The sequence below is a fragment of the Mus musculus genome, chromosome 18 (genome assembly GCF_000001635.26).
Source record: "Mus musculus strain C57BL/6J chromosome 18, GRCm38.p6 C57BL/6J".
NCBI lineage: Eukaryota > Metazoa > Chordata > Mammalia > Rodentia > Muridae > Mus > Mus musculus.
The window spans coordinates 41,717,350-41,861,528 of record NC_000084.6 but is presented as its reverse complement, the minus strand read 5'-3'; the positions used below and the strand labels follow the sequence as shown (position 1 = coordinate 41,861,528).

The window sequence follows — 144,179 nt, the reverse complement described above, 5'->3', positions numbered from 1 at the left end:
TTTCGTGCCTGCCATCTGGTAGCTGCTGATGGAATCATTACTTCTTTGTGTGGGCGCCAAGATGAACTTTTAGATCGGAAGATGGGAGAAAATGCTGTCTGCTTGCTTGCATGCCTGTTTTTTGTTTTCCTATTTGGAGTTTCGGTGTCTCCTTGAATTCAGGAGTTCATCAGTTGTCCACACATTGAACTTGTCACGTTGCTGGTTTTTAGTTTCGTTTTGTTTCAGAGGTTTAAGGGAAATTACTTTCTGGATGGACGCCCCCGCTGTCATTTGTGTTTGTTTAAGGATGTGGTTATTCTGATCTTTGGAAACTAAAGTTGCCCTTGTCAGTGAGTCAAAGAAAAAAAAATTCCTGGTCCTTACAGTAGGAGCTTTGAGGGGAGGTAGCTAGAAACTCGGGATATAAAAAAATGTGCTCAGGTGTGGGTCATATAGAAGCTATACGAGAAACTGAAACTGTTTGTTTTCAGCACATGCTTGCAAATGGATATTTTTCTAAGATTAAAAGTCCCTATAATGCTAGGGAAAAAAATATCTTTGTGAATGAATGACCTCAGAGGACAGTTTATTATAACGGAAATAAGACTCTGGAAAGAGAGGAATGCCCTTCGGAGGCCATACCTGTGGCTGATTAGATTTGGGTGGCTACGAGGGAATGCTATTGACTGTTGTTTTCTTTTGCAAATGGCATTTCAGAGACTTGGCCTCTGGCAGGGCTCTGGCAGGGCTCTGGCAGGGAGGTTTAGAATATCTGATCACGTATGTATTCCCTTTTGGTGTGGTGCCCCTAATCCCCCATATCCTTAGACACAGCAGAAAAGAGCTCAATGCAGTCTAGGTGCCGCTAACTACAGTTTTTAATTACAGTTTTAAATTAGATGAAAGATTACGGGTTAGATTACAAGTGGAGCCAGCGTAGCATAGAGAACAGTGTTTGTGTGTGAAGTCAGAGACAACACTGGAACCTGTTTTCCTTGGTGTTAATTGTTCTGTCAAATGTTATAAGAATGACTTCCTGGAAGAAATGAATGTTAACAATGCTTTTGGGTCTTAGTGAAGGGATGAGGTTCATGGAGACAAATGGGGGCAGTGGGGAGCAGAGGCAGGCAGACTGTTTTTGTTTTTCCCCTCTGATTTACCTCTGATACCTCTTCCTGAAGCCTATGGCCTGTGATTATCAGAATAGGGCATCTGTTCCCTTGGAGAGCTACAGCCATCTCTGAGATGTGTATGCAGAAGCCCTTTGTGACATCTTGTTTTCTCAAATTTTTAATGTTAAAGGGAACTAATAGCTTTGTTGAACATAAAGCTGCAACAAATTATAGATTTTAAAAGAGAACAAAGAAACACAACATCCCTGGGAGACTGAGGAAAGCTTTGTTCGGGGCATTTGAGATGTGTGTGGTGCTTCCTAGCAAGCGTGAGGGGAGGTTGAATGTAATGGGCAAGCCAAAGAGTGGCAGCTGGTTCAGGCCAGTGACTGCTGGAGTCAGTCAGAATACACCGGGGCTCTGGTCTGCTGCTAGAGATCTGGTGTCTCTTTCTGGATACATTGGAGAATTGTCAATTCTCCACTGTTAATCATGAAAATTCCCGGAAATCCCATGTCTTTCATATGAGCCTGACTTGTATCCCATAAAACACATCCTTTTCCTACCAATATCTTCTAAAGGAAAACAAGGTGAATAAACTCAGCCAGACCTTGCCATCAGCCCCATCATGGGTTAGTTTGATTACTAAATTGTTAAGCTCTGATTTTTAGAAGAGAGTATGCAAGCATTACACATTATATTGCAAATTTGTTGTGTAGTGTATGCATGTTGGCAGAGACACTCCCCTTTTACTGCATACTGGTGTTTCAAGTGCAGGCAATCACCTACAACTCTGTCCCGCAACAATCTCTAACCAGTTGGTCTACAGTGTTCAATTTGGCATACTTAAAATCAACAGGAAGGGATATCTCTTAGCTATTTTTCTGTTGCTGTGACGATAGCCATGACCACGGCAACTTATAAAAGAATACATTTAATTCGAGGACTCATGGTTGCCAGAGTGTGAGAGTCTGATGGGGAGCATGGCAGCAGGCGGGCAGGCATGGTGCTAGAGCAGTGACTGAGGTCTTACATCTGATCCACAATCCCAAGGCAGAGAGAGAGAGAGAGTTAATTGGGAATGGCTTGGGCTTTTGAAACCCCCAAGTCCATCCCTACTGACAAGCATCCTCCAACAAGGTCAGACCTCCTAAGTCTTCCCAACCAGTTCCCTCAACTGGGTACCTGGCATGTAAACACCCGAGCCTCTGGGGGCCATTCTCATTCAAACCACCAGTGAATAAACTAGTCTTGAAGGTGTAAAATATCAAAGAAAAGGGAAATTTAGTGAAACAGTATTTTGATTCCTGGTCCTTGTAATTACAGTGGTGGGGTTGGCTCTGCCTCCCTGAAGCTCTTAACCTTTCAGGTAACAGACCGCCCTTCTGGTGTGTTCTCTCAAGTACATTTTACCTGCTTTCTGAGTGAGAGCTGGATGGAAATTGCTAGCAGGAATGGCCTCCCTGTTTATTTGGACAGTTCATGCATTTCTGGGGAGAAGGACAAAAAAAAAAGTTGAGTAGTGCCTGAGCTTCTCTGTTGACACAGTGTCTCCTGCTGGGGTTTGAATTTCCATTTTTAAAAATCAAATTGAAAGTAAATTTTGTAATAGATTAGGGATCTTTGCATCTGTTTGGATTCCAATGTCCCCTGAGAAGGGGCTACAGGCCAAATTCTGCAGTTAATTGTGCGCATTGTAGTGGGTGAGACTGAGGACTGAGTTGGGACCAGTAGCTGAACTAGAATCCTGGAAGGAAGCACTGGCTGTGTGGTTGGAGTGAGTTCTCAGGGACTCATGTTTTTGCAGGGCAGGGTACAGTGGTAGTGCTTGCTTTGTTGGCTCACTGGAAAGATTAAGTGAGTTAAGACATAATTGCAGTGGGAGCGATGACTGCCTGGATCCCCGTCAACATCCGGCAATTTCTAAAAGCTGTTGTGGGCAGTTGGTATACATGCTTTAAACAAAAGGTAGATTTCTCCATAGGAGTCACTTAGGCTTGGGTATTTCTGTTTGAGAAGGTTGTAAATTATCAATTCCATTTTCTTCATGGTTGGAGGCCTCTTCCAGAGTTTCCCTGTGTATTGAGTGGTGGCCAGTTCCAAGATGGACTGGTCTACGTCATCTGCATTTTCCTGGTGTTTCCTGGGGCGCTCCTCTGGTTCTCTGGTTCTTTGAGCCATTAGTCATAGCTCCCTTTACTCCTGATTTGTGTTGCACCAGCTCCGCTTCATTTTTCTATCTTTTAAAACAGACTTCATGTTTGTTTAATATATAATGCTCACGGATTGCAGTTGTTCCACCACTGAAGAGCTCTTCCTCTTCCTCCTCTTCTGCTTTTGTTTCTTCTTCCTGTGTGTCTGTTGCATGTGTGCATAGATTCATCCCTGGGCATGTAGAGCTTACAGGGCAATGTCTAATATTTTCCTGTCTTTCTCTACCACTGTTTGTTAAATTCTTCTCTCATACATTACACCCGGCTGCAGTTTTCTCTTCCCCCTCTCCCAAGAGTCCCTCTCCCTACCACCTCCCTTCCACTATCATTCTTTACCCTTTTTTCTTTACCCCCACTTTTTTTTGACCGAATTTCTCACTAAACCTGGAGTTCTCCATTTCAACCAGAGTGCTCCAGAGAGACTACCCCCTCTGTCTCTGTGTGTTCATGGACACGTGCTGCCCTGTCTGCCCTGTATGCTAGGAATCTGAGCTCCAGTCTGCCTCATTCAAGCACTTCCCCCACTGAGCCACTTCACCAGCTCTGCCAGAGACATTTTCTAATTCAACGTCTTCTCTTCCTCTGTGTCAGCTCCACCTTACCAGTTCCTTCTTCTGGAACACTCTCTGAGGCTCTGTAAGGGACTGGCTCCCTGTGGCAACTTTGTTTAGTCTCTGAACTTGACTGTAAGTTCCTTGAGTGTCAAAGTTCTCCCAAGTAGCAGTCTCAATCCTCCCCACTCTCCTCCAGTTCCTTTCTTCTCTCCTTCTCTCTCTCTCTCTCTTTTTATTTTTGTTTTCCTTAACACACCCAAGTTATTTCTACGACAGGCCACATTCTTCTTCATTTTGCCAACTGTACATTTTATCAGAAAAAAAGCAAAATTGAAAAGGCAACTGTCTTTTAAATGGGTAATATTGCAGAGTTGGGGGTCTTTATTTTGTATCTGAATTCAAATTTGTTCATCACATCTACAACTATCGATCCTCTCAGTGTGCACCTAGCTTGACCGGAGCCTTGAGAGACGAGGATGGTTTTTGGAACTTAGAGAGTTTTTCCATAGATTTCATGATCACTCCCGCATCATTTATGAGTCCCCTCTGCTCACAGGTGTGCACCTGCTCCTCCCCCACCTCATTGCCTTATAGTGTTTGTCAACAGATACCTTACCCAGGTCTACAGAAGATGGAGAACTAAAACAACCCACAGCTCACTTAGTACATCACCACCTCATCCATTCAAACAGAAATATCTTCTTAAAAAGATGGGTCTGGGTCACCTTCCCTCATTTTATAAATCTTAAGCAATTTGCTGGGTTGTTGTTTTTCTATTTTTTGTAAATACATGAGGCTAGTGGCCACTGCATTTAGTATTGAGCTGTTTGTTCTTTGGTAAGTGTTGGAGACCATACCGTGAGAAAGTAAGCCTTTCTCAGTTTCCCACCCTAATAAGCCAAATGGCCTTGTGTTAAGGAGCTGGTTGCCTCCTCCTCCCTATCTCTTCCTGGCACCAGAGACCCTAAAAGCTGAATTATAGTCCCCTCTTCCTTATCTCTTCCTGACTCCCAAGACTTTCAAGGACATGAGTTATGTGATGAGCCCAGCCTGACACCCAAGGCTGTTAAGGAGGATCCAAATTCTGGAGATAAGATGCAGAGTGCCCGAGGCCTGGAGCCTGACTTCGGCCTTCATGTCTCCAGATGCCCACTTCTTTGTTCTTTGTTAATTCCCCCTCAACCCCTCCCTATTCCTCTCACTGTATGCTTAAAACCCGGCCAGCCTAATAAACTGAGACCTTGATAGGAACTCTCCACTCCTTCTTTCTCTCCCTCCCATTTTCTCCCAGGTTTGTGGTCCCCCTCGCACCACGAATAACTGAGTCCTGCTGGACGGGACAGGTAAGTCATATTTTCTCAATGAATACTGGATTTTTTTTTTTTTTTCATCTTGAGATAAAGCAAGTTGACAGCTTTAAAGAGCAAAGATGATATTCTTATATGATATTTTTATGGATTATTTGGGAGTTTCACATAGTGTACCTGATCACCCTTACTTTCTACCCCTTCCATTTCTGTGCCCCAATTGTTATGGTCTCCCCCCTCAAAAGAAAGATTAAAAAAAAAAAAAACAACCCAGTCCAGTTTGTGTTGTCCATACAATCACTGAACTGTGGTCAAACTCCCAGTGCCTAGCATCTTAAAGAAGAGTGAGTCAGGGCCCCCTCTGCCCCTGTCAGTAGCCATCAATTGTGGAGAGCTACTTTTCAGCATCTTTATCACAAATTTTATAAAGTTCTCTTCAACCACTTTCTGTCTAGGTTGTTACTTTTGGGGAGTTGGGGGCTGGGGTTACAGAAGCATTCTGTGTCTTTCTTTCTCAATTGTGAGTCCGCAGCCACCATCCATACCACTGCAGAAGAACCTTCCTTGTCCTTTATAGTCATTAGGAGGACAGGTTATGGGCTTCCACATGGTACCTGGTGACAGCATGGACCACAGACATTCACATGGCCTCTGACATCAGTCCATGCCATGAACTTCAGCGTGATCTCTGGTGGCTGTAACCTGGCCTACTGACAGAGCTGGTGACTAAGGCTATGGACATCAATACTTTGGTGGTAACATAGGCCATATGAGCTATGGTCACCAAGGCAGGACTACAGAACCCAGAGGGTGGCCTTTGGGGCAGTATGGGCCACAGATACCAACATAGCCTGAGGTGGCAGTATAGGTCATGAACTTTAAAGAGCAAATACAGATTTTTATTTAAAAAAAAAAGTATAAGAGTAGTCTTCACCCCTCATCAAGGAAACTTTGCAACAGATGGAAACCACTTCAGAAACTCACAACCAATCAACACACAGAGTTGTGGCGCCTAGTCCCAGTTGATACATCTACAAACTACTCCCCCACCTATGGCTCAGGCAACATTGTGTAAGAGAGGGCAGAAAGGTTGAAGAAGTCTAAGGATCAGAAACTTTGCTGTAAGATTGTATCTCCTAGCATTATCAGAAACTTACACCCATAAAGTCTCACCTTCATGATCCCCAGAACTGAGAAAGGAAGACACAAATGAACCAACTTGACAAACAACCCAAGGGAAAGCTCACAATGCCTCAGCCCCATGCAAAGACTTGCAGGCAACCACTAAAGCTGGGACATGAGAAATGGCCCTCCCTAGGGAAGAGTACATCAACAGTTGTTCGGTACCAAATGGTCAGCTCGGAAAAACATGCATACAAATACCATTATATAGACTCGATGGATTATATTTGGGAATATACATGTATATACATGTATGCATACAATATGCATACAACAACAGCTGAGAGGCCATGACATTGAAGGAGACTGCAGATGTTAAATGTGAGGGGCTAAATGGGGGAGTTTGGATGGAGGAAAGGTAAGAAGGAATTGCCATTGAAATGCAATCTCAAAAGTGAACAAACAACAAAAATAAAACGCTTGTGATTTTCTTGACATTTTTACCCCAATAATTAATGTATATTTATTATTTCTGTCACTGTCCAGCGGGAGTCAAACACTGTCTCCTGCGAAAGCGCCCTGATGGGTGAGCGAAACCATTTCAGCGGGAGCCAAGTGCAGCGTTAGGCTGCAATTGCAGAGGAAGTTTGACTTGACTTCAGTTTGCCACTTTGCTTTCTTTCAAAATGATGTTTGGTTTGCATTTTTTCCCAAACATCAGAGGCAGTGAAGAGAGGTCCTGGGCGATGAGCCTGCAAAGCCAGCAAGGCTTTCAATGAAGCCTAGCATTCTCGGAGGAGCTCAAAGCATCGCCTTGGAGGAAGCTAAGTTATTCTCACGGTGCCACAGGGCATGCCAGGAACTGTTCAGCTTGCTTCACTCCTGGCGCTAATTCCTCTTCTCTGAGCAGGACCTTGGAGTTTATTAAACATTTTCTATCTATCGTTTCCTTTAGTCCCTGAAAGCAACCTCATGAAGACGGAAGCAGAGGCTTTAAAGACAAGGAGCCCAAGATTCACAGTGGAGATGTATCTTATTCATGAATGTGGTTATTAAAGTGGCTGAGGCCATGCTTCTGTGAGACATCTAAAGCAAGTGTGTAGTAAGTTCCTGTGATAGAAAAGACGAATGCCTACGTGGCCCCTGACTTATGTCTCCCACCACAAACTTATCTTTTAACATTATAATGGCCTTTTCTTTATTAATTTTAAAATTAAAATATAATCACATTATTTACACACACACACACATATGTGTGTGTATATATATATATATATATATATATATATATATATATCCACACATACCCCCCCCATATATATATATACAAATACAACTTACCCAGTCACCTACCCAGTCTGTATAATGTTAATTGTATGTATATGATTTCATAGCTGACCACTTGGTATTAGATAACAAGTTAGGGAACTCTTCTGGGGGGGGGTCTTCTTCCAGTTCATCATTTCTTAGCTGCCTGTGGTTCTTTGTCTATGGCTGGGGACCCTGGAAATTTCCTTCTTCCATATTAGCATGCCAATCAGCACTGGACTTTCACATTGTGACAAGCTATGTTCTCTAACTATGCCATGGCATTACAGTGCAGTCTTATTTTTCTTCTCTTTCTCAGAGGTGAAAATTTTCCATCTGGGCGTCTGCAATGTGTTCCTGAGTAAGGGTAGAAGGATAGCTATGGGAAAAAGCCTTTCATTAAACTCTCGTTAACTACCCATTGAGGCTACTCTAATTCTTGCTGTGATTTTGACAGTTACAGGGATAAAGCTATGGCAGGTTAGATTAAGTAAGATTTTATTGGAAAAATGAAATAGGATTAACATCTGAGAAATGAAAAAACTTTCAAATTAGAGGGATCACAGTTCAAGTGCTGGCTGGTGCCTGCCATGGATTACGGATGTGACTGGACAGCCTAATTAACTCTCCCAATGCAAGTTTTCTTATTCATAAAATCAAGTTGCTAATGGCTTCTCCAGTGATCACTCCTCAGTTTCCTACAAAATTAATATGCCGATTAATACGGCATTCTTAACAATCACTGTTTGTACGTCCCACTCCCCCAATCTGCAGATATTGGGTCTACAATATGGGGTTTTGTATTTTCCAGGAGTTATTTCTCAGGTTGATCATGCTTACTGTATCAGTATTTGTTTAGTTTTAATGAGTGTGATACAAACTTCTGTGCTGGTTTACTGTTGCTGCTTTAACAGATCATCTCAGCTTCCGTGTTTCAAAATCATACAGTTTATTACCTTCGTAGAGGACTGAGAAACTGGCTTCACTGGACTTAAATGGGATCTTTAGCTGAAGCTGTAAGGAAGAACCTATTCTTTGGTCTTTCCCACTGCTAAGGGTGGCCACCACATTCTGTTGCTTGTGCCTCAGCCCTGCCTTCATCTTCAGAGGAGGCAGGACATTATTCTGCCTGCTGCAGCATTGGGAAGGAGGATGAGGGGAAAGAAGAGGAGGGGGTGCAGGGAGGAAGGGAAGATAGGGGGTGGAGCACACCACAGAGAATGAGTGATCATTTTTATGAGTTTCAGGCTTAAAAAAAAACTTAGGTCTGTTACATGAAATTAAGAAAAATTGTTTTTGAATTCGATGTGGGCGAGATAATGGAAAACATTTGGGGCAGCTGTGAAACTCCCCAGTGTATCTGCTCTCTGCTTGAGAAGTGTCTTAATGCTCTTGATTCACTTAGAAAAACAATCTGCAAATAGGAAGGTACAACATGCTTTTGATTTATGGGAGAAAGATGCTGTAGAGGAAAATAAACACTGTTTAAAACAATGTTTCCGAGTTAAGATAAAAATGTGGCAGGCCATTGCTACACCGGAGAGCATGCTCACCATACAACTCATCACTAAGGTCCATGGGGTCTAGAGCTGGGTTAAACTGTTGATGTTTCCCCCACCCCCACCCCCCTGCAGCCTCGGCCACAATGAAAGCTGGCCAGCAGGAAGGAAGCTTCGGAGTCAGTACCAACTTGATGCTTCCATGTCCTCTGACCAAAATGTGTAGTGTCTTCAGTGATGGGGCCTTACCATAGAGTTCTGGTGGGCAAGGGAGTGCAGTGATGATACAATGTATTGCTCTGAAGAAGTGGACCAACAGCCTGAGGAGAGATTTCCCACACACCTAGAACTGGATTTTTCATTTACAGCTTATGGCTTTTCAAAGTAACATGATCCCTTATACTCTTTTACATGAAAACAACATTTATTTGGCAAATTTATAAAATAGTAGGTTTCCATGAGGCTTTCTCAAACAGCCTTAGTGTTAGTTTTTCCTCTCCCCAAGCCCTTACCTGCCCCACCCACCTGTTCTTCTCACTTGAGTATGAGGGCAAGGGCAACACAAGTCAGATTTGATGAGAGAGAGAGAAAGAGAGAGAGAGAGAGAGAGAGAGAGAGAGAGAGAGAGAGAGAGAGAGAGAACAAGACATGATGAATTTGGTGAGGTGGAAGGTAGATCTTGGAGGAATGTGGTAAATAGAATAAAAATGTATTGTATGAAATTCTCAAGAAATTAATAAAATATCATGTAAAAATAATTGGCAGATATGGTGTTGCTCACATATAGCCTCAGTGCTTCGGCAACTGAGTCAAGAGGATTGTGAGTTTGAGACCAGCCCTGGGCCATACATTAAGATCTTTTTACACACACATACACACTCATATGCATACATACATACATACATACATACATACATAATACATACATGTATACATACACACATGTCTATAAAATTTTCATTTTCTAGGTTAACCAGTCAACTACCAGTCCTAATTATGTCAAGTGTCCTAGTATTCACCCAATTTTCACTTCTCTCTAAACCTATTAGAGAGTAGATTTTGGTCAGTAATTTTCCCAATTTTGATGGAAGTCTTAGATTTTTTTTAAAAGCTAAGAACAACCTTGGAAAACTAGTGGAATCTTTTTAATACCTTGTGTGTGAAAAACTGAGTTATTTTCTTCAGTCCTTGGCTCACTATCATTTTTCATTCAAGCAAAGCTTTCCTTTCCTTTCCTTTCCTTTCCTTTCCTTTCCTTTCCTTTCCTTTCCTTTCCTTTCCTTTCCATTTTCACCCTATACCCTCTTCCCATAGGCACTGTCTTAGTTTGGATTTCATTGCTGTGAAGAGGCACCATGACCAAGGCAACTCTTATAAAGGGAAACATTTAGTTGTGGCTGGCTCACAGTTTCAGGGATTCAGTCCATTGTTGTCATGATGGGAAGCATCGCAGCATTCAGGAAGGTAGACATGGTGCTTAGGGAACCAAAAGTTCTACATTTTGGTCCAAAGGCAGACAGAAGGGGACTTTCTTTCCACACTGGGCAGAGCCTGAGCATAAGAGCCTCAAAGCCTATCCCACAGTGCCACACTTCCTTGTACAAGGCTACATCTCCTCCAATAAGGCTACACATTCTAATAGTGCCACTTCCCACCTGCCAAGCATTTTCAAATCACCACTGACACCCACCGAGATTCATTTAATACTTGCTCTTGAGTATCTGTATGTTACCTCATCTATAATTTTAGATGATCTTATGCATCCTTTGAGGATGACCCGAGACACCAGAGGTCCAGAAACTTTGCCCTGAATCTGTACTGTTCAATTCAGTGAACAGTAGCTTCATGGTACTATTTAAATTCAAATTAAATTATTTCAGATTATATTAAATTGAAACGTTCCCAGCGACATTAGCTTCAGTTCAAGTGCTTAATGGCCGTACATATCTAGTGGCCGCTGCTGTACTAGACAATGCAGAGAGATGATGTGTCCATCCATGTGGAAAGCATTGTTGGACAAAACAGCCCCAAATTACCCACAAGAATTCTTAGGTCTCACATATGCCGCTGCCGCTGCCGCTGCCGCTGACAGCAGTGAAGTGGCAATCTTGGCTCCCTCACAGGTAAGGAACTTGATTCTGTGTTCCTTACATAAGCTCTGTCATCCTTAGGATGGTTACTGGCATCAGTGAGGGTCATACTGTGCCCTAGCATCTCTAACAAGCCCAGCTTGGGCACCCATCCTTCATCAGCCAATTTAAAGAACCAAATTAACAGGGGAAAAAAAAAAAGCAAAGAAAGGAGGTCTATTCAATGTGGCCAGATTAGGATAAGGGACAAGAGTTCCAATGACACCCCCAGCACTGTCCACTATCAAGTCTATCTTCTAGGCTTTAGGGTGAAATTTAGTTTTGAATAGAAGCAAGAGCTATGCGTGATTAGGCATTGGCCCGTCATTTTCTGTCTCATTCTTTTGTAAGGATGTCTGACAAGTTGCAAATTTCTTTTCTCCAGAAAGTGTTCCCCTCTCCCCTCTCACAGATCCAGGTTTTAGGTGTCTTCCTTCCACCAGAATGGGATTCCTGGGGGGGGAATTCTAATGTTTTGGGGTTCATCATTTCAATAGTCTGCTAGTGAAAGAGAGGTACAGATGTAAGTTTTTAGTATATCCTCCTTCCTGCCAAGGCAAGCTGTTTACAGTAAGGGCCATTCAAATCCAAGACTCCCCAAATTTAGACATGCCTTATGTCATGAATCCTCACAAAACATACAGTGGCCAATACCACCTGAGATTTGCATGTTGAGGGTACACTTGTCGTGAGCATCAATCATTAAAGTTTGCCTACTCTCAAGGGTGGTGGTGGCCCATGCCTTTAATCCCAGCACTCAGGAGGCAGAGGCAGGTAGAGCTCTGTGAGTTTGAGGCCAGCATGACCTGCAGATTGATTTCTAGGAGAGCCAAGGCCACACAGAAAAACCCTGTCTCAAAAAGTCAACAAACAAACAAACAAACAACAATCTTATCTGTTTTTTACCTTTTGGGTATGTGGTAGAATTACATACAGTTCTCTTCCATTCTTTGAAATTGTGTTAACTATGAGAATTACTTTGGCCAATGAAATGTTACTAGAAGATGCACGATTATCTTCTAGATAGAACTCTTTAGAGCCAGCGTACAATGTATTCATGCAGATTAGTCTTCTAAGCGTAGGGAAAAGCCCTGAACCTTCTTTAGGTGAATGCTAGGTGCTTGAAGTGAAAAGGTGTTTCTGTGAAAAAAATTATGCTGCTCTCCACGCTGGGTCATATTCTCAAGTCTGGTCAGGGCAGTTGATGCTTAATCTACACAATGGTTTTTAGCCATAATGCTGTGCATTCTTCCCCATACGCTCTTTACTGGACCCCAATTCCCTGGTCCAAAACGTAATGTTCCACTAGAAATACATACAAGTATACATCTGTAAGTCAGTCTGCCTGTCTCAGTCTGTCTGTCTGTTAGTCTGTCTCTATCTATCTATCTATCTATCTATCTATCTATCTATCTATCTATCTATCTATCATCTATGTCTCTTTTGTTTCCTTCATTTCTCTGTGTCCCCTGTGGTTATCTTTTCTACCTTTAATCTCTTGTTTTGTAGATCATTGGTAAGTTTGGGTGTATCCAGTATTTTTCATGAGTATATATCTCTATATATCTCAATGTATTAGTGATCTGAGGGAACACACACACACACACACACACACACACACACACAATCACAAAGGACATGTGTTCTCAGACATCAAATCAGGGACCCCAAGCTTATCAAATCACTTTTTATCATTGCTATCGAAGTTACTGTTCTCTTGCTGTTCAGAGACCTCATGACAAGGCAAATTAAAAAAACAACAACATTTATTTGGGGGTTTAATTACAGTTTCAGGGCTATTCCATGAACATCAAGGCAGGGGACATAGTGACAGGCAGGCATGACACTGGAGCAGTAGCTGAGAGCTCATATCCACAAGCTTCAGGCTGAGGGGGGGAGGAAGGCAAGGGAGAGGGGGAGGGAGAGAGGGAAAGAAACAGGGAGGGGGAGATGGACAAGGAGTCTGGACCTTTTGAAACCTCAAAAGCCCACCCTGAATGGCATATCTTCTCCAACAATGTCACACCTCCTGATCATTCTTAAACAGTTCCACTAACTGGCACTCAAGCATTCAAACATATGAGCTTATGATGGCCATTCTCATTCACACCACCAATTCTTCTTTTGTAATTAACTACATTTGCATATTTTGGAAATATAAATATATTGCATGCTGTTGCTTCACCTTCCATCAATATTGGCTGCAGACAGTTCATTAACTTATAGAGATCTCCCTATTCCCCTGCTTTTTTCCAAATGCCCAGCCCTTATCTTTACATATATCACAATTTACCCCACCAACCTCCTGGGTATAGACCCTTAGGTTGTTTCCAATCTTTTGGATGTACCAATAGTGTGCAGTGAGTAATCGGACCCAAAGGTATGTCCTTATTTTCAGAGGTGTACCTTCAGGGTACATTTCTAGAAAGGACATTTCTGTGTTAAGAGGAAAATCCATATGTAATTTTGTCAGAGATTGCCAAATTCCCTCAACATAAGGGCTGTGATGTTTATGGTCCCATCAGCAACATGTGATAAGACTGCCTCCCAGCCTTGCCAACAGAATATGTTGCTAAGATTTTAATCTCTCTCTCTCTCTCTCCCTCCCCTCCTCTCTCTCTCCCTCTCCCTCCCCTCCTCTCTCTCTCTCTCTCTCTCTCTCTCTCTCTCTCTCTCTCTCTCTCTCTCTCTCTCTCTCTCTCTCTCTCTCTCTGCAGTTTGATAGAAAATAAATGATATGGCAGGCTAATTTTACTTGAATTCCTCTTATTACAGGTAGAAGTGAGATGGTTTCCTATGACTTCCAGTTACTGCATACTCCTGTTATCCATCATGTGTGTCTTTGGCTCATTGCTCTGCTATGAATTTGTCCATTTTTATTTTACTCTTTGAGACAAGGTTCTGCTTTGTAGGCCAAACGAGTTTCAAGCTAGCAATCCTCCTGCATCAGCCACCGGGGTGCTGGGTGTTAGGTGTGTGCCATAATACTCAGTCTTCCCCTTTGTTTGAAAGTTTTCAACTATCTTAAGGCCACTCCATTTTTCTTTATGATATAGCATATACATGTTTCACACCTTTTGCTACTTGTCATACTTGGTTTGCAGTGTTTTAATGAACTGTATGCATTTTCATAAGGTTAAATTTATCTTTTTTTCCCTTTGCAACCAGATTTTCATTCTTACTTAGAAACCTTTTAAATCAATAACAAGCTACAGATAAATTTTGTATTTCATGCTTTTTGTTTTTACATTTAGATTGAGCTTATTTCTGTGTATAGTGGGAATAATGGACTTAGTTGTGTTTTCTTCTACACTAAAAAGACAAGAAGGTAGAAGGGGGAGCTGCTGAGAGTGGGAGAAAAAGGAAGGAAGGAGAGGAAAAATGCCCAAAATTCACTATGTAGAGGCAAGAAACTGTCAACGGATACAAAAGTAAAATAGATTTAGAGATATTCGGCAAAGGAAAGATGGTATTTGTCTATGTTACAACGTCCCCCTTTGCTAAATGCTAAGTTTCTTTTGTGCTTGGGTCTCTGTCCAGGCATCCTGGTTTGTCTGCCTATTCATGAATGGTTGGTTCCACACTGCCTTCATCATGGAGGCATTGCTGACTGTTTGAATCTATATATGAAAGGCTAGTCCCTTCATATAGCTTGTTTTGGGACCATTTCCCTAGCTACTGATCCGTGTTTATTTCCGATACAGACTTTGATTGCAGCACATTTGGCTTCACAGAGAAGTTTATTGATATTTTTATTGCTGTCTTAAATGTGTGAATAAGTGCAGGGACAAGCAATCTTTTAACTTTGTTACTTTATTCTTGTCTAAGGATAAGGGCTAACTCTCCATTGGTCCCAAGTTATCTTTGTGTCATTCAGCAGTGTTTAATGTGTTGCTGAAATAGGATGTCACAAGGGGACAGAGGGCAGATAAATAGTGAGCTCTTAAGCATTACCCAGTTTAAAAAAGCATGTTTCTTCTCACAGATTTGTCATAAACCCACAGATTGGTTTCACAAGGCTATAATAGTTATATCTTAGAAGCCCCCGATGGCTTAGCCAAGCTCAGACTACTAGGGTTTAAGATGTACAAAGATACACAATGACAAGACAGATTTGTTACCAAGGAGAACCCTAATACTCTCTAGCTGCACCATCCCTATCCAACCTAAAAGTCATCCATTTTAGAGGGCACATAGAAATAATACATAGTTAGCCTCTAGCTTCACTGCAGGTGCATCTGTACTAGAGTCTCTTTCTCAATGGGTGACTCTTTCCTAGTATCTAGAGACACTGTGTCCAGCACTCTAATGACAGGCATTTGGCATCTCCATTCTCCTGTCTTCTGCTCTGTCTCTACCTCAAGCTTTACATCAGACTCTACACAGCTCTTCTAGGAGATTTGCTGACTGAGAAAGACGTTGTTTAAGACAGACACATCCTCTGGAGTGAATAAACGTTTCTTCCACTAAGTCTTTGGCTTGTTCATCAACTCAAGCACGTTTGTCCTTTAGCATTATCATAAGACCCAGATCAAACAAGACTGAGAGCCTTAGCATTTTTCTAAATCCAGTCACTGCCTTTTAGCCAAGGACAAGGCCAGCGTGTTTACACACAAGAAAGAAAAGCTCCTTTGACCATATGTACAACTAGCAAACAATTACTAATATTTAGCATGTCTCCCCAAATCAAACAAAAATCCAGCGTAGTCTCCTGAATGCTTGTTCAGTGACAGCACTCCCTTCAGCCCTCCAGCTAAAGCCCTCCCAGCTACTGTTAAAATTTGCTTGTCTTGTTCATAAAATGTGGCTTGGTCTCATTTTACTGTTTCCATGACACAAGATTTCATTGTCTGGTATCATATCTCTTTAACAAATTATGCCAGAACCTACTGGCTTAGAATAGCAATAACCATTCTTCCTCTTTTCCTTTTTCTGTGACAGGGGGGTTGAACCCAGGGCCTTACATATGCCAGGCAAACACTTCCCTGCTAAGTCATAACTCCAGTCAATCTACATTTATCATCTTCCAAAGTTCCTGTAAGTAAAGCACCGAGGAGTTCACAGTTCTGACTTTGGAAGTAATAGCAGCCGGGATGGTGATTGGGGCTTCATACATGTGGGGCTGCATTGATGCTTTCAATATGGGCCAGTAGCATAGTTGGCTGGCCCATGGTCAGAGGCCACAGTTTCCCACCACATGTCCTCTCCAGAACTGGTTCAATATCTTTGCAGCAATGGTAAGTGAATTCCACAGAGCACAGAGAACCAAGAAAGAACAGGATAAAAGCACTGCATAACATCAGATACCACATTACAACACTTATACAGTATTTGTTGTGGGAGTAGGTCAAGACTGATCAAGGATTAGACAATGTGGAGGCATCTATGAAGAGTGAGTACATGAAAATGAGAATCATTGCGGTCAACTTGGAGGTACTAATCTAGCACATACATAGAGTACTTTTATGTTAAATATGATCATGTATTCAAAATCACTGCTGTGCATATGTATGCTTGTATATATTTTCCTATATGCATCTATCAAGTTTTCTTTTTCTTTATGCAATTATTTTTAATTATATGTATGATTAATTATATGCATGATTGTATGTGGGTATTTGCACATGAGTGTAGGTGTTCAGACGAGAGACACTGAAACTCTTGGAGTTGGAGTTATAGGTCATTGTGACCCATCCAGTATGGGTGCTCAGAACCAAATTCAATTCCTCTGCAGCAAGAACAGCAAGTTCTCTTAGCCATGTCTTCTTTTCTTCTTCTTCTTCTTCTTCTTCTTCTTCTTCTTCTTCTTCTTCTTCTTCTTCTTCTTCTTCTTCTTCTTCTTCTTCTTCTTCTTCTTCTTCTTCTTCTTCTTCTTCTTCTTCTCCTCCTCCTCCTCTTCCTCCTCCTCCTCCCCCTTCTTCTTCTTCCTCCTCCTCTTCTTCTTCTCTTTCTCCTTCTCCTCCTCCTCCTCTTCCTCCTCCTCCTTCTTTTTCTTCCTCTTCTTCTTCCTCTCCCTCTCCCCTCCTCCTCCTCTTCCTTTTCTTCTTCTCCTTCTCCTCCTCCTCCTCTTCCTCCTCCTCCTCCTCTTCTTCCTCTTCCTCTTCCTCCTCTTCCTCTTCCTCCTCCTCTTCCTCCTCCTCCTCGTCGTCGTCTTCTTCTTCTTCTTCTTCTTCCTCCTCCTCCATCCTCCTCCTCTTCTTCTTCTCCTTCTCTTTCTCCTTCTCCTTCTCTTCCCCCTCCTCCTTCTTTTTCTTCCTCTTCCTCTTCCTCTTCCTCTCCCTCTCCCCCTTCTCCTCCTCCTCTTGTTGTTGTCGTTGTTGTTGTTCTTCTTCTTCTTTTTCTTCCTCCCCCTCCCCCTCCCCCTTCTCCTCCTCCTCCTTCCTCTTCCTCCTCTTCCTCTTCCTCCTCCTCTTCCTCCTCCTCCTCGTCGTCGTCTTCTTCTTCTTCTTCTTCTTCTTCTTCTTCTTCTTCTTCTTCTTCTTCTTCTTCTTCTTCTTCTTCTTCTCCTCCTTCTCTTCCTCCTCCTCCTCCCCCTTCTTCTTCTTCTTCCTCCTCCTCCTCTTCTTCTTCTCCTCCTCTCTCTCCTCCTCTTCCTCCTCCTCCTTCTTTTTCTCCCTCTCCATCTCCTCCTCCTCCTTCTCCTTCTTCCTCCTCCTCCTCTTCTTCTTCTCTTTCTCCTCCTCCTCCTCTTCCTCCTCCTCCTTCTTTTTCTTCCTCTTCTTCTTCCTCTCCCTCTCCCCTCCTCCTCCTCTTCCTTTTCTTCTTCTCCTTCTCCTCCTCCTCCTCTTCTTCTTCTTCTTCTTCTTCTTCTTCTTCTTCTTCTTCTTCTTCTCCTCCTTTTCTTCTTCTTTTAAATATACCTGCCTCTGTCTCCCAAGTGCTTGTGCTTGGATTAAAGGCGTGTGCCACCAGTTTCTTGAGATCTGTGGTTAAATGTGTGTGCCAGCAGGCACTGAGCCATAGATTTAGCTAAACAAAGTATATCTTATATCCCTGTTTTGTCATTATGTATTATTTTCATAGCATAGCAATGAATTATGCTTTTGATAGTTAATATTTAATATTTTTACATCAATATTCAATGCTGTATTACTCTGCAATTTCATTAAATTTGTTTGGATTTAGGTATTTATCTAAAATCAAGATAATGAGTTTTTTGCACTAATATTACATTTGCTTCATAAAATAATTTTTAAAGTTTTCCTTGTTTTTCCTGCTTTGGGGCTGTTTTTGTGCACCAAAACTATAAAGTCTTTGTGTGTGTGAATTATAACTTTAGCACTTTTTTCTTATTTTTAAAATTCAGTAATTTTCACTGCCAACCATTGGACTGAGAGCAGGGGTCCCACATTGGAGGAGTTGGAGAAGGGACTGAAGGAGCTGAGGGGGCTTGCAGCCTCACCAAGGGAGCAACAGTGTCAACAGGCCAGACCCTCTGGAGCTCCTGGGGATTTGATCACTAACCAAAGAGTACACATGGAGGGAGGGACCCATGGCTCTGGCTGCATATGTAGCAGAGGATGGCCTTGTTGGACATCAGTGGGAGGAGAGGCCCTTGGGCCTGAGGGTATTTGATGCCCCATTGTAGAGGAATGCCAGGGCCAGAAGACAAGAGTGGGTGGGTGGGTGGGTAGCACCCGCATAGTGACATGGGGGAGGGGATAGAGAGTTTCCAAAGGGTAGACCTGGAAAGGGGAAAACATTTAAAATGTAAGTAAAGAAAATATCCAATAAAAACTTCAGTAATTTTAACTTTCTAAGTTGAGTAAATCTAATAAATTGTGTTTGTTCAAAGATTACTCATTTGATACCAATTTTCATACTTATTCACACAGTGGTATATAATATCAGTACTTTAAGGCTTTCTCTTCTTTCATTGGTTTTCTCTTTTATCATTTCTTACTTTATACAATTTGTGCTTAGCTAACCCTTCTCTTGATTAAGTAAACTAGTAATTTGACTACTTTGTTAAGATTCTTCAAGGAAGTAGTCTTTTGATTTATCAATTAGGTTTTTTTTAAAATAATTTCTCTAATCTACTATGACTTTTACTTCTGTCTTTTGTTTTGTATTTGTGTTGGCTTCTGATTAACTTTTTTGTTTGAGAGAAACCATTTCTAAATTTGTAAACTTAGTTAAGTTTTCTTTTACCATTTTATTTTTATTGTTATATATGTATCAACTATTTTTCTGATTAGTTTAAATGTTTCCCCAACATTCTTACATGTAGAGGTTTCCTTATTACATTGTTGAAATTATAAAATTATAAATGGTATTTCTCCTTTAAATTAAGATGCAAGAGAAAAATCCAATTTCCAGGTAAGAGTTTTGATATCTTTTTTACTCCCCCTTCCCTTTCTCCCTCTTGCTTTGGCACTGCTCACTTCAGGGCACTGCTCACTCCAGTCCATAGGTTTTTTTTCTTTTGTTGTTTCTCATTACAGATGGTTGTGAGCCATCATGTGGTTGTGGGGATTTGAACTCATGGCCTCCAGAAGAGCAGTCAGTGCTCTTAACCACTGAACCATCTCACCAGTCTGAGTTTTGATATCTTAAATGGCCGCTATTAATCGTATATTGCTGTGGCAGAAATTGTTATCGATTGTATTTCTTTTCTCTATGACATATTAATACTTCCTTTGTTACCTATTATTGAATCAGGTTTGCAGATGCTCTACTCATGCTTGCCATGAAAGCACATCTTCTGTGATCAGAGTTTGGTGGTCAATGAGTTTCCATATGACCTCGTTAGGTCTTGCACAGCCCTTTGTATGTTGTCCTATGGTAGCTTAAAAGTGGCTTCTCAGCCTGTTGCTAATGTGTTTCTTCTGTCGTTTCTGCTTTATAAAGATGGATGCTGTGGTACTTGGTGCATAGATACTGCTGAACCCTTTGAACGGATGCATCCTGCTTTATAATCTTTGCTCATTTTGTCATTACAGAGCTCTTCTTGGCTTATATTCTCCTCTTCTGACAGGATCACAAGCCTGGCTTTCTAACTGATTGGCCTTTTATACTTGGTGTTTTTAAAGTTGTCAATCTTTTATTTTTAATGTAAAGTTTTAAGCTTTTAATTGATAAGTGACTAATGACCACCTTCCTGGGAACACTAGCAATCAGATAATATATAAACTTGGTAGTTACCATCTCAATTTTTTTCTCTTGTCTTTTGATCACTTGTCTTGTGAAATCCAGCTACATGCTTTATAAACACTGAAGCAGCCCTGGAGAAGTCTGCATGATGGGAAACTATGACTTTCTACAGACCAGCAACAACTTTGCTGGCAATGTGAGTGACCCAGGGCCTTGCACATTCACCTTACTACTGAGAATGCCCTGGCCAACACACATCTCAGAACCTTAGAAGACATTTTTGGCTGGGTAGTACTGGCTTGCAATGGTAGACTGTTATCATGAAGGTTAAGATATCTGCGACTAGATTGGTAACTCCAAGATGATTCATTTAAAATTGCTCTGTATCCTGGGCTTGCTTCAAACTGTGATCTTCCCACCTCAGCTCTTGAGTGTTGGAATTACAGGCATGTATCATTAGGATATAGCTTTATTTCCCTCTGTTCAGAAAAATGGGGCTTCTTTCTTTCTTTCTTTCTTTCTTTCTTTCTTTCTTTCTTTCTTTCTTTCTTTCTCTCTCTCTCTCTCTCTCTCTCTCTCTCTCTCTCTCTCTCTCTCTCTTTCTTTCTTTCTACTTTCTTTTCTCCTCCTCCTCCTTCTATGGTTTCTTTATTTACATTTCAAATGCTATCCTGAAAGTTCCCTATACCCTCTCCCTGCCCAGCTCCTATACCCACCCACTCCCACTTCTTGGCCTGGCGTTCCCCTGTACTGGGGCATATAAAGTTTGCAAGACCTGGGGCCTCTCTTTCCACCGATGGCCGACTAGGCCATCTTCTGCTACATATGCAGCTAAAGACATGAGCTCTGGGGGTACTGGTTAGTTCATATTGTTGTTCCACCTATAGGGTTGCAGACCCCTTCAGCGCCTTGGGTACTTTCTCTAGCTCCTCCATTAGGGGCCCTGTGTTCCATCCTTTAGATGACTGTGAGCATCCACTTCTGTGTTTGTCAGGTCCAGGCATAGTCTCATAAGAGACAGCTATATCAGGGTCCTTTCAGCAAAATCTTGCTAGTATATGCAATGGTGTCAGCGTTTGGAGGCTGATTATGGGATGAATCCCCGGATATGGCAGTCTCTAGATGGTCCATCCTTTCGTCTCAGCTCCAAACTTTGTCTCTGTAACTCCTTCCATGGGTGTTTTGTTCCTAAGAAGGGGCAAAGTGTCCAAACTTTGGTGTTCATTCTTCTTGAGTTTCATGTGTTTCACAAATTGTATCTTATATCTTGGGTATTCTAAGTATTTGGGCTAATATCCACTTATTAGTGAGTACATATCATGTGAGTTCTTTTGTGATTGGGTTACCTCACTCAGGATGATGGCCTCCAAGTCCATCCATTTGCCTAGGAATTTCATAAATTCATTCTTTTTAAATAGCTGAGTAGTACTCCATTGTGTAGATGTACCACATTTTCTGTATCCATTCCTCTGTTGAGGGGCATCTGGGTTCTTTACAGCTTCTGGCTATTATAAGGCTGCTATGAATATAGTGGAGCATGTGTCCTTATTACCGGTAGGAACATCTAGATATATGCCCAGGAGAGGTATTGCGGGATTCTCCAGTAGTACTATGTCCAATTTTCTGAGGAACCGCCAGACTGATTTCCAGAGTGGTTGTACAAGCTTGCAATCCCACCAACAAAGGAGGAGTGTCCCTCTTTACCTTCATTCTCTCCAGCATCTGCTGTCACCTGAATTTTTGATCTTAGCCATTCTGATTGGTGTGAAGTGGAATCTCAGGTTTGTTTTTATTTGCATTTCCCTGATGATTAAGGATGCTGAACATTTTTTCAGGTTCTTCTCAGCCATTCAGTATTCCTCAGGTGAGAATTCTTTGTTTAGCTCTGAGCCCCATTTTCTTAATGGAGTTATTTGATTTTCTGGAGTCCACCTTCTTGAGTTCTTTATATATATTGGATATTAGTCCCATATCTGATTTAGGATAGGTAAATATCCTTTCCCAATCTGTTGGTGGCCTTTTTGTTTTATTGACAGTGTTTTTTGCCTTACAGAAGCTTTGCAATTTTATGAGGACCCATTTGTCGATTCTCCATCTTACAGCCCAAGCCATTGCTGTTCTATTCAGGAAATTTTCCCCTGTGCCCATATCTTCGAGGCTTTCCCCACTTTCTCCTCTATAAGTTTCACTGTCTCTGGTTTTATGTGGAGTTCCTTGATCCACTTAGATTTGACCTTAGTACAAGGAGATAGGAATGGATCAATTCACATTCTTCTACATGATAACCACCAGTTGTGCCAGCACCATTTGTTGAAAATGCTGTCTTTTTTCCACTGGATGGTTTTAGCTCCCTTGTCAAAGATCAAGTGAGCATAGGTGTGTGGGTTTATTTCTGGGTCTTCAGTTCTATTCCATTGGTCTACTTGTCTGTCACTATACCAGTACCATGTAGTTTTTATCACAACTGCTCGGTAGTATAGCTTTAGGTCAGGCATGGTGATTCCACCAGAGGTTCTTTTATCATTGAGAATAGTTTTTGCTATCCTAGGATTTTTGTTATTCCAGATGAATTTGCAGATTTCCCTTTCTAATTAGTTGAAGAATTGAGTTGGAATTTTGGTGGGGATTGCATTGTATCTGTAGATTGCTTTTGGCAAGATAGTCATTTTTACTATATCGATCCTGCCAATCCATGAGCATGGGAGATCTTTTCATCTTCTGAGATCTTCTTTAATTTCTTTCTTCAGAGACTTGAAGTTCTTATCATACAGATCTTTCACTTCCTTAGTTAGAGTCACACCAAGGTATTTTATATTATTTGTGACTATTGAGAAGGGTGCTGTTTCCCTAATTTCTTTCTCGTCCTGCTTATCCTTTGTGTAGAGAAAGGCCATTGACTTTTTGGAGTTAATTTTATATCCAGCTACTTCATTGAAACTGTTTATCAGGTTTAGGAGTTCTCTGGTGGAATTTTTAGGGTCACTTATATATACTATCATATCAACTGCAAAAAGTGATATTTTGACTTCTTCCTTTCCAATTTGTATCCCCTTCATCTCCTTTTGTTGTTGAATTGCTCTGGCTAATACTTCAAGTACTATGTTGAATAGGTAGGGAGAAAGTGGGCAGCCTTGTCTAGTCCCTGATTTTAGTGGGATTGCTTCCAGCTTCTCACCATTTACTTTGATGTTGGCTACTGGTTTGCTGTAGATTGCTTGTATCATGTTTAGGTATGGGCTTTGAATTCCTGATCTTTCCAAGACTTTCATCATGAATGGGTGTTGGATTTTGTCAAATGCCTTCTTCGAATATAACGAGATGATCAAGTGGTTTTTGTCTTTGAGTTTGTTTATATAATGGATTACGTTGATGGATTTCTGTATATTAAACCATCCCTGCATCCCTGGAATAAAACCTACTTGGTCAGGATGGATGATTGTTTTGATGTGTTCTTAGATTCAGTTAGCAAGAATTTTAGTGAGTATTTTTGCATTGATATTCATAAGGGAAATTGGTCTGAAGTTCTCTATCTTTGTTGGGTCTTTCTGTGGTTTAGGTATCAGAGTAATCGTGGCTTCATAGAATGAATTGGGTAGAGTACCTTCTGATTGTGTTTTGTGGAATAGTTTGTGAAGAACTGGAATTAGATCTTCTTTGAAGGTCTGATAGAACTCTGAACTAAACCCATCTGGTCCTGGACTTTTTTTGGTTGGGAGACTATTAATGACTGCTTATATTTCTTTAGGGGATATAGGACTGTTTAGGTCATTAATCTGATCCTGATTAAACTTTGGTACCTGGTATCTGTCTAGAAATTTGTCCATTTCATCCAGGTTCTCCAGTTTTGTTGAGTATAGCCTTTTGTAGAAGGATCTGATGGTGTTTTGGATTTCTTCAGGATCTGTTGTTATGTCTCCCTTTTCATTTCTGATTTTGTTAATTAGGATGTTTTCCCTGTGCCCTCTATTGAGTCTGGCTAAGGGTTTATCTATCTTGTTGATTTTCTCAAGGAACCAGCTCCTCGTTTGGTTAATTCTTTCGATAGTTCTTCTTGTTTCCACTTGGTTGATTTCGCTCCTGAGTTTGATTATTTCCTGCTGTCTACTCCTCTTGGATGAATTTGCTTCCTTTTTTTCTAGAGCTTTTAGATGTGTTGTCAAGCTGCTAGTGTGTGCTCTCTCTAGTTTCATTTTGGAGGCACTCAGTGCTATGAGTTTTCCTCTTTGAAATGCTTTTGGGGCTTTGCCAGAGCACCTGGGGGAGACATCTTGGTTCCCGGATCTCTCTGAGACACAGGTGAGAGTGTGCACTACAGAAGCTAACAGCTTCTGGGACAGGTGGAAGCCACATTTCGGGCTCCAGACATTTGGGCACCTTCCCTGCCAGAGGAGAGGTGTTCACCCCACTAGGGAGGGCTTTGCCGGAGCACCTGGGGGTGCCATCTTGGTTCCCGGATCTCACCGAGACTAGTCTGCACAGGTGAGAGCGTGGACTACAGAAGCTAACAGCTTCTGGGACAGACCCTGTTTCAGGCCTTCATCTTCTGCCAGGAGGCAGGTCAGAATGCCAGATATCTGTGCACCTTCCCTGCAAGAGGAGAACTTGCCTGCAGAGAGTGCTCTAACCACTGAAACTCAGGAGAGATCTAGTCTCCCAGGTCTGCTGATAGAGGCTAGCAGAATCACGAGAGGAACAAGCTCTAACCAGAGAAAACTATAACAACTAACTCCAGAGATTACCAGATGCCAAAAGGCAAATGTAAGAATCTTACTAACAGAAACCAAGACCACTCACCATCATCATAACCCAGCACTTCCACCTCAGCCAGTCCTGGGCATCCCAACACACCGGAATAGCTAGGCCCGGATTTAAAAGCACATCTCCAGATCATGGTAGAAAACATAAAGAAGGACTTTAATAACTCACTTAAAGAAATACAGAAGAACACTGCTAAAGAGTTACAAGTCCTTAAAGAAAAACAGGAAAACACAACCAAACAGGTAGAAGTCTTTAAAGAAATAAAGGAAACCCATCCAAACAATTGATGGAAATGAGCAAAACCATAATAGACCTAAAAAGGGAAGTAGACACAATAAAGAAAACCCAAAGTGAGACAACGCTGGAGATAGAAACCCTAGGAAAGAAATCTGGAACCATAGATGCGAACATCAGCAACAGAATACAAGAGGTGGAAGAGAGAATCTCAGGTGCAGAAGATTCCATAGAGAACATTGGCACAACAATCAAAGAAAATGGAAAATGCAAAAAGATCCTAACTCAAAACATCCAGGAAATCCAGGACACAATGAGAAGACCAAACCTACAGATAGTAGGAATAGATGAGAATGAAGATTTTCAACTTAAAGGGCCATCAAATATCTTCAACAAAATTATAGAAGAAAACTTCCCAAACCCAAAGAAAGAGATACCCATGAACATACAAGAAGCCTACAGAACTACAAATAGACTGGACCAGAAAAGAAATTCCTCCTGACACATAATAATCAGAACAACAAATGAACTAAATAAAGATAGAATATAAAAGCAGTAAGGGAAAAGGTCAAGTAACATATAATGGCAGGCCTATCAGAATAACACCAGATTTTTCATCAGAGACTATGAAAGCCAGAAGATCCTGGACAGATGTTATACAGACACTAAGAGAACACAAATGCCAGCCAGGCTCCTATACCCAGCCAAACTTTCAATTAAGATAGATGGAGTAACCAAAGTATTCCACGACAAAACCAAATTCACACATTATCTTTCCTCGAATCCAGCCCTTCAAAGGATGATAACAGAAAAACCAATACAAGGACGGAAACCATGTCCTAGAAAAAGCAAGAAAGTAATCCTTCAACAAACCTAAAAGAAGACAGCCACAAGAACAGAATGCCAACTCTAACAACAAAAATAATAGGAAGCAACTATTACTTTTCTTTAATATCTCTTAATATCAATGGACTCAACTCCCCAATAAAAAGACATAGACTAACAGACTGGCTACACAAACAGGACCCAACATTCTGCTGTTTACAGGAAACCCATCTCAGGGAAAAAGACAGACACTACCTCAGAATGAAAGGCTGGAAAACAATTTTCCAAGCAAATGGTCTGAAGAAACAAGCTGGAGTAGCCATTCTAATATCGAATAAAATTGACTTCCAACCCAAAGTTATCAAGAAAGACAAGGAGGGAACACTTCATACTCATCAAAGGTATCCAAGAGGAGCTCTCAATTCTGAATATCTATGCTCCAAATGCAAGGGCAGCCACATTCATTAAAGAAACTTGAGTAAAGCTCAAAGCATACAGTGCACCTCACACAATAATAGTGGGAGACTTCACCACGGCACTTTCAGCAATGGACAGATTATGGAAACAGAAACTAAACAGGGACACAGTGAAACTAACAGAAGTCATGAAACAAATGATTTTAACAGATATCTACAGAACATTTTATCCTAAAAGAAAGGGCTATACCTTCTTCTCAGCACCTTATGGTACCTTCTCCAAAACTGACCATATAATTGGTCACAAAGCAGGCCTCAACAGATACAAAAATATTGAAATTGTCCCATGCATCCTTTCAGATCACCATGGTCTAATGTTGATCTTTTGTAACAACATAAATAATAGAAAGCAATCATTCACATGGAAATTGAACAACACTCTTCTCAATGATACCTTGGTCAAAGAAGGAATAAAGAAAGAAATTAAAGACTTTTTAGAGTTTAATGAGAATGAAGCCACAACATACCCAAACTTATGGGACACAATGAAAGCATTTCTAAGAGGAAAACTCATAGCTCTGAGTGCCTCCAAAAAGAAACTAGAGAGAGCACACATTAGCAGCCTGACAACACACCTAAAAGCTCTTACTGCTTTCAATATTCTTTCTTTGTTCTGTGCATTTTGTGTTTTAATTATTATGTGATGAGAAGAATTTATTTTCTGGTCCAGTCTCTTTGGCATCTCACTTTGTGTTTTCTTTAAGGTTTCTAATTCCATTTTTAGGCCCTGAACAATTTTGTTCAATTCCTTCACATGTTTGATTGTGTTCTCCTGTGTTTCTTTAAGGGAGTTATTTATGTCCTTCTTAAAGTCCCCTATCATCTTCATGAAATGAGAATTTCGATCTGAGTCTTACTTTATTTGTGTGTTGGGGTATCCAGGACTTGCTGTGGTGGGAGAACTGGGTTCTGATGTTGCCAAGTCAATTTGGTTTCTGTTCTTATGCTTTCCTCTTGCCATTTGGTTATCTGTGGTGTTATCTGGCCTCCTTGTCTCTGATTGGAGCCTGTCCTTCCTGTGATTCTGTGATTCTGTGGTTCTTCGGTTCTGTGATCCTGTGATCCTGTATGTATCAGAATACCTGGGGAGTTGAGCTGCAACTGGGTTGTGGGTTGTGTGGGTTTGGGTCCAGAGCTGAAGCTCTGCTCCCAGCACAGGTGGAAACTGGAAGGTATGCTGGTCTCTGGCTGAGCAGTGTGTCTGCATCCCGGGGTCACAGGGTTACTGGTGTGCTGGGTTTTGGGGTGGGGCTTGGGGTCTCACCTGTGACCCTGGTTTTGTCAGAATATCTAGGGAGTCGAGCTGCAACTGGGGTGTGTGTTTGGATCCAGAGCCGAGGTTCTGCTTCTGGCACAGGTGGAAACCAGAAGGCGTGTGCGTTCTTATCATTTTTGCTGTCATTTTAATTTTTATTTTGTCATGAAGGGGGTAGAACTAGGAAAATCAATGTATGAAATCTATATTTGAACTACACCTCCTACCCAGTTGTTTGTCTTTATTAGGTTTTAAAACTGTTTGCAGAGAGGCGTTGCTCTTTATTGCTTAGGTTAATTTCTAGGTGTATATTATAGAAGAGATCATGAATTTTAGAGAGACAGAGAGAGACAGACATAGAGAGACAGAGACAGAGAGAGACAGAGAAAAAGAGGGGGGAAGACAGAGTGGGATAGAGAGACACTGGAGGAGCTGGAGGAGAAAGAAGAGGTAGAAATTATGTAAACATAATATTGCTTTATAGAAGTCTCAGAAAAAAATTTAGAAAATCCTGGTTCCTAAATAGACCAGTGAGACACTTTTCTGATTCTTTTCAAAGCAAGGCAAAAGAAAACTGTAACACTGGGTCATTCTTTCTCTAGGGACAGAAATTCTTCGGGTCAGAAAGTTTCTCTATTAATAGGATGCTGGAGTTGACAGACTAGAGCCTTTGAGATGAGGTCACACATTGCTCCTCTAGTCTGAGCTACACAGCTGCAGAATGGGGCCACAGTTTAGGGAGCCAAGCATCTGGAGGGGGGCTGCACACACAGTGGGCAACTGCAAATGCAGGGGAATAAGGGGTGTGGAATTCACAGACTTATTTTTAATTCCTGCCTTTTCATGTAAAATTTCTATCTACAAGAAAACTTAAATTTGTTTTGTACAATAGTTATTGATATTCTTCATTTATTGTCTTCAAGAACCCAGAGCTAGGACTAGACACTTCCCTCCCTTTCTTGGTTTTGCTTTGCTTCTTTAAGATAGAGTCTTGGTTGGTTGCCCAGACTGGGCTTACCCACAACCCTGCTGCTTCTAAGCAGCCAGAGTACAGGTGTGTCTTCATGGGTGCATGTCTCCTGCATCTGTCTTTTTGGCTCCTCCCCTCCCCTCCCCTCCCCTCCCCTCCCCTCTCCTCCCCTCTCCTCCCCTCCCCTCTCCTCTCTTTACCATTCTTTTCCTTTTTTCTCTTCTCTCTTCCTTTCTTCCCTTCTCTTCCTTTCTTCCCTTTCTCCTTCCTACCTTCCTTCCTTCCTTCCTTCCTTTCTTCCTTCCTTCCTTCCTTCCTTCCTTCCTTCCTTCCTTCCTTCCTTCCTTCCTTTCTTCCTTTCTCTCTCTCTCTCTCTCTCTCTCTCTCTCTCTCTCTCTCTCTCTTAAAACGTGGTCTCACATTGTAGCCCATGTTGGTTTAGAACACACTGGTTGCCCAGACTGGCTTGGAGATCAACCATACTCTTGTCCCTGCTTCCCAAGTACTAAGATTACAAGAAGGAGTCATACCACACCCCGCCCTTGCCCTGCCCTGTCTTTAGGACCATTCTGCTATTCCACTCAGTGCTTTTTTTCCATTTTACTTATTCAAACCCTGCAACTGACTAAGGGCAGTTTTTTTCCCCCCTCATAAGGTAAGGCAGCTCTGGTGTGTGGTTTCAGGTAGCCCTGCAAGCTCTATTCTGCTGACAACCTTGCCAGCTAGAAATGCCAGCCCTCAGTTTCCACTAAAGCTGAAGGCTTGTGAGAAATTCACCAGAAACCACATAAATATCTACACTTTGAAATGACTGAGTTCCTTCCAAAGAGAGGCATAGATAAAAGAGAAGAGAGGGTCAGTAGACCCATGGGATATATGACCTATCTGCATGCTGCTAAGACTTAGAGAGGAATGGGTACAGTGATGCATATCTGTAATCCCAGCACTTGGGAGATGGATGTAGGAGGACCATGAGTTCAAGGACAGCTTCTGCTAAATAACAAGCTCAAGGTCAACCATAGTTATAAGAGACTTTATTTAAAAACAAAACAAAACAATTCACAGTGGGTATTACTGGTGATTTGGTTGGCGGAGTAGGAAAAGACAGATGGACAGAGACTGCAGGTCTAACCTCAGACCTCATCTCTACAGCTTGCTCTGCTTAAGTTATTGTTGTTGTTGTTGTTGGTGGTGGTGGTAGTGGCGGTGGTGGCTGTGGGCTCTTGCATTCAGCCTTCTATCAACCACACAGCCTGTAGGGGACTTAGAAGGACAGCTTTGTCACTCAGGCTGTCCTCTTTCAGACCCAAGCCATCTCCCACCCTCCCTTTTTTTATTGGTTTCCTGGCTGCACGCAGAGACAGCTGTAGACAGTGTCCTTGATGCCAGCTTCCTGGGGGAATTTTCCACAAAGCACGAGGATTTGTCTCACCCGACTGAGAATGCTGTTTTTCTGGATGGATCTCTGTTTATGCATGAGGAGACTTGGCATTGGCAAAGTGGTAGCTTATTTTCCCTTTTTGTTTGGTTTTATTTTGTGCTTCAGAAATAGAACAGCTTAAGCCTTGCTTGCTTTTGAAGGCTTCAGCTCTCCCTACAGCATGATTGTAAGTTCTTTTCCCCCTAGGAGACTGTGAAAAACATCTCACCCAGCTTTTGTTAAAAGCAATGCAGATGCAGGGGATACTTGGGAGGGACTTGTTGTTGTCCTTGTTTAATTTAATTTAATTCTTAAGTCTTTGAAAGTAAATCTTTTCTTCCTATAGAAAGCATATGCTCATCGAAAAGAAATCAGAACAAATCAGAAAGCACACAAAGAAGAAGTAATAAAATCGAGTAATTAAAATAACATTATTGACTCTAGATTCAAAGGACCTTTAAATTAATCCAGTTCATTGAATTATTTTAACAGTGATATAAATAGGCTCCAGACAAGGAAAGCAACTCATCCAAGGCCACATAGCTTAAAAAAGAGAACTAAAGTCTCCCATTTTTCTTTTTCTATCCCTCCCTCAATTCTTCCATCTCTCCTTTCCTTCTCTCTTCTTTTCTCCCTCCTTTCCTCCTTCCCTCTCTTCCTCCATCCCTCCATCCCTATCCCCCTCTTATTTATTTATTTATTTATTTATTTAAGATTGCTTTCCTTACATAGTTCAAAATTATCTCAAACTCTTTATCCTCCCTCCCCAGCCTCCTGAGCATTGGACATAAGAGGCTTACATTATTGCATTCAGCTTCTTTCCCCATCCATCTGTATGTTCATGTGGTGTGCATATTGCCTATGTGTCCTAGTTGGCATTAACTGACAATTTGACACAGCCTAGAGTCACCTGGGGGAATAAAGGACTCTCAGCTGAGTAATTGTCTTTAATAGGTTGGTCTATAGGCATGTCTTGGTTGTTAAATGATATAGGAGTGCCCAGCTCACTGTGGGCAGTACCATTCCTTTGGCAGGTGGTCCTGGGATACATAAGGAAGCTAGCTGGAAGGAAGCAGTGTTCTTTCATGGTTTTTACCATTGAATTCCTGCCTTGATTTCCCTCAGTGATGGACAATGTCTTGGAAATATAAACCAAAGGAATCATTCCCCCACCCGAACCCCCACAGTTGTATGCCAATTTGTCATAAGATAGAGTCATGTGAGAAAGGAGGACATCAGTAGATAAAATGTTTCCATAAGAATGGCCTGTAGGCAAGCCTGTAGTACATTTTCTTAATTAGTAATTGGTGTGGAAGAGCCTATGGTGAGTGATGTCACCATTAGGCTAGTGATTTTGAGTTCTGTAAGAAAGTAGGTTTAGCAAGTCATGAGGAGAAAGCCAATAAGCGTAAGTCCTCTGTGACTTTCTTATGCATAGCTCCTTCCTCCAAGTTTTTGTCTTTCTTGAATTTACTGTCTTGACTTCCTTCAATGAGGAACAATGATATGGAAGCATAAGCTGAATAAACCCTTTCCTCCCCAAGTTACTTTTGGTCATGGTATTTCATCACTTCGATACTAAACCTGACTAAGATAGTAGCTTTAAGTCAGAGTGTTTTATTACAGCAATAGACAAGAATCTAGAATTTTCTTGATTGACATATTTTCTAATGTTTTGGACACATGTATGTAAGTAAGTGCCCATATATGCATGTAAGTACACATATATGTACATACTTGTATTATGTGGATGCAGAGGCCTGTGGTTCATGTCTTCCTTGCTCTCCACCTTGTATATTGAGACAGCATCTCTCACTGAACCCCAAGCTCACGGTTTCAGCTAGCTTGACTAACCATCTTGCTTCAGGAATTCTCCCTTTCTTTTTCTGTGTGCCGGGATCATAGATGGGCCACACCTAACTGCCTTGGGTTCTGAAAGTCTGAACTCCTTTGCTTACACTACAAGGCGAATGCTTTGCTCTCTGAGTCATCTTACCAGCCCCCCCCCAATTTCTGTTTTGAGTAATCAGTTTTTCTTGTACCAGTGGTTTTCAAAAATTGCATTTTCTTTTTTTGATGGAATTTTTTCTTTAATGCAACTATTTCTCAGAAGTTCAACATATAAAACAAGTATGTTCTAGCTGAAAATAGGTGGAGAGGGGGATGTGTACACTTGCTTACTTCACAGATAGGATTCTGGAAATGCACAGGTCATGGCTCCTTATCATGAGGTACAGGTTCAGTCACTGAGTGACTACTTACTGGCTGAGTATTGTGCACCAAACCCCTTGCAGGGTATGATAAATCCAATCTTGAATAAAGCGAACAGGAGAGTCAAGCAAGGCATGAAGTCAGTACTTGGAGGTCTCAGGGTCTGTAGTCTAAGTCCCCAGTTGGCATTTCCTCTTGCAGATCTGGATACCCCATGCAATTTAAACCATCTGCCCAAGAATCAGCCCAAGAATCTCTAAATTGATATGTGTGGTTTTCTGACTTGAGTACTTCTTGTTTTTTTTTCCCCCTTTGTTTAGAAGTCATCCAATATGTTTAGTGTTCACCAGAGCATTTCTCTGTTGTTGGCAGTGGGGTAGGTAGCTGCCTTGGGCCAGTCTCATTAGAGAAGAGGGACTTGTCACACCCACCACTGACACACCAGCACCCCACAGATAAATCTCCTAGGCAAAATGAGCATCATCCTTTAGTACAGTCTGAATGAAGACTCATTCCTGTGGGACACAATTACAGCTTCTGTTTCTGCTCTCTCTAATGTAGTATATTCTAAGTTGAAGTTTACACAGTGATTCTCCTTATCCATAAAGAATGTGTTCCTGGACCTCCAGTGGGTCCCTGAAACTGTGGCTAATACCAAACTCCATCACACTATGGCTTTCCTAGACAGATCTAGGATAAAAGCTACCGTAGAAATGAAGTAGGGTAAGATATTAATAACAAGAATAACTAATCATATAGTAAAATATGTGTAACAATATGATATGAAAGTTATGCAGAATGTATTATTGGGTTATTTGTGGAAGTTTTCATTTAGTATTTGTCCTTGGCTCCCCCCTCCCCTTTTCCAAATCTCTTCTCTTTCCTTCCTTTTTCCCTTTCTGTCTTCAATAGCCAACTGTGGGTAATTGAAACCCTGGCAAGTGAAAGTGTGGATAAGCAGGATGACCAGAGTGTAGACGCGATCTTCTTTCCAACGTTATTGGTAAACTCCCACCTTGAATCAGCTGGCCCTTTCTGAAGTTGGCTGCATGCTTCTGCATCCCTTTCGATCTGGCGTGAAAGCAGGGGAGACAGATGTTACTATGAGCATGGGGGACAAATCCTGGCTCTGCCACTTACTGGTTGCAAATCCCTGGCAAATGCTCCAACTTCCTTGAGTTTCAGTACATATTAATACAATGAGCATGGAAGCAGAACTATTGTGTGAATAGAAAAGTACTGATATGGAAGTGGCAAAACGCCTGACTCAAATGTACTTAATGGGGGCACATGAAGGTTTCAAGTGAGCAGGTCTGTGAGGGAGGCGCCACACTCCCATAAGACTTTCCTAAGATAGCTAATGTTCAAAGGTATAGAACACAAGTGTGATTCAATCTTGACTTTGCCAGTTTGTCCAAGGCAAAGCATTTTGTCTGAGTCTGTCCATTTTTAGAAATTATTTGAGAGGAGGGGAGATGTGGGCTATGGGGCCTAAACTCAGGTTGTCAAGTTTAGGGGCAAGTGCCTGTATCCATGCAGTTGTCATTACAGTCTCTGAGCCTGTTTCTTAACTAGAATCATTATGTTGTTTTTAGGGAAAGTGGAGCACAAGAGGGCAGCATCACAATCACAGCATTTATTATTGTTGTTGTTGTTGTTGTTGTTGTTGTTGTTGGTGGTGGTGGTGGTGGTGGTGCTATTTTTAGTTAAAGTTTTGATGCGTCACACTACAACTTGATAATGGGAATGCTGGCAAAGGAGCTACATGCTAGCAAATGGCAGAGGGCACATGTCTTTGGATGTTGCCTTGTATGGTGCCACGTTTAGAGGTGAACTGCAGTATGGTGTCTGTAAATTTCATGCAGGTACTGGCCTGCTGGGGACCTACTGTGTGTAGGAATGGCAGGCCATGGTGAGTGGCTATTCATATGCCCTTTCAATGCCTTCCTAGGTGGGAAACCCAAGTACCTATTAATCAATTTGGTCCCAGGACAAGTGTTGCTCATTGGGTTTTCTTTCTTTGTTGCTGGAGAACACCAGATTCTAGGCTGTGGGGTTATGACTCTTATCTTCTGGAATTGGGACCACAGAACTCGGAGGGTAGGGCACCTTATCAAGTGTTCTGTGTTGAGCTAGGATTGTCTGCTTTGTTGAGGCAAGACTGGGATCTAGCTCAGCTTTCAGAAGACCACTAAAGGTCCAGGCAGCCTTCCAGGGCTTGTGCATTCATCTCTTCCATTTTCCTCTTGGTCTGATTCTTTATCTATGAACTACATTTCTTTCATCTGTTCTAATTTTTTCTTTTCGAGCTTTTTCTATTAGTGTGAGAGTCATAGGTTTCCCTTTAGTGGGTTCATGCACATATGTAGTTATAATTTGTTCTAACTTTCCCCTCAGGCTCTGCCTTCCCTTATGACCACTCTCCCTTTTCTGGTCCTCATCTGCCCCCTTAATAGTCCAAAGTAGTCTTCAGTTTGGCAAGGATTATAAGGGGTGATCTTGGTAGAGATGTGTCACTGGATGGGCTTTGAGGTTTCTAAACCAAGCCCAGTCTTTCTCGTTCTCTCTCTGCCTCTTACCCGTGGATCAGGATGTAAAGCTCTTAGACACTGCTCTATGCCTACGTTCTTTCCTGCCTTGATGACCATGGACTAACTCTCTGAAACTCTAAGCAAGCCCCCAGTTATAAGTTGCCATGGGAGGCGGCCTCAGCCTCAGCAGCAGCGGTCGCCATCTGGGTTCCGGGACTCCGCGGGACCTAGGAAATTAGTCTGAACAGGTTAGAGGGTGCGCCAGAGAACCGGACAGCTTCTGGGACAGGCGGAAGCACAGAGCCGCTGAGGCAGTACCCTTTGCAGGCTGCAGACAGCCGGCCACCGTCCAGACCAGAGGACAGGTGTCCGCCTGGCTCAGGAGGCGGCCTAAGCCTCAGGAGCAGCGGTCGCCATCTTGGTTCCAGGACTCCCTGGAACTTAGGAATTTAGTCTGCACAGGTGAGACTCTGCACCACAGAAGCTGACAGCTTCTGGGAACTGCCAAAGCAACACAGCTTCTGAGAGAGGCCCTGTTTTGGGCCTTCTTCTTCGACCAGGAGGAGGTCCAAAAACAAGATATCTGCGCACCTTCCCTGTAAGAGAGCTTGCCAGCAGAGAGTGCTCTGAGCACTGAAACTCAGAGGAGAGAATCTGTCTCCCAGGTCTGCTGAGAGACGGTAACAGAATCACCAGAAGAACAATCTCTAAACAGAGTCAACTATAACTACTAACTCCAGAGATTACCAGATGGCGAAAGGTAAATGTAGGAATCCTACTAACAGGAACCAAGACCACTCACCATCATCAGAACCCAGCACTCCCACTTCGCCCAGTCCAGGGCACCCCAACACACCCGAAAACCTAGACCTAGATTTAAAAGCATATCTCATGATGATGGTAGAGGACATCAAGAAGGACTTTAATAAATCACTTAAAGAAATACAGGAGAACACTGCTAAAGAGTTACAAGTCCTTAAAGAAAAACAGGAAAACACAATCAAACAGGTAGAAGTCCTTACAGAAAAAGAGGAAAAAACATACAAACAGGTGATGGAAATGAACAAAACCATACTAGACCTAAAAAGGGAAGTAGAAACAATAAAGAAAACTCAAAGTGAGGCAACACTGGAGATAGAAACCCTAGGAAAGAAATCTGGAACCATAGATTTGAGCATCAGCAACAGAATACAAGAGATGGAAGAGAGAATCTCAGGTGCAGAAGATTCCATAGAGAACATCGGCACAACAATCAAAGAAAATGGAAAATGCAAAAAGATCCTAACTCAAAATATCCAGGAAATCCAGGACACAATGAGAAGACCAAACCTACGGATAATAGGAGTGGATGAGAATGAAGATTTTCAACTCAAAGGACCAGCAAACATCTTCAACAAAATTATTGAAGAAAACTTCCCAAATATAAAGAAAGAGATACCTATGAACATACAAGAAGCCTACAGAACTCCAAATAGACTGGACCAGAAAAGAAATTCCTCCCGACACATAATAATCAGAACAACAAATGCACTAAATAAAGATAGAATACTAAAAGCAGTAAGGGAAAAAGGTCAAGTAACATACAAAGGCAAGCCTATCAGAATTACACCAGATTTTTCACCAGAGACTATGAAAGCCAGAAGAGCCTGGACAGATGTTATACAGACACTAAGAGAACACAAATTCCAGCCCAGGCTACTATACCCAGCCAAACTCTCAATTACCATAGATGGAGAAACCAAAGTATTCCACGACAAAACCAAATTCACACATTATCTCTCCACGAATCCAGCCCTTCAAAGGTTAATAACAGAAAAAAACCAATACAAGAACGGGAACAATGCCCTAGAAAAAACAAGAAGGTAATCCCTCAACAAACCTAAAAGAAGACAACCACAAGAACAGAATGCCAACTTTAACAACAAAAATAACAGGAAGCAACAATTACTTTTCCTTAATATCTCTTAACATCAATGGTCTCAACTCCCCAATAAAAAGACATAGACTAACAAACTGGCTACACAAACAAGACCCAACATTTTGCTGTTTACAGGAGACACATCTCAGAGAAAAAGATAGACACTACCTCAGAATAAAAGGCTGGAAAACAATTTTCCAAGCAAATGGTATGAAGAAACAAGCTGGAGTAGCCATCCTAATATCTGATAAGATTGACTTCCAACCCAAAATCATCAAAAAAGACAAGAAGGGGCACTTCGTTCTCATCAAAGGTAAAATCCTCCAAGAGGAACTCTCAATTCTGAATATCTATGCTCCAAATACAAGGGCAGCCACATTCATTAAAGAAACTTTAGTAAAGCTCAAAGCACACATTGCACCTCACACAATAATAGTGGGAGACTTCAACACACCACTTTCACCAATGGACAGATCATGGAAACAGAAACTAAACAGGGACACACTGAAACTAACAGAAGTGATGAAACAAATGGATCTGACAGATATCTACAGAACATTTTATCCTAAAACAAAAGGATATACCTTCTTCTCAGCACCTCATGGTACCTTCTCCAAAATTGACCACATAATAGGTCACAAAACAGGCCTCAACAGATTCAAAAATATTGAAATTGTCCCATGTATCCTATCAGATCACCATGCACTAAGGCTGATCTTCAACAACAAAAAAAATAACAGAAAGCCAACACTCATGTGGAAACTGAACAACACTCTTCTCAATGATACCTTGGTCAAGGAAGGAATAAAGAAAGAAATTAAAGACTTTTTAGAGTTTAATGAAAATGAAGCCACAACGTACCCAAACCTTTGGGACACAATGAAAGCATTTCTAAGAGGGAAACTCATAGCTCTGAGTGCCTCCAAGAAGAAACGGGAGACAGCACATACTAGCAGCTTGACAACACATCTAAAAGCCCTAGAAAAAAAGGAAGCAAATTCACCCAAGAGGAGTAGACGGCAGGAAATAATCAAACTCAGGGGTGAAATCAACCAAGTGGAAACAAGAAGAACTATTCAAAGAATTAACCAAACGAGGAGTTGGTTCTTTGAGAAAATCAACAAGATAGATAAACCCTTAGCTAGACTCACTAAAGGGCACAGGGACAAAATCCTAATTAACAAAATCAGAAATGAAAAGGGAGACATAACAACAGATCCTGAAGAAATCCAAAACACCATCAGATCCTTCTACAAAAGGCTATACTCAACAAAACTGGAAAACCTGGACGAAATGGACAAATTTCTGGACAGATACCAGGTACCAAAGTTGAATCAGGATCAAGTTGACCATCTAAACAGTCCCATATCACCTAAAGAAATAGAAGCAGTTATTAATAGTCTCCCAGCCAAAAAAAGCCCAGGACCAGACGGGTTTAGTGCAGAGTTCTATCAGACCTTCAAAGAAGATCTAATTCCAGTTCTGCACAAACTATTTCACAAAATAGAAGTAGAAGGTACTCTACCCAACTCATTTTATGAAGCCACTATTACTCTGATACCTAAACCACAGAAAGACCCAACAAAGATAGAGAACTTCAGACCAATTTCTCTTATGAATATCGATGCAAAAATCCTCAATAAAATTCTCGCTAACCGAATCCAAGAACACATTAAAGCAATCATCCATCCTGACCAAGTAGGTTTTATTCCAGGGATGCAGGGATGGTTTAATATACGAAAATCCATCAATGTAATCCACTATATAAACAAACTCAAAGACAAAAACCACATGATCATCTCGTTAGATGCAGAAAAAGCATTTGACAAGATCCAACACCCATTCATGATAAAAGTTCTGGAAAGATCAGGAATTCAAGGCCCATACCTAAACATGATAAAAGCAATCTACAGCAAACCAGTAGCCAACATCAAAGTAAATGGAGAGAAGCTGGAAGCAATCCCACTAAAATCAGGGACTAGACAAGGCTGCCCACTTTCTCCCTACCTTTTCAACATAGTACTTGAAGTATTAGCCAGAGCAATTCGACAACAAAAGGAGATCAAGGGGATACAAATTGGAAAGGAGGAAGTCAAAATATCACTTTTTGCAGATGATATGATAGTATATATAAGTGACCCTAAAAATTCACCAGAGAACTTCTAAACCTGATAAACAGCTTCAGTGAAGTAGTTGGATATAATATTAACTCAAACAAGTCAATGGCCTTTCTCTACACCAAGAATAAACAGGCTGAGAAAGAAATTAGGGAAACAACACCCTTCTCAATAGTCACAAATAATATAAAATATCTCAGAGTGACTCTAACTAAGGAAGTGAAAGATCTGTATGATAAAAACTTCAAATCTCTGAAGAAAGAAATTAAAGAAGATCTCAGAAGATGGAAAGATCTACCATGCTCATGGATTGGCAGGATCAACATTGTAAAAATGGCTATCTTGCCAAAAGCAATGTACAGATTCAATGCAATCCCCATCAAAATTCCAACTCAATTCTTCAATGAATTAGAAGGAGCAATTTGCAAATTCATCTGGAATAACAAAAAACCTAGGATAGCAAAAACTCTTCTCAAGGATAAAAGAACCTCTGGTGGAATCACCATGCCTGACCTAAAGCTTTACTACAGAGCAATTGTGGTAAAAACTGCATGGTACTGGTATAGAGACAGACAAGTAGACCAATGGAATAGAATTGAAGTCCCAGAAATGAACCCACACACCTATGGTCACTTGATCTTCCACAAGGGAGCTAAAACCATCCAGTGGAAGAAAGACAGCATTTTCAACAATTGGTGCTGGCACAACTGGTTGTTATCATGTAGAAGAATGCGAATCGATCCATACTTATCTCCTTGTACTAAGGTAAAATCTAAATGGATCAAAGAACTTCATATAAAACCAGAGACACTGAAACTTATAGAGGAGAAAGTGGGGAAAAGCCTTGAAGATATGGGCACAGGGGAAAAATTCCTGAACAGAACAGCAATGGCTTGTGCTGTAAGATCGAGAATTGACAAATGGGACCTAATGAAACTCCAAAGTTTCTGCAAGGCAAAAGACACCGTCAATAAGACAAAGAGACCACCAACAGATTGGGAAAGGACCTTTACTTATCCTAAATCAGATAGGGGACTAATATCCAACATATATAAAGAACTCAAGAAGGTGGACTTCAGAAAATCAAATAACCCCATTAAAAAATGGGGCTCAGAACTGAACAAAGAATTCTCACCTGAGGAATACCGAATGGCAGAGAAGCACCTGAAAAAATGTTCAACATCCTTAATCATCAGGGAAATGCAAATCAAAACAACCCTGAGATTCCACCTCACACCAGTCAGAATGTCTAAGATCAAAAATTCAGGTGACAGCAGATGCTGGCGAGGATGTGGAGAAAGAGGAACACCCCTCCATTGTTGGTGGGATTGCAGGCTTGTACAACCACTCTGGAAATCTGTCTGGCGGTTCCTCAGAAAATTGGACATAGTACTACCGGAGGATCCAGCAATACCTCTCCTGGGTATATATCCAGAAGATGCCCCAACTGGTAAGAAGGACACATGCTCCACTATGTTCATAGCAGCCTTATTTATAATAGCCAGAAGCTGGAAAGAACCCAGATGCCCCTCAACAGAGGAATGGATACAGAAAATGTGGTACATCTACACAATGGAGTACTACTCAGCTATTAAAAAGAATGAATTTATGAAATTCCTAGCCAAATGGATGGACCTGGAGGGCATCATCCTGAGTGAGGTAACACATTCACAAAGGAACTCACACAATATGTACTCACTGATAAGTGGATATTAGCCCAATACCTAGGATACCCAAGATATAAGATACAATTTCCTAAACACATGAAACTCAAGAAAAATGAAGACTGAAGTGTGGACACTATACCCCTCCTTAGAAGTGGGAACAAAACACCCTTGGAAGGAGTTACAGAGACAAAGTTTGGAGCTGAGATGAAAGGATGGACCATGTAGAGACTGCCTTATCCAGGGATCCACCCCATAATCAGCATCCAAACGCTGACACCATTGCATACACTAGCAAGATTTTATCGAAAGGACCCAGATGTAGCTGTCTCTTGTGAGACTATGCCGGGGCCTAGCAAACACAGAAGTGGATGCCCACAGTCAGCTAATGGATGGATCACAGGGATCCCAATGGAGGAGCTAGAGAAAGTACCCAAGGAGCTAAAGGGATCTGCAACCCTATAGGTGGATCAACATTATGAACTAACCAGTACCCCGGAGCTCTTGACTCTAGCTGCATATGTATCAAAGGATGGCCTAGTCGGCCATCACTGGAAAGAGAGGCCCATTGGACACACAAACTTTATATGCCCCAGAACAGGGTAACGCCAGGGCCAAAAAGGGGGAGTGGGCGGGTAGGGGAGTGGGGGTGGGTGGGTATGGGGGACTTTTGGTATAGCATTGGAAATGTAAATGAGCTAAATACCTAATAAAAAATGAAAAAAAAATAAGTTGCCATGGTCACAGTGTCTCTTCACAACAGCAGAACAACAACTAAGACGGGGGAAACTGAATTGGGCAGATACTCTACTATATGGCTCCCAGTTTTCAGAGTAGGCAATTAAAATTTATGGTCATTAAGTGTGTTGTTCAAGTAGCCATTTTTTTTTCATGTATAAACTTATGGACTACAGAGGCCATGTTTGCTTTGTATACATACTACTGTAGTGAAGTTATGATAGTAACATCATATTTGGTTTGTAGATTCTGTGTTGCTTATTTCTCATCTCATTGCTTCACTGATCACTGGGTGGTAAGAATCCCTTCTGTGTTTGTTCGCTTGTGTTTCCAGGCTACAGCTGGGAGATGGCGGACAGACACAGGTACTGGAATCTCCTCCTGGTCAACTGCTGTGCTTACAGCACTTTGAGCCATCAATGGAGGGAAATTGAATGTGAATGATCTACTTGCCAATCTGGGTTGGCACCTTATCACTTAGCCAGGCTTTGGTCTCAGCTCTTGTGTTTAATGTCGGTAATGATATCTCCAAGCTTGGTTAGAAGCAGTCACATCCCAGTAAGCATGAATCAGAAACTGCTTTGACGTGATGCTTCATCAGGGAGAAATGCAGCCACTGCCCTGTGCTAGATAGAGGTCACAGAAGATGCCTTGGGCACTGTGGTTCCCATTCCTGGGATACTCTTATTAAAATATGTCACCATTTCAGGGATTTACTTTTCTCAAGTTGAGTGAGTAAAACTTGCCATGTGGTTTTGTAAAATGTCACTCTCTCTGAAATAGTCCTGGGAATTGGATGATTGTTGGAAAAAATCTCTTTATTCAGGGAAGCACCCAGGCATGGACAGCAGGTGTGCTTGGAGTTGGCTGGTTCCTCCTACAGTTGTTCCTTTATTCTCCACGTTTCCCTCTAACTGTAAACTAAACTCATCCTCTATTTTGTCATGTGGTTTTGGGTGGCACAGATCCCACACACAGTTCCAGAATTACAGACAATGATTGACATGAACAAATTTGCATATTCCTCTCCTGGTCTCCTATATTAATTTCCATTGAGTCAAATGGCCTATTTCAAGGAAAGGACAGAAATCTGTAGGCCTGGGTATGTGCCAGTGGAGCTGACATGTTCCTTTTCATGTATCATTCAGGATAAAAAAAGTGTGAGATTTGAAACAGAGGCAGCTATTTTCCTATTTTGTTGTCATGGAATAAAGTTTCAGTTACTGTGTATATTTGAACAAATACCCATCAGATAGATTCTGATGATGAAGTTGACTTGTGGATGGCATAACTAAACAAACACACAAACAAACACAAACAAACACAAACAAACAAAAAACCAAAACCACCAAGACAGGTAGGGTCTCTAGAATTATTGCCTAAATGGCTTAGCCAGCAAGCTTTATTTTAAGACTCTTCCAACTGTAATTCAATTGCTTAAACTGTTTGAGTAGTTTTCAATGATTTGCTAAAATTTCAGATCTTGTATTTAACATCACTAATAAATACCTTTACTCTGAATAGATTATGATTTTTGAAAATTTGAATGACTTCTTCCAAATGCTTGGTATACTTGTCTCTTGATGGTCAATGAATCAGAAATGTAAGAAATGGCAAGTATAGATTCTAGTATAGACTCAGTTCTTTGTTTGCATGACTATTGCACATTTTTTGTCAGGGTTGAAAGATGATAATTGGTTTATTTGACAGGATTTACAGACTTTTGATAGAAGGGAAATTAATTATATAACCAGTATGGTAAATGACTCTCATCTCCTTCTGGTCTACCTTTATGATTTTAAAGCCCAAATTTAAAGTCAGGTTTTTTTCCTGACTTTCAACTGATGAAGTCTTATTAAGGATTCTGTGGACAGTAATGGATGTTTTGACAAGTTTGCTTCATTTAGCACAATTTCTTTCCCTGGGTGTGTATCTGCTCAGAGCTGCACACATGCCAATTCTGGCCTATGGCTGTCACTTGAGAGGGTGTCTGCTGAGGTAGGGGATGCTTCAGGGAAAGGCTTCTCAGCTCTTTAAAAAAACAGAGAATTTTGAATTACTGTACCTCTAGGCTTCTTATTGTATGAGCCTTTTCAGCGGGTTGTCAGCATCTTCTTTCTTTATGTCTTAACTTGTGTCACAAAAAGCATCCTGATGCATTCTGTCAGGACCACGTGAATTAGGGAGTTGTTGATTCCCCTAAGGAGCCTAAAAAGAGAAAAAGAAAAAGACATCTAAATATATCCACAGTGGCTCTTTTATGCTTATATGGCCATGCCGGTTCTCTGTGCACAGCAATACTCTTAACATGAATAAGATGAGTGGTCCGTGTAATCGCTGAATTTGGAGGGCTCTATTTTGCAAAGTAGTGGTACTTGAACATTATTCGTAGATTATCATAAATTCATGGGCACACTCTCATACATACTTAAGAAAACATCTTTTTATGAGTGTATGCAGGGGTAGTATTGAGATACTTAATAAGCATTTTAAGAGTATAAATTCATGTACAACTCAAGGAACAAATAAAAAGAAATCAGCCAGGTTGTGGTGGAGCACATCTTTAATCCTAGCACTGAAGAGATAGACGTAGGTGGATCTCTTAGTTTGAGGCCAGCTTTACCTACAGAGAGAGAGAGAGAGTTCCAGGACAGCTAGGGATACACAGAGAAACCCTGCCTTGAAAAACCAAATAAGTAGATTGTAAGCCTAGATTTTTAAAAACCGAGTTTTAATAGGGTTCCCAAATGCTTTGACCCTGCCTCCCCCATTCTAGCCCACTGTCCAAAGATAGGGGAAACAGGATGGTAAATAGGACAAGGGGGTGTGGACCTGTTTAGAAGTAGTTCTGTGGGGGTGATTCCAAGCTCTGCTTGTCATGATACCAGCAATCAAGTTCACTCATGTCAGGATAGCAAACCAAATCGGCAGCAGTGGCCCAATATATCAGAGACAGCCAGTCCTCTGCCGCCAAATTGGCACGAATCAGTGGCATCTACCAGGAGCAGCAGAGATGCCAGGAGAAGTTCTCTGCTCTGCTTCAGTGAAATGAAGAACAGTGAAGCTGAAGACCTGAGACCAATGAAGCACTGTAAAACGAGCTATGCAAGCACACTGTCACTGTCCATTGGGTCCTAGTTATACTTTCTCCAAATATCACACGTCCTCTCATGGGCCTTGCCACCACAAAACACCACTTGAGTCAGCCTCAGCACAAAAGTTTGTAGCAGTAAAACACCACACGAGTCTGCATCACCTGACATATCCAGCAATTTCCACTTCAGTAAACAAATAAAAGGTAATTAATCCTGTATTCCTTAGCATTCTCTGTTCTAAACTTATAAAACTCTTGTCCTAAGTTGTGAGACACATTAAATCATTAAAATAATCACGATTTACAGATCGGTTGTTGACTCTTAGGAATTGTGGCTCTGATGTGTTGATGGCAGGGCTGTTAGTTCTTAAGTGATACCCTGTGGTTAGATATAGGGGCTTTCATCGAGCTTGTACTTCAGTCTTCCTGTTCTGTTCAGTGCATAGCCATTAGGAGATCATCAGTCTTAAGGAATATAGAGTTGCTTTTGAAACCAGTAATATTATGCATGGGTCTGAGACTCCGCAAAGCTTCTGCTGAACTAAGCAATTGCATTAAAATTCATTCCTAGATTTTATAATACTGCTTGAAACTTTATATGGCTAAATTCTCTTATCGAGTAAGGCATGAAAATCACTTACTGGAATGTCATTTTTAATTAAGCTGAAAGCATACTTGAGGCCAAATGAGAGGATATGCAGTGTGAAGGTTAAGTGTGTACCTCTGTTGCTAGGGTTTGGAGTCACACCCTGTCACTAACATAGTTTTCTTTAAAAATATTTTTATTAATTATTTTGGGATGGTCATACAATTTTTTGATTGTATTCACCCTCACTTCTCTCTCTAAGTCCTCCAAAATCCACTCCCACCTTCCTATCCTCCCAAACGTTGTGTATTATTATCATCATCATCATCATCATCATCATCATCATTTATTCAATTGTCCATTGAATCTAACTTGTGTTGCCCCTATCTGTCTGGCTATCTATCTATCTATCTATCTATCTATCTATCTATCTATCTATCTATCTATCAATAATGTGTGTATTCTATGAGGTCTTCCACTTGAGAGTTGTCTACCTCCCAGGAGCCATACCTTTAAAGAAAATATTCTCCCTACTTCAGAAACTTCCACTTGTCCATAGCTCCTCAGTTAGGGCTGAGGGCTTGTTAATTCTCCCCTCCAGGCTAGAGAGTTAACTGGCTCAACCTTGTTTAGGCAGCCACAGATGCTGTGAGTGCGTGAGTGTAGGGACCCTGTAATGTGTAGGAGAAAGTTTCACCTTGGTCTTCCCCAACCTCAGGTTCTAATAATGTTTCTGCCCACTTTTTCTTGATTATCCCTGACCTTAAAAGAGGACATGAGATGGATGTCCCAATTGTGGCCGAGTTTTTCACTCTGGTTGGTTGTGGGTTTCTGTGTCAACTGTCTACTGTCCATTGCACATAGAAACTCCTTGAATAAGGACTGAAAGCTTCACTGATCTATGAGTGAAGAGATATGAATTTGGAGTCCTATTTCATACTAAGTTCATTTAGCAGAGTAATAATAGGTTTATTCCTGGGGCCTGAGCTCCAAGCCAGGGGCTTGGTCAGATTATAGTACCAGGCATGTGTTACTTCCTGTGGAGTGGGCTTGAAATTCAATCAGAAAGTGGCTGGCTACTCTCAATTACATTTATGTCACTATAGTACCCCTGGCCATATTTTACTATAACAGTCACAGTCATGCTTGTATTCACAGAGTTCACAGCAAGATAAGACTATCCTCCTGCAAAAACCTATATAGCTCCTTCCAGTATTATGAAATCGAGTCAGTAGAGAAAAGCTTACCGGTTAACACTTACTTGATTCCTTTATGTCTTGTAAACAATGTGTGAGGTATCTTCAGTCATAGGGTCTTATTATCAAGTTCTAGTATATATCCAAGAGCAATAGCAGAAGCCTGTTTTGGGTGTTTCACTTACATTTCTAATACATACTTGTCTCTCAGTTTCTTTACCTATAAAGTACAAAAAGATATGCCTAGGTCTCCGAAAAAGTATTCTATTCAACTGGGAGTGTCAGTCAGAAATATGAAGCTTCTTGAATGACAATAGGCAGCAGTGACTCTTGTCTCCCCAACTCAGCCATCTCTCTGACTCTTGCTGGACCTGGCTAAGGGTGGCTGAAGACACAAGTAGCCACACAAAAATTAATTAATCCAAGGGATTTAGGCCTTGGATAGGCAGTCATAACTTTAGAGGTCTAGGTGGACTTTTGGGGCTTGGTCCACTGCCAAGAATGTCCCTGCCTCTGCTGTTTCCAGGCCAAGGCATGATGTAGCACATGAAGAAAATTGGTATTTTTCAGCAACGTGTGGGAGCTTTCAACTAATGCTCCCTAATGCATGACTAACTGTTGGAGACAGGAGAATAGGTGGTGGCAAGCAAGCACAGATATGTTGGGACATCTTGAGTGTTTTGGGCAACAGTTGCAAAAGGATATCATCTATGGGGTTCTTGAAGTTTAGGATGTACTGGTTAGTAACACTTCTGTGACTGGATTATGGGGATGTGGGGGTGTGGGGGTGTGGGGGTGTGCAGAAGGGGTTCTCCAGAGAGCTTGAGGTACTTTTTGTTTACGAACAACCAAATGCATCTTAATGTTTAATAAACTGATACTTCCTTACTGGCAAAAATGAGCTGTGTATCAAGCCTCAGTGTTGGGTTTTAGAGTAGGGAGAATGGAGATTTAGAAAAGTAATTGTAAGTGGTATAGAAACACAGAAAGATAGGTATATAATTAAGTTACCCCAGACAAAACAGTTGTTGTGGAAGCTTTGGGATTAGAATCTAGGCCTGCTTGTCCTGTAGCCATTACAGGCTTGTGTCTAGAGGAGAATAAAGTGGGCACACTCCTGAGGACAGAAATGCTGGTCAAGCTCAGGGTTTCCATAAATAGATATTAGACTTGCAGGGGTCACAACGTGTAACCCATCATCTTTCTTCACATGTCAAGTGGCAATTAAATGACCACAAATAGAAACATGGCTATGTCTCTCCATGTCTGTGGTTGCTCTAAAAGGCAAATGGATTCCCTTTTGGGAGTTTCTTAGGGGCCTATACTTATGTGTAGCTTCCTGAGTCCAGTGTTGGATCCCTAGAACTGAGCTGCCTATCGTGACTAGCTAACCAGAGGGACAATTCCATTTCATTGAACATGAAGATCTGCTTTTGGAATCTATGAGAGTCCCAAGGAATGATGGTGCTATTCTTTGAGCAAAGATGCTTGCAGTGTGACTTTACTATTGAAGAGAGTGGGTGGGCTGTGAGAGTGCTGGAGAGTGAAGGCTAGCTTGGTGTAAATGACAGCTTTTGACATTTTCTTGACGGATTTAGAAATCTTAAAACAAAATCATATGGCTATGAAAGTAGCTTTTCTTGCGTAGTCCAGAGTCACATGAGCTGAACTGGGCATCAGGTCAAACACATAAGCGTTGCAGGCTCATTAGCATTTCTTGGACAATGGAGATAACCTGGGCTGGCCAGCAGTCTTGAATGGCAAATGGAATAGTCAGCATTATCACACAGAGTTTATTTGCTCATGTGCAAATTTGTGTGTGTGTGTGTGTGTGTGTGTGTGTGTGTGACTCTCATATCCATCTTGGCAAGTGTTAAATAAAATATCTTGATACTCTAGGACGTGAAGATGGTGACAAAGATTATACTTATACAAATAGGGCTGTGTTCTCCCTCTCCTCTGGGTCTTCCCTCAGACTTCACTTTCTCCTTGTCTTTTTTAGTATTTGAAGATGCCATTGTCTTATTGAATGCTTTGGCCTGTTTCTATGGTCTGAATCTTTGTGTCATCCTTAAAATTTGTGTTGAAATTCTGTATCCAATTTGATGTCTTATGGTATTAGGATATAAGACTTCTGAGGAGTGATTAGATTGTGAATGTAGGGCCCCTGAGAATACCCTAATAGGCCTTGTAAAGGCCTTTAAGCCTTAAAGCTACTTTGCCCTCTAGCAGGTGAGAGCACAGTGAATTCACCTGTGACCCAGGAAATAAAGTCTCACCAGACACTGAATCCCCCAGTGCCCTGATCTTGGGCTTCATGGGGTATAGAGCCACAAACCAAACCAAAATAAAACAAACAAACAAACAAACAAACAAATAAACACATCCTGATGTAGATTAGGTAAATCTATGACATTTTGCTATAGCAACTCAAATTGACCAAGATAATTGTAATGATATGTATCTTTCAGATATTTTTGTGTTTATTTGCATTATATCTTTTCTTGTACCTCATGAGATTCAAAATATTAGGGGATATACCTGCTTTTGATTTCATCTAAAAGTGAAAAATACATGAAGAAGAAAAATACCATTAGTGAGGGGTGTAGACATTGTGAATGTAGCAGAAGTTTGGCAATGACCTATTTGGTGGGCACTGAAAATGTCCAACATATCACAGGTTCTTAAAGAAACTAGATTGTATGAATGAGCAAATGAGATATAGTATATGGTACCAAAATCTAAACTTTCTCTAAGATAATTTAATCATAGAAAGATATGTTATGAAGCTGGGAAGAAGACCTGAATGCTATTTTTAGTTTATAATAATACTCAAAGTCTTGAATCTATATACTTTTCATTGCTTTGCAAGCCATAGCATCTGCAAAATGATTTTTTATGTGTGTGTATGTTTGAGGGGCATTGGGAGACTCACAGGTCTCCTATGTGATCTTTGAAGTAAGTAGGCTGCAAATTTTTAGTGATTTTATTTTGGAATGTCAGATAACAGGCAGCTGAAATTGAAACAGCTTCAAATGTCAAGCAATCAAATTTTCAAGCATTAGATGCATTAAACCTTAAAGGCACAGTCTTAACTTTCCAGTATCCCTGTAAATTTGAACAGTCCCGGCAGAAACAATCCTACCCAAGAAGCTGTTCTTATCTGAATTACCCACATTCTTGATTTCCTCCAAATCCTCAGTTTTCCAGATAACAGCAAAGAGCAGAGGTTTGAAAACTACTTCTTTTACATACACTGTTTCTAGTAAATAGCTCAGATTTTCTGGCTATCTGCTTGGTGTTCCAAGTACTCAGCTCTTCTGCACTGCCTAAGGGAAACAGTTCTGTGCAGACTTGTGGTTTGTTCCAATAAAACTTTATGTATAAATAACCCAGAGGACTGGCTGCAGGTAGTGAGCTTTCTGGCCAGTGGTTGTACATATGAGCTGTAAAATTAAATGGATACTGGTTCAAATCCTGACTGTATCATTTAGAAATATGGACACTTGTTGCAAAATTCTTACATTTGCTCATCTGTGAGAAAGCTGACCTCCTAGGAAGGTTGTAAGATTAAGGTGGAAAGAATGCCTGACATCTGAGCATCACAAATTCTCTTCCATATTTTTCTATCTGTAGATCTCTAATAACATATCTTTATATGTAAACTAAATCTCTCCATATCTGGATATGGCTATATAAATTATATCAGACATATGCATTTCGAATACATGGTAGAAATTTATGATGTGGCTTATCCATATATAAACACACACACACACACACACACACACACACACACACACACACACACACCTATATAAGCACACACACACACACATACACACACATACACACACACACATACACACACACATACACACTCATATACACACATACACACACATACACATACACACACACATATACACACACACACATACACACACACATACACACATACACACACATACACACATACACACACACATACACACACATACACACACACACACACACACACACACACACACACACACACACACACACCTGGTTGCCACATCAGATACTTATTTTCTTAGACATATACGTGTATAATTTTCTTCTTTAAAATTTATTGCTTGGAAAGTACCTGTGTTTCCATAATTGTGTACTCTGGCTTCCTGTTTTAGGGTCTCCTAGTCATCTATGCTCAAAGTGATCCAAATATGTATTATTTTCAGTGTATGCTATGTTATTTAAAAAATAATTATGTTTTTATTGGCTAATCTGGGAGGTCTCCCCAGCTTGCTGGCAGGTCTTCTGGTTTTTCACATGACTGGTTTACACATTCTTGAGGTCTCAACTGACCTGTCAACCCACTTAGAGGCCATCTTTGACTGCTCTAAAGGCTAGGTCCTCTTCACTGCATCTGTTTGTTTTCTTCAGTGCATTTAATATAATTTGTGATTGTTTGTAATAGGTATATCGCATCTAGTCATTAGATCTAGATTTGCATTATACTTTGCAAATGAGACAAGAATAACAACTTTCTGCGATCATGTCCCTTAGCCTTGATGTATTCTAAGTGCCAAATAGCTACTTAGAGTGATAGAATGCTTGTCTTTGTGTTTCTCAGTGGCTTTGTAAAGTGGAAATTTCTGGCTTCTTTGGAGATGCAGTTGTGTCATATGATGTTTTTCTGGAAACTGTCTTATAAGAGGATTTTTTTTTTCTGAAGCAAACACATGAGAGGATGTTTTGCTGAGAACAGACAAATTATGTTTTTCTGGAAGCTGCATGGACAAAGGACATGCAATACTTTGCTATAGTGGATGCTTGAAAAAAACATGTGAGTTTTGGAAGGGGTATAAATATAACCCAATAGACAGTGGATGGAACTGTGTGGTATTGGTTTGTCTTGCCACTCTCTGCTGGCCTTTTTTAGGCTTTGCTGATGCTAGTCTTCACTGACAATGTTGTATGTTATTGGTTCATGTTGCCACTCATTGCTGATCATCATTTGTCATGACTTCATAGAGAGAAACACACCAAAGAACTGGTAGTATTCTGGTGGTTTATTGTTGCTTCTGCAGACTCTGTGCTTCTTCTGAATTGAGCTGACATTGCTGATTCATGAATGGTGTTTGCAAGGGGATTGAGCTACCTGTTGATTCCCGAGACCTGAACCACTGATATCCTGAAGAAACAGATTGGATTTGCCCCAAAGAGCTATTTCTAAACAGGTTCACACTCTCATTTGCCCTATTAGCCAGCCTTTCCTTTCTACTACCTCTGGTGGGTAGTGGGCTAGAAGGGAGGTTAAAGTGTTTCAGTACCTTTATTAAACTAGGGTTTGAAAAAAAAAATATAAGCCTACAGCTTTGCAATGTCCACCCACTGATGATTTGTGTGATCACCTTTTACAAACTGTAGCCAATTCTTGCCTTCTCCTCTGTCCCTCTACCCAAACTGTTACTATGTTTCTTCTTTAGATATTGCTAATTTGTATATTATGGGTCCCCCCCACCCCCCCCACCCCCCGCTATCCTAAGATAAGGCTACCTTCTGTGTAATCTAGCTACATAGTTGACACTTGTTAAATGAATAGCATTTCTATAGGAACAATTCATCCCAGAGAAAGATGTCATTAGGAATCAAAACATAACAGAACTACAGTAATGTATTACTTTATACCATGTACTTCAAATTTTCTTTCTTTCTTTTTTATTAGGTATTTTTAGGTATTTTCTTCATTTACATTTCAAATGCTATAACAAAAGTCCCCCAAACCGCCCCCCCACTCCCCTACCCACCCACTTCCACTTCTTGGCCCTGGCGTTCCCCCGTACTGAGGCATACAAAGTTTGCAAGACCAAGGGGCCTTTCTTCCCAATGATGGCCGACTAGGCCATCTTCTAATACATATGCAGCTAGAGACATGAGCTTGGGGGGTGCTGGTTAGTTCATATTGTTGTTCCACCTATAGGGTTGCAGACCCCTTTAGCTGCTTGGGTATTTTTTCTAGCTCCTCCATTGGGGGCCCTGTGTTCCATCCAATAGATGACTGTGAGCATCCACTTTTGTGTTTGCCAGGTCCCGGCATAGTCTCACAAGAGACAGCTATATCAGGGTCCTTTCAGCAAAATCTTGCTGGTGTATGCAATGGTGTCAGCATTTGGAGGCTGATTATGTGATGGATCCCCGGGTATGGCAGTCTCTAGATGGTCCATCCTTTCATCTCAGCTCCAAACTTTGTCTCTGTAACTCCTGCCATGGGTGTTTTGTTCCCAATTCTGAGAAGGGGCAAAGTGCAAATTTTCTAGATAAACACAGGCTTTTTATTTAATTTCAAATAATATCTGCTACCACATATTGTATTATACTATCTTATTACACACATAATTCTTTTAAAGATGATGCTTTGTTACTATTTTAGAAACAAAAGAATAAAGAAGCATTTTACTGAAAATTATCAGCATTTAAAAATTATAAAAATACTCTTTGTTTTAGGAAAGTAAACATTACTTAAAATTATTTTTCACCCCATTAATCCCATTGATATTATTGGTAAATGGCATTATGTATTTTTCTTTATATCTAAAATATTCATACATTCTGTTTAAAACAGTAGCATGCTATAAATGTTAAGAAGAACCAATGTCTATCATAGTTGTACTTACATGTAAGAGCTCCTAAATATGTTGGCTAAATTCTCATAAGTACTTGGAGTTGTAGCTTATACTGTTTATCCTTACAAGGAGGAAAACGGGGCATCTGGAGAGCCAGTAACTTGCCTGCAGCTATACATGAACTAGAAACAGCATTTAAGCAAGGCAGGTTGATTCCCAAGTCTACACTCATTCACATCTTTGTGTCTTTGTTTATTTGTTTTTATTTTTTTAACTGAAATTGTTTTTACACAATATATTCTTGTCATGGTTCCTCTCTGCCTCCTCCCTCTCAGCCCATATCCTCCTGACTTCCCCACCCAACCACCTGACTCCATGCCCCTTCTTCCTCTCTCACTTTAAAAAATAACAAACAAGTTACTCCCTCCTCTCCTATGGTCTCAAGACCATCTCTCTCAGTGTTACACAGCATTCCCCAACACAGCATTCACCTGTGAAGGCTGGGTCCTGGTTTTGCTACATGGACTCCCTAACTCTTCTATTTCTATCTATCTATCTATCTATCTATCTATCTATCTATCTATCTATCTATCTATCTATCTATCTATTTTTATGTATGAATTTATTTATTCACGTTTAAAATTTATTTATTTTTATTAGGTATTTTCTTCTTTTACATTTCAAATGCTATCCCAAAAGTCCCCCAGACCCGTTGAGGACCACATCTTTTTGTTCGATTGATTCTATTTATGATTCTACACCAACTCTCCTCGAGCACAAGACCTTGCATGTCCTTATGGTGTCTTTCTTAGGTTAAATTTGTTAGCCTAGCATGAGAAGTTAAGCGTATGCTTCTACCTTAAGGCATTCATGAGGAATAGCTATGGAGAGTGAATGATATTTCAGTGTTTTTGTTTCTCCCACCTGGAGTTTTTGTCAGTTGTTTTATGAATGTTTTAAAGTGGGTTCGACTTCTATTTCCACTTCTATTTGCAAAATGTGTGTTTCTGTCTCACTCGACTCTGCTCACCTGTACAAGTGAAATTGTTTCTAAACAGAAGCATTGTGACTGTGGGAAGGTCTACCCATGATCATGGGAAATTCAAAGTTCAGATTCAGACAAACTTAAGCAAATCTGTATACTTAGCACTGCAGATAAATGGGAGTGTATTTCAAGCCAAACAAAGATCTGGCTTTATGAAGACACAGATCTCATTAATCTATGTCAAATTGTTGTTTAAATACAAGCCTTTTGGAATAATTCAAGCTCGCTCTTGCAGGAATTAATCTATCTTCACTTTGCCATTTGTAATTGCTGACCTGACAGGCATTTACTGGATTTGTTTTGTAGTGTAAAGTATTTAAGGTGGAAAATTAACATCATGAGACAAAATGTCACCTTTTGGGTGAAAACACTCAGCATTTTTACCTCCTGAAGTGGCAGCCCAATTCTTCTGATGGATGGGTACACCTGCTGCTTTCAGAAAAGGCTTCCAGTGGGTCATGAAGTCTCTTTTTGAAAATTCTAAAATATACAGTATGATTACACCTGAGGCTGCAAGGTGTGTGTGTGTGTGTGTGTGTGTGTGTGTGTGTGTGAATGCGTTTATATGCTTATGTGCCTCTGCATACATATGCATAGAAGCTTGTGGAACTGTCTGGACTCTAAAACAAATACACATCATCATTTTGTTCTTTGTCAAACACAATTCTCAAAAAGAGTCTAGTGTAATTAATTTAAAATTCAATGAGCATTTGTTGGGCACAATCTGAACTGAACAGTGGAAAACTGAACAGATTGAGAGACTTAAGGACTTCAGGGCACAGTGGACAGATCAACCAGGTAAGGAAGTAACTGAAGATCGGGGTTACTGGGATCCATGCAATACTGTCACCAGTAGTGGTAAATACAGAGGACAGAGTTAGCACTGATCAGTCTAGGAGAAACTGTAGAGCAAATACCATAGAGAAGGCTCATTTTTATCTAACCTTGAAGAATACACCCACCTGGAAGTATTATGGAAGGAAGAAAGTGTTAAAAGACACAGAAACCATGAAGTAGCATGAAATATTCATAAATTGCTGAAGGCAGGAGTTGGGAGACAGCCCTTGTTCTGGTTATGGGGCTCTTGGAAGGGACAACCGAGAATAGCCACTATTGGCCACCTTTGTATTAAATTCAAGGCTGAAAAACTCAAGGGGTCGCAGAAAGTTTCTGCAGAAGCTGCCTATGAGTCTGTTGCTAGGACTGACTTGTTAGTGGTCAGTCTTGGCTCCGTTTCCATTCTTTCAAGTGTGACGACTCCCAGGAAAATAATCTACCATGTGTGAACTGTGCTGCACGATTTCCTCTTCACGTTATACAAGTGCTAGACATTTGTTGACTAACAGAGAGATGTTAGAGAGATGGAAGATGGTGCTTTAAGGCATTTCCAGTTTGTGAGAGATTAGGCATAAACGTGCAAAGTACTCACAATGTAGGGCTTCAGTGACAGTCGCATTAAAAGTAATTTGAGAAGATTGGTTGGAACAAGCTCCAAAAAAAAAAAAAAGTTAACTCGAGTCTAATTAGTGCACACAGAAATGTTTTTCAACTTGATGAAAATGAGTAGGAACACTGCACTCTATTACAGTGTACAGTGTGGGATCTAGTTTTGGTAGTTTTAAAGTAGAGTATTGATAAAGTTACATAGGACTTGAGCATGAGAAATGTCAATGCAGTTCTTCAGGTCACTGTCCATGCATAGATTTACTGAATCGAAGGTTGTCAACTATTTTAAGTTCATACTGCCATATACAGTTCCAAAATAGCTACACCAGATTGTATAGTCCAAGTAATATATGAGTGGATCCTTTTCATCACAGTATTTTTAAAGTTGGCTGTTGCAATCTTAAAAGTTTTTATGGGACACTTTAATCAGTGTAAGACATTCTCCCTGTAACTCGAGTTTCTTTGTTTACTGGTAAGGTCTCATGATTTCCACTTATTTAACAGTGCTATTTCTACCGAATGAAGTCATTTTCCTGCTGGTGCAGCAATCCAAAAGGAGGGAAGAAAAGGATTCTTTTGCAACTGGGGAAGAAGTGGAGAGACAGGCACAAGACACTAATGCTTTCAGTACCTGTTTGGATTATATCGCTTCGTGGGAAATGAAAGAAAATCTCACCCCTCTTGGCTTCAATGAAAAATGAAATTCAGTAATTTACCCTCGCAAAATGATGTCAGAAGATCTGGCTTCTTGTGCATTTCAGTGCTCAGACGGTGCTCTAATGGACCTGGATTCTATGCCGTCCATTTTGATGTGGAAACACCAGTTTCTGGTGAGTTTACCCCTTTTGGTTGTAAAGAAGTTAGAAACGGTTCTATGACCTCTATTACTAGGTTTCCGACTGAAGAATATCTTCTCTTGCCCAGTCTCCTTGGGTTTGACGAGGTTACCTTAACATCCCATACCATTCACGATGCCTGGGGAAAGTGGTGTTTTGATTGGCTCAGACCTGTACCATGTGATCTCCTGGGAAGCTGGGTTGGCACTTCACCGTAGAAGGATCCTAAAAGTGAAATCCACTTATATTAAAATGTTGCAGATTCAACACGAAGTCACTATTGCAGGGAAGATGGTAGTTTCGAGATGCATACCACAGTGGAAATAAAAGAGAAACACAGGCTTATAAACAAACTATTGCTTTGATTGGCCTACTCTGCCTTCAATTAAGCTGTCTTTCCAGTGGGCAGTAGAGGCAGTGCTAGATAGCTAGTTAGAAATTAGTAGGCGTGAAGATTCTTGAGCATGGACCCACTCCCATCAGCCTTTGGCCCTGTGTTTTCTGTCTCCGACAGCATACTAATTTTTTTTTCAACTAGAAGCAAAATTTATTCATTACTCAACGAAGTAGTGAGATTTAAGCTTATTCAAGCAAATATGGACCCCACACAAATGACATGTGATTTAAGACTAAAGAACACTTTCTTTCTTTCTTTTTTTTTTACTGGTACATCTTACAGATGACTTATTCTTTTTTTTTTTTTTATTACGTATTTTCCTCAATTACAGACAGCATACTAATTTTAGGGAATAAGAAAGTGTCATAGTTGCTGCTCATTAAACTTCAAAAGGGTTTGGGGAGATGAATATGAGGCTTTGTTGAAGTCTGTTAAGGAAAAACTAGTTTGTTCTTGAAGGGAATGGTATTGGTTCAGGACACTGAAGACCAAGTTCTCAGCAGAAAGGAAATTTATGTGCCCCAGAGAGACAAAGACAAGGAATAAGAGGCAAAGACAGGAGACAGAAGATGATGGACAAGAAAGTGGGGCAAGAATAGGACGAAGGAGTAGGGACAGTTGTTGGAGTTGCTGAGGGGGAAATACAAGCTGGGACAATAAGGGACTGCCTTTGAATAGAGAGGAGACAGACACAGCCCATAGGCAAATGACAGTTTTTAATGGTAAAAGGAAAAACCTGTGTTAGGATGAGGTATTGAATTTTGATTGGACATGTTAATTAGGTGAGCCAAACTGGGGGTTTTGGCTATTTGACTTAAATACTTTGATAGCTGGACATTGATAGTCAGTCTCAGGAGGAGGGAGTAGTCAAAACAGACCTTGGTGACTGACTTTAGGAGCATAATCTAATGTGTTTTTTTAGCAAGGCAGAGGGAATGGAAGAAGAGCAAGGTTTGCCAGAGCCATGATTACCATGCTCTGGCTAGAGTCCCTGGCTGTTCTGTAGATTCATTTTTCTTTCTTTCTTTAAATATTTTGGAAATATTTTGTTGCATGATTCTTGGTCTGTGTTATATCTACCACTCTATGTGAAGATATGGTTTTTTGATAAATAACAGAAGCAGAGCATCATCTCCTCTTTTAAGAGCTAATTCAGATGGAGCCGTCAGTCAGCTGGGCAGGAAAAAGTATCAGAAGACCTGTATGTTCAGGGATTTAGACAGGGTGCCTGCTAACCTGAGGTTGGCACAGTGGTGTCTACCATTCCCAACTATTGTCCTTTCAAAGCGTGGCCCCCCACAATGTTCTCTCACTTCTTGAGCACTGGTTCTCCACAATGGTCTCTGACATTGTTACTGTCACTATTTGAGAATATGGCTCTCACTGTTGCTGTCTGCCATTGCCTAGCCTCACTCTCCTTGACAGTGTGGCTTCTACAGTGGTCTTTCTGCCATTTCCCAGCTGTGGTCTTTAATGTGATAGTCACTAAGCTATTGCATTTTAACTCAAAACTTGACCATCTTTCTTAGCCTTTTCGTGCTGAGGCTGAGACTCAGAAAACATATTCATTTTGCTGGGTGCCTTCCTGTTGTCCTCTGCCAGTGATGAAGGGGAAGCGGGGGCATTTGAATCTAGAGGAGGGAGGGCCCTTTTCTTTCCTGTTTAGGTGACACAAAACTGATTCTTTATCATGGCATTAACACTTGTGCCCAATAGCAGCAAATGGATCCAGTTTGTAGCCTCTCCAGCATTCTCAGAATTTGCCGTATGATGCTCCTCGTCAGCATCTGCTGGCCAGCCTCTCCTGGGAGATACAAATCTCAAGTCTACCAGATTCTTCCAACTCATGAGAGAAACAGCCCCAGCCAGGCCTGTACTCCATCTCTCTCCCTGCCCTCCTCTGGCCCTATAATCTATCTCATGTACTATTTATATATGCTTTAGCACGTTTGAGATTTTTCATAGACATACTTTTGGAATAACATTTCAAATTGTCATTATTATTATTATTATTATTATTATCATAGATATTTTATGTGTGATGTTTGTGTATGTGTGAGTGTATATAATATGGGTATAATGTGTATATGTATATACCTGTATGATGTGTGTGTGTGTGATGTGAGTGGTGTGTGTGTATGTATATGTGATGTGTTTGTGTATATGATGCATGTATGATATCTGTTTGCTTGTGTATGATGTGTCTGTGTATATAATGTATGTAGGTATGGTGTGTGTGTGTGTGTGTGTGTGTGTGTGTGTGTGTGTGATGTAAAAGCGTGGGTTCACAGGCCACAGTACAAATGTGGGTACCAGACAGCAAGCCTTACTGCCTCTTCTTGTTTCCCAAGCCCTCAGAATAGATGCTATTTCCTGAATATTTATGATGAACTGATATCTTCTTTTGCTCTTGTCAAGTTTCCTAACATATGGCTAATTACTTAGATTAATTGTTTTCCTGAAGATAATTGGTAGAGTCCCTGCTTCTTGGCTACACTCTGACTAAAGGAGTCCTGCATTGTCTTGAACTAAGCCTGGAAAAGATAGTCTTTATGGGAAATTACTACATCCTAATACTTGGTGGATGAAGTCCAAACCTCCAGGCTCTGCCGCATTTCTGCAGTTGCATCTCTTTCTTTCAAGGTTCACACCTTAATTCCTGGGTGCATGGTGCTTCTCTAACGTCTCCCTGTGTGCCGAGCTCTATCACTGTCAGGACACAGGACACTCATTTTCTTCTGCCAATACGTGGATACCTTCTGTCCCTTTCCACGGGTAACTCATAATTCCTTTCAGCTACTAGTACAAATGTTTCCTCCTGAGAAGTCTTCATCTCTTCCTTCTCTGTAACATGCTGTGCTGTCCCTCTGACTGCATACATTATTTGCTTATCTTAAAAAGAGATTTGTTTTATGTGTATGTGTGTGCCTCTGTGTGAATCTTTGTGCCTGGGTGAGTACTCAAGGAGTATAAAATTGTTACCATATGCCCTGGAACTGAAGTTAAAGGTGGTGGTGAACCTGAGAAGGGGGCTGGAAACAAACTCTGGACCCCTGGGAGAGTAGAAAGTGCTGTGGAGTCATCTCTCTAACCTCAGTATTCACTGAATTTTATTTATTTATTTTTATACTTTTATTTATTTTTTATTTTTCATCCCTGTGTATTGCAAATACCTTGGAAGCTTCCTGGAGATTAAAGAGTAGTCTATTAGATAATTCAACAAGGACTTCTTAGAACATTTCAATGCTTTCTTTTTCACTTTTCTGGAGCAAGGACAAAAATTGCAGATAGCATTACAGCTGATCTAAGTCAGGCCTATTATGATTACTTAAAGTTTTGTCTCCATCCAAAGGACAAGTTAATGTTGTGAAAATTGCCAGAGCGAGATTTGAGGGCAACAAACAAGGGGCCTTAAAGACCTGGGATGTCTATGGCACTTCTGCGTGTCACTCTAGTGATGGAGGTGGACAGAGATCAGCTACTGATTCACCGGGTTAAAAGCCTTCTCATCACCCACAGACGCTGTAGACTTCCTAGCAGCAGTAAGCTGTAGAAGAAAATGAGATTGTGTCACACCCTTGCAGCATGATTTCTAGGATGCTAATGAGAGGCACTGGCTTAGAGGGGAAAATGGAACACACCTGTTTTTCTGAGGCTGTGCCAAATGTTGATAAAACAGACACTTGGGAGAACAGATTGGATTTGCTTCTGGCTCCATCCAGAGATAGAACCCTTGGTGGGATTGTTAGTTTATTCATCTGTAAAATGGTACTGCTGGCATCTGCCCCATTTTATTTATTTGTTAAGAATTAAATAGGGCAATCGACTTAAGGTTTCCAGTGTCAAGTTGAGAAATATTGGTAGTTTGTGGAAAATGACCATGTGGCCAGAGCTGCTGATCTTATCCCTTCAGTCATTCATTACTTATCCAAAAACTGCCATGGCTTGTCTAGTAAATGCTAATGATACAAAAGCAGAGAAATTATAAAATATCCTTCCTGTCGTGGAGTTTGTAGGGGAGAAGACAATCTGCAAAGGTAAGAGCTCCTTAGTAAACAACAGAATGGTCACTTGGGGCTGGAGATGTAGCTCAGGCAGAGCACTTGCCTAGCATCTATGAGGTCACAGGGTTGACTGTTTGGTCGGTTGACTTGGTAACATCCTCCACAGTCTTTTCTTGTGTGTTTGCCTCATTCATGAGCATGTGTGATGTTTCATTACTCCATCTCTTGACGGTTCACTTAAGAACAGTTCCTTGCTGTTGCATTGACTTTCATGGCTTTGATGTTTTAGGGGTGTTTGGGCCATTTGTTTGGGTCTCGGGGGTTATTTTCTACAAGGGTAGTTTTCAAGACACATGGTATAGATAAGATCGGGACCCAGACTTTCTGACCTTGTGTCCGGTGAATGTTCCTTTTAAAAGTTTCCAGGAGACTTGGCAGTCGAATGGTCTCATTGCTCTACCCCTAGACCAGTACTCTTAACATAGCCAGGCTCCTAATGACTGCTGTGACAATGGCCAGAGAGAATGGCTGCTCTCACTTGAACCCAGATACTTTTTTGGTCACTATTATCATTACTAGTTAGAACAACCTTTTTGTTTTGTTTTTTTAATCTGTAGTTGTTTCATTACTTTTTGGCTTTAGCTCTCAAGGTGACAGTTTGTCCTCTTTTAGTAGAACCAGTCAAAAAAAAATCAGAAAAATTAGAGCAAGCAAATATAGAATTCTCTAATACCATTTTGGACTTGTTATGATGCATTCTTCAACTCTGTAGGGAACTGAACAAACTGCACTAAAATTTACTTTTTTTTTTTCATTTGGAAAATTCTTCTTAAAAGCTGACAATTACTGCAGCTAATATATAATTTACCCAAATGCTAGGTACTCCATTATATTGACATACTTGGAGTTCACTCATAAAATTTTCTCCAAGAAATGGGGAGACACAAGTAGCAAGCAATTGATGTCCTGAGCTTTTCATCTGCTTTTTGCTTCATGAGTTGCACCACAAGCACATTATTATAAATTGTCCAGATGTTTAAAAAAAAAAAACTCTCTCCAGATCGGCTCTGAGAGCACTCTGGTGCCCACAGCTCTCTCACTTCCAGCCAAGTAGTTCCTCTGAGGTTCCAAAAGGGAGGTTGAAAGTCTAGCTCTGGTGGGGCTGAGGGGAGACCCAAATTTCCCACTTGGCCCTTAGTTATTTCAATACATGATACTGCAGCAAGAATGGATATTTAAGTATTGTATGTTTTATTGAGGCAAAGAGGTATGGGTAGATTGTTTTTACTCTATTCACTAAAATTAATTTGTTTTTTCTTCTTTTTTTCTTAGATATTTTCTTCATTTACAATTCAAATGCTATCCCAAAAGTCCCTTATACCCTCCCTCCACCCTGCTCTCCAACCCACTCACTCCTGCTTCCTGGCCCTGGTATTCCCCTGTATTGGGGCATATAATGTTTGCAAGACCAAGGGCCTCTCCTCCCAATGATGGCCGATTAGGCCATCTTCTGCTACATATGCAGCTAGAGACATGAGCTCAGGGGGTACTGGTTAGTTCATATTGCTGTTCCTCCTATAGGATTACAGACCCCTTCAGCTCCTTGGGTACTTTCTCTAGCTCCTCCATTGGGAGCTGTGTGTTACATCCAATAGATGACTGTGAACACCCACTTCTGTATTTGCCGGGCACTGACATAGCCTCACAAGAGTCAGTTATATCAGGGTCCTGTTGGCAAAATCTTGCTAGTGTATGCAATTGTGTCTGTGTTTGGTGGTTGATTATGATATGGATCCCAGGATGGGGCAGTCTCTGCATGGTCGTTCCTTCCGTCTCATCTCCAAAGTTTGTCTCTATAATTCCTTACATGGGTATTTTATTCAACATCCTTAATCATCAGGGAAATGCAAATCAAAACAACTCTGAGATTCTATCTCACACCAGTCAAAATGGCTAAGTTAAAAAATTTAGATGATAGCAGATGCTGTCGAGGATGTGGAGAAAGAGGGACACTCCTCCATTGTTGGTGGGATTGCAAGCTGGTACAACCACTCTGGAAATCAGTCTGGCAGTTCCTCAGAAAACTGGACATAGTACTACTGGAAGATCCAGCAATTCTTCTCCTGAGCATATATCCAGAAGATGTTCCAACTGGTAATAAGGACACATGCTCCACTATGTTCATAGCAGCCTTATTTAGAATAGCCAGAAGCTGGAAAGAGCCCAGATGTCCCTCAACAGAGGAATGGATACAGAAAATGTGATGCATTTACACAATGGAGTACTACTCAGCTATTCAAAACAATGAATTTATGAAATTTCTAGGCAAATGGATGTATCTGGAGGATATCATCCTGAATGAGGTAACCTAATCACAAAAGAACTCACATGATATGCAGTCACTGTTAAGTGGATATTAGCCCAGAAACTTAGAATACCCAAGATACAATTTGCAAAACACATGAAACTCAAGAAGAAGGAATACCAAAGTGTGGATAAAATTAATTTCAAATTACTCCATTCTTATATGAGCCAGGTATAATGGCAGGTGGTAGACTTGAGAATAAATAATTTAGGTTTGGTCTTTACCCCAAGGGAATTTACAGTGTTGTGTAACTGGGTTGTGAATGAGATGTTTATTCTAGGCTACACATAGAATTCTACAGGAAGGCACATACTCAGGCTGAGAAGTCATACCTATGGGTAAGGTTATATCAAATTTAGACTGTAGCAAACCTTTTCTTCTCACAGGGCAGAAGCGGAGCTCTCAATCTGTTTAGAAGTTGTATACTACATACTTTCCTTTCCCATCAAATTCGGTAAACTAATGGCAAAGAACTTTTCAAGAAATGCTGATAGCAAGACACCAGGGAGACCAGAGAGATCAAACAGAGTTTTTGGATTCTTTCTTAGAAAACCTCAGAGGATTCCAAGATGGAAATAATGCAGCACAGGGGAGATGATGACCCTGAAATTAACAAAACCCCCTTCCCTGGTGGCTCTGCAGAACAGATCCTCCTCGTGAGTCCACGACTTTCTACTCTTTTTCTTTACATGGACACCTTTCTGAGTTTATCTGGTGGTATTTATTTTATACTTACCATAAACACTTCTCTCTCTCTCTCTCTCTCTCTCTCTCTCTCTCTCTCTCTCTCTCTGTTTCTCTCTCTCTCAGAGATGCCTTATGTCCTCTGGAGAATAATTTATAGCAGTTCTGAAACAGATATGGGGGCATTCTGAGGTATTAGAGTTGCTTAGAGGGAGAAAAAGAATCATGGCAAGGGCAGTGTGATATGATGAAGTTTGTCTTCCAAGGCCTTACCTGCACCAGCAGAGGCTTCTGGGAAGAAGTGATGTCCATGCTGAGACTTGAAGTTATTGGCATAGAAAAATTGCATCAGAGAAACTAAAGGTCCTTTATTTGTCTGAAGGAAGAGTGAAAGTGGGAGATGTGAGAGATGAAGTTGTCAGATGAAATCTTAGTGTGTCTTTTGTTTTCTTTCTCCACCTAGTTCCTTTAGTACCCCAAGGTCAAGAGAGGCTACTGAAATCCAGGAGATGGAGACAGAAAGGCTCAGATGTATATTTCAGAAACAACAGACTGACTGGGATGGTGTAGAAGCACTAGAGGGGCAAAGCCGGAAATGCATAGATTGGGTATCTCAAAATATTAGGACAGTAGTTTTTAGGATGAGGAGAGTGAGAAGAGTTGCAGAAGTATTTTTGAAATTAGAACAGTAAGATGATGGTTAATTAGACCGTGAAGAATAAGGATTGAGGAAGAATCAGAGATAAATGGCCCAAATTTCTTTACACTTCCCTGCAATCTTAGCATCTTAGCATTGTACTTTATAGCTTCTTTCATCCTTACTTCCCAATACTAGGCCTTTAGGTCTTGACACTGGCCTCAGTGATTGCTTGTGTCCTGCTTGTACCATGGCTAGAATCTGAACTTGACTGACCCCACGTGTTTTTGTTTTTTAGATTTGATCTGTGCTGAAAGTAGTTACAGGATAGCACAGTGTTTAGAACAATGACGCCCATGTGTAATGGATGTGGGTCTAAGTCCCAGATCGCTACACTTCTTCTTACTATGGCATTTGGCACAAGTCACCTCTTTATCACCCTGTTGACCTCTTTATCTCTCATTCTTTGTGTGTATTTACAATGGTGTACATGAATGTGTGGGTACACTTCTCTATGTATATGGATGTAGAAGTCAGAGTGGGCTATTTTCCTCAATCATTTTTTAATTTTGAGATTCTATTTTAATTACATTTTCCCCTCTTCATCAACCCAACCCTCCACAGTCACTTCTCCACTCTCCTTCAAATTCATGACCTCATTTGCATCAATTGTTATTGTATGGGTATATCTACTTGTATATACATATATATTCCAAAATATAACTGTTTAGTCCATATAATGGTACTTGAATGTATGTTTTCAGGGCTGAGCACTTGACACTGGATAACCATTTGGTGTACTCTTCCCCAGGGAGGGGCACTCTCCCTCTTCCAGCTTTTTTCTTTGTATAGGGTTGTTTCCACAGGCTTCTTTCTATAGGATTGAGTCATCATCTTTACCTCCTGGGTAGCTTGACATGTTTGTTGGTGTTCTCCTTGTTCAGTTCATGTTTGGGTGGTCATGTTGGTAAGAGTATGGGTATAGCTTCTGATGTTACTAGGAGACACGATCTTATAGCAAAATACCTTATCCTTTGGTTTTCTATCCCCTCTTCCTCAATGTTTCTTGAGCATTATGTGCAGGAGTGTTTTGTAGATGTATCCACTGGGACTAGGGCTCCACAATTCAGGGTATATTGATTGCTTGTGGTTTTCTGTTGCAAACAGAAGTTCCTTGGTGGGTGAAGACTACACTTATCTGTGAATACAAGGACACATGTTTATAGATTACTGTTAGAGATTATACTGGTTTAGTAATTAGTGATTGTAGCTCTTTTGGTAGCACAATTCTGATAGCACTGATTAGTTAGGTAGGTTGAGACATGTGTCCCTCTTGGTGAGGAAGCTGTTGGTTACTGCCAATGTATGTATGCCACTACTGTACCTGTAGGTTTATCATCCCATGCTTTTCATTGATGTGGTTCATAGACATCAGGACTGGGTAGGGCTGCTTGTTGTCTTCTTCCTATGGAATCTTGCATTGTGCCTTCTGGGACTAAGGCTAGTCCTCAGGGAGGGATGACAGTTCCAGCTTAAGGGCTTCTGGGCTCTGTTTCTGAAATGCATGGCATCTTCAGCAAGAGAGAGCTAACTTCCACCAATATCAGGAGTCTCTGCACAGCCCTGGACAACAAATTGGGAGAAGGCTTCTCATGTCTAATGTTGGTGTTTTGTTAAGTGGTCTTTGGCTCTTGAAGGGGACATCATCATCACTATCTTATTTTGTTGAGACAGGATCTCTCATGGAATCTGGAACTTGTTGTCTTTTTTTTTTTTTTAGACTTGCTGGTTGGTGAGGCTCTGGGATTCACTTGTCTTTGCCCTACCACCTCCAGCACTGGAGATAGGCTAGGGGGGTGTATCACACATGCCTGGGTTTTAAGTAGGTTATGAGGATCCAAACTCTCTCTCTCCAGTCACTGGCTCCACTCCTTTTAGATATGGCCTATCTGTAGCACTTGGTGGTCTGGAACTCATTATGTAGGCCAGCGTGGCCAGAAACTCAAAGAAATCTACCTGTCTCTGCCTCTGCCTCCCAAGTGCTGGGATTAAAGAAGTACACCACTATACCTGGCTGTCTCTACTTTTTTGAAACAGGATTTCACTCTTTTCCAGGCTGGCCTTAGGCTAACTGCAATTCTCCATCTTTAGGACCCCAAACTTGGATTGTAGGTGTAAAACACTATACTTGACTTGACCTTACATTTTTTCAGTTGTCAAATAAAAGGGCCATTGAGGTAATGGGCATTAGATAAAGGAATAAATGTGAAACAGTGCTTCATGTGTTGAGTAGAGAAAAAGTATAGCATGTCTTATATTTGTGTGACTATCATTTTTCCCTGCTACAGTGTGACACAACACAGCGTTGCTAGGATAAGGAAACTCTATTAGCAGGGTGACATGAAGGGGTATATCAGGAAGGGCCTGTTCTGACTGTGTCAAATTTCTGATTGATTCATTAAGGCAAAGTCAGGACAGATTCAGAAGGCCCCCTCCACCTAAGACTCTTGCCCTTACCCCTTCCACCCCAAGACTCTTGCCCCTTTCTCATGGCAATTTCTTACTCTTTTATTCATGTCCCTGTCTTCAAGTCTCAGCTCTCCTTAGCTTTTCCTTCTCTTCGTACCTCTTCCTATACAGTAGCTTCAAAAGGTGTTTGCATTTGTCCAATTCCGAGCTCTGCAGAGGATTGCAGAGCCTTCTCGAGTCTCAGCTCTAAGGGCCATTGGACTGCTCTGTTTAAAGCCTGAAGTAAGGCTGCTCAAGTAAAACTCAGTTGATGATAGCAACTCACAGTAGTAACAACCAGTCTGCATCATGCTGCTGTGCTGGATCTACAAGGCCAGCTGCTATTCCCACTGGCTAGTGGCCGAACAGCTTTTTGATTGGCCACCTTCAGTGCCAGACTGCTTTCTTTTTTTTTTTATCTTTTTAATTTCTTTTTTAAAAAATTAGATGTTTCCTTTATTTACGTTTCAAATGTTATCCTCTTTCCTGGTTTCAACTCTGAAACCCCCTATCCCCTCCCTCCTCCTCCTGCTCCCCAACACACCCATTCCTGCTTCCTGACCCTGGCATTCCCCTACACTGGGGCATAGATCCTTCACAGGACCAAGGGCCTCTCCTCTCCTCCTCTCCTTCACAGGACCTACAAGGCCATCCTCTGCTACATATGCAGCTGGAGGGAGCCATGAGTCACTCCATCGGTACTCTTTGGTTGGTGGTTTAGTCCCAGGGAGCTCTGGGGGTACTGGTTAGTTCATCTTGTTGTTCCTCCTATGTGGCTGCAAACCCCTTCAGCTCCTTGGGTCCTTCCTCTAGTTCCTCCATTGGGGACCCTGTGCTCAGTCCAGTGGTTGCCTAAGAGCATTCACCTCTGTATTTGTTAGGCACTGGTAGAGCCCCTCAGGAGACAGCTGTATCAGGTTTCTGTCAGCAAGCACTTGTTGGGATCCACAATAGTGTCTGGATTTGGTGACTGTATATGTGATGGATCTCCTTTCCTTTAGTCTTTTCTTCACACATTGTCTCTGTCACTCCTTCTATGGTGTCTTAGTCAGGGTTTCTATTCCTAGGCAAAACATCATGACCAAGAAGCAAGTTGTGGAGGAAAGGGTTTATTCAGCTTACACTTCCATGTTGCTGTTCATCACCAAAGGACATAAGGACTGGAACTAAGCAGGTCAGGAAGCAGGAGCTATGCAGAGGCCATGGAGGGATGTTACTTACTGGTTTGCTTCCCTTGGTTTGTTCAGCCTACTCTCTTATAGAACCCAATATTACCATCCCAGGGATGGCATCACCCACAATGGGCCCTCCCACTTCATCACTAACTGAGAAAATGCCTTACAGCTGTAGGCATTTCCTCATGGAGGCATTTTCTCAACTAAAGCTCCTTTCTCTGTGATAACTCCAGCCTATGTCAACACATAAACCAGCCAGTACACATGGGTATTTTGATCCCCCTTTTAAGAAGGACCAAAGCATCCACACTTTGGTCTTCCTTCTTGAGGTTCAAGTGGTCTGTGAATTGTATCTTGGGTATTCTGAGCTCCTGAGCTAATATCTACCTATCAGTGAGTGTATACCATGTGTATTCTTTTGTGGTTAGGTTACCTCACTCAGGAAGATATTTTCCAGTTCCATCCATTTTGCCTGAAAATTTCATAAATTCATTGTTTTGAATACTGAGTAGTACTCCATTGTGTAATGTACCACATTTTCTGTATCCATTCCTCTGTTGAGGGATATCTGGGTTCTTTCCAGCTTCTGGCTATTCTAAATAGTGCTGCTATGAACATAGTGGAGCATGTGTCCTCATTACATGTTGGAACATCTTCTGGGTATATGTCCAGGAGTGGTATTGCTGGGTCATCAGGTAGTCCAATTTTCTGAGGAACCACCAAACTGATTTCCAGAGTAGTTGTACCAGCTTACAATCCCACCAGTAATGGAGGAGTGTTTTTCTTTCTCCACTTCCTTGCCAGCATCTGCTGTCACATGAGTTTTTCATCTTAGCCATTCTGAATGGTATGAGATAGAATATCAGGGTTGTTTTGATTTCCATTTCCCTGATGACTATGGATGTTGAACATTCCTTTAGGTACTTCTTAGCCATTCGGTATTCCTCAGTTGAGAATTCTTTGTTTATCTCTGTACCCCATTTTAAAATAGTGATCTTAGAATCTGTTCTTTACCTTACAGAAGCTATGAAATTTTATGAGGTCCCATTTGTTAGTTCTTCATTGTAGAGCATAAGCTATTGGTGTTCTGTTCAGGAAAATTTCCCCTGTGCCCATGTATTCGAGACTCTTCCCCAATTTCTTTTCTATTGGTTTCAGTGTATCAGGTTTTATGTGGAGGTCCTTGATCCACTTGGACTTGCAATTTATACAAGGAGATAAGAATGGATTGATTTGCATTCTTCTACATGCTAACTGCCAGTCGAGCCAGCATTTTGTTGAAAATGCTGTCTTTTTTTCCACTGGATGGTTTTAGCTCCTTTGTCAAATATTGAGTGACTACAGGTGTGTGGGTTCATATCTGGGTCTTCAATTCTTTTTCATTGATTTACCTTCCTGACACTGTACCAATACCATGCAGGTTTTTTTTTTTTTTTTTTATATATATATAACAATTGGTCTGTAGTACAGTTTGAGGTCAGGGATGGTGATTTCACCAGAAGTACTTTTATTGTTGAGAATAGTTTTCGCAATTTTTAGGGTTTTTTTTTTTTTAATGTTGTTATTCCAGATGAATTTGCAAATTGTTCTTTCTAACTCTGTGAAAAATTGAGTTGGAATTATGATGGGGATTGCATTGAATCTGTAAATTGCTTTCAGCAGGATGGCCATTTCTACTATATTAATCCTGCCAATCCATGAGCATGGGAGATCTTTCCATCTTCTGAGATTGTCTTTGATTTCTTTCTTCATAGACCTGAAGTTCTTGTCATATAGATCTTTCACTTGCTTAGATAGAGTCACACCAATGTATTTTATATTATTTGGGACTATTGTGAAGGGTGTTGTTTCCCTAATTTCTTTCTCAGCCTGTTTATCCTTTGAGTAAAGGAAGACCACTGATTTGTTAATTTTATATCCAGCTACTTTGCTGAAGTTGTTTATTAGATTTAGGAGTTCTCTGGTTTAATTTTTGGGGCCATTTAAGTACACTAGCATATCATCTGCAATAGCTTAATTTCTTCCTTTCTAATTTGCATCCTTTTGACCTCCTTTTGTTGTCTAATTGCTCTGGCTAGGACTTTGAGTACTATATTGAATAGGTAGGGAGAGAGTGGGCAGCCTTGTCTAGTCCCTGATTTTAGTGGGATTGCTTCAAGTTTCTTTCCATTTAGTTTGATGTTGGCTACTGGTTTGCTGTGTATTGCTTTTACTATGCTTAGGTATGGGCCTTGGATTCCTGACCTTTCGAAGACTTTTATCATGAAGGGGTGTTGGATTTTGTCAAATGCTTTCTCAGCATCTAATGAAATGATCATATTTTTTTTCTTTTGAGTTTGTTTATATAGTGGATTATGTTGATGGATTTCCATATATTGAACTATCCCTGCATCCTTGGTATGAAGCCTACTTGATCATGATGGATGATCATTTTGCTGTGTTCTTGGATTCAGTTTGCAAGAGTAATTTTGGATTGATATTCATAAGGGAAATTGGTCTGAAGTTCTCTTTCTTTGTTGGGTCTTTCTGTGGTTTAGGTATCAGAGTAATTGTGACATTTTAGAACAAGTTGGGTAGAGTTCCTTCTGTTTCTATTTTGTGGAATAGTTTGAGGAGTATTGGAATTAGGTCCTCTTTGAAGGTTTGATAGAACTCTGTAGTAAACCCGTGTGGTCCTGGGCTTGTTTTGGTTGAGAGACTGTTAATGACTATTTCTATTTCTTTAGTTGATATGGGACTGCTTAGATCATTTATATGATCCTGATTTAACTTTGGTACCTGGTATCTGTCTAGAAAATTGTCCGTTTCACCCAGATTTTCCAGTTTTGTTGAATAAAAGTTTTTGTAGTAGGATCTGATTATTTATTTATTTATTTTGGATTTTCTAGGTTTCTGTTGTATGTCTCTGTTTTCATTTCTGATTTTGTTAATTTGTGTAATGTCTCTGTGTCCTCTTGTTAGTCTCACAAAAGGTTTATCTATCTTGTTGATTTTCTCAAAGAACCAGCTTTTGATTTGGTTAATTCTTTGTGTTTTGTTTTGTTTTGTTTCTACTTGGTTGATTTCATCCTTGAGTTTTATTATTTCCTGATGTCAATTCCTTTTGGGTGTATTTGCTTCTTTTTGTTCTAGAGCTTTCAGGTGTGCTGTTAAACTGGTAGTGTATGATCTCTCCAGTTTCTTTTTGGACACGCTCAGAACTATGAGTTTTCCTCTTTATGCTTTCATTATGTCCCATAAGTTTTGGTATGTTGTATCTTCATTTTCATTAAATTCAAAAAAGTCTTTAATTTCTTTCTTTATTTCTTCCTTGACCAAGTTATCATTAAGTAGAGCCATGTTCAGCTTCCATGTGTATGTGGACTTTCTGTTGGTTTTGTTGCTATTGAAAACCATCCTTAATCTGTAGTGATCTGATAGAAGGCATGGAATCATTTCCACCTTCATATATCTGTTGAGGTCTGTCTGTTTTGTGACCAAGTATATGCTCATATTTGGAGATGGTACCATGAGGTGCTGAGAAAGAAGGTATATTCTTTAGATTTAGGAATGAAATGTTCTATAGATATCTTTTAATTCCATTTGGTCCAAAACTTCTATTAGTTTCACTATGTCTCTGTTTATGTTTCCCTGATCTTCCTATTGATGAGTGTGGGGTGTTGAAGTCCCCCACAATTATTGTGTGAGGTGTAATGTGTGCTTTTATCTTTAGTAAAGTTTATTTTATGAATGTGGGTGCCCTTGCATTAGGAGCATAGATGTTCAGAATTGAGTGTTCTTCTTGGTAGATTTTTCCTTTGATGAGTATATAGTATCCTTCCTTATCTTTTTAAATGACTTTTCATAGAAACTCAATTTTATCCGATATTAGAATGGCTACTCTTGCTTGTTTCTTGGGACCATTTGCTTGGGAAATTGTTTTCCAGTCTTTTACTCTGAGGTAGTGTTTATCTTTGGCACTGAGGTGTATTTCTTGTATGCAGCAAAATGCTGCATCCTGTTTATGTATTCAGTCTGTTAGTCTCTGTCTTTTTGTTGGGGGATTGAGTCCATTAATATTAAGAGATATTAAGGAATAGTGATTGTTGCTTCCTGTTATTATTGATGCTATTTTTATGTTTCTGTGGTTATCTTCTTTTCAGTTTTTTGAAAGAAGATTGCTTTCTTGCTTTTTTTAATGCCTCCTTGTGTTGGCATTTTCCATCTATTATCCTTTGTAGGGCTTGATTTGTGGAAAGATACTGTATAAATTTGTTTTTTTCTCTATCTATGGTAATTGAGAGTTTTGCTGGGTATAGTAGTTTGTTTTAACATTTGTGTTCTTTTAGGGTCTGTATGAGATCTGCCCAGGATCTTCTAGGTTTCATAGTCTCTGGTGTGAAGTCTGGTAATTCTGATAGTCCTGCCTTTATATGTTACTTGACCTTTTCCCCTTACTGCTTTTAATATTCTTTCTTTGTTTTGTGCATTTTGAGTTTTAATTATTATGTGATGGGAAGAATTTCTTTTCTGGTCCAATCCATTTGGTGTTCTGTAGGTTTCTTGTATGTGTATGGGCACCTCTTTCTTTAGTTTAGGGAAGTTTTCTTCTATAATTTTGTTGAAGATATTTATTGGCTCTTTGAGTTGGGAATCTTTGCTCTATTCTATACCTATTATCCTTAGGTTTGGTCTTCTCATTTTGTCTTGGATTTCCTGCATGTTTTGGGTTAGGAGCTTTTGGCATTTTGCATTTTCGTTAACTGTTGTGTCAATGTTTTCTATGGTATCTTCTGCACCTGAGATTCTCTCTTCTATCTCTTGTATTCTGTTGATTATGCTTGTATCTATGACTCCTGGTCTCTTTCCTAGATTTTCTATCTTCAGGGTTGTCTCCCTTTGTGATGCCTTTATTGTTTCTATTTCCATTTTTAGATTTTGGACAGTTTTGTTCTGTTCCCTCACCTGTTTGGTTGTGTTTTCTTGTTATTCTTTAAGGGATTTTTGTGTTTCCTCTTTAAGGTCTTCTACCTGTTTACCTGTATTTCTTTAAGGGGTTTACTTATGTCCTTCTTAAATACCTCTATCATCATCATGAGATGTGATTTTAAATCACAGTATTGCTTTTCTGGTGTGTTGTGTTAAACAGGGTTTGCTGTGGTGGGAGAACTGGGTTCTGATGATCCCAAGGAATCTTGGTTTCTTGCTTATGTTCTTGGGTTTGCCTTTTGCCATCTGGTTATCTCTCTTGTTAGCTGTTCTTTCTGTTTCTGACTTTGGCTTGTCCCTCCAGGAAGCCTCTGTTGTCAGTACTTCTGGGAGATCAGTTATGTCCTGGGGGAATTCGGGTATGGAGAGCTGTGGTACAGGGTCAGTTCTCGGGTGCAGACAGAGACCAGAAAGATTCTGTCCCCAGCTGATCCTTGGTTCCTATGTCCTAATGGCTCTGTGAGGATCCCTCTTGGGCCAGGAATTTGAAGAGAAGTGGTGGTCTAACCTGTGCTCACAGATGTGTAGGCACTTCTTGTAGACCAGCTTTTTCCTGGCGGTATTTGTGTTTGTAGCTATGTGACACAGGATCAGCTCTGAGCACAGAGGGAAACCAGAAGACTCCTGTCCCAGGTAGTCCCTAGGTTCCAGTGTCCTGAGGGTTCCGTGCGTGTTCCTCTGAGCAACAGTGTTGATCCTTGTCAGCCTGCTTTCAATGGATTACTTTGTCATCCTCTCTCAGTTCATGTGTTAATTCTCTAACTCTCAGTACTTATGAATGAATGTTTTTGGGGAAAAGGAATTTGAAAAGGTAACCAAGTTCAAATAAGGCTGTTAAGGATGAAGTTATGAGGTTTTCTTCCCTTTCGAGAAGAAAACATTCAGACATATAGATATTGAGTATGGACATGTAGAGAGGAGAGACCAGGTGAGGACAGTAGGGAGAAGGTGACTACTTCAAGACAAGGAAAGAGACATCAAAAGATGTCAAGATCTTGAACTTACCTAACTGTGAGGAAAAATGTTTATTGTTTAATCCACATAGTCTGCAGTGTTTATTATTAGCAGCCTTAGGAAATCTATGCACTTGATCACCATGACTGATAATAATTTTTTTATATTTTTATTAAATTCTTTGGGCTGCTTATGTGATAGCATGACAGTTCTACTTACATGGTACATAGTATCACTCTCATTTTGCCTATGATGGAAATGAGGTTTGGAGAAGAAAATGATATATACCAAGTGAGTCAAAGCCACAGAGCTAGCAAAGGGCTGAACTGGACATGAGTCCAAGTTTTTCTGTTCCTGGTGCCTGGTATTAGCCATTGTGCTACACCGCCTAGAGATGCTGGTGTTCCTGAAGTGTCCCATCCCTAATGTGATAACATCCTTTAATGTTCCTCCTTGGCTCTCTGCTTTCCTTTGAGTTACTAGCTGAAATGTGTAACCATAGTTTCATTCTCTGATCATTCTGTCCATGTTTTCCTTCCTTATTCATCCGTGTAGTGCTGGGGCTATCATCATGAAGATAGGACTGGCTTTGGAACAAGCTGCACTGAGATGTTTCTTGATTTTTCTGCCAGGTGAAAACCAGCCAACCCCTCACATATGGTGAAATGATCAACCTCAAGGGGCTTTGGCAACAAACCTGAACTACCGCTGGGCTCTTTAATTTATACCTTAATATTGTACACATGTGGCCTCAGGAGCAGAGCATGCCATTAAACCTCACCACCTGGTGGACACCAGTTCTTGCACCTCCTGCCTGGCCCTGAGATTTTAGAATATGTTTTTCCAATCTGCAACTTACTTCAGGGCAGGAAGCCGTGAGCCACCCGACGCTCCTTTGATAGCTTTTCTGTACTTCCCACATCCCGAGACTCTCCACCCTGTTTAACACATCTAGGAGTTTATTTTGTGCATAATGGAGTCTTAAAAAATAAATAAAGCCAAGTCTGTTATACTAGACTGTGGCTCTTCAGCTATCAAGATCCTACAGATACTTGTTCGGTCAAAGCATATTAGTCATCCATTTCAGGCTGTAATAGTGTGGTAATAGTGGTTATTATTTTGCCAATGATGTTTCTGCTGTATCAGAAGTGGAAACACTATGTATATGCCGTGCCCCTTCTACCCCCCACCCACCAACTAAAACCATCTGCAAAACTATCCAGCTCCTAAGGGCCAAGTTTCATAGAGGCAGACTATTTTTCTCTCTGTGCCTTTTAATGTTCAGGTTTACTGTTTCACCTCCATTTTACTTCCCCATTTAATGCTTTCAGAAAGAATGAATAGTATTCTACATTTTTATATTCTAAACACCATTCCTGCATAATTCTTTTCAGTTCTTTGTTGTTCTTTTTTTTCTCTAAGTTACAGTTTTAAAAATAATCTAGAACTAATTTATCTAATGAATATGCAATTATTGCAAGAGTCCTTTGAAGTTTTTGAAAACCATCCGTCAGCATCTTTCTGGGACATGGTGATGAATGCAGCATCGGGTACTTGGAAGCCGTTTTTAATTTGGCAGCAGCAGGTATAATTTTTGCACATTCCAAAGCTGGGCATGATGTAGTCAATTACTGTGTTCTCACCATAGTTAGCTTAGTGCAGTTGCTTTCTAGCCTAGCTCTTGCATCAGGTGGATTAAAGATATCATGGCTTTGAGTATGCAGTAGCAAAAATCAGGGTGCCTAGTCATACAGAATATAGAAGAAGGGGGCATGGTTTAGTTCTAAACAGCTCTTGTCAAGAGCTCACAAATCACAGCTACCACATAGAGTGGGATCTGACTTTCTATGTATCCTAGTAGTCATGCATGGCAAATGTATACAGCAAAGGGAGGTTCTCAATATGGTTAAAGGCAATGAGACTTGATGGGAGAAAGAAAGGACATGGAATTAGAAGGGTGGATCAGAGGGTAATAGGCCTGGGAGAAGTTATGGGGAGAAGTCAGGGGGTGAATATGATAAAAATACATTGCATGCATAATGTTATAAAACATAATGTATAAAAGTGAACTTGACCAAGAGCTTACCCATCTAGAGCCTATCTTCTGGTGAAAGACAGAAGATAAATAATCATGTTATGTACCCAAGAGAATTCTGAAAGGGGACAAGATAGAAGGCCACGCCATGAAAGCAGAAGGAGGAATGGGGAACACTTTTTTCTTGGTAGATGTAGAATTTATTCTCAGAGGGCAGCTGAATTTTCTACGAAGTTTTCATGTTTCCTACCTATTGTTTACACTGTACTTTTGACAGTGGCCCCTGGAGAGAATTCTTCATGATTGTTTCTGACCTCGGGGGAACAGCTCTCTTCTATGTGTATACCTCCCCTGCCCCCAGCACCCGAACAAGGAAACCAGCTGGGCTGTCTACATTCCTGGAACAGGCAGATGCCATCCAAACCCAGCTGTGGGATCCATTAGTGTCTGCTGTCAAGTTGCTTCGACCAGGCCCGTGTGAAAGGCACAGTGCTTCCCAACCCTTGCTGGACATGGGCTGTCACTGCTATGCATAGAAGTGGCACAGGACCAGCTGCTGAACACAACGATGTGACTACACAAACTATTGCCTTGCAAGGATTATTTTGTCAATCAGAACAGTGAGTTCTTCCACACCCAGCTGTTCATCCATCACCACCTTCCTGGTCTTAATGACAGCATTCTTTTGGCTGTAGAAGCAGAAACATCATAGCTAATTCAAGCAACTTGAAGAGAGTAGCTTACTGAAAGGGTCCCAGAGATTAGATGCAGGAGGTAGAAACATCACCATGAGCCAAGCCAGTTACTTTCCTTGTAACTTTCTTTTCTCTCTCTCTCTCTCTCTCTCTCTCTCTCTCTCTCTCCTTCCTTCCTTCCTTCCTTCCTTCCTTCCTTCCTTCCTTCCTTTCACTTCATTGTTTTGTGTCGCTGATTGATTCCACATATCTGATCTCCCCTCCCCTTCAACTAGTCATTTGAGAAGTTATCTCTGTCCATAAATTCATTGCAGAATATGTTGTGCCATTGTGCCAGATAGTTTCTCAGTTTGAGCTACCTAAACAAGAAACTCAAGCTGAGCCTTAGTTCTTTTGTTGGAGGACATAAGCTTACTTTATTTCAAGCTGAGTGCAGCTAGAAATGATCAGGGTAGGGCTCTTATATCCTCCTGAGGTCTTTAGGCCTCTGTGCTGTCCTCAGCCCTTGAGTAGGGGGTACATTTACAGATAAGGAAGATGAGGGGCAGACACTCATAGAATTAATCATAGATTTATTAACTAGCAATGTGAGAGGAAGTTAACTGTTCTCTGTGAGCCTGTAAAATGTGTATAGTGTCCTTAGGGAAACTTTGTCTGTGGAAGTCTACTGTATCTTTTTGGAACAAATGGATTTCACTTGAGACTATATAAAGAAGAATACTGATGAAATTATACATACAATCAGGCGAGAAAACCTGATTGAAGGGAAGGAAGCCTTATGTTGTTCTGAACTAATTGGGTCCACTCTTGCTACTCAAGGAAGTATGTAAACTTCCTTCCCAACACTTGGGACTTGAACCCATCTCTCTATCACATGTCTCTTCTGTAGGGATTTTCTTCACTACCCCAAGGGGGCACATGCTGATAAAATGCTTCACAGTGTTCTAGTTAGCTCTCTTATACTTGTTTGCATGCTTTTATTTCCTGATAGATTTTGGCTTGCCAAGGACAGCATTCTATACATTGAAGATTCCTAAAACAAATGTGTTGGATTTTTGGATCTGTTCAGTAGCTCACAGAAGTTTAGATAAACTGATGTTGTGGGGTATCCATCAGAGAAGACTGCTTGAACATGGGTTTAAGCTAATGGAAAGTCTTTATTAGCCAGCTGGTGACTACACTAGAGGTTCTGGATCCCAGTGTAGCCTTGAGCCTTCCTTAGGGTGAGCTTTTAAGCACAAAAACCGTATACTGGGTTGACATACTTCAGTTAACAGGAACAGTTATCGAGAAGTGGAACTAAAGAAGCAGAAAAGCAAAGTTAGTACATTGAGAGACTTTCCCGGAACTATGGACTTTGATAGATTAGGCTTTTGTTTTAGTTTGGTAGGTGTTATTGTCTATGTATTAAGTTTTATAGCCTGAGTACCACTTCCATCATGGGGGCAGTTGTTCTTAGGTCTGGGGACCTACTAAGATCTGAGGTCCTATTACACTGTTCTGTGAGTCAGACATTGTTTTAGTTTGTCAACTAATCTGCCACTACCTTCAACACATATGCCTAGTACTACTGTTAGTATAATTTGTTGAGTGCTACTAGGCATATGGTTTTATAATCTAGCTTAATCTAAGTTTCAGTATTCCACTGGCAGAACTGGGTGAGGAGAGGGTAGAAAAAAGCAGTAATATCAGATGGTGTGATGATTGTGGGATGGAGGTTACACTACATATACAGTAGGCTTTTTTTGTAATTGTGGTTATTTTATTGTAGAAGGTCTGACGTTTCTTGACACAATAAAAGTCACATTTCTTTAATTTTTTTCATTCAAAAACTTTATTAGTGTATGTGTATACACATGTCGTGCATGCGTGCATATGTGTGTGTGTATGTGTGTGTGTGGTGTGCATATGTATGATGTATAAGTGTGAGTAATAGGCACACACAAAGAAGTCAGAGAATAAATTATGGGAATTGATTCTATCTTTCCATTGTGGGTTCCAGGGATTGAACTCAGGTAGTCCGGATTGAAAAGTAAGCACTTTTACCAGATGAACTACCTTGCTGGCTTCTTCATTTGTTCTGGCTGATGCCCTCCTCTGACCATCTGTGTTTCTTAGGGTAGTATTCCATTTCAGTGATATTCTAGAAGTCACAGGACTTCCCCAGGGTGAGATCTCTGTGACTCTTATGCCACTCTTAAGATTTGGAAAAGGCTGTCTGGACTCCAGTCCACACAGTCATCTTAAGGAACACTTCCAAGGCCTTTTGGGCCCTGATAGTTGATGGCTCTGCATCTTTGCAGCTCAAGCTGCACTTGAGGGTCTTTAGGTGGAATCCTAGGAACACAATGGCCACATCTCTCCCTCTTCTAGAGCTGAGGAAGTTTCCCATTCTCTCTGTTTAGATTTTAATCTCTCATCTACAAAGGCTGGTTCCTGGTGGTAGGGGTTTCTTCTAGGAAACCGATGGCTTCTGCTTTCCTTTCGTTGTTAGCAGTTCCTTCTAAAAACTTTGCTGTCTAAAAACTTTTAATGTCATAAAATCTCACACCTGGTCGGCATCCTGACCATGATAAGCCAACTGATGCCTTTTCTGCTCCTCAGTGTAGATTTTTGCCCTGAGGCTTTGGTTTACACTTCTCTTTATGCTGCACATCCCCACCAGTTCACAAATTGGTTCTTTTTTTTTTTTTGTCACATCTTAGCTGAAATGTTACTTCTTCACAGAGATCTCTCTAGAATGTCAGTTCTAAAACAGACCACTTCCAACCTCATCTTCCCATTTGTTTATCACCCTATTTGTTATGATTATTAATCACCTCTGTGTGATAGAGTGTTTCATTCACCATTGTATCTTTAGCATTATGCCTGTTGTGTGTCAGGCACCAACAAAACAAAACAAAACAAAGCAAAACAGATCTTGAATAAAAGAAACAGTGTCCCAAAACTTGAGTGCTCTTGGTGGCAACAATACTGTTATAGGAAATATGCCACAGCCCATCCCATGATTATGCAAATGATTATCAATTACTATTCAAGAGCTAGTTTGAAGACAAACTCAAGAGTTGTAATAGTAAGTTAAAGTACTTTATAAAACATGTAAATGTATATCACACCTGAAATGTATATAGAATAGACATAATATAACAATATAGTTTGAGGAACTCAAATGCTATATTAAGAATAGGAGAGGTTGATAAAACATCTCAACATTTATCAGGAGAAGATATGGATTTAGAGAGCTGTAGAAATATTAATCTAAGGTCCAGACCCAGAATGAGTTCAGCATTGATCCCATCAGGAGCGGCAGGAGTTCAAAGACCTCACCATAGGGAGGGATTCTGACTCAATAGAGTTGGATGGGACTGAGGTGTGAATTGGGAAAAAAGACTGACTGGGTGACTCTTCTTTGTAACTAAATTTGGGGGTGAGTGATTATGTCAAGAAACTTATGAGGTGCAGAATGGATCTAAAAACAAAGAGAGCTGTGGGTAATGTAGAGCTCCTTCTCAGAGAGGAGGACAGATTTCCAAAGAGCCACACAGGAGCCCAGTGGTGAAATTTTAATAAGGTCATAAAGTTCCATCAGTCCTGATTTTACAATGCATACTTCTTTTTCAGACCTTATGATGAATGGACATTCTTAAGTTTCCCTTTATTCTGGTTTCATTTAAACACAATTTTTTTTTCCCAATGAGACATCTTACACATACAGAGGTAGGATAGCTTAGCAAATCCCCATGTGCACATCACCTGGCTTATTTCATCTACATCCTCACTCACTGCCACACTGCCTTCGTGTTATTTTGATGACTATCAAAGACATGCCATCATTTGTTGGGCAACTGTTTCAGCATGTGAAAGTGGTAACTTGTTTTAGTTATGGTTAGTATTGCTATGAGGAAACATCATGATCAAAAGCAACTTGGGGAGAGAAGGGTTTATTTGGCTTATATTCCCACATCTGTAGTCCAGCATTGAAGGCCGTCAGGACAGGAACTCCAACTGGGTAGGATCCTGCATGATGCAAAGGCCATGCAGGAGTGTTGCTTACTGGCTTGCTTTTCAAGACTTGCTTAGTTTGCTCTCTTATAGAACCCAGGACCACCAGCCCATTGGTGGCATCATTCACAGAGGGGGAGGGGAGCCCTCCCCAATGGATCACTAATTTAAAAAATGCACTATAGGCTTATCTGTTTACAGCCTCATCTTGTAGAAACATTTTTCTCATTTGAGGGGCTCCTGTTTTTCAGATAGTTTATCAAGTTGTCATAAAATTAGCCATCACAGAAGTCTCTTAAGAATCCAGTCTCAGTACCAACATAGTATAAAACAATGATTTATAACTCTCAGGTATCATTCTTTACATTTCCTCAGTTGCTACAGAAATCCTTTTTGAAAATTGCTTTGACTTATGATTAGAATAACATCCATTTATTTTAATTTTATAGGTCTCCTATGCCTTCTTTGATGTACATTTTCTTTCTTAGTCTCTTTGCAACTTAATTGTTGGGAAAAAAATTCTATCCTTCATTTTATTTTATTTTTGGAAGGGATAGAGTTTCTCAGAGTCTATATTTTGCTGTTTTTTTTTTTTTCTCCCTATGGAATCACTACATGGATTTGTTCGTCATCTCCATTTGGCATGATTCAAGAAGCAGATTTAAAGGCTTGGTCACACGGAGGTTTCGTTTTTCGTCATTCTGTAGACCGGGATGGTTATTTTCACCCGGAGACACTTGGGTGCTCTGTTATGCCTGGCTGTGTAGCAGTGCCACCTCCAGTGTTTGTTATCCAGAGCCCTTTAACTCAGGGTGGCAGAAACTGTAGCAGTCTAAATTTATCACTGCTTCTCATTTATTCTGGGAAGCACTCCTATTGTAGATAGTAGGGTCACACAGGAAAAGCAAGGCCAGTGCTCCCGTCTTTCTTTTTACTTGTTAATTGGCGTTCTTCAGAAACTGAACAATAGGCTTGTGGCTTCCCCCAACCCTGTCCAATTTAGCACGACTATTGTTGCTGCCTTTGTTCAGCTCACGTTTAGGCAGTCATGCTGGTGAGACTTTATGGGTATAGAATTGCATTATAATTTCAAAAAAAAAAAAAAGACAATAAAGGAACTAAGTAGTGCTCAGTGGGGCTCACAGAAACTGAACTGACAATCAGGGAGCCTGCCAGGGTCTGCATAGGACCTCTGCATTTGTAATATGGTTGTGTAGCTTGGTGTTCTTGTGGGACTCCTAACAATGGGAACAGGAAACTCTCTGACTCTTTTGCCTGCTTTTGGGACCTGTTTCCTCCTACTGGGTTACCTAGTCCAGCCTTGATGTGAGGGTTTGTGCCTGGTCTTATGTTGCTTTTGGTTGATATCCCTGGGAGGCCTGCTCTTATCTGAAAGGAGACAGGAGGAATGGATCTGGGGGAGAGGGGAGGTGGTGGGGGCAGACTGAAGGCAGTGGAGAGAGGGGAAACAGGTAAGGGTATATTACATGAGAGAAGAAAGAAACATATTTTTTAAACGTGGCCAACAGGCTGTTTTACTATTTGTTTCTTTAATATCATCATAAACTAAAGTGTTGAAATAGATGTGTTATTTTTTATTCTATCGCAGGTATTCTTTAGAGATGCACAGTTCTTCATTGGGTGGGTGGTCAGGGTCTCTCTCTCTCTCTCTCTCTCTCTCTCTCTCTCTCTCTCTCTCTCTCTGCCTTCTCCTCTTCCTGGTTGATGTAGAAGATAGAATGTAGAACCCTGGGCATGCTTGCTAGTCATTACTCTATCATTGAGCTATATCCAGCCTTGAATATAAGACATTGATTAAATTTTAGAGTTCACCAAATATTTCCTCTAAAGAACCAAATAATAACATATTTACCATTTTTGAAGCAGCTCTTTAAAAAAATGAAGCCACTTTTTACTTGCAGGCTGTATAACAGGCAGGATCCATCTCATGGGCTGCAGTATGCTCTCCCCACCCCCCCCCGCCCCCAGCTTCTGTCTCTTCGATTCTAGTTGATTTTTTTTGTAGATGTACTGATATAACTTCTGCTGCATTGAACCCACTTTACCACATATCTTCTGCTATTTTCTACAATTGGAATGGAATCCTAAAAGTGGGTTTTCTCAAAGGGCAAATGAGCATTAATTTTGCTTGATAGTATCAATTTTTTTCTTAAATCTTTGTTCCATTTTGTACTAGCAATATAGGAGAATACTTATTTCCTATAACTTACCTAACCTGTAGCTTGTTGGTCTTTTAGACTCTTCTGATTCTGAGTGAGTAACAAGTACAGTCTTATTTTATATTTCTCTTCTGTGGGGATAGGAGCCATTTATAATTCTTTTTCACAAACTATCTGCTTATATACCATGATGAGTTTTCTAAATTGTTGGTTTATTTCCTTTTTGCTATAAAAATATTAATTTACTATTGTACTGGCTAGTTTTGTGTCAACTTGACACAGCTGGGGTTATCACAGAGAAAGGAGCTTCAGTTGAGGAAATGCCTCCATGAGGTCCAACTTAAGGCATTTTCTCAATTAGTGATCAAGGGGGAAAGGCCCATTGTGGGTGGGACCATCTCTGGGCTGGTTGTCTTGGGTTCTCTAAGAGAGCAGGCTGAGCAAGCCAGTAAAGAACATCCCTCCATGGCCTCTGCATCAGCTCCTGCTTCCTGACCTGCTTGAGTTCCAGTCCTGGCTTCCTTGGTGATGAACAGCAGTATGGAAGTGTAAGCCGAATAAACCCTTTCCTCCCCAACTTGTTTCTTGGTCATGATGTTTGTGCAGGAATAGAAACCCTGACTAAGACAACTATCAATGCAAATACTAAATGTTCTTCTCTGGGTGGATATATTATTTTGAATTATAGAGGTTCTAAAGTTCTGTAGTTTTGTTTTTTTTTTTTTTCCCTGAGACAGGATTTCTCTGTGTAGCCCTGGCTGTCCTGGAACTCACTCTGTAGACCAGGCTGGCCTCGAACTCAGAAATCCACCTGCCTCTGCCTCCCAAGTGCTGGGATTAAAGGCGTGCGCCACTATTCCCAGCTAAAATTTGGTAGTTTTTAGTTTTAAATTTCTATCAAACTTATCAAATCCTTTCTTTATTACACACATAAATTTTGGAGACAGTGTCTCACTATGTAACTCTGTCTAGCCTCATCTTAAATTCCCAGAGATCCCCCTCTCAGTCTCCTGAGCACAGGGATTGTGTGTTCACTACCATACCCAACAACTACAGTTTTGAATCATAGTAGAGTTTCCCTCTCTCAGCCTTAGAGGAAGGCACCTCTAGTCTTCCAATACTGAGTGGATAGCTGACCTATTTAGAGTTTATACTTGGTCCATAGAGGAGAAATGGATCCAATTTTGTTTTCTTTTTCCATGATATTCACTAAGTATTCCCCAAACACTTATTAAAACATCCATCTTTCCCCACTCATTTAGATGCTGAATTTGAATTAAACAATCATATTCATTTTAATTATTTAACGCTAAATGTTCTTGTACAATTAGATATGCTAACATTTTCTATTTGATTTGTCCTTGTCTATGCTTATACCATTGCACAGTTATAGTACTGAGTCTATTTCCACTTACCGATAGGAAGGAGAGGACTGATCCTAAATACTTCTTTTGTTAACGTGGCATTTTATGTATGTGTGCATGTGTGTGTGTGTGTGTGTGTGTGTGTGTATACTCAATATTTCACTATTTGCTTTATTTTCTTTTACCTTTCTTTTTCCTTTTTGATCTGTCTGTCTCTCTGCCTATCTATCTATCCATCCATCCATCCATTCAATTGTCTATACTTTTTTTTTCTTTTTGTCTTTTTTCTTTTAGTTTTTCAAGACAGGGTTCTCCATGTAGCCCTGGCTGTTTTGGAAGTCATTCTGTAAACCAGGCTGGCCTTGAACTCACAGAGATCTGCCTGCCTCTTCTTCTAGAGTACTGAGATTAAAGGTGTGAACAACCAATACTTATATATGTATGTATATATTATCATTAAGGAAAATCTGGTATATATAAAAAATCATTGAGGAAAATATTATATACATATTTATGTACATATATTGAAAAAAATCTGGATTTTCAGTCTAATGGTTACATATATGCAATTCATTTAATGTGTTTGGCTTTGGAAAGGATTAATGCATTTCTACAAGGAGCAAGATAGAGATTGGTTAGTAATTCTACCTCCACCCCAAACATCTAACATACTCATGAGATGTATTGTTGAAGCATCTAATTTTCTTCCTATGAATACCCATGATTCAACCACTACCTAAATATTCTTCCTGTATGGCAGCATATTTCCTTTCTTTATACCTCATCTTTTCTCTTTTCCACAGGACCCAGAGAACTTTGATCAAATGGGAAATGAGACCAAACTAAATTTTTGTTTTCTGTTTGGATTTTTGAAATTAAAATATAATTACATCATTTCCCATTTTCTCTATCCAACCCTTCTCATGCACCCCTGCCCGCTGCCTTTTCTGTTTCTATCAAATCCCTGTACTCGATTTCTTTAAGTTTTGCATGTATATATATATATACACATATATACACACATACATACATATACATATACATGCACAGCCTGTTCTGCTCACTTATATATATATTATTTAATGCTGATCACTTAGTATTTGATAACCAATTTGAGGGCTCATCCCTGGAAAGACTACTTTTCCAATTCAGCATTCCTTCACAGCCTGTAGTTCTTTGTCCAGAGTCAAAGCCCCATGAATTTTCCCCCTTCACGTTAGTGTCTCTGTTGATGACATCCTTATTCTCTGATGCCTTGTTAAGGCAGCCATATTGGGGAGACTTCATGGGTACTGGTTAGTTCATATTGTTGTTCCTCCTACGGGGCTGCAAATCCCTTCAGCTCCTTAGGTCCTTTCTCTAGTTCCTCCATTTGGCACCCTGTGCTTAGTCCAGTGGTTGGCTGAGAGCCTCTGTATTTGTCAGGTGCTGGTAGAGCCCCTTAGGAGACAGCTGTATCAGGCTTCTGTCAGCAAGCATTTGTTGGCATCACAATAGTATCTGGGTTTGGTGACTGTATATGGAATGGATCCCCAGGTGAGACAGTCTCAGGATGGCCTTTCCTTCAGTCTTTTCTCCACACTCTGTAACTTCCTCCATGGGTATTTTGTTCCACGTTCTAAGAAGGACTGGAGTATCAACACTTTGTTCTTCCTTCTTCTTGAGCTTCATGTAGTCTGTGTATGGTATTTTGGGCATTCTGAGCTCCTGGACTAATATCCATCTATCAGTGAGTGCATACGATGTGTGTTCTTTTGTGATTGGATTACCTCACTCAGAATATTTTCTAGTTCCATCCATTTGCCTAAGAATTTCATAAATTCATTGTTTTAATACCTGAATACTACTCCATTGTGTGAATGTACCACATTTTCTGTATCCATTCCTCTATTGAGGGATATCAGGGTTCTTTCCAGCTTCTGGCTATTATAAGTAAGGCTGTTATCAACATAGTGGTGCATGTGTCCTTATTACATGTTGGAGCATCTTCTGGGTACTTGCCCAGGAGTGGCATTCCTGGGTCCTCAGGTAGTAGTATGTCCAATTTTCTGAGGAACCACCAAACTGATTTACAGAGTGGTGTACCAGCTTGCACTTCCACCAGCAATTGAGGAGTGTTCCTCTTTGTCCACATCCTTGTCAGCATCTGCTGTCACATGAGTTTTTGATCTTAGCTATTCTGACTGGTTTGAGATAGAACCTCAGGGCTGTTTTTATTTGCATTTCCCTGATGACTAAGAATGTTGAACATTTCTTTAGGTGCTTCTCAGCCATTTGGTATTCCACAGTTGACAATTCCTTGTTTACCTCTGTACCCCATTTTAAAATAAGGTTATTTGGTTCTCTGGAGTCTAACTTCTTGAGTTCTTTGTATATATTGGATATTATCCTTCTATCAGATGTAGGATTGGTAAAGATCTTTTCCCAATCTGTTGGTTGCTGTTTTGTCCTATTGACAGTGTCCTTTGCCTAACAGAAATTTTATTAGGTCCCATTTGTCAATTCTTGCCTTTAGAGTATAAGCTCTTTGTGTTTTGTTCAGGAAAATTTCCCCTGTGCCCATGTGCTGGAGGCTCTTTACCACTTTATTCTCTATTAGTTTCAGTGTATCTCTTATGTGGAGGTCCTTGATCCACTTAGACTTGAGGTTTGTACAAGGAGATAAGAATGGATCATTTTGCATTCTTCTACATGTTGACCAGCAGTTGATCCAGCACCATTTGTTGAAAATGCTGTCTTTTTTCCACTGGATGGTTTTAACTCTTTTGTCAAATATCGAGTGACCATAGGTGGGTGGGCTCATTTCTGGGTTTTCAATTCTATTCCATTGATCTACCTACCTGACATTGTACCAATACCATGTAGTTTTCTTCACAATTGCTCTGTAGTACAGCTTGAGGTCAGTTCTAGTCATTTCACCACACCAGAAGTTCTTTTATTGTTGAGAATAGTTTTCACTATCTTATGGTTTTTGTTATGCCAGATGAATTTGCAAATTGCTCTTTCTAAATCTATAAAGAATTGAGTTAGAATTTTGGCAAGGATTGCATTGAATCTGTAGATTCTTTCAGCAAGATAGCCATTTTACTATATTAATCCTGCTAATTCATGAGTATGAGAGATCTTCCCATCTTCTGAGATCATCTTAGATTTTTTTCTTCAGAGACCTGAAGTTTTTGTCATATAGATCTTTCACTTTCTTAGAGTCACACCAAGGTACTTTATATTATTTATGACTATTGTGAAGAGTGTTGCTTCCTTAATTTCTTTTTCAGCCTGTTTATTCTTTTAGGAGAAGAAGGCCACTGATTTGTTTTTGTTAATTTTATATCCAGCTACTTTACTGAAGTTGTTTATCAGGTTCTCTGGTGGAATTTTTGGGGTCATTTAAGTATACTATAATATTATCTGCAAATATTGATAGTTTAACTTCTTCCTTTGCAATTTGTAACCCTTTGACCTTTTTTGTTGTTTAATATCTCTGGCTAATGCTTCAAATACTGTATTGAATAGGTAGGTAGAGACTGGGCAGCCTTGTCTAGTCCCTGGTTTTAGTAGGATTGCCTCAAGTTTCTCTCCATTTAGTTTGATGTTGGCTACTGGTTTGCTGTATATTGCTTTTACTATGTTTAGATATGGACCTTGAATTCCTGATCTTTCAAAGACTTTTATCATGAATGGGTGTTGGATTTTGTCAAATGCTTTCTCAGCATCTAATGAGATGATCATGTGTTTTTTTGTTTTTGAGTTTGTTTATATAGTGGATTATGTTGATGGATTTCTGTATATTAAACCATCCCTGCATCCCTGGGATGAAGCCTACTTGATTATGATGGATGATCGTTTTGATGTGTTCTTGGAGTCAGTTTGCGAGAATTTTATTGAGTATTTTTGCATTGATATTCTTAAGGGAAATTGGTCTGAAGTTGTCTTTCTTTGTTGGGTCTTTCTGTGGTTTTGGTATCAGAGTAACTGTGACATTTTTTAATGAATTGGATACTGTTCCTTCTGTTTCCATTTTGTGGAATAATTTGAGAAGTATTGGTATTAAGTCTTCTTTGAAGGTCTGATAGAATTCAGCACTAAACCCATCTGGTCCTGGGCTTTTTTTTTTGTTTTTTTTTTGTTTGGGAGATGAATAACAACTGTTTCTACTTCTTTAGAGTATATGGGACTGCTTAGATCCTGTATCTGATCCTGATTTAACGTTAGTACCTGATATCTGTCTAGAAAATTGTCCATTTTACCAGATTTTCCAGTTTTGTTGAGTATAGGCTTTTGTAGTAGGATCTGATAATGTTTTTTTTTGGTTTCATCAGTTTCTGATTTTGTTAATTTGCATACTGTCTCTGTGCCCTCTTCTTAGTGTGGCTGCGAGTTTATGTATCTTATTGATTTCCTCAAAGAACCAGCATCTGGTTTGGTTGATTCTTTGAATAGTTATTTTTGTTTCTACTTGGTTGATTTCAGCCCTGAGTTTGATTATTTCCTGCTGTCTACTCCTCTTGTGTGTATTTGCTTGTTTTCGTTCTAGAGCTTTCAGATGTACTGTCAAGCTGCTAGTGTATGTTCTCTCCAGTTTCCTTTTGGAAGCACTAACAGCTATGAGTTTTCCTTTAAGCACTGCTTTCATTGTGTCCCATAACTTTGTTGTGGATATGTTGTGGGTTAATTTTCATTAAATTCCAAAATGTCTTTATTTTCTTCCTTGACCAAGTTATCATTGAGTAGCATGTTGTTCAGTATCCACGTGTGCGTGGAATTTCTATTGTTTATGTTGCTATTGAAGGCCAGTTTTAGTCTGTGGTGATCTGATAGAATGCATGGGATTATTTCAATCTTCTCGTATCTGTTCAGACCTGTTTTTTGACAGATTATATGGTTGATTTTTGAGCAGGTAACATGAGGTGTTGAGAAGAAGGTATATTCTTTGTTTTAGGATAAAGTGTTCTATAGATATGTGTTAAATCCATTTGGTTCATAGCTTCTGTTAGTTTCACTGTGTCTCTGATTAGTTTCTGTTTCCATATCTGTCCATTGCTGAGAGTGGGGTCTTGAAGTCTCCCACTGGTGTTTTGTGAGGTGCAATGTGTTCTTTGAGCTTTAGTAAATTTTCTTTTTATGAATGTGGGTGTCCTTGCATTAGGAGCATAGGTGTTCAGAATTGAGAGTTCTTCTTTGAAGATTTTTCCTGTGATGAGTTTTTTTTTTGATAACTTCATATTGAAAATCAATTTTATTTGGTATTAGAATTGTTACTCCAGCTTGTTTCTTGGGACCCTTTGCTTGGGAATTGTTTTCCAGCCTTTTATTCTTAGGTGGTGTTTGTCTTTGTCACTGAGGTGGGTTTCCTGTATGCAGCAAAATGTTGGGTCCTGTTTACATATCCAGTTTGTTAATCTATGTCTTTTTATTGAGGAATTGAGTTCATTGATGCTAAGAGATATTAGAAAAAAATGATTGTTGCTTCCTGTTATTTTTGTTGCTAGAGGTGGAATTGTGGTTTTGTGGGTATCTTCTTTTGTGTTTGTTGAAAAAAAGATTACTTTCTTGCTTTTACTAGGGGGTAGTTTTCCTCCTTGTGTTGGAATTCCTTTGAAGGGTTGGATTTGTGGAGACATATTGTGAAAATTTGTTTTTGTCATGGAATATCTTGGTCTCTCCATCTATGGTAATTGAGAATTTTGTTGGGTATACTAGCCTGGGCTGGCATTTGTGTTCTCTTAGGGTCTGTATGACATCTGTCCAGGATTTTCTGGCTTTAATAGTCTCTGGTGAGAAGTCTGGTGAAATTTTAATATGTCTGCCTTTTTATGTTACTTGATCTTTTTCTTTACTGCTTTGAATATTCTTTCTTTGTTTTATACATTTGGTGTTTTGATTATTATGTGACGGGAGGAATTTCTTTTCTGGTTCAATTTATTTGGTGTTCTGTAGGCTTCTTGTATGTTCATGGGCATCTCTTTCTTTGGGTATGGGAGGTTTTCTTCTATAATTTTGTTAAAGATATTTACTGGCACTCTGAGTTGGGAATCTTTGCTCTTTCTGTAACTATTATCCGTAGGTTTGGTCTTCTCATTGTGTCCTGGATGTTTTGTGTTAGGATATTTTGCATCTTGCATTCTCTTTGACTGTTGTGCCAATGTTTTCTATGGTATCTTCTGTGCCTGAGATTCTCTCTTGTAATCTGCTCGTGATGTTTGCATCTGTGGCTCCTGATCTCTTTCCTAGGGTTTCTATCTCCAGGGTTGTCTCCCTTTGTGATTTCTTTATTGTTTCTATTTCCATTTTTAGATTTTGAGTGGTTTTGTTCAGTTCCTTCACCTGTTTGGTTGTGTTTTCCTTTAATTCTTTAAGTGATTTTTGTGTTTCCCCTTAAATTCTACCTGTTTACCTGTGTTCTCTGTATTTCTTTAAGGGAGTTATTTATGTCTTTTTAAAAATCTTCTATTTGCACCAAGAGATGTGATTTTAAATCCACATCTTGCTTTTATGGTGTGTTGGGGTATCCAGGACTTGCTATGGTGGGAGAACTGGGTTCTGCTGATGCTATGTAGCCTTGGTTTCTGTCGGCAAGATTCTTGCATTTGCCTTTTGCCATCTGGTTATCTCTGGTGTTAGATGGTCTTGCTGTCTCTGGCTGGAGTTTTTTTCCTTCTGTGGGTCTCTAAGCCTGGGAGACCAGCACTCTCATAGTAGAATTTTGTACAGAGGGCTCTGGAACAGCCCAATCTCTGGGTGCAGATGGCAACTTGAAGGATCCTGTCACAGCCGTTCCACTGTTCCTGTGCCTCATGTGTTCCTTGCCACTCTGCTCCAGACAGCTATTGGAAAGAAAGTGGAGATCTCATGTCTGAGCCTGGTAGTGAAAGTACTCATGGAAGAACAGCTCTCTCCTGGCAGGGACAGTGCACAGTGGTCTGTGGTACAGCCTCCGCTCCTTGATGCTAAAAATGTTTTTAAGTGCAAAAGAATTATATCATTTCCCTCTGCCTTTCTCCCTCCAACCCTTGTCAGATACCCTTCCTTGAACTCCTCCTAGAAATGGCAGCACAAGCAAGATCAGAACACTAGTATTATCAGTGGCATTGTTAACATGGAAAGGGGAAAATTTGCTGTGTTTCAGGACTAGAGAAAGAGACCAGATTTTGACAGCTCAAAGAGAAGGATTTTAGTCAGCTGCTTTTAGTAATATTTTAATGAATGAACATCAGATGATGAATTGTCACCTAAAGACGAATAAACACTTTTCTCTATAAGTTGGATTTGGCCAGTGTTTTCTCAGGTCAGAAAAGGTATTAATATGGGTGGCACCAGTCTTTTTGGGTTGCATGTTTATTGGTGTGTGTATTGCTCAGGGCCTTGATGATTTTGAATGAGATAAAATTAAATGGAATATTTTAGTGTTTTTAATTTTTTACAGGTCCAGTAAATGAAATCAAGGCTGATACATTCTTAGTGTTCTTTCTTCTCCTAGATATAGTTTGTTACCTGAAGATGAAGGAGGAGGAGGAGGAGGCGGAGGAGGAGGAGGAAGGAGAAGAAGAGAGACAGAAAGACAGAGAGACAGAGAGAATGAATATGATAGAAAATGAAATATGGATGAGGAAACAAGCTCTTGCTTCTTGAGACCTTCCCCCTTGTTGGGAATTCTGAACATTTGCTTGAAAATATTTCTTGGGCCAAAGCTGCTTTTAGATTTGGCCTTTAGAGATTCATCCTGTTGGTGCCAGCACTGGTAATCGGAAATGCCAGTTCTCCAAGAGGAGCAAAGGTGAAGTAATGTTAACAACTAAAGTTTAAATAAATAAATAAAAATCTCAGGATGCTATCCAGACATTGTGTGAGAGTCCCAAGCCCCTCTTCATTTTCTCTGCTGCTAAAGATGATGATGATTGTATTGAGAAAGTTCCTATGATGTGCCATCCCAGTCTGACATTTTTGGTCTTTTGTTGGTTTAAAATGCAAGGAAATCTAGAGCAAAAGAAAGGTGAAAGAAGAGTGAAATTTTACAAAATTATGAGTGTAATTCCCCCTCATAGTATTGAAAGATGCAAATGAAGGGCTCAAATTGTTTTAGAATTACATTAGTTAATTAATCAATCAATTAATTAATTATATTTGTTTCTGGAGAGTAGTTCATCAATTGTAGAAGTCTCAGACCAGGTTCATGTGTTGTACCCAAGCTAGGTTTGTCCTTGTGTTCCTTGCTATGCAGCTTAGCTGCTGCTCTCTTTCTTAGGTCCAGGATGGAGAATAGGCAACACATCAAAGCTTTGCTCTGAGATAGAATGAGTACCTGTGAGAGTTTTGATAGGAGTCACACCCTGCTTGATTATTGATGTGTGCTGCGGCTGTAAAATACTGGGGAATGGTTTATCTGCCATGGATCTGTACAATGCTTGGGACATATTCTTCTTGATTCTTTTTTGTCACATACAAACAGGCTGAGAGAGAAGACAGCTATGATGTACAAACCTTCAGAATTCTCCACATTAACATCAATTAATAAAAGAGCAGAGATTTGCATGAGGGAATTAATTTACAGAACAGAGATTTGCATGAGGGAAATCTGATCCAGTAGTGGGCTTTGGATGCTCCCCAAATTGATACAAATTCAGAGATGTATTATATCTAAAAGTTTCATGGTAGCCCTAAGTTCAATGTTGATTAATGTGGCTCAAAAAGCCAAGCGCTCCTTCTTTTGAATTTTTCATAATCAACCACATCTACTGCCTGAAATCTGGATAGCAATAGTTTTTAACCTTGTTTACCTTAAATCATTATATTGCTTTATTTAAAAGTTTGGCTCTGTATGAAGACAACTTTTCTGAGAAGAATATTTAAGCCGTTACAGGAATTGGGTTTGTTAATAATAGTTTCCATTTCAGGGCTAAATGTTTTGCATACATTATCTTACTGAATACCATAAAAATCTTCTGAGATCAGAGTTGTTACCCTCACTTACTGCAGAAGCAACCAACTCCCAGGAAGGTTATGTAAGCAACCCTGCCGGTATGTTTAATATATAAAGTTTCCACTACTACTGATTGCCAAATTCAGGCTCTCAGTCATACATTACACCATTTTCTTTCCTTACTTTTTTATTTGTTCTTTGCAGTACACTTTAAGGAATCAAGAAAAATACAGTTATTGTCTTGTTTCAGCCACTGACATGCATGGATCACAAAAAGATCTTGGAAAATAATCACACTTCTTATAATCTCTCACTTCTTCCTTTTCTTTCTCCCTTCCTCCCTCTCTTTCTCCATTTCTCCTTTCTTCTCTCCCTCCTTCTCTCCATCTATGTGTAGAGAGGGAAAGGGAGAGGGAGAGAGAGAAGAAGGGGAAGGAGGAGGGGGAGAAAGGAATATGGAGGAGGAGGGATGGAGGGGGAGAGTGGAAGACTGAGTGAGAGATAACTTATGAGAGAGTAAGCAGGTAGAAAAGGCTGTTGTGGTTAGAGCAGAGGCAAGGCACTGTGCTGGAGGGAGAGGCAGGAGAGAGACACTGTATTCTCAGACTATGCTCTGGGTTTTGGCCTCCATCCCTATAACAATGGTTGGTACAGAAAGGTTTTAAGTAGGGGAACAGCATGATCAAGCTCAAACTTTCAACTGATCATCTGACCACCAATGGGAAACAGAGCAGAATGTGACATTAAAAGGTGAAAGTTGTTCAGGCTTGTGGCAACTGCAGTGGAATCTTTATCCCATTGCAATGATTGGCTCTCATGAGGATGAATTAATAGCAGTATTAGGATTCTGGGCTGGTTAGCCCTGAGATAAAGCAACCTTGTGATCTGATCTGTGGGATAAATGTATTTTACAGCTAAGTAAACAAGTAAACAATACTTGTTTTTGACACAACTGTGGCTGTCGTTTATTGACATACTGGCTGCTATAATCACTGCTGTATATTTGCAGCCGACACCTGATCTGCTTCTTTTTCTCCCTTCACATCAACTAATCTTAATTGACCAATTTGCAGTGATACCCTGCATCATTAGGTCTGATTAGTCTAAGGGTAATCCAGTGGTTTCCCAAGTAGTTGACTTAGGAATACATGTTGACATACTTCTAGTCAATGATGAAGGGGGCCAAGGAGTCTGGGACTGTATTTCTCAAGAGAGTTTCAGTCTCAAAAAAGAAATCTTTAGGAAGTAATGCTAGATAAGAAGTCAAGGGTTAGCAGAGCCTGTGGGTGGTGCAGCTGGGAGATTAGAAGGAACGTTGGACCTGATTTTAATAGCACCATTATGCTATCAGTCAACCAAATCAACCACTTTCAGATCTCACTGTCTTTGACTTCTTGTTACATGGGATGATCAAACCCTTAGTTTGAACTTAGGTATCTTCCATTCATAAGCAAAAGTTTTGAAACTAAATAAGCCAGGTGCTCAGGCTTGGAAAAGATGATTGGTGCTTGTGAATTACTTTTTGTATCTGTAATGTGGATGATAGTTATATTTGTTGCATTGAAACATAGTTGTTAGGTTTATATCATAAAATATAGCTTGTGTGTTTAGTTTAGTACCTAAAGTGAATTCGTTCAGTCTGCTGTTGCTATGGAGATGGTTTTAGTGTTTTCTTATATTGGAGTTGGTGAAAATAGGCTCCAATTATACATGGCCTCATGCCTATAGGACATTCAACAGCTAAGTGTTTGGAAATAAACTGACAGCTATTTTTCTATGCCTAGATTTATCTTAATTTTTAGTGTTTAATCTGAATGTATGCCTGGGACTGCCCCCCCCCTCCCTCTCCCTCTCCCTCTGCCCTCTCTCTTTCTTTCTCTCTCCATCTTCCTCCATCTTTGTCTTGACATAAAATTAATTAGATTGGTTTTGATGGTGATTTAATAGGATTCTTAGGTTGTTAGAACCACCAACTGGGTAATTCCAGAGCAAGAAACTTCCCTTGGCTGTTGTCTTCCTGTCTTTGAGAAGGACTTCTACATGATTGATAGTGTGTAAGACTCATCTTGTCAACTTTTACTCACTAGCTCTATCACAAAGAATATTGAGTCAAGAACCTTGATGTTTCTGGAATGTGCAGATCAACAGCTCCATTTTTTCCCCTCAAATTCTAATATGATGTTTGGATCAATGTCAATGGTTTAGAAGCTGTGACTTCCAAGATGAATTTGTGTAATTTAAAATCCCCAATTATTTCTTACCTTGCAATACTAAGTCTGAAAGAAAGTAATCAATCAATCAATCAATCAATCTATCAACCTTTCTCTCTCTACTTCTTTCCTTCTTTTCTTTTTTCTAGGATGGATGCCCACAGGAAGAAAGCTGTCATTTGAGTGTAACACATGATACCAGGGGCTGATCTGATATTACTATCTCCATGTAGCAGACCCAGACCCAGAATCAGTTGCAGTAACACACCTAAGTTACTAGTTGGCAACTAGTAGAGGTGGACTTTGACATGGGGCTTGCTTCACTACCAACTCATTTTCTGGCAAAACAGTATCATGTAGCAAAAAGCTGTGGACAAAAGTGTAACCTTCCCTTGGTATTAGGTGTTAGGTGAGTTTGTCCAAAGTGATCCCATCACTTACTGAGGTGCAGTTCTCAGTATATTGATGAGCTCTGGGCCTGTCTTCTCATGTGTAACATGAATAATATGAGTACCAACATTAAAGACTTATTGTGGGGGATGGAAAACCTAGGGTCTTCCTGGGATATTGTACCTATTAAATGCGCACCCTTTTAAACCTGATTTCTTAATTTTATGTACATGAGTACACTTTTGCTATCTTCAGACACACATTAGAAGAGGGCATTGGATCCCATTACAGAGGGTTGTGAGCCACCATGTGGGAATTGAACTCAGGACCTCTGGAAGAGCAGTCAGTGCTCTTAACTGCTGATCTTTCCAGCTCTAATTGTGCATCTTAAATAAAATAGCATGAGATGTTCTTTTCTATTAGGTCTTTGTGTCTGGGTTGCTGCAGTTCCACTTGGAAGTGATGCCATTGGATCTATTGTCATGGAAACACAAGTGCTTCTAGATGAATTGCTTTACTACAGAGCCCAAGCATTTCAGGCTAAGATTGGAGTGTAGGTCATTTAGGGGTGGGAAGAAAGTAGATTTTATTTATATGTTTTCTTGCTTAAAGGTGATAAAACCATTTTATTTTCTTTATGAATTGCCTTTTACGAATTGATGTCGTAAGTCATCAGACTTTGTTCTATTCCCCACTCTCACAGCTCTCCCCATCAGCTCTCCTCTTCTTTTGCTGGCCACCAAAAAACTGCCCCCACTTCTGTTTTTGGGACGCTGTATGCTTTGTTGCTCTCTCTTGTTACCCCCTATTCTCCTTCAGAAGGTTCAAAGTCCACAACTTTCATAGTCCCATTTATTGGATCTTTGAAACTAAAACAGCTGTGTGTTTTCTACCACACCAAGCACAGAAAGAGACATTTCTAAAGATGCAGAGGGAAAAAAAATCTCACTGAAGATGTTAAGTAAAAAGTCAACATTTCTGCAAGCCTTCTCAGACATTTCAAGGATTAGCTGAAGGTTCTAGGGCTTAACTTTTCATACCAAGGCTTAAACATTTAAATATAATTTCAAGTGGAAGTCCAAATAACATGTGCTCCCTCCCTCCCTCCCTCCCTCCCTCCCTCCCTCCCTCCCTCCCTCCCTTCCTCTCTCCCTATCTCCTCTCTCTCTCTCTCTCTCTCTCTCTCTCTCTCTCTCTCTCTCTCACACACACACACACACACAAACACACATGTACACACATGTGTACAATTTCTCATCCCCTTCCTCCCTCCCTGTCTCCTCTCTCTCTCTCTCTCTCTCTCTCTCTCTCACACACACACACACACACACACAAACACACACGTACACACATGTGTACAATTTCTCATCTCCTTTTCTTCTTTTATCTATTAACAGAGCCTATCTTTTCTTATCCATTTTAATCCCTTATCTTTTGTCTCTATGGTAAAGTTTTTTTTTTTACTATTTTCTGTTGGTCATGTATAAGTAGTTCTGTAACAACTGCATTGGTTTTGAATCTGTGCTATTAATAAACCTCCAAACTGGAATAAATTTCATCAGAAAGTAAAGAATACACATAGAACAATACTCCACCTAAATTCCCTTCTCTGCCTTTCAAGCAGGGACCAGAGAAATGCTTGTCTCTGTATGCTACACAAGACTCATAAATCGTTTCATAGAATGAGGAAGTATTCCATAAATACACACAATTAATAACCATGTTACCTGGGGCTGATGAAGGCCCTCACACTTCCACAGAGCTGAGAAATGGTAATGTCCTCCCCTTGTCCTTTAGATTTCTGGCCTGGGTACCACTGACCAGTAACATCGGTTCAGAGTAAGATTAAAAATGTAAACTCTAAGGTTTCAATTTGTGTGTATATGCACTTTGATATTTTTCATGCTTGGAACTGATTCCTTATTTTACTTCCAAGTATAAGCCCAACTTTCCTTTAGAGAATCTGCTCTGACCCATTAGTACACATGGTTGGGTTGAGTTGATTTATCAGCTTGCTTCAGGGATCTGACTTACAGGAACCTGACTTATCAGAAAATTCCATCTACGTGATTGGTTCAGTCATGATGATGCAATTCTCCTGCTGGCACTGCTAGGAAAGAACACTCTGTATGTATACCTGCAGCTTACTGACCAAAGCAGACTTGCATATTTGGTAAAGAGTGGACGAGTTATTAGAGAGGAAATAGGAATCTAGGAAGAAGTCATTGGAGCATTCTGATCTAGTGTTTGGTGTCTCTGTGCCCCAACTTTTCACTAATATGCAGGAATAAAGAGTTCGATTTTTTTTTAAAAAAATATGTTTTTTTAAAAATTTTAATTAGTTAAATTTGTTTTTATGATTTGTAACAAAAGGTCTTCACTAATTAACTAAACTGAGGTACAAAGCACACCATAATACTTGTGTGAATGAGAGATCTCAGGTACCTAAGATGGACAGAGTAGCAACTTGAATTGATATTGAAGGATGCACGAAATTTTGCAAGCAAAGTAAAGTGGGAAAAAGCATGCCAGGGAGGAACAATGTCATCTGAGAACACGGATGGTGAGGGATTTAGGGTGAGTTGGATATCTGGTTGTAGTGGGAAGTGATGAGAAGAGGCTGGAGAGATGGGCTGGATCACAAATGTCTTGGGATTTATACAACACACTACGGAGTCACAGAGAGCTGATATGTGTGTTAGATTGTTAATGATGGAGAAGAATAGGACATTTTGCTGCAGAAGGTGGACTTGCAGGCTGTAACAAAGATACATGCGAGCAGTAGAAGGTGAGCAGTATCGTTTGGAAACCAGGATGCCCGTTTTAATATTGCATCTAAGGCAGGTGTTGCTGGCTGTCTGGTGGCTCCCCTTCCCATTTCAGCATTCTCAACATCATGTTTCCCAGAGCAAGTGCGATTATTAACACTGCCACTCTGAAACCCATCTGCCTTTCTAGGCTATTCAGTAAGCAGTCAGTGTGGATGGATGGTGGAATCAGGGTTGGCTCTTAGAGAGAGAGAGAGAGAGAGAGAGAGAGAGAGAGAGAGAGAGAGAGAGAGTGTCTGTGTGTGTTGTGTGGTGGGGGATGCTGTAGCTGCAACCTCAGGAACCTAAGAGAGTCTAACTTCTCTCATTGCAAACAACAGCTTTGACCTGGCAGCTAGAACAAAGCTGATTGGATGCTGAAGCTGTCGCTCTGAGCTCTGTGTAATGGGATGTGAGGCATGTTGCATTTCTTTGAGGTCACAGCTTTAAATCTGACACATGGTTGCAAGAACTGCTGTCTGACAGCTCCTTGGTGGCTGCTGTGAAGTGAGTTATGCATCTCAGGGCCATTTCCAGTAGCATAGAATTATTGCTGGAGGTCGGGTGCTGTGAATAGTGGAGACAAGGCTGCTTCATCCTCCTCTCAAGGCATTTTTGTAGCCGCTTTGGGGCCACTGGGTTAAAGGCTACAGTGAGGGCTTTCATTGGAGGAAGATACCGGTTGCTGTCAGCAGAGTTCTGAACTCTTCCACCGGCTCAGAGATACAATTTTAAAGAGCAGGAGTTAGAATGGCTTTGTAGTTGAAAAGTGACTACCTCCTCTCACCTAGCAGAGAGACACTGTCTCCTCTAGATCTGTCAGATAAAATAATCTTTAGAATAGCATCCAATTTACATCCCAGTTAAGACAAATTCCTCATTGAAAGGCCACTTGGAAGGGATCTGGTTTGACATTTTCTGAAAGTCTCCACAGTCTTTTCTCAGTGCCATCTTCCTCTTGTTCAAGTAAGAAGGACTACATATAGTTATTTTGAGGGAATCCAGTGTTAGGTTATGGCGAAGCAAAGTGGATCTAAAATAGAGGAGTGTTTGGGGTCCTCACATTTCAAATGCCTATTAGTATCTGCATCTTCAGAAAACTGTAAAAGAAAAAATGTGATAAAAATACCATCTGTAAAAGGGATATCCACCTCTTAAGCAACAACCACTGGTAATAATTTACATTACTGGACCACAAGGGCAGCTTAGACCAATTCCCTCATGTACGCAGGAAGTAAGAATCTAATGGAATAGCTGGCCCAAGCTTTGACAAAGGCTGATTCCATCCCTTGTCAGTTAGAACTGATTGTTAGAACAACATTGTGTCTACTCAGTCTCTGGGATGCCATGGTATATATAGACAGTGGTTTGGTCTGAAACAGATGTCCCCAACATACATAAAGTAGGGCTACTTTTATGTCCCTTTCAATAATGGATGCCAGGCTCTCTGCTGGGTAATTAAGCGATTTTCTCACTTCTTAGAACAAACCACGTCTTAGGTCCCATTTCTTTCTTTCCCCATTTATAGAGAAGAAAATTGAGATACCAGTTACCTCACCCAAGGATTCCTAGATGCTAAGGAGAGATGGGGTTAGGACCCAGATCTACTTTGCTGCAATGCACACACCCCTGACAACAAGTCGGGTATATGTTAATAGAAACCAACAGAGGCATATGGAACTGTCTTAGGGGACAGAAAAGAACTTTGAAGAGCAAACCAACTCAAATTAAACATTGTGACAATGATAAAGCAGCACAGAAACATGACTGATAGGACCCATGAGAGGCTGAGATTGGGTTGGGGGGTTCATTGTGTGTGCATCAGATACTTTGCTGGGACAGAGTCTTGAAGAACCACATACCTGGGAAGTCTTGAAAGAGAAGATGGCTTTTTCTTGCCTTATTCTTTCTTGTTTAATTTTGCTATTTAAATTATTCAGAGATATCCATAGCTCATTTATGTCTCTCTTCCTATATGAAGCTTTCCTGTGAATCCTAACAGCCCTACTCTCTGTACCACAAAACGAGACTTCTCATCATACTGTCCAGCTGTGGCTATTATTGTTTCTGTTCAGTGGGGACCAGGGATGGCAAATGCATTTCAAATCAGATGCGCACTCTGAAAGATTGAGAGCAGCTATTGAACTGCTGGTTTCAAAGGGTTCTAAGGCTTCATATGAGATCAGTAGGAAAGGTCACTATGATCAATTAGTGATGTCTGTTGTCGGGCATGTTGGTGTAGGGGAGGCCTGTGTATCGCCCTTTATTCCTGATTCTACAAACACGTAGCTGCCCTTTGAGAAAATGATCCCTGGCATCTTCAGCCACAATTCCCTCAGTATGCCACTTATTTATAGATCTACTGGTTCTGTTTCTCATCTCACCTAGAGACTGAATCTGTAATTCCAAGAGAATCAGAAACTATTGTATTAAATTTCACTGCAAATTATAGACACAGAGTCTGACCTTCAGGTTTGAAGACAAAATAGCTGCTTTCCAAACAGCAACTGTCCTTTCCTTTCTTCCCATATTATAACCCAGCAAGTGTTAAACATGGGATTTAAGAATGTGGCATGAAAATCAGGGGAGGGAATGGGTCAGAAACACAACACCTTTAAGCTGAGATAGGTTTCCATGTCAGTACTAGTGAGGTCATTTTTTTCCCTTATGTTAATCCAGTCACATTTAACTATCCCCTTTCTTTGATATGACAGTGTCTGGTTTTCTTTTCAACTCTCTTAGTGTCAGGGAGCAGATGGCCAACAGGTAAGAATAGCTGGCCCATGGCTCTTCTTTCTTGAGATGTTATTAGTGTCACATAGAGCAAAGAGCAATAGCTGTCAGGCTTCATACACAGTAGGAGAATGGTATGGACAAGTGCCTGGGCTCCAGAGGCATCACATTGGATCTGAGGGAAAATGATTGGTAAACAGAGCTTAGTGCCTTGACAAAACTGTGAGGTCAGCGTTGTCATAATGCTACTTCTGTCTCTTCCTGTAGCCACATGACATCTTTTCCCTTCCCTGCTCTGGAATGTTCATAGCCTCCAAAGATATATATATATATGTGTGTGTGTGTGTGTGTGTGTATCCATATCTATATCTATATCTATATCTATATCTATATCTATATCTATATCTATATCTATATCTATATCTATATCTATATCTACATCTACATCTACATCTACATCTACATCTACATCCACATCCACATCCACATCCACATCCACATCCACATCCACATCCACATCCACATCCACATCCACATCCACATCCACATCCACATCCACATCCACATCCACATCCACATCCACATCTATATCTATATCTATATCTATATCTATATCTATATCTATCTACCTATCTATCTCTCTCTCTATATATGTATATATCGAGCGCTTCTTAATTGCTTCTTTTTTTCTACCTTGCATTCTAGCTCATGTTCCCTCAGAGTCTTCACTCTCAGCTTCATTATATTCCAGCTAGAACAGGTTGGTAATCAACCTGTGAGTCATGACCTTTTGGCAAACCTCTATCTCCAAAATTATTTACATTACAATTCATAACAGTAGCAAAATTACAGTTATGAAGTAGCAGTGGAAGTAATTTTATGGTTGACAGTCGTCACAAGATGAAGAACTTTATTAAAGGGTCACAGCATCAGGAAGGTTGAGAACCACTGGTCTAGAATAAGTTAGTCAGACAATGTATTCCCTCACTTTTTGTCTCAGTTAATTTTCTGTTACTGTGATAAAACACCATGAAGAAAAGCAATCGACCAAAAAAGAGTTTATTTTGGTTTACAGCTCCAGAGATATAAGTGTCCATTATGGCCAGGGAATACAGAAGCAAGTGGTAGGCAGGATGCTGAGAGTTCATGACATTCACCACAAGCACAAAACAGAAGGAAACTGAAGTAGGCTGAGAGTTTACATTGCTAAAGCCCATACTAGTGACACACTAGTCCTTACCTACTAAGTTTCACCAAACAGCATCAACTTAGAAACAACTATTCAACTTTAGAAGCCTATGGGGGACATTTCTCATTCAAACTACCACAGTATTCTTTTTCTACCACACTTAATTTTGTAGGGGTGGTGATGTGGGGAGATAGGACAATATGAAATATCCATGCAAGTTGGGATTCTTCTATTCAGACTCCTGAGTTCTAGAAATACAAGTGGGTACTACTTGCCATCCTGTATTTTCCCTTCTAAGTAGTAAGTGCAATTCTTTGATTTTGATGGTTTGATTTTGATGTTTTTTTTTTAATGTCTTGGAATGATTTCCCTGGACAACTCTCAGGCAGTGTGACAGGACAGAGAAGGGGGGATGCTTATGGTCATAGCAGTTTCCTGTGAATCACACAAGAGTATACTCTTCTCAGTTGTGGTCCAGCTGTAATAGTGTGTGAGCTTACATTTGCTCTGGCCTCCTTGTAGATGAAATCACTTTTATTGGCACTCCTAGCTGCCTGAGAGTCTTCTCTTGTTTTCCTTTGGAACAAGACAGAACTCTCAGGAACTCCAGCACAATGCCTGCCTGGATACTGCCATGCTTCCTGCCATGATGATAATGGACTGAACCTCTGAACCTGTAAGCCAACTAAATGTTGTCTTTTATAAGAGTTGTCTTGGTCATGATATCTCCACAGCAATGGAAATCCTAACTAAGACGTGTGCCAAGGGAGACAGTATCTTTACTGAAACATAAAGGCAGCGAGACTTTGTATACAAATCCAAAAGGCAAAGTTAAGTATGGACAAATGCTGGACCGAAAATCACTGTCCAAGAGTGTGTCATTCCACATCCTGTCTCTGAAATGAAGCTTGTTGCCTGGTGTAGGGAACATACTTATGAACTATTCACAATCTACAGAATAGGACTTAAGTTTCTATTGTTTACCCTCCCACGCCCAGTACAAGGCTGCCTCGAACCCAGTAATCCTGTATGTTCCCCCAAAGAGTAAATGTTTAAAAGGGTTTTTGAAATAATTATATTTTTATGTAATGTGTTTTGATCACATCTATCCCTGCCCCTAATCCTTCATTTCCTTCCATTGTATTTGGTCCATTTGGTCACCTAAACTGCTTATTTAATAAACCCACTGAGTTTACTTGGTGTGGTCTCTGTGTTTGGGTATAGGAATATCTCAGCTCTACTAAAATATTTTTAAAAGTCTAATTAGATATACATGTTTCAACACTCAGATGAAAATGGTTGCTCACCTATAATGAACATTCATTTAGTTAATCACATGGACACCTGTAATTTCAGTCACATATTAATTTAAATATGCTGAGCTCCATTTAAAAAATCTTGAGACAATTTTCCTCACACTCTCCATGTGTATTTTGGAAACTATGCTCGTTGACATTCTCCCCTTTCTCTTGATCCTATTTCTTCTTTAGATTCAAGTAGTTCAAAAGAAACTTAGGCTGTTGCCCAAAGATATCTCAAAGTTGACAGTGTCATACTAAATTATGCAGAGCCCCATTGGCACCAGTCGGCCTGATGCTGGTTCTGGCATCCATTACGTCTCTTCAAGGGGCCCTTTGGTGGCTTAGACAACTTGAGTATTGCTCTTAGTGCTTTGCAGGGGCCAATAGGTGAGCACGTTTTCCCCAAAAGCCCTGGAATATAGCAGTAAGCTTTCTTCTTGGGTTTCCTTTTGAGGTTTGTTCAGTCTAGAGAATCATGAGGAGGGACTGGGAGCTGATGCAGGGGGAGCGGAATGGGAAAGAAAGACACAGTGGTTTGATTTTGCCCTGGGCTGGACTGTGAAGGTTTTGGAGCACCAGGTTAGAAAGGCCTGTGGAGAGGATTGAGTCCAGAGCCTTCCTAATTTAGAAAAGAAATGTGCAAACAGTTTTTGTTAGGTATGCTTCCCAGGATGTCTCTTTCTTTGACTCTAAGGCCCAAACTCTAAACCGATCTCTTTCAGAGCAATCTATTCAGTTCCTGGTCTTGCTCATTATTAATTACAAATCCTTCAGCAGGAGGCTTAGCATCCAGGTACCCGAGCCTCATTATCTTCAAAGTGGAGTAATAATCTCCACAGTGATTTTATCACCAAGATGAAAAGCTGTAAACGAGGAGCCCATGTGAGTCTGATGCAGGGCCTTCATGTGTGGGGGCTACTATAACTTTGTCTCTACTGTTATCAGAAGTTGAAGGTCTTTCCTAGGCAGCAAATGCACTCTCCACAGACTTTCCTATGTCTTCTTCCCTACCCCCTAGGCTTAGACACAATAACCCAACAAAACCCAAAGCTAGCAAGAATGCTAGCTATTATCAACAAAGTTGGATTACGTACTACCCAACAGCTCTTTTTTTTCTTTCCCCTATAGAACTCTTAATGACCCTTTGAGTTCAGATCAAATATTTTCTGCCCATCATCATTCTCTCTGAACACTGAGAAGACGATGCTCTGAAGGAAAAAACATGGGCCGGGGGTGGGGTAGATGGTGTATGCACATACTCCTAAGTGGTTACAGATTTAAACCTAGCAAACAGCATGAGGTATGGCCCAAACCATATTGCCACTGGACAGTCTGAGTTGAAACGAAGGACAGTCCAAAGCCACAAGCCTATTATTAACCCGTCTCTTGTCAGAGAAGATGAGCCCAGCTTCTGACAGAAACACTGAATTGGATATTGGTGAGAACTTGTCACTAAAGTCCTAATTAACAAATATCTCATGGCTGCTCCCCAGGGATAAGAGATGCTTTCAGAGTCCCAGAGGCAACGGCTCAGCAGTGTTCGAAAATATATCAACTGTCATTTTTTTTCTTACCATAACTGAAGCACATGGTTTTGAAACATATTTTTTGTTGTTGTTTGTATTTGAATTGCCAGATCTAGAAAAACAAACAAACAAACAAACAAACTAAAAACCAAAAGTGTATTTGGCTTGAGGCTGAGTGATCAGAGGCCACATTCTGAAATTCTTATCTTTGGACCCAAAGGTTAGTAGTAATTGCAAAGGATGGACAAAGTAGTTTCTAGAATGGGCAAAGGAAGGCATGCTAGTGGCTCCTGTCCCACCATACCTCCCCAACCCCAATTTAAGCTAGGAGATTCATTTCTCCTCTTGATTCCTGGTAGACTGCAGGTTTGAATATACCAGCATTCATCCAGCAGGCTTACCTTGCTTTTGCTAACTAACTTACTTAATATTTCTCTAGCATGTACTATGTGCATTGCACAGTGGTGGTTTGTATGGGTTGTCCTTTAAGCAGAAGTATAGCCTAATATGGTGGGAAAGTCCAGGGGACAGATGAGGAGGTGACAAGGGACTCGATACATACAAAGTTCCAGTTCGAGTGAGTGAATGCACCGAGACTTAGTTCAGTTTTAGAGCCTGGCTGTTGGTGAGTGCTCTCTGGGTTTTGGGGACTAACAATATGCTTTTTTTTTCAGTTAGAAAGTGAATTGTGTACTGATTTGCTAATCTCTGAAGCTGATTCTTAACCCCATCTCCTCCCTGGTCAGCTGGCCATTACCTAGCTCCAGCCTCAGCTAAGGTAGGCTTCCTTGCTCCCTGGTGGCTCCATTTTGAAGGCACAGATCTCTTGTACCTCTTTGCTTCCTTTTACAGTGCTCTCAACTTACAGACCACAGGTGGTGGCAGCTTCTTCTTCTTCCTCTATCATTTCCTCCTCCTCCTCCCCCTCCTCCTCTTCCTCCTTCTCCTCTCCTCTTCCTCCTCCTCCCCTCCTCCTCTTCCTCCTTCTCCCCCTCCTTCTCCTTCTTCTTTTTCTTCTCCTTCTTTTTCTTTTTAATAGAGGTTTGGAAGGGAGACCATATCACATGCATTACCTTCTCTTCCAGGACACTTTTAATCTTATAACTCTAATTCAGTTTATTTATTTTTCCTTAACGCCCAACCTGTAAGCATCTTGCTTCCTTTTAAACTTACATGTTCTGTCCCCTCCAACAAAAGTAATTGTGAATGATAAATCTGGGTACACTTAGTAGAGGTGTCTGGGCTGGTCCTGGGTGGGTTGTAACTTGTCAATTATCCTCTGGTCACCCTTTCCACTGAATTTGCTATTTTGCCTTGACCTTTCTATCCTCATGTTTCCCCCCTAAGTCCTAACAGTTGTCACATTGACAGATCACAGCAACAGGGGCAGTTTTTGTCATGTTCTTTCCCCATCTTATCTTTTCTGCTTTCAACTGTAACTTCTGTGCCTACCACATGGCTAGCACAAGTGTTGCCCAGTAATGCCCACGAAATTGTCCACCATGCACAGACTCTATGTGACTTGTCAGGTGCCACGTTACTGCAAGCATTAGTTTATTGGCTTGCAGGATATGAGAGGAGGTGTGGGAATGATTTCATTTCTATTACCAAAATGCTGAGGGGCTGCAGAAAGATGGTGAATGGAGACTGCTTAACACTCTCTGGGTGTTAGCAGGGGAAATTCACATGAAAGCCTAACTATAGGCTCTCTCTTCCTTTTGAAGAACTAACCTTGGCTATTCTGTCCTGGAGGCAAAGCAACCTTTGAGGAGTCCAGACTGTGCCTCTGTATCTGCCAGCACTTAGGAGCTCATTTCCTTTTAGCTAACATCTCCTTGATGAGGCCAAAGGGTAGAGATATCCAGTAATTGCCTGGCCTCAGCTTTTTTTTTTTAACTTAAAATTTTCCTTCCACACTAGTTCCCTATTTTAAAGGAAATTCACAAATTGAATCTAATTTAAGAGAAAGAACAGCATAGTCACAGGCCAGAAAGCCCCAAACCAATATTATATCCTTTTGTGCATGCTGTGAAGTCTATTGAACTAGCTATTATTATTGGTCATTGGAGCCTCTTTTTCCAGAAGGTCTAGAGACAACCTTTGCACAATAAAAACGATGATAAATATTCCATTTCTTCCTGTTAGTATTAAGCTGATATTTATTGAGTACTGATTACGATTAACCATTGTGCTTGGCATGTTGCTTATATGTTCTGTTCAATCTCCTGTGCAAAAAAAGTCTGTGAAAAAGGTGCTTTAGGATGTCTGTGTTGCATGTGAGGAGGTAGACAACAGAAGGTTGGTGTCATTTTCTCATGGAATAGATACCAAGTAAGTTAAAGCTGCCGGTTGAAGATGGAGACCTTTCTGTTTCATCCTGTTCTTCCTGGTGCTAAGCCTGGGATAACCGGGATAACTTACTGCATGAAAAGCATCATTTCAGGAACTTCCCTTCTGTGCATACCGGAAGCTGCTTCTGAAGCATTTCAGCCTGAAGGCCAGCTGGGTTCTCACTGCAGAGATTCCCTCCCCAGTTGGTGTGCATTTGGGGGGCTAACATCTAAGCAAATGGGTGTTATCTGAGATACTTGACTGAGCAGAAGACAGGCGGAGCACGGAGAGCTGTGACTGGAGGATTCCTCTCCCTGTTTTTAGCTCACACACAGAATTTAACAGTGAGAGAAGTAGGAGGCTGAGAGGATTGCCCACAGGACCTGAGCTTTAGAGTTCTCCATCTTGCAAGCAGGAAAGCCATGCAGCAGAAAGTAAGCTGTGCCAATGGAGTAACCCATCAACCTCTGGATCCTGGCTGTCAATCTCCACAGACATGGTGCTAATTTGTTTCAGAAACACACACACACACACACACACACACACACACACGCACACACACACACACACACGAGGCAGCTGTAGAGTTGGGGTCGTCTGCAGCCTTCTGGCTCTTGGCTATCACTCTGAAGTTATCTTATGCCTTATCAAAGATGGAATGGAACTGATTACCAAGTCCTTCACCACACCAGCCTCTTGTTGTCACAGCTTCTCAGCCTTCTTTCAAGCTGCAGCTGGGTAGTATAGCAGTTCCCTGGCCAGAGAGTGTGTGACTGTGTCAACAAGCTTCCTGATTTCCTGTTTCTTGTTATCAGACTACCAGCGAGACTCAGTCTTAAACAATAGGTTCCCTTTGAAGGCGATTCTTGGCCACACCCTTGTAAGACAGGGACCTTGTCTGTGGGGGAACCACTGTCTCCCTAGAACCCTAAACTAGATTTGGGGCTTGCAAGATCTGTGGGCTTATTTTGTGGGGAGGGTTGCCAGGTCTTTTTGCTAAGACTGTCTGGATCACTATCTAGATGTGACTTCTACTTCCCCCTCCTACTCCGTGGAGCTGCACGACTGGAGCCCCGTGTTGTTTGCTCCTTGTTGCTGGGTTGCCCTTCTATTCCTATACTCTTGTCACTGACCCCCCCCAACCCCACCTTGCAATTTGTGATGCTCTTCAATTCTTTCTCTTTGTTATCTTGAATTGCCCTTCACTGTGTCATGTGGAAGCAGCTTATAATATGCTATCTTCCACAGGAAGTCACCAGATTAGTTCTTGCATAGTTTCTTTTTTATTTCACTATTTGTCATTTGAAAAGTATGCTTCTAAGACTAAACAGCACCTAAAATGTGAAACACCAATTTAGCCTGGTGGCCCACATATGGGCAACCCAGGCTGGCGCAGACTTTTATAACAAGAATCTGGAAGTATTAAGTAGTATCTACATTAGTTTTCATCATAACGCACACAGGGACAAGAGGTCAAGGCTTTCTCCTTCCTGATTTCTAGGAGTTTACAGAGGGACAGCATGCCATTAATAAGATTTATTTGGTAAAACTTATGAAGTCAAAGCTCACATCATGGTAAACTGTAAACCTGTTGAAACTCTCTCCCCACTTGGTTTGTTCCATCTTGCTTCAAAGTTCTTCTTTGAAAAAGCTTTTAAAAGTTATCTCTGTGTAGGTGTGTAGGAAGGTGAGTGGGTGCTGAGAGAGATCAGAGGATGGTTTAGAGAGCTGCTTTTCTACTTGTAATAGGTGGCTCTCCCAGATTGAATGCAGGTCAGCAGGCTTTGGTAGCAAACACCTTCACCTGCTTAGCCACCTCCCTGGCCCCTATAGAGAAGCTCTAATTGAAACATGAAACCATGTATTTGAACTGATTCCTTCCACCCAGTGCCATCATCCTTCGTACAGTCCCCAATGAATAGACTCAAGAGAGTGTAATGACAACTGCGATAGATATGATTCATGCCCCCCAGGTCTTGTATTACATAGCAAGTAGAATATGGAAGAATAAGAAAAACATCTGAATAAATAGACTAGTAAGTAAGTAAGTAATTTATATAGTGTCAAATGATAGAGAGTTCAACAAAGGAATGGGGCAGAGAGTGTTCTTGTATATGTGACAATGAGGTGGTGGGCACTTTATTGTCTTAGGATAAAAGCTGTGTTGTCTCTGCTATAGTACCATGAACCATGGTTACATGAAATGATACCTTGGTGGGTGCCAGTATGTATTATAGCACCTTTAGTGGGAAGCACAGTTTGTAACTCTTAAGCCTAGTATTGCACAGACCACATGGCAGCCACAATAGTTGTTCTCTTGGTTTGTTAAATTGTGGACCTGATGCTGATGCAGAATCTCTGGAGATGCTTCTCACATTTGTATTGGTGGAGCGACAGTGAGACTGAACAAGGTGCTTCCCTGGTTCCAGTGTACTCAGAGAGTTAGGGCAGACAATCTTGATGTCCTTTTCATAAGAAAATAACGTTGGCTGCTCTGGTCCTTATGTGTCTTCTCTTCCTTAGACTGGACTTTTCTTCCAATTGATTATTCATGACTCAGCTCATCTTCAGAGAGCTTTCTTCTATAAGTTAAGTGGATTCAATTCTGAGAACTGCTTTCTCAAGCAGACAGTCTCTTGAGAAGACCCATGGGCTTGTCTAAGAAGAGAACACAATAATGAAAATGTCTGGACATAGTACAGTAAAGAAACAAAGGATAAAGATTTTGAGTCTGGGAAACCTAGGTTTGAGTCCTGACTTGGGGGCTTGGCACATGAAGCCAGCCCTTCTATAATCGTGTTTGCTCACATGTAAAGTGGGAGCAATGGTAATATCTACTTTGTTGAATTTTTTTATTAGGTATTGAAGAAACAGTGTACGTAAAACGTCTATTGGATGGTGTTCCCAAAATGTTAGCTGCTGTTATTGTTTAGGTACATCCGCAGCCCTTTGGAACGAATTGACTTTCGTGGTCACTTTCTGATCTGGATTGAATGTGGCTGATCTCCTGGGTGAGGCCTCTGGACTTTACCTGGATCCAACAAAGAAGAGAAGTTTATTCTCTGCCTGATAGCTTCCTGCTGTGGGCAGTTCACTTCCCCTTTCCATTGATAGAGCAGCTTTGATGAAAAGATCCAGTTTGAAAATGGTGAAAATAACTGGCAAAGGGACAGAGGGAGATGTTTTACCTCTAAAAGAAGTACCTGCTTAAAAAAACCATAAACCCTGATAATTCAGCTATGCCTTTTCCAAGGCAATGATTAGACTTCTGGGTTAATCTTTTACACACGTGCATGACGTCAGAGTTTGGAACCTTTTGTCTCCCAAAGAACTCCCAGACCATTTTCTGTTGTTTAAGTCCTGAAACGCAGAAAGAATATTTCATCCCCCTTAGATATGTATCTACTTCTTCTGGTGGATAGAAGCAGCTGTTTAATGGCTGCCTAGCAACACTGCTCAGTGGCTGAGGACAGACTGTGAGATGGTCCATGCAGCCGAACACCCAAGGGCAATTAGAAAGACAATGTAATTACACAAATTGGAAATAGGTCAGGATTTGGGACAAACACCCAGATGCCTGGGAAAGTGGCTCTGGGATCTGAAAAGCCCCTGGAGTGAGAAGTTATTTGGGTTGCTGTGCCTGGGGGCCCTTCTTTGTTTTGCTCTAATCACTTAAGCAGAAAGAGTGCAATTCGAAGCAGTCTGGGCAGGGTTTGGCCGGGTAGGTATCTTGGTATCTGCCTGCTGGTAGATGCATGTTAAGGAGGTAGACAAGCACTGTGCTTGGTAACTGCTCCCCTCCTTAGGTGAGCAAGGCAACATGGTCTAACTTCTCTGTTGTGAGTTCATTCTTATATTGTGAACCCAACAGAAGCTATCATACGCAATTGGATGGATTAAGTGGGCTGATAAAAGTAGTGTTTAGCAGAGTGTGAGGCAGTTGGCAAACAACTTAGCAGGGTGTGAAACAACGCAAAGTCTGGCCCTCGGCTGTTGTTGCCTTCTACAGTTCTTTTCCATGTGTTTACTTTTCATTGCAGAGATTTCATATTCCCCTTGTGGTCAGTCACCACAAGGGGCAGGGTATTTGTTTCACCACAGACACATAGGTTCTGAAGTGTATAGGTCAAGTGTTGCGCATGTACATATTCGAGTCGTCCGGTTTATGGGAGTCACCCAAGGACATAGACTGTTGGTGACTTGTGGTCTGGAAGCCAGAGCAGGCATGACTGATTCCAGAAAAAGTTTTATGAAACTGCTTTGTTTCCAGAATCAAGGGGTTTTGAGAAAAAAAAAAATCAAGCCTGGCTTCATTCAGGTAAGCTGGAGAAATGACGTGATTGCGCGGAGCCAGGCTATCTCAGGGAGCAAAGAAAGAGCATCAGTGGAAAGTCTCAGGCTGGGGCCAGACTGGCTCACCACCACATTCAGAAGGTTGGATTTTCACAATGTGTGATCTCTGACAACTTCTGAAAATCAATTTTCAGTTTTCTCCTCCACATTGAGGAGATACTACCATCTCCTCTGTAATTTTGAGTATGTCGAAGGTCATGAATGTAGAGTATTAAATGAAAGTCTGATGCATGATATGCAGTTAATACAGCTGATGTTATGTTTCTTAAAAATTAATATTTTCACCACTGTATCCTTTAGCCCTAAGATAATGTTAAAGTACACAGTTGTCGTTCACACAGTGACTTCTCTATTACTTAGTGCTGTAAATATTTATTGAGGACTAGTTCAGACTCTGTGATGAGTAAGGTGTTACTGTTTTCCTTAAGGGATTTACATCTCAGTTGAAGTTGCAGACATAGAATCAATCCAAGACAGAAGACCTCCAGGGCACTAAACAGAAGCATCCTCCTTAAAGGAGGGAAACAAATTAATTCTGTGTCAGACTTTCTGAGAAGGAGTCTTCTGAGGAAAAGTCTTGATTGGCAGATCTCTGAGTGTGGGTGTCCTTCTGGAGGTCACAGAGGCTGGAGGGTTGGGACATGTGGCACATGGCCTGATAATAGATGCCCGGTCTCTCTGGGTGCTGCAGAAGGATGTTATGTAAGATATTGAAAAGTTATGTAGGGTTCCATGCTAGACATCTTGAATATGTAAATTAAAAAATATCTTCTAAAGCAATGACTTTATCCACAAATGCCCTCCCTTTCCTCTATAAACAGTGTTTACTACTTAGTGTCTGCTTCTGCCAAGTTATGCTTTGGTGGTAAACCAATGAAGTAGATTGTGATTTAGCAAAGGAGCGTGACAAAGCACACACAGTTCCATTAGAATGTCCTGGGAACATCAGTCGTCAGGGAATAGAGGATGCCTTACACCAGGTGACACTACACTAGAGCAGTAGGAGAGGGTGCTCTGCGTGGGGTACCTTTAAGCTGAGATCCAAGGAAATGACTGAAGGTGAATGAATGAAAGGGATGAAGGAAGAATATTTTGAGTAGAAATCTATCCTGATTTATACTTTAGGCATGAGACCAGTCATGAAGGTCTTAGGAATTGCAAATGAGTCAGGTATTGGTACAGTATTAGGTATAGGAAATTAGAGTTTAGAGGGCTAAGAAGATCATTAAAAGCCAGGAACCACTGGAGATCCTGGATATTAAATAGACATCTGGGGAGACTTAAAGTTCTGCTTGCTTTCAGTGTAGGGAGTCAGAGTGAATGACCAAAATTCCATTTGAATTTCGGAAAGATAGGACTGTCAGCAGACTAAAGTATGAAAACTGGTAGCAAGGAGGCAATCAGGCAAGTGACAATCAGTGGTCATTCAAGTATGTGCCACTACGTATACTAAAATGTAATTTTTATGAAATACTCCTCCATACCTAGCTAGTATCATGTCCAATGTAGTTGGTTGTAATGGTGTGTGTGTGTGTGTGTGTGTGTGTGTGTGTGTGTGTGTGTGTAGGGATGCAGGAAAGGTGGGATTGAGGCTTCTGCACTTTCCCAATGGGAAGAGGAAGAGGTCCTTTCTACGGGAGACACTGGAAACAGGACTTTAGTGTCCTATGCAGTGTGATGATGGGTATCGGGATTGATCTTTAAAAATTACTCTAAAAGTGGTTGCTTCTCTTTCTAAGAGTCCTCAGTTTGCCTATGGGGATGGCGAACACTGTCCGCTAACTCCAATGAAAGACAAAGGCGGCAGCAGCTGTTAGAGAGAGATGTAAGCAGGGTGCTGATTTGAGAGTAATTGTACGTACTTCTCAAGTTCTTCTTTTTCCCCTTAGGAAATCAGAGCAGCAAGCAGCATGACTTCAGAGTGGATGTGCAAAGTTGCCTGCCTCGGGCTTGTTGATTGGAGTGGCCTTGTACAGTTATGGAAGATGACTGAAGAGGATTTCCTTGGTTCAGCAGACTTGTAGCTTATCTTCTGTATGGCTGACTATTTGCCTCTGCTGTTGTTAAGAGGAAGGAGAGAGCAAATGTGATTTAGTGTCTGTGTTCATGCTAAACCTGATGTTTGAGCTGGGGGAACCAGAAGAGATCATGAAACAAATCGGACTTGAAAATCAGTCTCCAGGGGGTAAGGACCTTAGTTCTAGGACATACTTTGCCTCTGTTTTGTTTGTTTGTTTGTTTGATTATTATTACAACATAAGAGCTTCTGTATGCTTACTGACCTGAAACAATAAATAGGAACTTACGATCTGAAATGCCTGTATGATTCAAGAGTCTGAGCATGTGCTAACTCTGACCTCATTTGGAAGCTTGGCTTGAGGAAGAACCACTTCTAATCCCCCCAAAATTGCTTTCAAAATTAATTATATATGGATGTAGTGCCCAATTTCCTGCCCTGAATGGACTTTCTAGTAGAAGCACATTTTAGAACCCAGAGGCTACCTGTCATGTCTTACCACATGGTCCTGTCCCCACTATGACAATTCCTCTCTTTTTGTTCAGCAGCAAAGTTTCTCTGTCCCTTTGAGTCTCTCAGTTTGCTTTTAAGGGCCTATCTTGTTAGTCCAGGCTCATTCATGAAAACCAAGAGTTAATTGACTAGGGGTTTCAGTGTATAAGAGTTCCTCTTCTCTTCTCATTTTGCTAATATCGGTTGCTCCTCTCCTCTCCTCTCCTCTCCTCTCCTCTCCTCTCCTCTCCTCTCCTCTCCTCTCCTCTCCTCTCCTCTCCTCTCCTCTCCTCTCCTCTCCTCTCCTCTCCTCTCCTCTCCTCTCCTCTCCTCTCCTCTCCTCTCCTCTCCCCTCCTCTCCCCTCCCCTCCCCTCCCCTCCCCTCCCCTCCCCTCCCCTCCCCTCCCCTCCCCTCCCCTCCCCTCCCCTCCCCTCCCCTCCCCTCCTCTCCTCTCCTCCTTCCCTATGTCCCTTCCTTCCTTTGTTTTTGTTTTTGTTTGGGGGGGGGGGGCAAGATTTTTCTGTGTTCCTCTTGCTGTCCTGGAACACCAGGTTGTCTTCTAACTCAGAGATCCACCTGCATGCTGGTCTTTTCTTGATGATAATCATTCTGACTGGGGTGAGAATCACACTTTCATTGTTGAATATTTAAGTATTTATGATGCTTTATTACAACAATTAATGGGATTGTAGGGCACAAACAATTTTACATTTTTAATCTTTGTGTATGTATGTGTGTGCATGAGTGTCTATGCAAATCTCAGAACTCAACCTCAGCTGTTGGTCCTTGCCTTTCACTTTGGTTGAGACAGGGTCTGTCTCTTCTTCACTACTGTAAGCCAGGCTACCCAGCCTTTGAGCTTCTGGAGAGTCTACTGTTTCTGCCTCTCATCTCCTGTGGGGACACTGGCATCACAGATGTATGCTGCCACTGCAGCTTTCTGTAGGTTCTTGTCATCTGAACTCAGGCCTTGCTTACATGATAAGCAGTTTACCCACTGATCCATTGCCCAAGTCCAAGCATAAGGACTTTTAAAGTTTATCTCCTCCAGGAATAGTGTTGATGGCTGTTAAGTCTAATTGTCCAAAATTATCTGTACATGGGAGAAAGGATGACGTCCAAGGCCCAGGATTACTCAGAAATGAGAGTGCATTTTCTCAGGATGATTTGATAGAGACAAGGGATTTGGAGAGTTATTCTTAAAAGGCCAGCATAAGTACAATTCCTGCATACATATAAACACTAGCAGTTTCTAATTTCTTTTAACCTCACATTCTTCTCATTGTTGTATTAGATATTATTTTTAAACCATGAAATTAATTCAGAAAATACCTAGAGACAAATTATCAAAGGCTGAAACTCTGTTTGCAGAAATAATGGTCACCATGGAGCCTGGGACATTCTGTATATTTAAGAAGAAAATTGCACTCTAATGTGTAATATACATTGAAGGCTTAAATTACACACAAATGTGTATATACCTAGCCTGGATTGATTGAGCTTTAGATACTCAATTTTACACGAATATTTGAAAGAGTAATACTGGTGACAATGTGGAATTCTTCTGCTTGAATTATTCATTGATTTGTAAGTGTATACTACATGCCTACTGTGTGCTAGGTATTATTCTAAATTGCTAGTGTATGTCAGTGAATAAAATAGCAAAGGTCCCTGCTCTCCTAGAGCTTGCATTTCTATAAGAAGAGGCCAAATATATGATAAGATGAATCTTTATTCTTTAGGGTTTGGTGTGTACCTGTATGTGTATTTATGTGTGTGCATATATATATATATATATATATATATATATATATATATATATATATATATATATGTATATATATATTTGGGATATTTCTTTATTTGCATTTCAAACATTATCCCCTTTCCTGGTTTCCCCCTCTCAGAAACCCCCCATCCCATCCTCCCTCCTCCTGCTTCTATGAGGGTGTTCCTCCAACCCACCCAACCACTCCCACCTCCCCATCAACTCCCACTTCCCCACCCTCGATTCCCCTACACTGGAGCATCTATCAAGCTTTCATAGGATCAAGGACCTCTACTCCCAATGGTGCATGACAAGGCCATCCTCTGCTACATATGCAGCTAGAGTCATGTGTATTCCTTTGTTGATGGCTTAGTCCCTGGGAACTCTGGGGGGTGGGTCTGGCTGGTTGATATTGTTGTTCTTCCTATGGGGTTGCAAACCTCTTCAACTCCTTCAGTCCTTTCTCCAACTCCCTTATTGGGGACCCTGTGCTCAGTCCAATGCATCCACCTCTGTATTTGTCAGGCTCTGGCAGGGCCTCTCAGGAGACAGCCATATCAGGCTCCTTTCAGCATGCACTTCTTGTCTACAATAGTGTCTGGGTTTGGTAACTATAAGATGGGATGAATTGCCAGGTGGGACAGTCTCTGGAAGACCTATCCTTCAGTTTCTGCTCTACACTTTATCTCCATATTTGCTCTTATGAGTATTTTGTTCTCCTTCTAAGAAGGACCAAAGCACCCACACTTTGGTCTGTGGGGTGGTCGCCGGGGGAATAAAGGGAGTGGGGGAAACCCACGTCCTACCAGAGTTCCAGTGTTCTGGATAGGCAGATGTGGAAGACTGCTGCATGCTTTCCACACTTCCCTGGCTGGGTGTCTGGCTGTGTGAAGCCACTGACCCCAGCTCGTCGGATGGTGGACAAGAGGCAGTCCTAGGCTCCAGGTTTCCAGCCTCGGGTATCCCATACACCACTGGACACCAGGGAAGAGATGGGAACAGAATGGGGGACCCCGGGGCAGCTCAATCAGCCCCAGAGCCAAAGGGAAGAGAGGGCAGGGGGAGAGGGTGCTGGGTGGTTCCTACATGTCCTTGGTCCATTCTGTGGCTGGAGTACAGGGAGGCCTTCCAGCCGGAGGTTAGACGCTACTCATTAGGAGAAAGCTTATCACATTGTTTAAGCACGGGCAGGCTTTGGTGAGCAGAGACAGTCTATGGTTTTAGAGCTTTATTGTAGAAAGGCAGGGGGAAGGAAGAAAGAGGGAGAGAGGCCAGCCATGGCCACGTGGAGAGAGGGGGAAAGAGAGAGAGGGAAGGAGGGCTAGAGAGTAAGAAAGGTGAGAGCTTAAAGAGAGCAAGGAGGGGCCAATCAGCCCCTTTTATAGTGGTCTGGACTATCTTGCTGTTGCCAGGTAACTGTGAAGAGGAGCATACCTGCCTATAGTCAGGTAACTGTGGGGGTGGAGTCTAGCCAGAATGCCAGAAGCTTGGGACATTGTCTGCTTGACTTATAGTCACAGAATTATAGAGTTGGAGGCTCTGTGGTATCAGTTACCTGATTCTGGGAATGTGGCTCATTTTTCCATCCCTTGTAGAGTTTTCTATTGGATAACCAGAGCAAGCCCCATTCAACCAAAATAGGCTGCCTATCATGGCCCCACATCGGTCTTCCTTCTTCTTGAGGTTCATGTGGTCTGTGAATTGTATCTTGGTTATTTAGTGCTTTTGGGCTAATATTCACTTATTAGTGAGTCCATACCATGTATGTTCTTTTGTGATTGGGTTACCTCACTCAGGATGACATTTTCTAGTTCCATTTACCTAAGAATCTCATGAACTCATCGTTTTTAATAGCTGAGTACTACTCCATTGGGTAAATGTACTACATTTTCTGTAGTATATTCATTCCTCTGTTGAAAGACATCTGGGTTCTTTCCAGCTTCTGGCTACTATAAATAGGGCTGCTATGAACATAGTGGAGCATGTGTCCTACTTATATGTTGGAGTATCTTCTGGGTATATGCCCAAGAGTGGTATAGCTGGACCCTCAAGTATTACTACGTGCAATTTTCTGAGGAATCACCAAACTGATTTCCAGAGTGGTTGTACCAGCCTGCAATCCCAACAGCAATGGAGGAGTGTTCCTCTTTCTCCACATCCTCACCAGTATCTGTTGTCACTTGAGTTTTTGATCTTAGCCATTCTGACTGGTGTGAGGTCTAATCTCAGGGTTGTTTGTTTACTGTTTACATATCTAATCTATTATTCTATGTCTTTTTGGGGAATTCAGTCCATTGATGTTAATTGATATAAAGGAAAAGCGATTGTTATTTCCCGTTATTTTTGTTGTTAGAGGTAGCGTTTGTGTTGCTATCTTCTTTTGGGTTTGTTGAAAGATTACTTTCTTGCTTTTCTCTAGGGTGTAGTTTTCCTCCTTGTGTTGGGATTTTCCATCGATAATACTTTGTAAGGCTGGATTTGTGGAAACATATTGTGTAAATTTGGTTTTGTCATGGGATATCTTGTTTTCTCTGTCTATGGTAATTGAGAGTTTTGCTAGGTATAGTAGCCTGGGCTGGCATTTTTGTTCTCTTAGGGTCTGTATAACATCTGCCTAGGATCTTCTAGCTTTCATAGTCTCTGGTGAGAAGTCTGGTATAATTCTGATAGGTCTGCCTTTATATGTTACTTGACCTTTTTCCCTTACTGCTTTTAATATTCTCTCTTTGTTTAATTCATTTTGTGTTTTGATTATTATGTGACAGGAGGAATTTCTTTTCTGGTCCAGTCTATTTGGAGTGCTGCAGGCTTCTTGTATGTTCATGGGCATCTCTTTCTTTAAGTTAGGGAACTTTTCTTCTATAATTTTGTTGAAGATGTTTACTAGCCCTTTACGTTGGGAATCTTCGCTCTCTTCTATACCTATTATCCTTAGGCTTGTTCTTCTCATTATGTCCTGGATTTTCTGGATATTTGGGGTTAAGAGCTTTTTGCATTTTGCATTTTCTTTGACTGTTGTGTCAATGTTTCTATGGTATCTTCTTCACCTGAGATTCTCTCTTCTATCTCTTGTATTCTGTTGGTGATGCTTGCATCTATGACTCCTGCTCTCTTTCCTAGGTTTTCTAACTCCAGGATTGTCTCCCCTTGTTATTTCTTTATTGTTTCTATTTCCACTTTTATATCCTGGATGGTTTTGTTTAATTCCTTCACCTGTTTTATTGGGTTTTCCTGTAATTCTTTAAGGGACTTTTGTTTTTCCTCTTTAAGATCTTTCATCTGTTTACCTGTGTTCTGTATTTCTTTAAGGGGGTTATTTATGTTTTTCTTGAAGTCCTCTATCATTGTCATGAGAAGTTATTTTAGATCTGAGTCTTGCTTTTCCGGTGTGATCATGTATCCAGGATTTGCTATTGTGGGGGAATTGGGTTCTGATGATGCCAAGTAATCTTGTTTTCTGTTGCTTATGTTCTTACATTTGCCTCTTGCCATCTGATTATCTCTAGTGCTACCTGCCCTCACTATGTATGACTAGAGTCTGTCCTTCCTATAATCCTGGTTGTGTCAGAACTCCTCAGCATTCAGCTGTTTATGTAATCCTGAGATTCTGGGTGTGTCAGAGTTCCTGGGTGTCAAGCTGCCTCTGGGACCCTGAAAACCTGGTGTGACTAAGCTCCTATGATCCTGTGATCCTGTGATCCTGGGTGTGTTATAGTGCCTGGAGTGGAGAATCCTCTGGGTGCTGTGGGGCTGGCTACAGAGTTTATGTACAAGGTAAACTGGTGCAGGCCAGAAGGCGTGCCTGTACTTATATGTACGTGAATATATGTGTGCCAGTGAATATGTATATGAAGGTTGGAGTTTGTTGTCTGTTTTCTTCCTCAATCTTATTTTCTGCAAATAGGGTCTCTCATGGAAACCAAAACACACTCACTGTTTAATATAGACTGGCTGGTCAGAAGGCACTAGTATCTTTCAGTCTCTACCTCCCTTCACTGAGATTATAGTTATATGACATCATGTCTGGCTTTTATGTGGATGTTGGGGATCAGAACTCAGATTTTCATGCTTATGTAGTGTGCTGGTTTGAATGAGATGTTCCTTATAGTCTTAGGCATTTCAATACTTGGTTATCAGTTGGTGGCATTGTTTGGGGAGGCTTAGGAAAATGTATCAATAAAACAGGAGCAGGTTGTCCTTCTGTTCATCTGGTTACTCTCCCCATGGGAGCAAATACTGTTTCTCCAAGTTTGAAAAGACCTCAGTCTTCTTTTCTCTTCCAATGCCACCAACTGCTCATGGAATCTGTCTTTAAAGAGGGTGATCCATAATTCACCCCCTCTCTTTCTCTCTTTCTCCATTTCTTTCTCTCTCCTCCCTTTTCTCCTTCCTTCCATCTACAACCATTTCTATTTGGGCATCTACTTGATGCCTTGTACTATATTAGACATGTCAAAAGTCATAGCCCTTAACTCTGAAAAGAAGAATACCTCATTTTACTCATGTGTAAAATCAGAATGACAATAAAACTGTGCAATATGTATTGCAGGTTGTTTCCTTTTTGTTTGTCACTTTTTATTAGTATATGTTCATTCTACATAATGAGTTTCATTTTGATATTTTCATACTCACAATGTATTCTGTTCATGAAGCTTTTAATGAGACTCCAACATAGATGCTTCCTCTAAAGAATTTAGGAAAGTGTCTTTCATGCCACATGCCTGAATAATAATCACTACAACTACTTGGTGGTTGTCACATGTTGGTCTTCGGATCAGCTGTTTTTAGACTGCATATTAAGTGACCTTCTCTGATTATACATATCAGAGATACATACACAAAGCAAGGTATAGATCCAGAATTCCTTACCTGTTGTTAAGTAGAAACTGCCAGCATCAACCAAATGCCAAAATGTCAACCAAAAGATAAAAGACTTGAATGTTCAAGCTTGTCCTTGGGCTGGAAAAAAATTAGATGGCACACCAGACTTCTTCTGCCCTTCTCATAAAAGGAGATCTATATGCACTGGTAGCTCTTCTTGACACTTGTTTTAAGAACCAGGACGCTTAATCACTGCTCTTCCTGGAGTCTCTGGGCGAAAAGAGCGGGTGTTAGGAGCTGTTCTGCTGTCTGTCTGAGGAGCCTCATGGAGCTAGAGCTATCACTGCCTGGCTGACTTGGCAGTTCTGGTAGATTAGACTTGAGAGCAGTAATTTGTACTCTACTGGAACCAGGAATAAATTCCATCTACCACAAGCCGAGGAAATTTTCAAGCTACTTTCCTTGCACTCTATGCTCATCCCTTCCATCTTCTGATTTGCTTTCTAACTTACTGTATGTGTTGCAAGGCATGCAAGTCCAAGAGCATATTTAATCTTGCTTTCTGGAAAGAGAATCCATTCGTTGTTCAATCATTTTTACACGAGGAGTGATATTGTGCTTTAATACCATTTTAATTGAGAGGCCAGGTCATGACTTAAATCAGGTTCTCCTGTTTTCAATTTCCATTTTCTGCCTATAAAATGTTCAGTTAATAGCCAAAAATCACAGTCCTTTCTGAAAGGATAGGAGGAGCTGGCTGTGATAAAGGAGTTTTTGCTTCAAGTTCAGGTAATCATTCAAAATCTTATTAAGAATGCATTTCCTGCGGCTCTTTCTGATGGCTGGAGGATGAATATTTAATAAAGAAAACACAGGTCTTCGCAGTGGAGTCAGTGGATTGGGCGGGATGGGCTGGTGGAAATTATAGGATGAGTGCTTGCAAGAGAATCTGCAGCTCACCTCTTCATCACTCTGTCATGTGAGCACTTGAGCTACATTGGGCAGTGGAAGCTGCTCCCAACACCTATGTGCATAACATTCTCAAATTCTCCAAACAACAATGCAGAGGACTTTGTGGCTTGGGTGGAGTGAGTGTTAGAAAATGAAACTAAAGGTGTAGTCTTGGATCACAGTCACATAGGGTTTGAATTTTATTCTGTTTGGGATGAGAAGCAACCATTGATTGAAGTGATGAGAGAAGCAGCTAGACCATCTTATTTCCCTACAAGCAGTGTACCAGGGTTCTCATTTTTCTGTTTCTTTGCTTCTACCCACTATTATTATTCCTGTTGTATTAGTATTTTGTCAACTTGATAGAAGCTAAAGTCACCTGGGAAGTGGGAATGCCAGTAGAAGAATTGCCTTGATCAGATTGGTCTGTAGGCAAATCTGTAGTCATTCTTTTATTGCTTGATGATTGATGTGGGATACCAAGCTCACTGTGGGTGGAGCCATGCCTGGGCAGGTGCTCCTGAATGATTTAAAAAAGCAAGCTGAGCAAACTATGGAGAGCAAGCCAGTAAGCAGTAGTCCTCCATGGTTTTGGATTCCTGCCTCTAGGTTCTTGCTTTGAGTTCCTTCTCTGACTTCCCTTCAGGATGGGTGTAATCTGTAGTATGAAATGAATCCTTTTTGCCCCAAGTTGCTCTTGATCGTGGTGTTTAATCACAACAATAGAAAAGACCAGAAAAGCTATGTGGTTTATTGTGATACACCTGTTTTGCTTTTCCTTATCAACTCAGTGATTATTGTTTTATGTGTTAATTGGCCATAGGTATATCAACTTTGGAGGGGGGGAGAGAGAGAGAGTGGGGGGGGGGAAGAGAGAGAGAGAGGGGAAGAGAGAGAGAGAGAGGAAGAGAGAGAGAGAGATAGATAGATAGATAGATAGAGAGAGAGAGAGAGAGATCTAGTTTGTGTCTATATAGTCACTTGACCATGGTCAAACTCTCATTGGCTAGCCACTTAAAGAAAAGTGAGCCCTTCACTCTCACCCCATTAGTAGCCTTCTATTGTAGAGAGCTACACTTCAGCATCTTTCTCACAATTTCTAAGAGTTCTCTTCAATGGTTTCCTGTCTTGGTTGTTATTTTTTGCAAGTGTGGGATGGAGTGGGTGGGTTGTTACAGAAGCCATCTATTTCTCTCTTTTTCAACTGTGAATCTGTATAAGAAGTTTTCTTGTCCTTTGTGGATCATGGACTTCCACATAGTATCTGGGGACAGCATGGACCATGTAAATCAACCTGGCCTCTGGCATCAGTCACAGATCTCAGAATGGTTCCCCATGGCAGTGTGGGCCATGGACTTTAACATGGTCCCCAGCAGCCATCTGGCCCACAGACATCAATATGGCCTCAGGTGGTAGCAGCTCAGACCTTGGACATCCACAGGGCCTTCAGTAGTAACACGGGTCATGGACATCAATCCACCTCCAAGCAGGACCAGGAACCTAGATATGGCCTCCAGAGGCAGCATGGACCATGGATATCATCATGAACTCAGGTGGCAGCATAGACCACCCCCATCTGCATGTCCTTCAGTGGTAGCAAGGGCCACCAAAAGACATGGTTTAGCCTCTCTCCACTGTATAAGCACTGCTCAGTTCCTCCATCTTTCCACCCCTCCAACAAAAGTCCACTCATCACAGTGGCATTGGTAACTGCAAGCATCATTCTGTATAATTTTTGCCTATACAGCTTTACTCACTGCAATGGGTCTCTGAAATACCATATATTCTGGACCATTGCCTAGATTTTGTCCATCACATCCATACTTCAGATTTTCATCTCTGGTGTCCATGATGTACTCCTGGATCTGGTTCTTCAGCATCTGTTCCTCCTCACAGTCCAGCAGCTCATACATGGCATAGGTGTTGGAGTTGACCTACTCAAAGCACTGGATCTGGGCCCAGATAGCTGCTGAGTTGGTCAGGCTAACCCACACTGTGTGGGATTCTTCCAGGTGGCTGCCCCATGCTGCAGATATATCTTATTTTTACAAATTATTATCGGTTAACAACTACTTTCTTACTACTTTGAATAGATCAATTAAATTTCTTCTGGTTTTCATTGTTGTATATGGAAAGAATAAAATACCAATTTAAATGAAATTGATTGGCTAGACTGGTTGGCCAATGGGATGCCCCTGGGCTTGCCTATTTCTGCCCCACCACACTGAAATTATAGGAGCTATGTCTAACTTCTTATGTGGATGCCGGAGAATCAAACTCAGGTCTTATTGGTTGTGCAACAAACATTTAACCCATTGAGCCATGTCCCCAGCTTCAAGAATGGAACCATTATCCTTTCATTTACAAGCTTGGCATCTGTATTTCTTTTGCTTCTGCACAGGCTGGTGGATGATTACATTTGATGAGCAGAGTTTCCCGTTCTTTCTGATTTCAAAACAAAACAAAAAAAAGAAACATTTCTTCACTTTTTAAAATTTATTCTCATTGATCCTGGTGTTATCTGTATATATATATATATATATATATATATATATATATATATATATATATATATTTAAGCTAAATATTAGATACTTTATTTTTTTTCCTTTTCCATTTTTTATTAGGTATTTAGCTCATTTACATTTCCAATGCTATACCAAAAGTCCCCCATACCCACCCACCCCCACTCCCCACTCCCCTACCCACCCACTCCCACTTTTTGGCCCTGGCGTTCCCCTGTACTGGGGCATATAAAGTTTGCGTGTCCAATGGGCCTCTCCAGTGATGGCCCACTAGGCCATCTTTTGATACATATGCAGCTAGAGTCAAGAGCTCCGGGGTACTGGTTAGTTCATAATGTTGTTCCACCTATAGGGTTGCAGATCCCTTTAGCTCCTTGGCTACTTTCTCTAGCTCCTCCATTGGGAGCCCTGTGATCCATCGATTAGCTGACTGTGAGCATCCACTTCTGTGTTTGCTAGGCCCCGGCATAGTCTCACAAGAGACAGCTACATCTGGGTCCTTTCGATAAAATCTTGCTAGTGTATGCAATGGTGTCAGCGTTTGGATGCTGATTATGGGGTGGATCCCTGGATATGGCAGTCTTTACATGGTCCATCCTTTCATCTCAGCTCCAAACGTTGTCTCTGTAACTCCTTCCAAGGGTGTTTTGTTCCCACTTCTAAGGAGGGGCATAGTGTCCACACTTCAGTCTTCATTTTTCTTGAGTTTCATGTGTTTAGCAAATTGTATCTTATATCTTGGGTATCCTAGGTTTTGGGCTAATATCCACTTATCAGTGAGTACATATTGTGTGAGTTCCTTTGTGAATGTGTTACCTCACTCAGGATGATGCCCTCCAGGTCCATCCATTTGGCTAGGAATTTCATAAATTCATTCTTTTTAATAGCTGAGTACTACTCCATTGTGTAGATGTACCACATTTTCTGTATCCATTCCTCTGTTGAGGGGCATCTGGATTCTTTCCAGCTTCTGGCTATTATAAATAAGGCTGCTATTTGTATATTTTTGCAACTCACCCTTATCAGCTTAATAATAATCTTCTTATTCAAATTTGGTCAATCTGAAGAAAATAGGTTAGAAAATATTCATCATTTTTTATTGGATATTTTCTTTATTTGCACCTCTCCTATCCCCCCTCCCCCTGCCTCTATGAGGGTGCTCCCCCTACTCACCCACCCACCCAGCCATTCCCGTCTTTTTGCCCTGGCATCAAACACCCTCAGGCCCAAGGGCCATCTCCCCAGTGCTCAGTCCAATGGTTGGCTGCTTCTGTATTTGTCAGGATCTGGCAGAGCCTCTCAGGAGACAGCCATCTCAGGCTTCCATCAGCAAGCACTTCCCGGCATCCACAATAGCTTCTGGGTTTGGTGGCTGTATATGGGATGAATTCCCAGGTGGGGCAGTTTCTTGTTGGCCTTTCCTTCCGTCTCTGCTCCACACTTTGTCTCATATTTCCTCCTGTGAGTATTTTGGTGAAAATATTCATCTTAAAGGCAATATTGCTACTATGGTCTATTTATTTATGCCTGCCTTTGTCATGCATTTAAAAATTTTTTTCCATGTTAGTTCTCTGGATCTAGGTACTAATTTATGTCTTAAACAGAATCTGATGAGAAATACAAAAATATGATAGTGGCTGTCATTTGCTCATGCATTGAGTAGGGGCTTCTGTTTCCGTCTGTGACACTGTGTCTTATATTCTATATAAATCTTTTGAATCGCTTTAATTTTTGAAATTTAAACTGACAAGTTTTTCACTAATTTATTTTTGTGGATTGATTAGTTATTGTTTAATCATTCTATTTCTTATCCTTTAGCCGATTGGAAATTACTTTGGTTTTAGAGCTTATCCTAGGAATTATAATTTATAGGTTTACTTATTATGACAGCATTAATTGTCAAATTGACAGACTCTAGATCACCTGAGAGACTGGCATCATAGGGCATGCCTATGATGGACTATCTTGATTAAATTCCTTGATCTGGAAAGACTCATCTCAACCATCAGTGAGACCGTTCTCTTGGTAGGGATTGTATAAAACAGAAAAAAATCAAATCAAGCTGGGTATATGCAATTGTTATCCCTGCTTCCTAACTTTAGATGTAATGTGACCAGCTCCTTCAAGCTCTGCTTCTATACATTCCTTGCCATGATGCACTGGGCTGTAGCCCTTTCCCCCTTAAGTGCATTTGTCAGGATTTTGTTTTTTAAATCATAGCAATAAGAAAAGAAGCTAAGAACTTAATGAGAACTTTTTAATTGTTGGCACTTCTTTTCTCTGTCTTCAAGATTAACTCACCTTGGAGCATAAGTTTCATTAACCATTTTCTCAAAGCAAATCAATGAATGTAATTTAGGTATTTATGTGCTTATGTCAAGACTCAAGTCAGTATTTTTTTGTAGTGTCAAGAATTATTTTGGTGTAGCTGAATACTTACCTTCTCAGAGCAAATATTGTATTTGGATATGCTTACTATTCCCCACTGTCAGGTTAGGATACTTTCTGTGAGTGGATCAAGTTGCTGCTGCTGTTTCATGTGAACTGAACTGCTGTTATCCTGACAAGGAACATTGTATTTGCTCCAAAGAACTATTTATAAACAGGTCCGCATCCGTATTTTCTCTATTAACCTTTCCTTTCCACTACCTCTGGTGGGCGGTAGGCTAAAAGAGAGGTGAAAGTATTAAAAAACCCTTATTAAATGTAGGTTTTGAACAATCTGAGCCTACAATAGTGCCTTGGAACAAGCAGAGACTCCCATGGAAAATCTGAATTCTATGTAAGTGGGGTGAAAGGAGCGTGGAGACTGCTAGGAGGAAGAAGCAATGAGCATGAGGAAGGGGAGGAGTAGTAGTAAATGTACAGTAGTAAAAACCCATCACTTTGTGCTGCTTCAAAACATAGATAAGTACAGAATAATAATTGAGTTACCTCATTGAGGTTCCATGGTCAAAGTAATTATTTTGTGAAAATGTTAAGCTCTGCTTTCTAGAAAAGAAAATTTAATTCAGATCTTTCTTCTTTAGTCAGTTTCGTTTTTATAAATGTTTTTGTGAGACTCTAAATTTGTTTAATATTCAATTGGTGTGAGTTCATTTTTAGTATTGAACCAATCCCTGATACTATTAATGATACTCTATTATACTTGCAGACAAGAACCTAGCTTAACTGTCCTCTAAAGGACTCCACCCAGCAGCCAATGGAAAAAGATGCAGAGACTCACAAGCAAACATTAGATGGAGCTTTGGGAAGTCTTATGAAAGAGTTGGGAGAATTATTGTGGGACCTGAAGAGGACAGGGACTCCACAGGAAGACCAATAAAGTCAACTAACTGGACCTTTGGGCGCTTTGAAAGCCTGAATTACCAACCAAAGAGTAAATACAGGCTGGACATAGGGTCCCTGCATATATGGGGCAAATGAGCAGCTTGGTCTTCATGTAAGTCCCACAACAACTGGAGTTGGGGCTGTCCATTCATGAGCCTGTTGCCTGTTTTCCTGTGGATCCTGCACCCATAAATAAACTGCCTTGTTTGGCCTCAGTGGGAGAGGACGGTCCTAGTCCCAAAGTGATGTGATGTGTAAGAGGGTAGGATGTTGGGGGCAGTTAGTGTGGTAGGGGTGACATCCAGAGGGAGTCTTCCCCTCCCCCCCCAAAATGGGGTGGTGGTATGGGGAGAGGACTTGAGTGACGGAGTAGTGGAGGAAAAGGGGGCCTGATATTGGGATGTAAAGTGAATAAATAAATTCATAAGTAAAGAAGAAGCAGAGTGTAGGGAGGAGTTGTAACTAATCTAGCTAATTTTTGACGGAGTGTCCTAAGACAGTTATTTTGGAAAAATCTCTGTAATTGTTTATTGCCTTTCCACCCTTTCTGTTTTAAAAGAAAAAATATTTCCTATTCTTTTCTTCTCTCTTTTATTTTTCTCCTTTGCTTCCTGTCCCTCCACATTATCCTCCATTTCTTCTTCTTTTATTGCTTGCTAAATCTATGTTAATATATGTCAAGGCACTGGAAACCTACAGCCATCAAAGCAAATATTTCTGGAACAGAGTTAACTAAAGTGTACTTTCAAATATCATTTTAAAAAGCAAAATTAAATCCTATGTGAAATAAAAGCAAACTCTGAAGGGAAGGGAAATTTTAATACATAGAAATGCCAAGCGATTATATTCAGATATATAATTGCCAACTGGCAAAAATTAGATTTTATATATAAAAATATTCATTAAAGAAAATGTTTGCTAGTTAAAATAAAAACAAATTGATTGTTACAAGAGTTTTGAAACCTACAATGGGTCAAACTCCAGGAAAAACTTTTTAAAACAAGAAGTCCTTAAACCTAGCTCAAATTTACTGTAATTCTTGAGTGTGGAGGAGCTGGGAAATGGGACCTCAGTGTTGTGTTTTAAAAGTGCTATCAAATGTTCTGATATCCAGTTAGAGAGTCTGCATGGCTCTTATCTATGAAAAACCTCTTTTCCATGAAATATGTAATAGCAACACATGTATTTGCTCACCTTCTCCCATATTTATCGAGAACATGTTAAGTGCTATAGAACTGAAAGGCCAATAAAAAAACTCTTCAAGGGGCTTATCATTCACATCGGAGGATCAGATATGGTCTCAAAGATCCTGTGCACAAGATACAAAGAGTCCAGGACTGAAGATGTCTGAATTCCTCCAGCAGCCATCAGGTTGTTGGTCAAAGTTGAGGTCTTTGTGAACGTCAAAGAAATATATTGGATATATATATATATATATATATATATATATATATATATATACTGGCTAGTTTTGTGTCAGCTTGACACAGCTGGAGTTACCACAGAGAAAGGAGCTTCAGTTGAAGAAATGCCTCCATGAGATACAACTGTAAGGCATTTTCTCAATTAGTGATCAAGGGGGAAGGGCCCCTTGTGGGTGGGACCATCTCTGGGCTGGCAGTCTTGGATTCTATAAGAGAGTAGTCTGAGCAAGCCAGGGGAGGCAAGCCAGTAAAGAACATCCCTCCATAGCCTCTGCATCAGCTCCTGCTTCCTGACCTGCTTGAGTTCCAGTCCTGACTTCCTTTGGTGATGAACAGCAATATGAAAGTGTAAGCCGAATAAATCCTTTCCTCCCAAACTTGATTCTTGGTCATGATGTTTGTGCAGGAATAGAGACCCTGACTAAGACAATATAATGTATATGTATATATATATATATATATATATATATATATATATATATATATATACATATACATATAACTAATACCCCCCAAAAGGCTTGTTATGGTTTTAGGGTCTGCTGGCCATAATCGAATAAGCAGAAGGCTTCTCTTTCTGCTGATTAAACCAGATATTACAAATTTCTGGCACTATAAGCATATATCAATCTATGCTGTCATCTACACTTTGCTTATAGCTGCTAAAAATAGATGCTCAGCCTTGAATGGCTGTGTGGTAATAGAACCATCATGGGTAGAAATATGACTTCCTGTCAATAAATATTTACTACTAAGGTTTGGATTTATGGCAGCAATTACCATCTCCATGTTGATGCTCCTCCAGTGAGTTAATGGCTGCCTCAGCAGCAATTTCCGTCCCTGATCTATTTGGGCCCATCATTAGTTGGAAAGGGCAACAACCAGTAGGCAGGATGGGACTCTGAATTGTGAAAAGACAGGAAAGGGAGATTATACTATACTGCCTCTAAGATATATGATTACAGTTTGTTCCGAGCTGTGGAAACAGGGCTGTAATCACTTCTTCCGGTTTCAGCTTCATGCTCTGCTCTTTGGTGAACTTGTCCCAGAGTCCTCATGAAAAAGATTCGTCTGTTGTTTTCTATCATTGCTGCTAGTTGTTTTCTTTGTCAGTGTGAAAGCACGATGATAACCTAAAAAGGTTAAGAGAGAGTCTTTTCTGAGTCTGAAGATGAGTGTCCATGACCTGGGATCACAGAATTAGGCTACCTCAAATTCCATGTTGCAACAGAATTGTTGGAAAATTGATGAAGTTCTTATAGCAACAGAAAGAAGGAAGTCATAGAACAAGGCACACTTGAAAATTCATTGGTGGAGACAATAAACAGGTAGATGAGTTACAACAAAGCTGAGGCATCTCAGCTGTGGGCCATAGGGGTACCTGATGAAATTCTTAGAATTTTGTTTGTGGTTTTACTAAGTTAATACATTCTGAACAGTGTTATCTGTTAGTCACAGGATGTTGGGCCAGGCACAGAGGTGGGCGGGGATTGGTTATTTAGCAGGACATGAAAATAAAGTGTAAATAGATGTGGCCCTTGACCATTCTGCATGCATCACAAGCAAATTGGTTCTAACTAGTTAATCACCTTTGCAGAAGGGTTAGTTGGAGTTTCTTTGTGGAAAATTTCTGTCCTCAAAACATTCATAACTCAATACCATTTGCAATTTTGTGCTCTTATTTAATCTTTATCCTTCACACAAGAATGTTGTTCTTTGAAACCACAGAGCTATGTTTACTTATTTCATCCTTCTATCCCCAGAACCTAGAAAAACCTAGACCACAGAGTACTCATGGAATATTTGTATAATAATGGAATTGCTAAAGTGCCACACACTGAGCACTGCTGAGTGAGTGTCTGGTGAGCCAACTCCAAATTTGGAGCAAAATTACTTGTTCTGTCATTTCACTCCATAACAATTTTTTATAATTTTGGGTGCAATTTAGAAAGAACATTTTGGTTATATCCATTCATTTCTATGTCAGAAAGGCATTGTTTAACTGGTTTCTGATTGTCTGCCTGTAATCTATCCTAACCCATTTTTTGGGGTGGGGTGGGGTGGGGTGGGGTGGGGTACAGTGTTTTATCTTGTAATGCTTTTACTCAAAGCATTCAACAGCACCCATTACTTAGAGAATATTATTGTATTGATTAAATGACTTCTACTTTCATTTCAAAACCTTTCTTACCCAGCTTTATTTCTTTCTCCTTCTCCTTTGGTGGGGTTTTGATTGTATAGACACCATTCTATTTATAGAATTCTCTTCTCCTAATGCTGCAAGCTTCATTCAGATGTATCATGCACCTTGCCCCTGAACATAAGAATATGAGTGGTATTGCATTTGACACAGAATACTTTTTTTTCACTTCATCTATTGATAGTCTGCTTAATCTATTACTACAACAACAATAACAACAACAACAACTACTACTTTTATTATTATTTGTTCTATTCTTGGGAATGAAGTCTAAGGCCTCCCAGCATAATAGCATGGCACCTGTCATCTGTCATTGAGCTCTTAAAAAAGATTTATTTTTAACTGTGTGTCTGTGTGTCTGTCTGTGGGTATGTGCACATGAGTACAGATGCTCTTGAAGGTCAGTAAAGGGTATCAGACTTCCTTGGAGCTGGAGTTATTGGCAGTTGTGAGCTGCTTAACATGGGTGCTAGGCACCAAACTTGTGTTTTTTTTTTTTTGTGAAAGTAGTTTGTTTTAGCCATGGACCTATTTATTTTTCCATCCCTGGGTACCTTTGCCTCAGGGTGTCCTCATATAGTTCAGGCTGGCATTAAACTCAAGATCTTCTAACCTCAGCCTTTTTGTATAACAGGCACATCCCACTGAAATTAGCTTAAATATTCAGCTTTTAATGACGCGTTCAAGATCAATCCAACTTATGGCACCATTTCCTTCTCACATTGTCTCAAAGTCCAAACAGCCCATGGGTTTTCTCATATAATGTACACTTATTATATAGTTCTGATAATATAATTTTCACATATCCTGCACATAAAAGTAGCATGGGAACCTCCATGTACAGATTCTTCATATACTTTCTAGTTTCTTAATTCTATTCTAAGAGTGAATCTTTTAAAACTGTTTATGAGTAAGTGGATAAATGGATGAATAAGTCTTTTATATTAAAAGCAGGTTTTCAGGGGACTTTATATTTAGGGCACGGGTACATTTTATCTCTTCTTCTGCTAGTGGTAGATATTTGGTTGATATTGGACACCTTGATAATAGAGTTGGCATTCATTGAATCATCCCCTGTCTGCTGGAGTGAGACAGCAAAGTGGCAGGTAACATGCTGTCATTTCATGTATGCATATTAATTATCTTTGTAAGTCAGAAGGTCACATAGTGATATGTCGACTCTTTGATGGCAGGTCCTGGTGAGAGGAGAGAACCCTGTCCAGCGGGGTCTGTCTGGGGCTGAGTGGATGGTGAGAGTCGAATGGCCAAAAGAAACACACCAGGTCGAGAGTCTTGTCAAAGCAGGAATTCAACTTTATCGTATCAGCCCCTCTCTTATATAAGTTCAGGGTATAGGGATGGAGTCTTTTGGTAGGTTAAGATGATGTAGGAGGCAGGAAAGGGTGACAGAAGGTAAGGGGTAACTGACAGGGCCAATGACAAAGCTTCACACAGCAATGGCGGGGCAGAGGCAGGGCCAAACAGGTCTTGCTGAGTCACCCCATATGGAAGTGATTGAGACAGGTCTCAAAACTTGAGCCAGGCTTAGGATCTCCCACAAGGCCACAGAAACTGGAGCCAGGTTCAGGTTTGTCCTCAAGGCCCAAACCATGGTCAAAATGGGGCCCAAAAGTGATAGATTTATATTGCTCAGTCTAAGATATTGAATAGTAGATCATTCAAACCAAATGCTTTCTACTGTGTGAAGTATTATGATACTCTGTCAGAATTAATTCCAATGATGATTCAATGTGGGCCTATCACTATGTACTTAGTTGGCAAAATATCCAGATCAATTAGGTGGCATGACTTTGATTAGACATGAATTGAAGCCTACATATAGGTAAGACTGAGCAATACTCTTTCTAATAAAAATAAATGAAAATCAGTAGTAAATGGTAGTTTTCATATTCAATTATCAATGTCTAGGCTAATTTATGTATCTCCCTGTTATTTATAGGAGTGTTGTTAGTTAATGAAATGTTGTTATGAATTTTCTCAGACCTAAGAATCTTTCACCAAAGTCTAGCTACTTAATTTTCATATCAATATTTGAGCTTGTAGTAGTAACAGTTTCTAATTACTTATGTTCAGCAAGGTTAACTTCCCTAATGTGCGTATGTTTTCTGGTATGTAGTATTTTTTTTGACCATATGGAGCCCTTAATTTGCATTTAGTGTTTGCCATTCATCTTCTCCATGGACTAAAGAACAGTGACAGATGACTAATCGCTGAGAGAGGAAATGTTGGGGCTCAAATAAGGGGGCATGAGCAGCTTCTTCTTCTGAAAAAAAAAAGTTTTTACCCTGCCTCTCCAGCTGTTCACGTATCTACCTAGTTGAAGGCATTGTGCTGTGTATTTTCCTTAAGTCTCCATTTAAGATTAAAGAGAGTAGATTCATCTTACGTATCAATTTTTATGCTAGGGCTCTGGAGGACTACACTGAGGTGGTGGGTGTATGTGGGGGGAATGAGTGTGCTCATGTGTATGGATTGTACAACCGTCTCAGCAGAGGTTGAAACATTCCATCCTGTAGGGATGTTTCTTAAGCTGGAAAGCAAACAACTCAAAAAGCTCCAGGAAGTCTTGCAAACTGGCCAGATCCACTAGGCTCCTCCCTGTTCTGTCAATCCTTATTATAGTAAGCAATTAAAAACTATAAGTCACTCTCAGACAAACAGAGTTACAAAGAGAACTCTTGAGACCAGACCAGTTGTCTGGAAGAAGCAGAAACTAGTAGAGCTGCCTAGAAGAGGCTTAGACCAACTGAGTTAGTTGGACACTCTCCAACCTATTGAGTTGTCTGCAGGTTGTACAGTGTGCTCCAAGATATCAGCTTTGTGACTGTCATCAGTGCTGGGATTGGCTTTGGTGATGCAGCTGTCTTTGAGTCATTTCTGCTCCTGTAAGTAACCCCTCACCCACATTCCTGTAAGTAACCCCAGTAAAACTCATAGATCACCAAGTTGAACTTTGGTGATATCTATATTTTGGTCTGTTATGGCCTCCCTATCTGGGGTGAACAGATATCTGTATGTGTTTCCCCAGAAAGAGTTTGTCCTACACATGTGTATGTATGTGTATGTTCATGTGCAAGTGCATGTATGTATGCACATTCACACATGTGTATGTGTGTGAACATGTGAGTTTTGTATACATGTATACCCACATGTGTATGTATGCCTGAGGGTGCAAGTTCATGTGTGTGTGTATGTGTGTGTTGTGTGTGCTTATGTCTGGATGTGTATGAAGTGTGCACATGTGTGTACAAACCCACGTACCTGTGTGTGTGTGGGGGGGGGTAGTGGGGCTCTCTACATTTACTTATTGTTTTTGACTTGCTGTTGCTCTCTGAAGAACAGGCTGAGGATTAGAACACACTTTCCAACTGGGAATGATTTGATTTTAGAGTTGGAGAAAGTCTCTCATCACTGTTGCTAACTTTTAGTTCACAAAGCTTCTCAGCCTTGGTTCTGCAGCTTCACACCTAGGTAGGAACGGTGCACACACACAGTTTGTCTTTACTTTATGCTTTCTGCCTGCAAAAGCAAGGACAATGCATAATTTTATATACTAATAAAAGCAGTCCTCAACAAAAAAAGAGAGTCAAAGTCACTTAAAGAAATTACAAAGTAAGTCAAATAGACAAGTTATATTTATCATCTTTAAAAATATCAGTGTATGTCTTCCTCCTCCATATTATCTTGCCAGCCACTTTTCTTTATTTTGTTCTTTATTTTTTTCAGATAATTTTCTATCTATCTATCTATTATCTATCTATCTATCTATCTATCTATCTATCTATCTATCTATCTATCTATCCACCTATCTATCTGTTTATTTATTTTAAACTCCAGATTTTATTCCCCTCCCGGTCTACCCTCTGACTGTTCCACATCCCATACCTCCTCCCTGCCCCCTGTCTCCATGAGGATGTCCCCAACCCCACTCCCAAACCCACCAAACCTCTAAACGCCCTGGGGCCTCCAGTCTATTGAGGGTTATGTGCATCTTCTCTGACTAAACCCAGACCTGGCAGTCTTCTGCTGTATATGTGTTGGGGGCCTCATATTAGCTGGTGTATGCTGCCTGGTTGATGTTCCACTATCTGAGAGATCTCATGGGTCCAAATTAATTGAGACTGCTGGTGCTCCTACAGGGTCACTCTCCTCCTCAGCTTTTTTCAGCCTTCCCCTAATTCAACCACAGGGGTCAGCAGTTTCTGTCCATTGGTTGTGCCCAAATATCTGCATCTGACTCTTTCAGCTGCTTGTTGTGTCTTTCAGAGGGCAGTCATGTTAGATGCCTTTTTTGAGTGCTCCATAGCTTCCATAATAGTGTCAGGTCTTAGGGCCTCCCCTTGAGCTGAATCCCAGTTTGGGCCTGTAATTGTTGACATGGGAAGTTCTATGTAGATGTAACGAGATGTTTAAGTGTCTGGTTGCTTAAGAATCTTCTTTTCCTCAGGCTCCTCTCATTTCCATCCCTGTAATTCTTTCAGACAGGAACAATTATGGGTTAGAGTTTTGACTGTGGGATGGCAACCTCATCCCTCACTTGATTCCCTGTCTTTCTGTTGGAGGTGGGCTCTACAAGTCCCATCTCCCCAATGTAGGGCATTTCAACTAGGGTCCCTCTCTTTGAGTCCTGAGAGTCTCTCACCAGCCAAGAATCTGGTACATTCTGGAGGGTCCCTCCAACCTCCTACCTCCCCAGGTTGCATGTTTCCATTTTTTCTTCTGGCCCTCAGTAATTTCAGCTGGAAACAACTCAGATGTCCCAAGTCAGAAGAATGGATACAGAAAACGTGGTTCATTTACACAATGAAATACTACTCAGCTATTAAGAAGGAGGACATCTTGAGTTTTGCAGGCAAATGGATGGAACTAGAAAATATCATTCAAAGTGAGATAACTCAGACCCAAAAGGACATGCATGGTATGTACTCACTAAATAAGTGGATATTAGCCAAAAAAGTGCTGAATACCCAAGGTACAGTCCACAGAACTCAAAAAGGTCAACAAGTTGAAGGGCCCAAATTAGGATTCTTCAGTCCCACTTGGGAGGGAGAAGAAAGCAACCATAAAGGGGGGAGGGAGCGACCTGGGAGGTAAAGGAGATGGGGTGGAGAGGGGAACATGATTGGGTATTGGGTGGGGGAAAAGGAGTGAAACTATTCTGGTCTTTGAAAAGTCTCCAAAGGCTTTTGAATAGATGTCAAGAAAAGGATTCTTAGGATAAGATAATTAGTGGCACCATTCTCCTGAATTGATCTTACCAGCACACTGATTCACCCAGAGGGACACAATGGAGGTAAGCTGACAATTTCTATAAGCCTGAGAAAATAGGGACAGAAGACTTTTCGGTTAAGAGAATAGGTTAGATGCTTCCTCTGTGCAGTTTGTGCATGAGAAATACCAGGTGATAAAAGTGATTATGTTTTGAGTAGAGGAAGAAAGGAAGAATTTTGGAATCATGAAAGAGGAGATGGGACCACTGGTAAGAACAGAAAAGCAGAGGAAACACAGGGAAAAATCCAGTATGTTGATGTTTCAACCTGTTCCCTGATGGGTGGGGCTGGGGAGAAGCAGACATCTCAACTACAAGGTAGATCTGGCTCATTCAAGAGAAACAAGAGTTTTGGACCCTCTGCCAGCCAGTCTCAATGCTACAAGATCCTTCCCAACAGAATGTTCGTCTATAAGAGGAAGGAAGTTGTAGACTGTGTGTTCTACCAGGTATGGCTCAGAGCTCTCAGGCTTGTCTTCCAGAGGACAAGGGATTATAAATCTAGTCACAAGGAAAAATGTATACATGATTCTTGTTTGCAGAAAGTCTTAAATCTACTGTGGAGATTGGTCCACCAGAGATTCTTCCTGCATGATAGGTCAGCCTGGGAGGAGAAACTTTTTGTATTGTTCAGTATTGCACAAAAACCTGTAGTCAGATTGGAGGTCATGCTCTAGTAGACTGAGTTACCCTGGGAACCTGAAAATGAGGAACAATTATAAGGGAGGGAGGCTGGAGGCACCCTATCACAATGATGGGATAAGAGTCATACCCAGAGGTAATTGTTGAGATGGGAAGTTCTATGTAGATGTAATGAGATGTTTAAGTGTCTGGTTGCTTAAGATACAGTGTGCTTGATAGTGGCCCTGATCACTATTAAGCAGAAAGCCCTGGTGTCTGTGGGCTACTGCAGAGATTGTGAGCTCTGACCTCACAGCAACTGATGGCTCAGATTGGAGGTCTCTTCTGTTGCATGTACTTTATTATCAGACAAATCTGAGAGCTCTGAGCCATACCTGGTAGACCACACAGGCTACAGCTTCCTTCCTCTTATAGAGGAACATTCTGTTGCGAAGGATCTTGTAGCACTGAGACTGGCTGGCAGAGGGCCCAAAACTCTTGTTTCTCTTAGACCAGCATTGTTTTTGATCCCTCCACACCTGGGGAATGTTCCTAAGCTTGGACAATTGCCCCTGGTTACAGAGAATAGGGTGTTTCTAGAGGGAGTGGAAATGTCCTTGGCCCAACCACAAAAAGATCATTAGGAAAATGACCCTTGGAATTGGATAACTAATCAAAGCATTCATCTTGGGAGATGATGAATTCTCGATCTTTCAGTAATTGTTAGTTTCCTGTAGTTCTTTGTCTACAGGTAAGGCTTATGAAACTTCCCCTTTCCACAATCAAATGTCTATTGGTGGGCTTGTTGTTCAAGTCTTGTTTAGAGAGCCATATTATCGAGGTGTTATGGCTATGGCTTCCACTGGTTACTTCTCTGAGGTTGAAGGTAAGTCCACATTTATGAAGACACCTTGTACTTTGGACACAGATCTCAATGGATCTGAGCTGGATCTAATCTGACAGCCTCTTGACTAGTTTTTCTAGTACCAGAAGATGCAAACAGACTGACAAAGGAGGAAAACTACCAACTGGTTATTGTATATCTTCCCTTCAACAGTATCCCTTAGGTCATTTGCCTATTTCCTGACTAGATTGTTGCTTTGGTTCTTTTTTCTTTTTGTGGTACTTGCAATAGAACCCAGAGTCCCACACATTCTAGGCAAGCATTTTATTGTTTCATTGCTGAGCCACACTCTTAGCCCTACTCCACAACTCTTGATCATGTGACATTTTATAGCAGGAATAGACAATAAACAGGTCTAATTTATATACATTCTACACTAGCAGGGCTAGACAATAACTTGTACAGCCCAAGGATCCAGGCAATATTCAGCAATCTGAAATATTGCTTTCCACTAGAGTGCACTGGAAGCTAGGGTGTGTGTGCTACCATGCTGCCATCTAGTTCAGGGTCTGGCCTCTGAGTTATTAAGTGAGATAACAGGAAGATGCTTAAATGGATAGAACTGGTTGCTGGGAGCTCTGTCAGGTTTCAAAGTTCATTTCTGTTTTCTGTGATGACTTCTAACTCTGACCTGAGGCTTCTAACTTATTTTCTTTTGAACAAAAGGCTTAAGACAGTTTGACTTCTCTTGTGGAGTTACTATTGATTAATCTATCATAGAAAGACTGTGCTCAGGAGTAAATGGCTCACGGTAATTGACAATAAGTACCATGACTGACTGGCAGGACAGGATGTCCCTTACTAAATCTATGAAGTGCGTGTCGTATTATTGCTCTTAAACTGTACTGCCCACTAATTAACGTGTGGTTAAGTTAGTTTAAACACTAGAAAATACAACGTAAATATTTCTCAAATTTTCTATTATTTAGCAATAATCACCTTTAAATTTTATAATTGAGAAATAATGATGGCTTTTTACAAATTTTAAAATACTTTTTGAGTCATGCATATTACTATTAATAAATGTATGAAAATGCAGTCCTGGTGTGGCTGTGTTGTTTTGAGATTAAGGTCATTTCCAACTTTTGCTTTTATGAGAGGCTGATGAAAATCTGCACACATATACCTATGAGCTTTTTACCTATTTCCTCTTAATATATTTCCTCTTAATATAGCTTTTGAAGTGATCACAATTCTTCAAAGTAAATTGGGATGAAAGTCAAGAAAGAACAGAAAAATAAGAAAATATGAGCTATATTTTATAATCACTAAAATTATGTTAATGTTATTCATTATTCATGAATCATGGGATAGATATGCCGAGACTCAAAGGAAAACTCAGAATACTTATTAGTGGAGGCGGATAAAGAAAAACCCTTATTGCCATTATCAGCATGGGAAACAGGTGTACTCAGGCTTTGTACCATTGTGAACTGATGCATATTTTCTGCAAATTATTCTTAAGTTACAGATTCAACTTTTGTTATGAAAAATTTCAATGCATAGAAAACTGAAGAGAATATTTCAGTGAGCCTTGATGTATATACATTTTCAAGTTTCAAAAATTAGAATCCCATAGCCAGTCTTGATTGTTATCTACCCCATCCACTAAATATCTTATTTAGGATTTTACTCCTGTGAAAAGAGACCATGATCATGGCAACTATTATAAAGGAAAACAGCTAACTGGGGATGGTCTATAATCCATTATTGTCATAGAGGGAAGCATGGTGGCAATCAGGCAGACACAATGCTGGGTAACTGAGAGCTCAAGATCTACAGACGACAGGAAAGGACAGTGAGCAAATAGGCCTGGTTTGAGCTTCTGAAACCTCAAAGCCTACTCCTCAGTGACACACTCCTCCAACAAGGCCACCACTACTCCAACAAGAACACACCTCCAAAAATGCCACTCACTGTGAGAGTCTGTGGGGGCCATTTTCAGTCAGACCACCACTCTAACGACTATATTCAATTACTTTGAGATGATCCCATATCATATGATGCCTTTCACAACTCTTGAAGTACTATAGGCCAATTATAAGCATTTCTTTAAATTCATAAGTTTAACACTGGTATGAATTCTGGCAACTGAGATGTAGTTTTTTAGTATTGGTAGATTTCAAGCTTGTCATGTTGTCTTATATGGTTTGGTTGCAACAAATTCAATTAGGGTCATTGATTGTAACTAGTTGATAGTTTTTGTTTCTTTTGGAAATTTAATTAAAAATCGATCCATAATAATTATACATACTTACAGTGTGCTGTGATTTTGATCCTAGTGTACATTATAGGATGATCAAATTAGGCTAATTAACATATCAATTACCTCAAATATTAGTAATTTTTTCATATTGAGAACAGTTAAATTCCTCTACTGTAGTTAGTTTAAAATACACAGTGAGATATTGCTAATTATAATTAAAATTACTGTGCTGTAAAAATTGAGAACTTTTTAATTGAGAGTTTCATAGAGTGTGTTTTAATCAAATACACCCTCATTCCCATTCTTTTCATTCTTCTCCTACACAGTGTATATGGTATTAGCATGGCATTTCCCTCCTCCTTCCTTTCCTGTCTTCTTTCTCACTCTCTTTTAAAAAATTGGTTTTAGTTTAATGGGTTTATTACTTAGCATTCAAGATGGTTTGTAAATTTAGACTTTAGGCTCCTAAAAGTATAGATGAAACTACTGGACATTTTAACTTTTTGCATTCTCGATCAAGTAGCCCTATTTTTTGCTCACAGTTGTCTGTTTAGATCAGCTCCTGGGCCCTTTTGAAATGACTTTAGTAGACTCTCCTAGGTGTTGTGACCCAAGATATCATAGGTTCATTAGCTGGATACCCTATCACATATTTTCCCCTTCAAGTGGCTCTGATTCCTTTATGTTGGAAATGATATTTCAAAGTCACAGTCTGGTATTGCAAATGCTATTTGCTTCTAGGTTTATCATTATTACTATGCCTTCTCCATTGGCAAATCTATACAATGCTAAATTTTACAAAGTTAAAAGTGTGTCATAGGTTTTACTGATACTTCCAAATTATAGTCTGGAATATAAGCTTTGTACCTTACATTATCAAATTTGGATCCGTTTCCTATCTCCTATCTTGGATGTATCTATACACAAGAGATCCTTTTATTGTTATTTCTTGCTTAATCGTAACACACACACACACACACACACACACACACACACACACATTCAGTATAGACTTATAGGAACATCAACCCTATTTTAAATAACGCGATTACAAACATCACTTTGATTTTCTTTTATTCCTCTGGGAAGGTGTAGTCAAATGTCTATTTCTGGTAGACAATTTGGGTAGCTGTTCTCTGTTGTCATGTAAATAGCTCATTATGTTTCATATTTTAATGTTATAGATTACAATATTATATTCATTTTATTTTGTAACTATTTAAGTCCACTCTTTAAATTTAAAATTTTTTAAAATTATAATACAGTTACAGCATTTTTCCTTTTCCCTTTCATGCTTCCTACCCCTACATCCCACTCCTTGCTTTCTCTCAAATTCCTGGCCTCTTTTTCTTTAATTAATATTGTTTCCTATACAAATAAATGTACAAATACATTCTGTACAATCTGCTGAGTCTATTTGTTGCTGATTTCAGGACTCACTACCCATTGAGGGCTCATTCCTGGGGACAATTAATTCCCATTTTTTTTTTATTTTTGGTTTTTTTGAGGCAGGGTTTCTCTGTGTAGCCCTGGCTGTCCTGGAACTCACTTTGTAGACCAGGCTGGCCTCGAATTCAGAAATCCGCCTGCCTCTGCCTCCCAAGGGCTAGGATTAAAGGCATGCGTCACCACGCCCGGCTTTAATTCCTATTTTTTAGGAGCTGTTAGTTGCCTGTAGTTCTTTAGTCTAGGGTGGAACCCTGTGATATTTCTCCTTTCTACAATAGCATGTCTATTGGTATTATTGATATTATTGTATAGGCCTGTGTAGGCAGTATATTGTTGTGATATTATGAGTGTCACAGCTTCTCTGTCATATCTAGTAGTCAAAAATTCACAGCAAACTTCCAGGTTCTCTAGCTCATACAATCTTTCGGCTCCCCTATCTATGATGCCTTAGATTCAGGAGTTGTGTTGTGATACGCATTCTTTGGGCATCCCACAATCAATTGTTTTTAATATTTTGACCAGTTATGGTTTTCTGTGACTAGTTCTGTTTGTTGTAAAGAGAAGTTTCTTTGATAGAGGATGAGAGCCACTCTTATTTGTTTAGGAAAGTTTGGGAAAGTTGTTGTAGGTTCTCCTCTAGTGTTTGTGACCTTACCAAGCATAGGTGATTGGCTACATTTCCATTGCCAGGTATAATTTCCCTTCTGTTGTGTGGGCCTTCAGTTCAATTAGGCAGAAGTTGGTTACTATCAAGTTCCACTATTTCACTTTTAGGAATATTATGCCATTCTGGTCCTTGTGATGATTCATACATCTTACAGCAGGATAGGGCTTTTGATTGCTTCCCTCCTTTGGTAGCTTGCACAGCAACTTCCATTCCCATGAAATCAGGGAAGAGGATTTCAAGGCATATCCAGCCTAAATCTTCTTAGTCTTTTATCTAAAGTGTATGGTGTTTTCAGCTGTACAGACTTACTGTCAGCCTCCGGGAATGAACCAAGGGCAACATCAATATCCTATATTATTTGGGGAGTCTACTGGATTCATCTAGCTGAACACTCAGGAGAATGTTTCTTATACTTGGTATTAGAGGGTATCTTCTTGTTGTTGTTAGACTATGACTCTTGGCTTGGCGAGAACATTGCCAATTCAAGTGGCATAACTTCATTAAATATGTATAGATATATATAACTATACATGTATATGTACTGTATGTCATTTTAGGTAAATATAATACAATATGAATCTTGATGGATTTTTCAAACATTCTTAGAGTTATTTTTCTATATTGACTTCCCACATCTCCTCTCCAATTAAAACCCACCTATTTTCTAATTTTCCCTCCATATCAACTGTAGCCTGCTATTTTCCTCCCTACCACTCCTTTCCCAATACATATTTTTGGTATTAAAGCCATAAAACATGATTAAGATGTGTATAGCTTCCATTTTATTTCCTAAACCCTTGTTCCTATCCTTTACTTGTAATAACCTGTTTATGAAACTTTTATGGTTTGATTTTCAAAAATATAAGCAGTGATTTAAAGCTATCCATGTTCTATAATGAATACAGCAAGCTTTGTACCCTGGGTTCAATTTGAATTTTCACTCTTTGTATTTTGCTGTAGTCTTCTCTCTATGGTACTATGTATAAATAGTTCCTATTCCTTGTTTACAGATTCATGACAACTATTGGATTTAACAAGTCTTATGCTGATTAGTAATATAGTGTTCTGAGTCTTTTACAATTATAGCTCATACTGCCTTTAATTTATGAGCCACTTTTTAGCCAGCTCAAATGTGCATTTCTCCAGATAGAAATATCTCAGAAGATATTTCACCATCTCTGAGCATAATCAGGGAAGTTGTACTGAATGAAGGATGAGCTGGGAGTGAGGCACGATTTTTTAAGCAATGCATTGGTACTTAAGTAGGTCTCTACTGTAGCACAGCAATACTCAATGCCAATGTAAATGCTGTGGGCTTTATCCCTGAGGCCATGAGCACTAGGGGAAGTTTTGAGTGTAGAAGTCAGATTCTCACTGGAGGACAGATAAAATGCTTTAGCTCAACTGCTCTGATAAGGAACACATTTCCTAGAAGGGTGCCTCTCATAGCAACCTCACCATGTTTAACATCTTCCTCATTTAGTATGGTATGTGTGTTTCTATTCTGGGGAGGGGCAAGAGTGTTTGTATAATCAAGAAGG

The 144,179-nt window shown here is 40.5% G+C and overlaps 1 long non-coding RNA gene across 1 annotated transcript; it reads left to right on the top strand.

The window, feature by feature from the left end:
• Positions 1-55,968: 55,968 nt before the first annotated feature.
• Positions 55,969-114,295, top strand: Gm50410. The gene is made up of 2 exons (XR_003952584.1): positions 55,969-56,241; positions 113,862-114,295. It is a non-coding gene; the product is annotated as a predicted gene, 50410 (long non-coding RNA).
• Positions 114,296-144,179: the final 29,884 nt, after the last annotated feature.